At 44.6% G+C, this 144,179-nt stretch overlaps 1 protein-coding gene across 2 annotated transcripts; it reads left to right on the forward strand.

The window, feature by feature from the left end:
* Positions 1–20,870: 20,870 nt before the first annotated feature.
* LOC138662957 (oocyte zinc finger protein XlCOF22-like) lies at positions 20,871–89,918 on the forward strand. Of its 2 annotated transcripts, none has more exons than XM_069748972.1 (7): positions 20,871–20,927; positions 42,155–42,304; positions 42,434–42,613; positions 42,696–42,819; positions 42,899–42,996; positions 43,194–43,284; positions 88,338–89,918. In XM_069748972.1, exons 1-7 carry the CDS (start codon positions 20,901–20,903, stop codon positions 89,696–89,698), a joined length of 2,031 nt encoding a protein of 676 aa, XP_069605073.1. In that variant the 5' UTR covers positions 20,871–20,900; the 3' UTR covers positions 89,699–89,918. The 2 variants fall into 2 exon arrangements, with proteins under 2 accessions (XP_069605073.1, XP_069605074.1); XM_069748973.1 differs by having other exon boundaries at positions 88,341–89,840.
* The last annotated feature ends 54,261 nt before the right edge of the window (positions 89,919–144,179 follow it).

The following is a 144,179-nucleotide window of genomic DNA, read 5'->3' on the forward strand; positions in this document are numbered from 1 at the left end:
GACAGAGGTTCCCAGTTTGTTTCGAGGTTTTGGCGATCCTTTTGTGCTAGGATGGGCATTGATTTGTCTTTTTCCTCGGCTTTCCATCCTCAGACAAATGGCCAAACCAAACGAACTAATCAGACTTTGGAAACATATCTGAGATGCTTTGTTTCTGCTGATCAGGATGATTGGGTGTCCTTTTTGCCTTTGGCTGAGTTTGCCCTTAATAATCGGGCCAGCTCGGCTACTTTGGTTTCGCCGTTTTTTTGCAATTCTGGTTTCTATCCTCGTTTCTCTTCAGGGCAGGTTGAGTCTTCAGACTGTCCTGGTGTAGATACTGTGGTGGATAGGTTGCAGCAGATTTGGACTCATGTGGTGGACAATTTGACATTGTCCCAGGAGAAGGCTCAACATTTCGCTAACCGCCGGCGCTGTGTGGGTCCCCGACTTCGTGTTGGGGATTTGGTTTGGTTGTCGTCTCGTTATGTTCCTATGAAGGTTTCCTCTCCTAAGTTTAAACCTCGTTTCATTGGTCCGTATAAGATTTCTGAGGTTCTCAATCCTGTGTCATTTCGTTTGGCCCTTCCAGCTTCTTTTGCCATCCATAATGTGTTCCATAGGTCGTTATTGCGGAGATACGTGGCGCCTATGGTTCCATCCGTTGATCCTCCTGCACCGGTGTTGGTTGAGGGGGAGTTGGAGTATGTGGTGGAGAAGATTTTGGATTCTCGTATTTCGAGACGGAAACTCCAGTACCTGGTCAAGTGGAGGGTTATGGTCAGGAAGATAATTCCTGGGTTTTTGCCTCTGATGTTCATGCTGCCGATCTGGTTCGTGCCTTTCATTTGGCTCGTCCTGGTCGGCCTGGGGGCTCTGGTGAGGGTTCGGTGACCCCTCCTCAAGGGGGGGGGGGTACTGTTGTGAATTCTGTTGTCAAGCTCCCTCTTGTGGTCATGAATGGTACTTCGGCTGGTTCTGTCCATGGACTTCCTCTGGTGGCTGTGAGTGGAGATGCTGCTTCTGAGCTTCCTTCCACAGGTGACGAGGTTAATTCGTTAGCTGGCTGCTCTATTTAACTCCACTTAGATCATTGCTCCATGCCACCTGTCAATGTTCCAGTATCGGTCTAGTTCGCTCCTGGATCTCTCTGGTGACCTGTCTACTCCAGCAGAAGCTAAGTTCCTGCTAGTATTATTTGTTTTCCATTTTTCTGTCCAGCCTGCTATTTTGATTTTGTCTTGCTTGCTGGAAGCTCTGGGATGCAGAGTGGAACCTCCGCACCGTGAGTCGGTGCGGAAGGTCTTTTTGCGCACTCTGCGTGGTTTTTTGTAGTTTTTGTGCTGACCGCAAAGTTACCTTTCCTATCCTCTGTCTGTTCAGTAAGTCGGGCCTCTCTTTGCTAAAATCTATTTCATCTCTGTGTTTGTGATTTTCATCTTAACTCACAGTCAATATATGTGGGGGGCTGCCTTTACCTTTTGGGAATTTCTCTGAGGCAAGGTAGGCTTTATTTTTCTATCTTTAGGGCTAGTTAGTTCTGAGGCTGTGACGAGTTGCATAGGGAGCGTTAGGAGCAATCCACGGCTATTTCTAGTGTGTGTGATAGGATTAGGGATTGCGGTCAGCAGAGTTCCTACTTCCCAGAGCTTGTCCTGTATTATTGTAACTATCAGGTCTTTCCGTGTGCTCTTAACCACCAGGTCCATTATTGTCCTAACCACCAGGTCATAACACCGGAGGTGGCTGATGAGTCCAATCTGGGCCCTGAAGGTTCGCCCACATACTTGACATAAGGAAGCTGTCAAACTGTCACGCTCACACCCTGACTGGTGGTTGTGAGCTCGGGGGGTTTGTGTCCCCACTGTGCCACAAACCAGACTACCCTGGAAGGGGCGTGTCTATGACAGCTGCCTGGGTTTTCACTGGAGCCTCTGATGGTGAGGTCAGGCTTGTGCAGCAGGCAGCTGCCAGGTGCTACTCCAGGGTGGTGTCTGGCTGTGGCTGCTGATCCCACTTGGGAGACTGGAACACTAGGACAGGTGCAGGCATCAGGCAGGACTGGCAGAAGAGCACGGCTGAGACACAGGGCTGGCAGAGACATGGCAGAGAACACAGGGCTAGCAGGCACGACAGAGAACACAGGGCTGGCAGGGACACGACAGAGAACACAGGGCTGGCAGAGACACGGCAGAGAACACAGGGCTGGCAGAGAACACAGGGCTGGCAGAGACACGGCAGAGAACACAGGGCTGGCAGGCACGGCAGAGAACACAGGGCTGGTTGATGTGGTGTATGAAGGAACAGGTAGGGACCTGTTCACACTGGAGGTGCAGGTACGGATTTGTAGTATGAAGGAACAGGTAGGGACCTGTTCACACTGGAGGTGCAGGTACGGATATGTAGTATGGAGGCACAAGTAGAGACCTGTTCATACAGGAGGTGCAGGGAAGGAAAGAAGCAGAAAGGAATGAGGTATGAAGGAACAGGTTGGGACTTGTTCACCCAGGAGATGCAGGTACACAAAATAAGCCAGAAGGAAAGGAGAATGAAGGAACAGGTTGGGACCTGTTCACCCAGGAAGAGAACCGCAAGGCTGCGGATAGGAGCGGTAGAGCAGCAAGAGATAGCGAAGCAATAAAAGCTAAGCAGAGCAGAACCACAAGGAATATGTAGAGGAGCTGCAGCAAGAGATTACTGCAGCAGCAGAAGCTAAGCAGCGCTGAGCCACAAGGAATGTGGAGAGGAGCTGCAGCAAGAGATTACTGCAGCTGCAGAAGCTAAGCAAAGCGGAGCCACAAGGAATGTGGAGAGGAGCTGCAGCAAGAGATTACTGCAGCTGCAGAAGCTAAGCAGAGCGGAGCCACAAGGAGTGTGGAGAGGAGCTGCAGCAAGAGATTACTGCAGCTGCAGAAGCTGAGCAGAGCAGAGCCACAAGGAATGTGGAGAGGAGCTGCAGCAAGAGGTTTCTGTAGCAGCAAAGCAGAGCAGAACCACAAGGAATGCGGCGAGGAGCTGCAGCAAGAGATTACTGCAGCAGCAGAAGATAAGCAGAAAAGAAAGGAGCAGAACCGCAGGAGTGTGGAGCAGAGGTAAAGCCACAAAGGTACAGAGCAGGCAGAGCCGCAAGAGTGCGGAGTGTAAGCAGACTGAGAACACGAGGAAAGACACAGCAGGGAAGGAAGCCACAGACAAGGAGATCGAGATAAGACTAAGTTCAGACAAGGAAATGGAACAAGACAAAAGACAAAGACACAGGGACCAGGATATTCTGCCTCCTGGATGGCAGACAACAAGATCAAGGCAAGAATACAGAGTAAAGCCTCCAGAGAGGGAGTAACACAGGGCAAGGCTTGGCAAACTCAGAAGCTAAACACAAACTGAGCTAACACATTGCACAGGCCCAGTCCATTGGGTGGAGCTGCACTAAATACTGGAGGCCTCCTGGCAATTGGTCAGGAACAGATTAGACAGATGCACCTGATTCCTATAAGAACCAGAGAGTTCAGGCGCCGCCCCCCTATGCACACAGCCAGGAAGCATGCAGAGAGCAGACACAGAATATGGAGCTGGCATGAAACAGAAACCACATCATGGCCTGGAGCAGTGGGTAAGATAGTGTGAGAGATGAGAGGCCATGCCGTGATGCCAGCAGACTTGTTACAGAAGCAGATGTGGTCAGTACACCAGATTCTACTTGTGCCTTGCATACAGCGCGCTTTCTTTTTGCGTCAAAGATTTTCCTATCTTCAGCTGCACGTGCTCCTGAGGTGATTATGCCCCGCCAGCCTGGACAATCCAGGGCAAGCTCTTTCCATTCATTGGTGTTGACTTCCAGGTTTTTGAGAGACACCTTAAGGCAGTCTTTATAGCGCTTCTTCTGCCCCCCAACTGCTCGCTTTCCTTGGCACAGTTCTCTGTACAGCAGTTGTTTCGGTAGTCGGCTGTCAGGCATTCTAACCACGTGTCCAGCCCACCTGGCTTGGACTTTCAGCAGGAGAGTGTAAACGCTGCAGAGCCCAGTTTGTTCCAGAATTGCCGTGTCCGGGACATTGTCTTGCCACCTGATGTGGAGGATTCTGTGGAGGCAACTCATGTGGAAATGATTAAGCTGTTTAGCATGCCGGCTGTACACTGTGCAGGTCTCGCTAGCATAGAGAAGTGTGGTGAGGACCACCGCACAGTAGACCTTCAGCTTGGTGGTAAGGCTGAGTCCCCTTCGTCCCCAGACGTTCTTACGCAGTCTCCCGAAGGCGGCACTGGCTTTGGCGATTCTGTTATTAACCTCAGCGTCTATGGTTACTTCACGGGAAAGTGTGCTGCCTAAGCTCCCTTAACTTGAAACAGTCACTAAACTAATAGACGTTTATAATCAAGCAGAGGAAAGAAACAAGGTACATAGATCCAAAAGAATAATACCACCACTGCCTGTAATATTGGTCAACATAACCAAATTTTCCCCATTAGGAAAATCAGTACTACTGATAATCATATAGATTATGTTAACAAAGAAAAGATCGGTGTACATGACTATGTAACACAATTTTGTTCCTGGCTTCCAAGTGTAATATTTCAACTGCTTATGTTTAAAGACTATGGAAAATTGACTTCATTCAGCACAAACTTTGATTTTATGACCAAAGGGCTGAAAAATTGTGTATATTTTGTGTAAAGAAAAGGAAATTACACTATAGCAAATTTTTATATATTTTTTCTTCCTGGGTCCAAAGTGTGTTTTCCTAACCCGTTATGCCTAAAACAAATAGAAAATAGTTGTTGTTCCTCAAAAACTTTGCTTCTGTGATCAGGACAATGAAATTTTGAAATTTGTCTGTTTTCGGGAAAATTCTCCATTCATATTCAATACTGAGCAGTCTTCATTGTCCTGATCACAGAAGCAAAGTTTTTGAGGAACAACAACTATTTTCTATTTGTTTTAGGCATAACGGGTTAGGAAAACACACTTTGGACCCAGGAAGAAAAAATATATAAAAATTTGCTATAGTGTAATTTCCTTTTCTTTACACAAAATATACACAATTTTTCAGCCCTTTGGTCATAAAATCAAAGTTTGTGCTGAATGAAGTCAATTTCCATAGTCTTTAAACATAAGCAGTTGAAATATTACACTTGGAAGCCAGGAACAAAATTGTGTTACATAGTCATGTACCCCGATCTTTTCTTTGTTAACATAATCTATATGATTATCAGTGGTACTGATTTTCCGAATGGGAAAAATTTGGTTATGTTGACCAATATTACTGGCAGTGGTGGTATTATTCTTTTGGATCTATGTACCGTGTTTCTTTCCTCTGCTTGATTATAAATGTCTATTAGTTTAGTGACTGTTTCAAGTTAAGGGAGCAGGGAAGTCTGCCTATATTAACGAGTGGTCTCTGGACTTATAATCAGCTTCCTATCTGGTTAGTTTTCCTAAATCCAGTATATGTTTGATTTTTGTTGTTGTCTCAGGTGATTTTAATAGTCTTATTAAATGTGATGTTTTCGGTTCCCATCTTTTGCTATTTTCTATTATCCACCATCCAACCAACAACCTTTTCCCACTGCTCTGGCTTCAATACTGCTGTCCTGCTGCGGTCCCCTATAATTGGGACTGGAAGGTCGAGCCAGCAGATGTGGGTGTTTGTTGTGGCCCACTTTCAGCTTGCCCACGGCCTCTGCATGCACCATCACCATCACGTCCACTTTCCCATCCGTTGCCACGCGCCTTGCCCATTTTACATGGACTACAATAATTTCCACATTCACTACAAATGGCTGAATTTGGAGCGAACTTATATTTGATCCGTGTGCAGGAAAACCACAGTTTACAATATCTGCCCTGTAGGTAACAATATTATTTTAGCAAACTGGTGTCAATAACTAGGGTAACACACAGCAAAAAAGTTCAATGGAGGTCTCAAATGCCACAATTTGTAGCCCACAGATAGATGAGGCGTGTGACAGAGATAGGCCACTCTTAAATATCAGGCCTGTATTTTTTTGGGCCAGGAAAACTGTGTCACTAAGTAGGCAATGGCACAACAACAAAAATTCTATGGATCCCTGAAATGGCACAATATTGAGCCCAATGAAATGCGATCCGAGTGGTATACAATACAGTTTAAAATATCTTCCCTGTTGCTAAATATTTTTTAGGCAGCAAAATGGTGTCAAGAAATATAAAACACTCGAAAAATTTTTTTTACAGTACCATAAAAAATGGCAGAATTTTCTGCGCACTCAGATGTGATCGCTGGGACGGGTAAACCCGTGTAAAATAACTGGATTTTCACGCTGAACTATGAAAAGGATATGGCTGTAGTCTGCAGTGTCAACAAGCAAATGGGGAAAAAGGAGCTCTGGAATAAAATAATCAGGATTAAGATGCAAAAAAAATGATTCCTGATCACTGATACCTGGGGCTATGTTTATATGTAATAGGCAGCAGCAGACAGTAATGGAATGGACCCTCTTGATGTATGCAGTGATATCTATATACCCACATACAGCACCTGCAGGCCTTGTACTGATATGTATAGAGCCACATACACTCCCCTGCCTACCTAGCACTGCAATCTATATACTCCTTAGTTAGTCCTTAGAAGGACTGTTGGTTTATCTGGATTTGCGGACTCTATGATGGTAGACCCTCACTAACTGAAAACCCCCCACATCTGACGCTATCTCGGCAGAAGCTCTCCCTACACTGTCTGAATCCAGAGCTGAATGCTATGAGCAGGGAGGGGCCAGGTCTCTTATAGACCTGATGATGCTGTGCGGCCAGCCAATCACTGTAATGCCACAACCAACATGGCTACAGCATTACAGTGCGTGGCAGACAATCCCTGCATGTTTATTGGCTCTCTAAAGAGCACCAAACATGGAGCGCGGGGACCCGAACTCCCGCCGAGCAAACCCGGAAATGCTCGGTGCTCGCCGAGTACAGCGATGATCGGGCCAGTAACGAGCATTACCGACTATGCTCGCTCATCACTAGTGTAGTTCGTTCCCCCAGTTTTTAGCTGTCTCTGGCATCCAGAGTGCTCCTCCAATAGATCCTCCATTCTGTAGCCTGAGTGATCAGCCGACGCTCTTTGTATCGCATTATTCACCTCATCAACACCTCCCTCATTTTCCCTTACTCCCATTCACTACACATTCTATCAGCTTCCACCATAGTAGCTTGGCCCCGATACATGCTCACTAGGTTTATGTCTCCTGTCACCAGAACAGCCACGACCAGGAACCAACACGCGCTCTTCGAATACACAGCCGTCACATACAAGATCCGATCACATTCTTGTGTTGTCAGCACTTCCATTTCTCACTATGTAACACCCCAGGCGGACATTCATTCTTATTACTTATTAACCATTGGGTTACGGATTTGTCTTCTGGGTCAATGGATTCTTTTCCAATAATCCTATATTTTCAGTCCAATGATGATCCATCCAGTTCACTAGTGGTGCCCAGCTTTACACCACTATACCTGTGACTTCAGAACCTTCCAGAACACCAGGTCACATCTCAGATAGGAAACTATTGACACAACTCAATAATACCATTTATAAATGATCTATTTACTGGCAAGAACGTTCTCATTCACATCACATACAGGTTTATTCATTCTTTTAGGTGACCTCACTTCATTCATAAGTACTTTTTAATATAATTAATGTATGGAAATGTTTTTTGTTTTTTCATGAACAATAATTTATCTTTGTTTGACGGACGTTCTCATGAACTCTGACATATCGCGCTTTGTTTGGCTTTTTATATTCCAAAAAGACTCCATATAAAACGTTCCAAGCTTGACATGTTCAACCACTATCAGGTTTTGTCCTGAGGAAGAGGTCCTGTGTGACTCTGAAACGCTTTTAACAAGGAGAGAATTGGAGTGAAAAAAATCCACCAAAGAATAATAAAATCAAAATAATTTATTGAGACTATACATATATGGCACTGAAATATATAATACAATATTATCAGGACATAAGCTCCTTTGAATTGAGGACTCAAGTGCAGCAAACCAAATGCAGCCAGACAAGACAGCAGGGTAGGATAAAATCAAAAACTAATAAAGTGCCCGTGCATCAAGTGCAATCTGTATCCTCATAACCGTATTAAGGATAACCATGGGTGTACAAATACAGTCACAGTGACACATAATGGCATATCATATTACCAATATCATCCCATGGTATCCACACAGAGTATTAAGTACAGTTTAATCTTTCTTACCCATAGCTGCCAAGTCTGCTGCAAGTGTACCACTACGCGCGTTTCGCGTGGGCTTCGTCAGGGGGCTGTGATTACATCATGTGGATACCATGGGATGATATTGGTAATATGATATGCCATTATGTGTCACTGTGACTGTATTTGTACACCCATGGTTATCCTTAATACGGTTATGAGGATACAGATTGCACTTGATGCACGGGCACTTTATTAGTTTTTGATTTTATCCTACCCTGCTGTCTTGTCTGGCTGCATTTGGTTTGCTGCACTTGAGTCCTCAATTCAAAGGAGCTTATGTCCTGATAATATTGTATTATATATTTCAGTGCCATATATGTATAGTCTCAATAAATTATTTTGATTTTATTATTCTTTGGTAGATTTTTTTCACTCCAATTTTCTCCTTGTTAAAAGCATTTCTGGGAGTGGTTCCATTGCTAATGCATGTGGTGGCTGGGTTATTTAGGCCTGCGGTCACCGGTATTTACATCAATACTGTTTTAAAGGTTTTGTTTGCTGTGACTGTGAAATGCGGTGACTTTGAAAACCTATGTGAATAAACGTTTTTAAGGAAATCTCCATATCTGATAGTCTTCATCAGCAGTGCAGGTACAGACACATTGTACCCGGATCAGCTGTTCTGCTCGGTCTTTGGCCCCGTGTCCGGCAGCAGCTGATTTATGCATTGAACATGTTGCTGAGGTGCCGCTCTATCAGGTGAGTGTAATACTCCTCTATTCTCATTATATCTTGTTATCAGATAAGACCCTATTTTTCGCTTGTTTGTTCCTCAGTATCTCGACTACAAGAAATCTCTGTAATGCTTTCAGGTTACTTGGTTAGAAGCAATCGAGGTCTGCTTGGACCTTAACGGGGTCCATCTGAAACCCCAATGCAGAACCCAAATGTCCTGAGAACTGGACCTGCTGTACCACAAATTGCCATTTCTCCAGGTTAGAAAATAAATAGTTGTCAGGTAGAACCTGGAGAACCTGTCTGACATGCTCACCATGCTCCTCCAGAGTACGTGAGGAACTCAATATATCATCCAGGAAAATTACCACAAATCTACCAATCAGGGAGATAAAATATAATGAAATTTTCAAAGACTGGAAGCATTGGTTACCCCGAATGGCAGCATCAAATGTTCAATCTGCCCCTCAGGTGTATTGTGTGCGGTCTTCCATCCGTCACCATGGCGATACGTATAAGGTTATATGCCCCTCTCACGTTAAGTCTGTAAAACCATTTATCTCCAGGTAATTGGCTAAACAGGTCAGGTGTAAGGGGTAAAGGACAGGGAAGGTGAGCTGTGATTTTATTACTCTCTCTGAAGTCCAAGCATGGACGCCGCCCTCCATCCTATTAACAAACCCCCACAGTGACTGGAGAGGGGCATGGCCGTATATGACCCTTAGCCGGACACTGGAAGGGGGTAAATAAGCGAGATTTCGGCATTTTAGCTCCTAGTGTGGAGGCGATAGCACAATCATATGCCGCCATATACTAGACGTCCGGTAACCGGTAATAATTCCCTCATGTGTGGGGTCTATTTGTCTCCAGAGAAATCACACGTTACATTCCACACATAACATTGTGTAGAAAAGGCGGCGCGAGGTAATTGTGCCAGTAGTGAGGGCGAATAATGGCGGAAATGTCACTGACTGAGGAGAAGTCACGATGCTGAAGTTGGTTTCTTATTCAGCAGTTTCTTATTCGGCTATTTTTTATTTTCTGTTTTTTTCAGGTTTTGGTATAAAAATAAACCATTCTGAGTATATAATAATATGCGGTCATGTGTCCTTTTGTGAATACACTTAAAAACAGATACAAAAATTAGAAGGCTGGCACAAAAATGGGCATCAAAGTGGGCACTGAGGTATGGTATTGAAGGGGCTAAATGCCTTTGTGCCACTGATTTAACACCTGATTTACATATTTACTGATGCCCCACATGAAATGCATGTCACTCCAGCCTGGCACAAATGGGTTCTGGGCATCAGAACTGGCATCAAAGTGGGCAAATTGCACATTTTCACAGATTTGAATAAGTAACAGCTATTTTTAAGGGGTTAAATGCCTTTGTGCCACTAATCTCACACCTGATTTACATACCTACTGATGCCCCACATGAAATCCATGTCACTCCAGCCTGGCACAAATGGGTTCTGGGCATCAGAACTGGCATCAAAGTGGGCAAATCACCCATTTTCACAGATTTGAATAAGTAACAGCTATTTTTAAGGGGTTAAATGCCTTTGTGCCACTGATATAACACCTGATTTACATACCTACTGATGCCCCACATGAAATCCATGTCACTCCAGCCTGGCACAAATGGGTTCTGGGCATCAGAACTGGCATCAAAGTGGGCAAATTGCACATTTTCACAGATTTGAATAAGTAACAGCTATTTTTAAGGGGTTAAATGCCTTTGTGCCACTAATCTAACACCTGATTTACATACCTACTGATGCCCCACATGAAATCCATGTCACTCCAGCCTGGCACAAATGGGTTCTGGGCATCAGAACTGGCATCAAAGTGGGCAAATCGCCCATTTTCACAGATATGAATAAGTAACAGCTATTTTTAAGGGGTTAAATGCCTTTGTGCCACTGATATAACACCTGATTTACATACCTACTGATGCCCCACATGAAATCCATGTCACTCCAGCCTGGCACAAATGGGTTCTGGGCATCAGAACTGGCATCAAAGTGGGCAAATTGCACATTTTCACAGATTTGAATAAGTAACAGCTATTTTTAAGGGGTTAAATGCCTTTGTGCCACTAATCTAACACCTGATTTACATACCTACTGATGCCCCACATGAAATCCATGTCACTCCAGCCTGGCACAAATAGGTTCTGGGCATCAGAACTGGCATCAAAGTGGGCAAATCACCCATTTTCACAGATTTGAATAAGTAACAGCTATTTTTAAGGGGTTAAATGCCTTTGTGCCACTAATCTAACACCTGATTTACATACCTACTGATGCCCCACATGAAATCCATGTCACTGCAGCCTGGCACAAATGGGTTCTGGGCATCAGAACTGGCATCAAAGTGGGCAAATCACCCATTTTCACAGATTTGAATAAGTAACAGCTATTTTTAAGGGGTTAAATGCCTTTGTGCCACTGATATAACACCTGATTTACATACCTACTGATGCCCCACATGAAATCCATGTCACTCCAGCCTGGCACAAATGGGTTCTGGGCATCAAAACTGGCATCAAAGTACTCAAATCACCAATTTTCATAGATTTGAATAAGTAACAGCTATTTTTGAGGGGTTAAATGCCTTTGTGCCACTGATATAACACCTGATTTACATACCTACTGATGCCCCACATGAAATCCATGTCACTCCAGCCTGGCACAAATGGGTTCTGGGCATCAAAACTGGCATCAAAGTACTCAAATCACCAATTTTCATAGATTTGAATAAGTAACGGCTATTTTTGAGGGGTTAAATGCCTTTCTGCCACTGATATAACACCTGATTTACATACCTACTGATGCCCCACATGAAATCCATGTCACTCCAGCCTGGCACAAATGGGTTCTGGGCATCAGAACTGGCATCAAAGTACTCAAATCACCAATTTTCATAGATTTGAATAAGTAACAGCTATTTTTGAGGGGTTAAATGCCTTTGTGCCACTAATATAACACCTGATTTACATACCTACTGATGCCCCACATGAAATCCATGTCACTCCAGCCTGGCACAAATGGGTTCTGGGCATCAAAACTGGCATCAAAGTACTCAAATCACCAATTTTCATAGATTTGAATAAGTAACGGCTATTTTTGAGGGGTTAAATGCCTTTCTGCCACTGATATAACACCTGATTTACATACCTACTGATGCCCCACATGAAATCCATGTCACTCCAGCCTGGCACAAATGGGTTCTGGGCATCAGAACTGGCATCAAAGGGGGCAAATTGCACATTTTCACAGATTTGAAAAAGTAACAGCTATTTTTAAGGGGTTAAATGCCTTTGTGCCACTAATCTAACACCTGATTTACATACCTACTGATGCCCCACATGAAATCCATGTCACTCCAGCCTGGCACAAATGGGTTCTGGGCATCAGAACTGGCATCAAAGTGGGCAAATCACCCATTTTCACAGATTTGAATAAGTAACAACTATTTTTAAGGGGTTAAATGCCTTTGTGCCACTGATATAACACCTGATTTACATACCTACTGATGCCCCACATGAAATCCATGTCACTCCAGCCTGGCACAAATGGGTTCTGGGCATCAAAACTGGCATCAAAGTGGGCAAATCACCCATTTTCACAGATTTGAATAAGTAACAGCTATTTTTAAGGGGTTAAATGCCTTTGTGCCACTGATATAACACCTGATTTACATACCTACTGATGCCCCACATGAAATCCATGTCACTCCAGCCTGGCACAAATGGGTTCTGGGCATCAGAACTGGCATCAAAGTGGGCAAATTGCACATTTTCACAGATTTGAATAAGTAACAGCTATTTTTAAGGGGTTAAATGCCTTTGTGCCACTAATCTAACACCTGATTTACATACCTACTGATGCCCCACATGAAATGCATGTCACTCCAGCCTGGCACAAATGGGTTCTGGGCATCAGAACTGGCATCAAAGTGGGCAAATCGCCCATTTTCACAGATATGAATAAGTAACAGCTATTTTTAAGGGGTTAAATGCCTTTGTGCCACTGATATAACACCTGATTTACATACCTACTGATGCCCCACATGAAATCCATGTCACTCCAGCCTGGCACAAATGGGTTCTGGGCATCAGAACTGGCATCAAAGTGGGCAAATTGCACATTTTCACAGATTTGAATAAGTAACAGCTATTTTTAAGGGGTTAAATGCCTTTGTGCCACTAATCTAACACCTGATTTACATACCTACTGATGCCCCACATGAAATCCATGTCACTCCAGCCTGGCACAAATAGGTTCTGGGCATCAGAACTGGCATCAAAGTGGGCAAATCACCCATTTTCACAGATTTGAATAAGTAACAGCTATTTTTAAGGGGTTAAATGCCTTTGTGCCACTAATCTAACACCTGATTTACATACCTACTGATGCCCCACATGAAATCCATGTCACTGCAGCCTGGCACAAATGGGTTCTGGGCATCAGAACTGGCATCAAAGTGGGCAAATCACCCATTTTCACAGATTTGAATAAGTAACAGCTATTTTTAAGGGGTTAAATGCCTTTGTGCCACTGATATAACACCTGATTTACATACCTACTGATGCCCCACATGAAATCCATGTCACTCCAGCCTGGCACAAATGGGTTCTGGGCATCAAAACTGGCATCAAAGTACTCAAATCACCAATTTTCATAGATTTGAATAAGTAACAGCTATTTTTGAGGGGTTAAATGCCTTTGTGCCACTGATATAACACCTGATTTACATACCTACTGATGCCCCACATGAAATCCATGTCACTCCAGCCTGGCACAAATGGGTTCTGGGCATCAAAACTGGCATCAAAGTACTCAAATCACCAATTTTCATAGATTTGAATAAGTAACGGCTATTTTTGAGGGGTTAAATGCCTTTCTGCCACTGATATAACACCTGATTTACATACCTACTGATGCCCCACATGAAATCCATGTCACTCCAGCCTGGCACAAATGGGTTCTGGGCATCAGAACTGGCATCAAAGTACTCAAATCACCAATTTTCATAGATTTGAATAAGTAACAGCTATTTTTGAGGGGTTAAATGCCTTTGTGCCACTAATATAACACCTGATTTACATACCTACTGATGCCCCACATGAAATCCATGTCACTCCAGCCTGGCACAAATGGGTTCTGGGCATCAAAACTGGCATCAAAGTACTCAAATCACCAATTTTCATAGATTTGAATAAGTAACGGCTATTTTTGAGGGGTTAAATGCCTTTCTGCCACTGATATAACACCTGATTTACATACCTACTGATGCCCCACATGAAATCCATGTCACTCCAGCCTGGCACAAATGGGTTCTGGGCATCAGAACTGGCATCAAAGGGGGCAAATTGCACATTTTCACAGATTTGAAAAAGTAACAGCTATTTTTAAGGGGTTAAATGCCTTTGTGCCACTAATCTAACACCTGATTTACATACCTACTGATGCCCCACATGAAATCCATGTCACTCCAGCCTGGCACAAATGGGTTCTGGGCATCAGAACTGGCATCAAAGTGGGCAAATCACCCATTTTCACAGATTTGAATAAGTAACAACTATTTTTAAGGGGTTAAATGCCTTTGTGCCACTGATATAACACCTGATTTACATACCTACTGATGCCCCACATGAAATCCATGTCACTCCAGCCTGGCACAAATGGGTTCTGGGCATCAAAACTGGCATCAAAGTACTCAAATCACCAATTTTCATAGATTTGAATAAGTAACAGCTATTTTTGAGGGGTTAAATGCCTTTGTGCCACTGATATAACACCTGATTTACATACCTACTGATGCCCCACATGAAATCCATGTCACTCCAGCCTGGCACAAATGGGTTCTGGGCATCAAAACTGGCATCAAAGTACTCAAATCACCAATTTTCATAGATTTGAATAAGTAACGGCTATTTTTGAGGGGTTAAATGCCTTTCTGCCACTGATATAACACCTGATTTACATACCTACTGATGCCCCACATGAAATGCATGTCACTCCAGCCTGGCACAAATGGGTTCTGGGCATCAGAACTGGCATCAAAGTGGGCAAATCGCCCATTTTCACAGATATGAATAAGTAACAGCTATTTTTAAGGGGTTAAATGCCTTTGTGCCACTGATATAACACCTGATTTACATACCTACTGATGCCCCACATGAAATCCATGTCACTCCAGCCTGGCACAAATGGGTTCTGGGCATCAGAACTGGCATCAAAGTGGGCAAATTGCACATTTTCACAGATTTGAATAAGTAACAGCTATTTTTAAGGGGTTAAATGCCTTTGTGCCACTAATCTAACACCTGATTTACATACCTACTGATGCCCCACATGAAATCCATGTCACTCCAGCCTGGCACAAATAGGTTCTGGGCATCAGAACTGGCATCAAAGTGGGCAAATCACCCATTTTCACAGATTTGAATAAGTAACAGCTATTTTTAAGGGGTTAAATGCCTTTGTGCCACTAATCTAACACCTGATTTACATACCTACTGATGCCCCACATGAAATCCATGTCACTGCAGCCTGGCACAAATGGGTTCTGGGCATCAGAACTGGCATCAAAGTGGGCAAATCACCCATTTTCACAGATTTGAATAAGTAACAGCTATTTTTAAGGGGTTAAATGCCTTTGTGCCACTGATATAACACCTGATTTACATACCTACTGATGCCCCACATGAAATCCATGTCACTCCAGCCTGGCACAAATGGGTTCTGGGCATCAAAACTGGCATCAAAGTACTCAAATCACCAATTTTCATAGATTTGAATAAGTAACAGCTATTTTTGAGGGGTTAAATGCCTTTGTGCCACTGATATAACACCTGATTTACATACCTACTGATGCCCCACATGAAATCCATGTCACTCCAGCCTGGCACAAATGGGTTCTGGGCATCAAAACTGGCATCAAAGTACTCAAATCACCAATTTTCATAGATTTGAATAAGTAACGGCTATTTTTGAGGGGTTAAATGCCTTTCTGCCACTGATATAACACCTGATTTACATACCTACTGATGCCCCACATGAAATCCATGTCACTCCAGCCTGGCACAAATGGGTTCTGGGCATCAGAACTGGCATCAAAGTACTCAAATCACCAATTTTCATAGATTTGAATAAGTAACAGCTATTTTTGAGGGGTTAAATGCCTTTGTGCCACTAATATAACACCTGATTTACATACCTACTGATGCCCCACATGAAATCCATGTCACTCCAGCCTGGCACAAATGGGTTCTGGGCATCAAAACTGGCATCAAAGTACTCAAATCACCAATTTTCATAGATTTGAATAAGTAACGGCTATTTTTGAGGGGTTAAATGCCTTTCTGCCACTGATATAACACCTGATTTACATACCTACTGATGCCCCACATGAAATCCATGTCACTCCAGCCTGGCACAAATGGGTTCTGGGCATCAGAACTGGCATCAAAGGGGGCAAATTGCACATTTTCACAGATTTGAAAAAGTAACAGCTATTTTTAAGGGGTTAAATGCCTTTGTGCCACTAATCTAACACCTGATTTACATACCTACTGATGCCCCACATGAAATCCATGTCACTCCAGCCTGGCACAAATGGGTTCTGGGCATCAGAACTGGCATCAAAGTGGGCAAATCACCCATTTTCACAGATTTGAATAAGTAACAACTATTTTTAAGGGGTTAAATGCCTTTGTGCCACTGATATAACACCTGATTTACATACCTACTGATGCCCCACATGAAATCCATGTCACTCCAGCCTGGCACAAATGGGTTCTGGGCATCAAAACTGGCATCAAAGTACTCAAATCACCAATTTTCATAGATTTGAATAAGTAACAGCTATTTTTGAGGGGTTAAATGCCTTTGTGCCACTGATATAACACCTGATTTACATACCTACAATAGCTGTTACTTATTCAAATCTGTGAAAATGGGCGATTTGCCCCCTTTGATGCCAGTTTTGATGCCCAGAACCCATTTGTGCCAGGCTGGAGTGACATGGATTTCATGTGGGGCATCAGTAGGTATGTAAATCAGGTGTTATATCAATGGCACAAAGGCATTTAACCCCTTAAAAATAGCTGTTACTTATTCGCATGTGTGAAAATTGGTTCTCTGCCCACTTTGATGCCAGTTTTGATGCCCAGAACCCATTTGTGCCAGGCTGGAGTGACATGGATTTCATGTGGGGCATCAGTAGTTATGTAAATTAGGTGTTAGATCAGTGGCACAAAGGCATTTAACCCCTTAAAAATAGCTGTTACTTATTCAAATCTGTGAAAATGGGTGATTTGCCCACTTTGATGCCAGTTTTGATGCCCAGAACCCATTTGTGCCAGGCTGGAGTGACATGGATTTCATGTGGGGCATCAGTAGGTATGTAAATCAGGTGTTATATCAATGGCACAAAGGCATTTAACCCCTTAAAAATAGCTGTTACTTATTCGCATGTGTGAAAATTGGTTCTCTGCCCACTTTGATGCCAGTTTTGATGCCCAGAACCCATTTGTGCCAGGCTGGAGTGACATGTATTTCATGTGGGGCATCAGTAGTTATGTAAATCAGGTGTTAGATCAGTGGCACAAAGCTATTTAACCCCTTAAAAATAGCTGTTACTTATTCAAATCTGTGAAAATGGGCGATTTGCCCCCTTTGATGCCAGTTTTGATGCCCAGAACCCATTTGTGCCAGGCTGGAGTGACATGGATTTCATGTGGGGCATCAGTAGGTATGTAAATCAGGTGTTATATCAGTGGCACAAAGGCATTTAACCCCTCAAAAATAGCTGTTACTTATTCAAATCTATGAAAATTGGTGATTTGAGTACTTTGATGCCAGTTCTGATGCCCAGAACCCATTTGTGCCAGGCTGGAGTGACATGGATTTCATGTGGGGCATCAGTAGGTATGTAAATCAGGTGTTATATCAGTGGCACAAAGGCATTTAACCCCTTAAAAATAGTTGTTACTTATTCAAATCTGTGAAAATGGGTGATTTGCCCACTTTGATGCCAGTTCTGATGCCCAGAACCCATTTGTGCCAGGCTGGAGTGACATGGATTTCATGTGGGGCATCAGTAGGTATGTAAATCAGGTGTTAGATTAGTGGCACAAAGGCATTTAACCCCTTAAAAATAGCTGTTACTTTTTCAAATCTGTGAAAATGTGCAATTTGCCCCCTTTGATGCCAGTTCTGATGCCCAGAACCCATTTGTGCCAGGCTGGAGTGACATGGATTTCATGTGGGGCATCAGTAGGTATGTAAATCAGGTGTTATATCAGTGGCAGAAAGGCATTTAACCCCTCAAAAATAGCCGTTACTTATTCAAATCTATGAAAATTGGTGATTTGAGTACTTTGATGCCCGTTTTGATGCCCAGAACCCATTTGTGCCAGGCTGGAGTGACATGGATTTCATGTGGGGCATCAGTAGGTATGTAAATCAGGTGTTATATTAGTGGCACAAAGGCATTTAACCCCTCAAAAATAGCTGTTACTTATTCAAATCTATGAAAATTGGTGATTTGAGTACTTTGATGCCAGTTCTGATGCCCAGAACCCATTTGTGCCAGGCTGGAGTGACATGGATTTCATGTGGGGCATCAGTAGGTATGTAAATCAGGTGTTATATCAGTGGCAGAAAGGCATTTAACCCCTCAAAAATAGCCGTTACTTATTCAAATCTATGAAAATTGGTGATTTGAGTACTTTGATGCCAGTTTTGATGCCCAGAACCCATTTGTGCCAGGCTGGAGTGACATGGATTTCATGTGGGGCATCAGTAGGTATGTAAATCAGGTGTTATATCAGTGGCAGAAAGGCATTTAACCCCTCAAAAATAGCCGTTACTTATTCAAATCTATGAAAATTGGTGATTTGAGTACTTTGATGCCAGTTTTGATGCCCAGAACCCATTTGTGCCAGGCTGGAGTGACATGGATTTCATGTGGGGCATCAGTAGGTATGTAAATCAGGTGTTAGATTAGTGGCACAAAGGCATTTAACCCCTTAAAAATAGCTGTTACTTATTCAAATCTGTGAAAATGTGCAATTTGCCCACTTTGATGCCAGTTCTGATGCCCAGAACCCATTTGTGCCAGGCTGGAGTGACATGGATTTCATGTGGGGCATCAGTAGGTATGTAAATCAGGTGTTAGATTAGTGGCACAAAGGCATTTAACCCCTTAAAAATAGCTGTTACTTTTTCAAATCTGTGAAAATGTGCAATTTGCCCCCTTTGATGCCAGTTCTGATGCCCAGAACCCATTTGTGCCAGGCTGGAGTGACATGGATTTCATGTGGGGCATCAGTAGGTATGTAAATCAGGTGTTATATCAGTGGCAGAAAGGCATTTAACCCCTCAAAAATAGCCGTTACTTATTCAAATCTATGAAAATTGGTGATTTGAGTACTTTGATGCCAGTTTTGATGCCCAGAACCCATTTGTGCCAGGCTGGAGTGACATGGATTTCATGTGGGGCATCAGTAGGTATGTAAATCAGGTGTTATATCAGTGGCACAAAGGCATTTAACCCCTCAAAAATAGCTGTTACTTATTCAAATCTATGAAAATTGGTGATTTGAGTACTTTGATGCCAGTTCTGATGCCCAGAACCCATTTGTGCCAGGCTGGAGTGACATGGATTTCATGTGGGGCATCAGTAAGTATGTAAATCAGGTGTTATATCAGTGGCAGAAAGGCATTTAACCCCTCAAAAATAGCCGTTACTTATTCAAATCTATGAAAATTGGTGATTTGAGTACTTTGATGCCAGTTTTGATGCCTAGAACCCATTTGTGCCAGGCTGGAGTGACATGGATTTCATGTGGGGCATCAGTAGGTATGTAAATCAGGTGTTATATCAGTGGCACAAAGGCATTTAACCCCTCAAAAATAGCTGTTACTTATTCAAATCTATGAAAATTGGTGATTTGAGTACTTTGATGCCAGTTTTGATGCCCAGAACCCATTTGTGCCAGGCTGGAGTGACATGGATTTCATGTGGGGCATCAGTAGGTATGTAAATCAGGTGTTATATCAGTGGCACAAAGGCATTTAACCCCTTAAAAATAGCCGTTACTTATTCGCATGTGTGAAAATTGGTTCTCTGCCCACTTTGATGCCAGTTTTGATGCCCAGAACCCATTTGTGCCAGGCTGGAGTGACATGGATTTCATGTGGGGCATCAGTAAATATGTAAATCAGGTGTTAAATCAGTGGCACAAAGGCATTTAACCCCTTCAATACCATACCTCAGTGCCCACTTTGATGCCCATTTTTGTGCCAGCCTACTAAATTTTGTATCTGTTTTTAAGTGTATTCACAAAAGGACACATGACCGCATATTATTATATACTCAGAATGGTTTATTTTTATACCAAAACCTGAAAAAAAACAGAAAATAAAAAATAGCCGAATAAGAAACTGCTGAATAAGGGTATGTGTCCACTTTCAGGATGGCCGGCGGTTTAGCCTGAGCGGCAAACCCGCTCTGCGCTAAGCCCCGCCCCCTTAAGTGACGCGCTGATGCCAGCTGTGTTCACAGCACACATCCGACATCATCGCTCCCCACCATAGGGCCCTGTGCTATATCTTGCGGCGACGCAGCGTCGCCGCAAGATATACGGACATGCTGCGATCTGAAAAGACGCGCAGCATGTCCGGAGTCGCAGGGCCGCCGCGTGCGTGTTACCACGCATAGTGGAGATGGGATTTCATTAAATCCCCTCCACTATGCTGTAACATCTGGACGCTGCGTGTCTGACGCTGCGGCTCTATGCAGCGTCAGACACGCAGCGTTTCCTGATCGTGGACACATACCCTAAGAAACCAACTTCAGCATCGTGGAGAAGTCTCCATGTAGCGTCTTCACTGCGGATCACGTGACCCCTGACTCCTCCCCCCTGTGACCTCATCACAGGTCCTGTGCGCACAGAGCAGCCATATATGTGGAGTGCGGCTCTGCAGGTGGAGGTATGTGGAGATTCCCCATTACTGAGCGCGGGGACATTAACCCCTTCTGCACCGAGACTCTTTATAAGAATCATAACGTTGTTGTTCTGTTTCCTGTAATAGATACATACGAGCCAACTATGGAGGACAGGAAGTGAGGGAGCGGATTGTTCTCCTAGTACAGGGCCCCTTTCTTGGCCCCACACAGTGTAATGCCCCCATTATGCCCTGTAAGCAGGGTTCTGCCCCACACCCAGCTGCCTCGGGCACTTTACCATGAGCTGGTACCTCAGATTCTTCCCCGCACCCCTTTCCTTTGTTGGCGCCAAATCTGTTCTGCCTTTGGGGCTCCGGCCTTTATAATATCAGTAACTGCGTCATCAAGGTCTCCTGACCAGGTGCACCCTCTAGACTCTTCCCTCCGGAAACCCTCCCTCTTCCCATTGATGTCACATGGTCCCGTCTGGACGGCAGATAGCAGTCTGTACAAATGCAGCACAGCCCTGAGGAGTCTTTTTTATGACTCTCCTTTTTACACCCCTTATGTAATATATATGATGGCGCTCACACAGTGTAATGTTTCCACAGTACTGGCAGCTCTCGTAAAAAGGTATTTTCACAGTACCGCAATACCGCCACACAGTATAATGTTCTCATAGTACCGCCATACCCCCACACACAGTATAATGTTCTCATAGTACCGCAATACCCCCACACACAGTATAATGTTCTCATAGTACCGCAATACCGCCACACACAGTATAATGTTCTCATAGTACCGCCATACCCCCACACAGTATAATGTTCTCATAGTACCGCAATACCGCCACACACAGTATAATGTTCTCATAGTACCGCAATACCGCCACACACAGTATAATGTTCTCATAGTACCGCCATACCCCCACACAGTATAATGTTCTCATAGTACCGCAATACCGCCACACACAGTATAATGTTCTCATAGTACCGCAATACCGCCACACACAGTATAATGTTCTCATAGTACCGCAATACCGCCACACACAGTATAATGTTCTCATAGTACCGCCATACCCCCACACAGTATAATGTTCTCATAGTACCGCAATACCGCCACACACAGTATAATGTTCTCATAGTACCGCCATACCCCAACACACAGTATAATGTTCTCATAGTACCGCAATACCGCCACACACAGTATAATGTTCTCATAGTACCGCAATACCGCCACACACAGTATAATGTTCTCATAGTACCGCAATACCGCCACACACAGTATAATGTTCTCATAGTACCGCCATACCCCCACACACAGTATAATGTTCTCATAGTACCGCAATACCGCCACACACAGTATAATGTTCTCATAGTACCGCAATACCGCCACACACAGTATAATGTTCTCATAGTACCGCCATACCCCCACACACAGTATAATGTTCTCATAGTACCGCAATACCGCCACACACAGTATAATGTTCTCATAGTACCGCAATACCGCCACACACAGTATAATGTTCTCATAGTACCGCAATACCGCCACACACAGTATAATGTTCTCATAGTACCGCAATACCGCCACACACAGTATAATGTTCTCATAGTACCGCCATACCCCCACACAGTATAATGTTCTCATAGTACCGCAATACCGCCACACACAGTATAATGTTCTCATAGTACCGCCATACCCCAACACACAGTATAATGTTCTCATAGTACCGCAATACCGCCACACACAGTATAATGTTCTCATAGTACCGCAATACCGCCACACACAGTATAATGTTCTCATAGTACCGCAATACCGCCACACACAGTATAATGTTCTCATAGTACCGCCATACCCCCACACACAGTATAATGTTCTCATAGTACCGCAATACCGCCACACACAGTATAATGTTCTCATAGTACCGCAATACCGCCACACACAGTATAATGTTCTCATAGTACCGCCATACCCCCACACACAGTATAATGTTCTCATAGTACCGCAATACCGCCACACACAGTATAATGTTCTCATAGTACCGCCATACCCCCACACACAGTATAATGTTCCCATAGTACCGCCATCCCCCCACACACAGTATCATGTTCTCATAGTACCGCTATACCCCCACACACAGTATAATGTCCCCACAGTACCGCCATTCCCCCCTCTTTCTAATGTTCCCACAGTACTGCCCCCTACATGCACAATATGGTACCATCCACCTCACTGACTACCTCCAACCACCGACAATTAATAAATACTCACTTAGCCTCATTCTTGGTGCAAATACTAATGAACCCAGGATCTATGAGATATTTATTATTTATTATTATTATTATTTATTGTTATAGCGCCATTTATTCCATGGCGCTTTACATGTGAGGAGGGGTATACATAATGAAAACAAGTACAATAATCTTAACCCCTTAGCGACTGCCGATACGCCTTTTAACGGCGGCCGCTAAGGGTACTTAAACCACAGCGCCGTTAATTAACGGCGCTGTGGAAAAAGTCAATAGCGCCCCCCACAGGCCGATTTTCTCCGGGGTCTCGGCTGCCGGGGGTAGCCGAGACGCCAGAGAACATGATTCGGGGGTTTTTTAACCCACCCCGCATTTGCGATCGCCGGTAATTAACCGTTTACCGGCGATCGCAAAAAAAAAAAAAAAAAAAAAGCGATCTCTTTTTAATTTCTCTGTCCTCCGATGTGATCGCACATCGGAGGACAGAGAAAAGGGGTCTTAGGTGGCCCCCCAATACTCACCTAGCTCCCCCGATGCTCCTCGTGTCTCCCGGTGGGCGCCGCCATCTTCAAAATGGCGGGCGCATGCGCAGTGCGCCCGCCGGCCGGCAACGGGAGAATCTTTGGGGTCTCGGCTGCCGGGGGTAGCCGAGACCCCAAAGAACACGATCGGGGTCGGTATTACCGACCCCTGTTTTGCGATCGCCGGTAATTAACTGTTTACCGGCGACCGCAAAAAAAAAAAAAAAAGTAAAGTGTAATTCTCTGTCCTCTGATGTGATCGCACATCAGAGGACAGAGAAATAGGGGGATTCGGGGACCCTAGCATACTCACCTAGGTCCCTGGATCCTCTTGCTGCTCCTCCTGGCCGCCGGCAGAAGAACATGGCGGACGCATGCCCAGTGCGCCCGCCATCTGTCTCCATCTGCCGGCCGGCAGGAGAACAGCAGTTAGGGCTAAAATTAGGGTTAGGGGTAGGGTTAGGGTTAGGGGTAGGGTTAGGGCTAGGGTTAGGTTAGGGGTAGGGTTAGGGGTAGGGTTAGGTTAGGGGTAGGGTTAGGTTAGGGGTAGGGTTAGGGTTGGGGCTAAATTTAGGGTTAGGGTTGGGGCTAAATTTAGGGTTAGGGTTGGGGCTAAATTTAGGGTTAGGCTTCTTTCACACTTACGTCGGTACGGGGCCGTCGCAATGCGTCGGCCCGACATACCGACGCACGTTGTGAAAATTGTGCACAACGTGGGCAGCAGCTGTAGTTTTTCAACGCATCCGCTGCCCAATCTATGTCCTGGGGAGGAGGGGGCGGAGTTACGGCCACGCATGCGCGGTCAGAAATGGCGGATGCGACGTACAAAAAAACATTTCATTGAACGTTTTTTTGTGCCGACGCTCCGCCAAAACACAACTGATCCAGTGCACGACGGACGCGACGTGTGGCCATCCGTCACGATCCGTCGGCAATACAAGTCTATGGGCAAAAAACGCATCCTGCGGGCACATTTGCAGGATCCGTTTCTTGTCCAAAACGACGGATTGCGACGGAATGCCAAACGACGCAAGTGTGAAAGTAGCCTTAGGGCTAGGGTTAGGGTTGGGGCTAAAGTTAGGGCTAGGGTTGGGGCTAAAGTTAGGGTTAGAGCTGGGATTAGGGTTAGGGTTTGGATTAGGGTTGGTATTAGGGTTAGGGTTGGCATTAGGGTTACGCTTGGGATTAGGGTTAGGTTTGGGATTAGGGTTAAGGTTAGGGTTGTGATTAGGGGTGTATTGGGATTAGGGTTAGGTTTGAGGTTAGGGTTGAGATTAGGATTAGGGGTGTGTTGGATTTAGGGTTTTGATTAGGGTTATGGTTAGGGTTGACATTAGGGTTGTTTTGGGGTAAGGGTTGTGATTATGGTTAGGGTTAGTGATTAGGATTATGGATCAGGTTGGGATTAGGGTTAGGGGTGTGTTGGGGTTAGGGTTGGAGCTAGAATTGGGGGGTTTCCACTGTTTAGGTGCATCAGGGGGTCTCCAAACACGACAGCCAATTTTGCGCTCAAAAAGTCAAATGGTGCTCCCTCCCTTCTGAGCTCTGCCGTGCGCCCAAACAGTGGGTTACCCCCACATATGGGGCATCAGCGTACTCGGGATAAATTGGATAACAACTATTGCAGTCCAATTTCTCCTGTTACCCTTGTGAAAATAAAAACTTGGGGGCTACAATATCTTTTTTGTGGAAAAAAAAAATATTTTTTATTTTCACGACTCTGCATTCTAAACTTCTGTGAAGCACTTGGGCATTCAAAGTTCTCACCACACATCTAGATAAGTTCCTTGGGGGGTCTAGTTTCCAAAATGGGGTCACTTGTGGGGGGTTTCTACTGGTTAGGTACATCAGGGGCTCTGCAAACGCAAGATAATACCCGCAGACCATTCTATCAAAGTCTGCATTCCAAAACGGCGCTCCTTCCTTCCGAGCTCTGCCGTGCGCCCAAACAGTGGTTTACCCCCACATATGGGGTACCAGCATACTCAGGACAAATTGGACAACAACTTTTGGGGTCCAATTTCTCTTGTTACCCTTGTGAAAATAAAAACTTGGGGGCTAAAAAATCTTTTTTGTGGAAAAAAAAATATTTTTTATTTTTACGGCTCTGCATTCTAAACTTCTGTGAAGCACATGGGGGTTCAAAGTGCTCGCCACACATCTAGATAAGTTCCTTAAGGGGTCTAGTTTCCAAAATGGTGTCACTTGTGGGGGGTTTCCACTGTTTAGGCACATCAGGGGCTCTCCAAACGCGACATGGCGTCCAATCTCAATTCCAGCCAATTCTACATTGAAAAAGTAAAACGGCACTCCTTCTCTTCCAAGCTCTGCGGTGCGCCCTAACAGTGGTTTAGCCCCACATATTGGGTATCAGCGTACTCAGGAGAAATTGCACAACAACTTTTGTGGTCTAATTTCTCCTGTTACCCTTGTGAAAATAAAAATTTGTGGGCGAAAAGATCATTTTTGTGTAAACAAAAGCGATTTTTTATTTTCACGGCTCTACGTTATAAACTTCTGTGAATCACTTGGGGGTTCAAAGTGCTCACCACACATCTAGATAAGTTCCTTAAGGGGTCTAGTTTCCAAAATGGTGTCACTTGTGGGGAGTTTCCACTGTTTAGGCACATCAGGGGCTCTCTAAACGTGACATGGCGTCCGATCTCAATTCCAGCCAATTCTGCATTGAAAAAGTCAAACGGCGCTCCTTCACTTCTAAGTTCTGCGGTGCGCCCTAACAGTGGTTTACCCCCACATATGGGGTATTGGCGTATTCAGGAGAAATTGCATAACAAAATTTATGGTTACATTTCTGTTTTTACACTTGTGAAAATAAAAAAAATGGTTCTGAATTAAGATGTTTGCAAAAAAAAGTTAAATGTTCATTTTTTCCTTCCACATTGTTTCAGTTCCTGTGAAGCATGTAAAGGGTTAATAAACTTCTTGAATGTGGTTTTGAGAACCTTGAGGGGTGTAGTTTTTAGAATGGTGTCACACTTCGTTATTTTCTATCATATAGACCCCTCAAAATGACTTCAAATGTGATGTGGTCCCTAAAAAAAAAATGGTGTTGTAAAAATGAGAAATTGCTGGTCAACTTTTAACCCTTATAACTCCCTAACAAAAAAAAATGTTGTTTCCAAAATTGTGCTGATGTAAAGTAGACATGTGGGAAATGTTATTTATTAACTATTTTTCGTGACATATCTCTCTGATTTAAGGGCATAAAAATACAAAGTTTGAAAATTGCAAAATTTTAAAAATTTTCGCCATATTTCCGTTTTTTTCATAAATAATCGCAAGTAATATCGAAGAAATGTTACCACTAACATGAAGTACAATATGTCACGAAAAAACAATCTCAGAATCAGCGGGATTTGAAGCTTTCCAGAGTTATAACCTCATAAAGTGACAGTGGTCAGAATTGCAAAAATTGGCCTGGTCATTAAGTACCAAATTGGCTCTGTCACTAAGGGGTTAAACAATACAAGTCATAACTGGTACAGGAGGAATGAGGACCCTGCCCGCGAAGGCTCACAATCTACAAGGGATGGGTGAGAATACAGTAGGTGAGGGTAGATATGGTCATGCAGCGGTTTGGTCGATCGGTGGTAGCTGCAGGTTGTAGGCTTGTCTGAAGAGGTGGGTCTTCAGGTTCTTTTTGAAGGTTTCGATGGTAGGCAAGAGTCTGATGTGTTGTGGTAGAGGGTTCCAGAGTAGGGGTGATACGCGAGAGAAATCTTGTATACAATTGTGGGAAGAGGAGATAAGAGGGGAGTAGAGTAGGAGATCTTGTGAGGATCGGAGGTTGCGGGTAGGTAAGTACCGGGAGACGAGGTCACAGATGTATGGAGGAGACAGGTTGTGGATGGCTTTGTACGTCATGGTTAGGGTTTTGTAGTGGAGTCTCTGGGCAATGGGGAGCCAGTGAAGGGATTGACAGAGGGGAGAGGCCGGGGAATAGCGGGGGGACAGGTGGATTAGTCGGGCAGCAGAGTTTAGAATAGATTGGAGGGGTGCGAGAGTGTTAGAGGGGAGGCCACAGAGCAGAAGGTTGCAGTAGTCAAGGCGAGAGATGATGAGGGCATGGACTACCATACGATAGTTGGATAGGCAGGAGTGTATCATCCATAAAGGTAGCTCACTCGGTTGCTATGATGCCTATGAATTGACAGGGCTCGGTGGGGTGTGGTATTGTCACCCTCTCCTTCCCATCATGACAATTTCAGCGATATCCACATTCCACTATCCTTTGGGGTTCTGCTCTGAGGCAAGATAGTATTCCTATTTCCATCTATAGAGGTATTTAGTCCTCCGGCTGTGACGAGGTGTCTAGGGTTTGTTAGGCACACCCCACGGCTACTTCTAGTTGCGGTGTCAGATCAGGATTTGCGGTCAGTACAGTTACCACCTACTCCACTGAAAGTTATTCATGCGGCTCCAAGGTCACCGGATCATAACAGTACAACAGGACAATAATGAGTTAAATGCATCTCAGAAGAAGGGAAGAAAGGTGTTGAGCAATTTTTTTTTCTGTAGTCTGCTTTGCCTTCTCTTCCCTCTTTATCTCTAGGTGGCTGAAGAGTCTTGTGTTAGCATGAATGTTCAGGAATTAGCTTCTCGTGTAGACCAGCTTGCTGCTAGGGTACAGGGTATTTCTGATTATATTGTTCAGACTCCTGTTTTAGAGCCGAAGATTCCTACTCCTGATTTGTTTTTTTGGTGACAGGTCCAAATTTTTGAGTTTTAAAAACAACTGTAAACTGTTTCTTGCTCTGAGACCTCAATCCTCTGGTGATTCCATTCAGCAGGTTAAAATCGTCATCTCCCTGCTGCGTGGCGATCCACAGGATTGGGCATTTTCCCTGGAATCTGGGAATCCGGCTTTGCTTAATGTAGACTCCTTTTTTCAAGCTTTAGGATTATTATATGATGAACCGAATTCTGTGGATCAAGCAGAGAAGACCTTGTTGGCCCTGTCTCAGGGTCAAGAGGCGGCAGAATTGTATTGTCAGAAATTTAGAAAATAGTCTGTGTTGACTAAATGGAATGATGATGCTTTGGCGGCAATTTTCAGAAAGGGTCTTTCTGAATCCGTTAAAGATGTTATGGTGGGGTTTCCCACGCCTTTTGGTCTGAGTGATTCTATGTCTCTGGCCATTCAGATTGATCGGTGCTTGCGGGAGCGCAGAACTGTGCGCGCTGTGGCGTTGTCCTCAGAGCAGATTCCTGAGCCAATGCAGTGTGATAGGATTCTGTCTACAACGGAACGTCAAGGATTCAGACGTCAGAATAGGTTGTGTTATTATTGTGGCGACGCTTTTCATGTCATTTCAGTCTGCCCTAAGCGGACAAAGAGGATCGCTAGTTCATTTACCATCAGCACTGTACAACCTAAATTTCTGTTATCTGTGTCCTTGATCTGCTCATTGTCATCATTTTCTGTCATTGCGTTTGTGGATTCAGGCGCCGCCTTGAACTTAATGGACTTTGAGTTTGCCAGGCGTTGTGGTTTTCCCTTGCAGCCTTTGCAGAACCCTATTCCTTTAAGGCGCATTGATGTTACACCCTTGGCTAAAAATAAGCCCCAGTTTTGGACACAGTTGACCATGCGCATGGCGCCAGCCCATCAGGAAGATTGTCGATTTCTGGTGTTGCATAATTTGCATGATGCTATCGTGCTGGGTTTTCCATGGTTGCAGGTACATAATCCTGTGTTGGATTGGAAGTCCATGTCTGTGACTAGTTGGGGTTGTCAGGGGGTTCATAATGATGTTCCTTTGATGTAAATCTCCTCTTCTTCCTCTTCTGAAATTCCAGAGTTTTTGTCTGATTTTCAGGATGTATTCGATGAGCCCAAGTCCAGCTTCCTTCCACCGCACAAGGACTGCGATTGTGCGATTGACTTGATTCCAGGCTGTAAGTTTCCTAAGGGTCGACTTTTCAACCTGTCTGTGCCTGAACATACCGCCATGCGGAGCTATATTAAGGAGTCTTTGGAGAAAGGGCATATTCGGCCATCTTCTTCACCGTTGGGAGCGGGATTCTTTTTTGTTGCTAAAAAAGATGGCTCCTTGAGACCCTGTATTGATTATCGCCTCTTGAATAAGATCACGGTCAAGTTTCAATACCCTTTACATTTGCTTACCGATTTATTTGCTAGGATTAAGGGAGCTAGTTGGTTTACGAAGATTGACCTTCGGTGGGCATATAATCTTGTTCATATTAAGCAGGATGATGAATGGAAAACTGCGTTTAACACGCCCGAAGGCCATTTTGAATACCTTGTGATGCCATTCGGGCTCACTAATGCTCCATCTGTTTTTCAGTCCTTCATGCATGATATCTTCCGGACTTATATTGATAAGTTCTTGATTGTATATTTGGACGATATTTTGATTTTTTCCGATGATTGGGAGTCTCATGTGGAACAGGTCAGGATAGTATTTCAGATCCTTCGTGACAATGCCCTGTTTGTGAAAGGGTCTAAGTGTCTCTTTGGGGTGCAGAAGGTTTCTTTTTTGGGCTTCATTTTTTCTCCCTCGTCTATAGAGATGGATCCGGTTAAGGTTCAGGCCATTCATGATTGGATTCAGCCCACATCCGTGAAGAGCCTTCAGAAATTTTGGGGTTTTGCAAATTTTTATCGCCATTGCATTGCTAATTTTTCCAGCGTGGTTAAACCCTTGACCGATTTGACGAAGAAAGGCGCTGATGTGGCGAAGTGGTTCTCTGAGGCTGTCTCTGCCTGTCAGGAGCTTAAACGTCGTTTTACTTCTGCTCTGGTGTTGCGCCAACCGGATGTTTCTCTTCCGTTTCAGGTTGAGGTTGACGCTTCTGAGATTGGGGCAGGGGCCGTTTTGTCTCAGAGGGATCCTGTTGGTTCCTTAATGAAACCGTGTGCCTTCTTTTCCCGTAAGTTTTTGCCTGCTGAACGCAATTATGATGTCGGCAATCAGGAGTTGTTGGCTATGAAGTGGGCGTTTGAGGAGTGGCGACATTGGCTTGAGGGAGCTAAGCATCGTATTGTGGTCTTGACCGATCATAAGAATTTGATTTACCTCGAGTCTGCCAAACGGCTGAATCCTAGACAGGCTCGATGGTCCTTGTTTTTTTCCCGTTTTGATTTCGTGGTCTCGTACCTTCCGGGTTCTAAGAACATTAAGGCTGATGCCCTCTCTAGGAGTTTTTTGCCTGATTCTCCTGAGGTCTTGGAACCGGTCGGTATTCTGAAAGAAGGGGTGGTCCTTTCTGCCATTTCCCCTGATTTACGATGGGTTCTTCAGGAATTTCAGGTTGACAGACCTGACCGCTGTCCTGTGGGGAAACTGTTTGTTCCTGACAGATGGACTAGTAGAGTGATTTCTGAGGTTCACTGTTCCGTGTTGGCTGGTCATTCTGGCATTTTTGGTACCAGAGACTTGGTTGGTAGGTCCTTTTGGTGGCCTTCTTTGTCACATGATGTGCGTTCTTTTGTGTAGTCCTGTGGGACTTGTGCGCGGGCCAAGCCTTGTTGCTTCCGTGCTAGTGGGTTGCTTTTGCCATTGCCGGTCCCTGAGAGGCCCTGGACGCATATTTCTATGGATTTTATTTCTGATCTTCCGGTTTCCCAGAGGATGTCGGTTATCTGGGTTGTTTGTGACCGGTTCTCTAAGATGGTTCATTTGGTGCCTTTGCCTAAATTGCCTTCCTCTTCGGATTTGGTTCCGTTGTTTTTTCAGCATGTGGTTCGTTTGCATGGTATTCCGGAGAATATTGTGTCCGACAGAGGTTCCCAGTTTGTTTCTAGGTTTTGGCTGGCCTTTTGTGCTAGGCTGTCTTTTTCTTCTGCCTTTCATCCTCAGACAAATGGTCAGACCGAGCGAACTAATCAGACTTTGGAGACTTATTTGAGATGCTTTGTGTCTGCTGATCAGGATGATTGGGTGGCTTTCTTGCCATTGGCTGAGTTTGCCCTTAATAATCGGGCTAGATCGGCTACTTTGGTTTCGCCTTTCTTTTGTAATTTTGGTTTTCATCCTCGTTTTTCTTCTGGGCAGGTTGAGCCTTCTGACTGTCCTGGTGTGGATTCTGTGGTTGACAGGCTGCAGCAGATTTGGGCTCATGTGGTGGACAATTTGGTGTTGTCTCAGGAGGAGGCTCAACGTTTTGCTAACTGTCGTCGGTGTGTTGGTTCCCGGCTTTGGGTTGGGGATCTGGTCTGGTTGTCTTCCCATCATGTTCCTATGAAGGTTTCTTCTCCTAAGTTTAAGCCTCGGTTTACTGGTCCTTACAGGATTTCTGAGATTATTAATCCGGTGTCTTTTCGACTGGCGCTTCCGGCCTCTTTTGCGATCCATAATGTCTTCCATAGATCTTTATTGCGGAAATATGTGGAGCCCGTTGTTCCCTCTGTTGATCCTCCGGCCACTGTGTTGGTTGATGGGGAGTTGGAATATGTTGTTGAGAAGATTTTGGATTCCCGTTTTTCGAGGCGGAGGCTTCAGTACCTTGTCAAATGGAAGGGTTATGGCCAGGAGGATTATTCTTGGGTTTTTGCCTCTGATGTCCATGCCGCTGATTTGGTTCGTGCCTTTCATCTGGCTCGTCCTGATCGGCCTGGGGGCTCTGGTGAGGGTTCGGTGACCCCTCCTCAAGGAAGGGGGGTACTGTTGTGAATTCTGCTTTTGGGCTCCCTCCGTAGGTGGTAATGCAGTTGTCCCTGGGCTGCAGTCCTGGTCAGGTGTATCTGCTGATTGCAATTCTGACTGGGGTATTTAGGTTTGCAGGATTCATTAGTCCTTGCCAGTTGTCAATGGTTTTTGGGAGGTGTTGGACCTCTGTCTGGTTTCTCCTGCTTAGCTGCCAATTCAACAAAGATAAGTGTCTGTTTTTTTTTTCTTTGGCACACATGCTGTGTGCTGGATTTTTTATTGTATTTCTGCTCTGTGTGTAGGATTCTCTGAAGTTGCAGATATACGTTCCACGTCTTTAGTTAGATGGAGGAATTTTTTGTATAATCTGCTGTGGATATTTTTGGAAGGGCTTTAATATTGACCGCACAGTATTCTGTCCTATCCTTTCCTATTTTAGCTAGAGTGGCCTCTTTTGCTAAATCCTGTTTTCTACCTGTGTGTCTTTCCTCTCCTACTCACAGTCAATATTCGTGGGGGGCTGCCTATCCTTATGGGTTCTGCTCTGAGGCAAGATAGTATTCCTATTTCCATCTATAGGGGTATTTAGTCCTCCGGCTGTGACGAGGTGTCTAGGGCTTGTTAGGCACATCCCACGGCTACTTCTAGTTGCGGTGTCAGATCAGGATTTGCGGTCAGTACAGTTACCACCTACTCCAGTGAAAGTTATTCATGCAGCTCCAAGGTCACCAGATCATAACAGTGGACTGTAAATGCCTCCATACTGAGTGGGGTTTTATTTTGTGTAGCAGATTGTGGTGGCCATAATTAGAGATGAGCAAATATGTTCGGAAAACAATCTCCAAACACAAATTCAGCACGAATATGGTACATTCGGATTCATGATCGGTAACACAAGCATTTTTCTTAAGATAGGAAAAAGTCGGTAACATGCGGTAATAGAGATAATAGAAGCCGGCAATACATGTGCCGCGTTTAGTAAAATCACAGCCACCAATGTGGGAGACTGGGGTTCAAATCCTGGCTCTGCACTGTTGGACATAATATACCAGTAGTGGTTCATAACACTTTAATAAACATGAGAGTGTCACGAACATCCCATATACAATCTCTTGCCCGCTCGTGCCGCTTACACCTAAAGAACATCTCTAGAACCTGCTCTTTTCTCACTATAGCAACAACAAAAACCCTCACTGTCGCCATGATCCACTCCCACCTGGACTACTGCAACGCTCTATTTATTGGCCTCTCCCTCACTCGACTTTCCTCTCTCCAGTCTATTCTTAATACAGCAGCCAGGGTTGTCTATCCAGCTAATCGTTACTCAAACACGTCTGCTCTTCGTCAGTCATTAGACTGGCTGCCCATTCATTACAGGATCCAATTCAAAGTACTTGTTCTCACCCACAAAGTTATCCACAGTCTGGCACCCCCTTACATCTCCTCCCTCATTTCTGTCTATCGGCCTAACCGACCGCTGCGCTCTGCAAATGACTTCCGACTAATCTCTGAACTAATCGGTACCTCCCACTCCCGACTCCAAGACTTCTCCCGCGCTGCGCCAATCCTCTGGAATGCTCTACCCCAAGATATTAGGACCATCCACAATTTACATAGTTTTAGGCGCTCACTCAAAACACATTTGTTCAGAGCGGCCTATCACGTTCACTAATCAGTTATTTTATGTTTGTGTGTGTGTAGCCCATTCACTATCTCCATCTATCCCCCACTCCCTGAAGATGGCTGGACCATCATGGTAAATACATCATTGTAAATACACACCTGTACTTTGTATCTCCCAACCTCATTGTAGATTGTAAGCTCTCACGAGCAGGGTCGTCTTGTTTTGCTTTAATTATTGTATTGTTAACGTTGTTACTTATGACTGTTGTGTTTGAAGCTGTTAAACTGTAAAGCGCTGCGGAATATGTTGGCGCTATATAAAGATTATTATTATGCCGTCTCAGACGTCGCCTGGATTAACAAGGTCCGCATTAGATGTCGAAGAATCAGGACAATCTGATGATAAATGGCCTACTGGACCAAACCATACATGGACAAGGCAAGAGAACCTGGATCTGATGAAGTGCTACTATAACAGCAGACCAAATGAGAGAGGATATATGAAGCGTATGAGGAAACTCTGGAGGGATACAAGACCTGCATGTCCACTGAGAAACAACTAGTCACCCAACGTTTCAATATCATAAAGAGAAAGCTATTATCACAACTTGAGTTGGATCAACTGCATTGCAGATCCACCACACATGAAGACCTGGAAGAACAACATATGCAACCCCCTGAAGATCCTGATCCAACCCTGCAACTAGAGAGCACTGCAGCTGGTCTGAAACAGAAGATCTTAGATAAACTAAATACCATCAATACCAGAGATCGACTGCCAAGGCTCAGCAAAGAAATACCACCAGTCAGTATGCTAGAAGATGCCAATAGAGCAGCACTTGCATCAATACCTACCACCACCATAACTCAAACTAATAACCCGATCTGTGCTACTGCCTCAGCAATCATGGAAATGCTTGGCTATACAACCAGCAAGAACAACAGAAGTACGTGCTCCTCTTGGAAAAGAAGACTGTATACAAACATCAAGGTGCCACGAAGGGAAGTCAGCCAACTATCAGAAATACAGAAGTGTGTAAAGGTCAATAATAAGACCAAGTTGGACAAGTACAAAGACCTTACCCCAACTGAAGAGACTGCAAAACAAAGGCTCACAGCACTCGCTGCAAGACTAGGGAGATACATTAGAGAAGCTGAGGCCAAGAAGATAAATGTCCTGTTCTCCAAAGAACCATCCAAAGTGCACTCCCAACTACAGAGAAACAGCACAAAGGCAGCAACTCCACCAACAGCAGAGACTGAATAATACTGGAGGAACATATGGGAGAAGGAAAAACACAACACCAGTGCAATGTGGCTGCAATATCTGAGAATGAAACACAGGAACCACCTATAGCAAGAACCAGTCACCATTACAGAAGCAGACATCCAACAGGATCAAGAACACGAAGAGCTGGACAGTACCTGGCCCAGACATGATCCTCACCTACTGGCTAAAGAAATTCACAGCGGTCCATGAAAGCATGGCAAAGCAGATGAACCAACTGCTAGAAGCAGGCCACCACCCAGCTTGGCTAACACAAGGAAGAACCGTGCTGATCATGAAGGATCCTCACAAAAGAACAGTTCCATCCAACTACCGCCCAATAACCTGCCTTACAACAACATAAAAAATCTTCTGTCAGGTATCATAGCCACCAAGCTACAGAACCATATGAACCAGCACATGAATCCAGCTCAGAAAGGCATTGGGACTGACACCAGAGGCTCTAAGCACCAGCTCCTAGTAGATAGAGCAGTCGCTCAAGACTCAAGATCCAGGCAGACCAATCTCAGCACAGCCTGGATTGATTATAGGAAAGTCTTTGACTCAATGCCACACACATGGATCTGTGAATGCTTAGATCTGTACAATGTCAACAGGAAATTAAGAACCTTCCTCAGAAACTCAATGGGGCTATGGAGAACAACATTGGAAGTCAACTCAAGACAACTAACACAAGAGACCATCAAATGCGGCATATACCAAGGTGATGCACTGTCCCCATTGCTGTTCTGCATAGGCTTCAACCCTCTCAGTCAGATAATTACAGAGTCTAGCTATGGATACAAGTTCAAGAGTGGAAGCACCATCAGCCACCTCCTCTACATGGATGACATCAAGCTGTATGGCAAAAACCAATGAGACATCAATTACTGATCCACATGACAAGGATCTACAGTGAAGACATCGGGATGTCCATCATACTATAGAAGTGTGGCCGGTTTGTAATAAAGAGAGACAAAGTAGTCAAGACTGTGGAGAGGAATTACCAGTAGGGCACATAGCAGATGTACAGACATGCTACAAGCACATCGGCATTCCACAGGAATACGGTAACCATGATGAGGAAGCAAGGAAGGCAGCAACATCCAAATACCATCAAAGGGTAAGACAGGTCCTGAAGAGCCAGCTCAATGGGAAGAATAAAATCCGCACCATCAATATATCTATGCCCTGCCAGTTATCAGATACCCTGCTGGCATAGTGTGCTGGCCAGAAGAAGAGATGGAAGCTGCAGATGTGAAAACACAAATGCTCCTCACAATACATGGAGGTCTCCACCCTAAGTCTAACACCCAAAGATTGTATACCAACAGAAAGGAGGGTGGTCGAGGCTTGATAAGCATCCAACTACCATCACGGATGAAACAAGGAGTATCCAGGAATACATCAGAAAAATGGTAAGATGCTGAGAGAAAGCCTAAGGCAGCAACAACAACAGATCTGGAAGGAAGAACAGGAACCGCCATTGCAAGAAATGCCGCTGCATGGGCTGTACCATCGACAGATAATGGAGGTGGCTGACATAGAGAAAACCTACCAATGGCTGGAGAAAGCTGGACTCCGAGACAGCACAGAGGCACTAATCATAGCGGCACAAGAGCAAGCACGAAGTACCAGATCCATAGAAGCAGGAATCTACTACACAACACAAGACCCAAGGTGCAGACTATGCAAAGAAACCTCAGAAACCGTCCAACGCATAGTGGCAGGACTCAAAATGCAAGCAGGAACAGTGTATACGAAACTCCACAACCAAGTAGTGGGAGTTGTATACAGGAACATCAGCACAGCATATGGGCTATGTCACCCTAAGTCCAGGTGGGAGACCCCAGAAAAAGTGGTGGAGAATGAAAGGGCTACATCCTGTGGGACTTCAAGATCTAGATGGATAAGCAGGTGTTGGCTAACCAACCAGACATTGTGATAGTAGACAAGGATCAGAAGACAGCTGTGATAATAGATGTGGTAGTGGCAAGTGACAGCAATATCAGAAAGAAGGAATATGAGAAGCTGGAGAAATACCAGGGCCTCAAAGGAGAACTGGAGAAGATGTGGAAGGTGAAGGCAACAGTGATTCCAGTGGTGATAGGAGCACTTGGAGCAGTGACCCCTAAGTTGGAAGAATGGCTACAGCAGATCCCAGGAGCAACACCGGAGCTCTCTGTCTAGAAAAGCGCAATGCTGGGAACAACTAAGATCCTGTGCAACAACCCTCAAACTCCCTGGTCTCTTGTAGAGGACCCGAGAATGAGAAAGGACAAAAAAGACCACCTCCATTGGGGGTGAGAAGGAAGTTTTTTTTTATAGATGTCGGTGACACAGTGTGTATATATTACATAGAAGAAAAGCCGGTAATTCTGAAGCCGCGGTAGTGTAAAATCACCGCAGGAGCCGACAGGATAGAAGACATGGATTACATACAGTAAATACAAATAGAATAGGTAGATATATAGATGTCAGTGACAAATACAATTAGAACAGTGTGTGCAGCTTACTGTACATGTACTTAATTAATAAAAGATGATTTTTCTGAAAAAAAAAATGGCATGGGCTCTGTGAGATCCCCGCTAGCACCGTGAGGAAGTCGCATGGTGGTCTGCACTGTGCGACTTTCTCATGATGCTAGCGGGGTTCTCACTGAGGTCTCCGCAGTTCAGCCCGGCTGGGAACGCAGCCTCAGTGACGTCACCGCTAGTCACTGACGCTGTGTTCCCAGCAGCTCATTCACCAGTGGTTCTCAGCCTAGAGGGTCACATCTTGGCACCGTCCAGATTGAAAACTATTTCTCCCCCAGACATGGATTACGGCGTGGGACAGAATGACAGGTAGGTATGGTATATTGTTGTTTTTTTATTTTAGCTTTAGTACAGGAGATTGAGGGCTTTGGTGGAATTAGGCGAGGTCGTAAGTATGGTTTAATTGAGATTATTAAAGGAGTCTGTGTCATTTTTTCAGTTCACTTTATTCTTGCTGTGTCTTTATTTACCATATAACTACAGGTCCTTCTCAAAAAATTAGCATATAGTGTTAAATTTCATTATTTACCATAATGTAATGATTACAATTAAACTTTCATATATTATAGAATCATTATCCACCAACTGAAATTTGTCAGGTCTTTTATTGTTTTAATACTGATGATTTTGGCATACAACTGCTGATAACCCAAAAAACCTGTCTCAATAAATTAGCATATTTCACCCATCCAATCAAATAAAAGTGTTTTTTAATAACAAACAAAAAAACCATCAAATAATAATGTTCAGTTATGCACTCAATACTTGGTCGGGAATCCTTTGGCAGAAATGACTGCTTCAATGCGGCGTGGCATGGAGGCAATCAGCCTGTGACACTGCTGAGATGTTATGGAGGCCCAGGATGCTTCAATAGCGGCCTTAAGCTCAACCAGAGTGTTGGGTCTTGCGTCTCTCAACTTTCTCTTCACAATATCCCACAGATTCTCTATGGGGTTCAGGTCAGGAGAGTTGGCAGGCCAATTGAGCACAGTAATACCATGGTCAGTAAACCATTTACCAGTGGTTTTGGCACTGTGAGCAGGTGCCAGGTCGTGCTGAAAAATGAAATCTTCATCACCATAAAGCATTTCAGCCGATGGAAGCATGAAGTGCTCCAAAATCTCCGGATAGCTAGCTGCATTGACCCTGCCCTTGATGAAACACAGTGGACCAACACCAGCAGCTGACATGTCACCCCACACCATCACTGACTGTGGGTACTTGACACTGGACTTCAGGCATTTTGGCATTTCCTTCTCCCCAGTCTTCCTCCAGACTCTGGCACCTTGATTTCCGAATGACATGCAAAATTTGCTTTCATCAGAAAAAAGTACTTGGGACCACTTAGCAACAGTCCAGTGCTGCTTCTCTGTAGCCCAGGTCAGGCGCTTCTGCCGCTGTTTATGGTTCAAAAGTGGCTTTACCTGGGGAATGTGGCACCTGTAGCCCATTTCCTGCACACGCCTGTGCACGGTGGCTCTGGATGTTTCCACACCAGACTCAGTCCACTGCTTCCTCAGGTTCCCCAAGGTCTCCTCTTCTCGTTGTACAGCGTTTTCTGCCACATTGTTTCCTTCCAACAGACTTACCATTGAGGTGCCTTGATACAGCACTCTGGGAACAGCCTATTTGTTGAGAAATTTCTTTCTGGGTCTTACCCTCTTGCTTGAGGGTGTCAATGATGGCCTTCTTGACATCTGTCAGGTCGCTAGTCTTACCCATGATGGGGGTTTTGAGTAATGAACCAGGCAGGGAGTTTATATAAGCCTCAGGTATCTTTTGCATGTGTTTAGAGTTAATTAGCTGATTCAGAAGATTAGGGTAATAGGTCGTTTAGAGAACCTTTTCTTGATATTGTAATTTATTGAGACAGGTTTTTTGGGTTATCAGGAGTTGTATGCCAAAATCATCACTATTAAAACAATAAAAGACCTGACAAATTTCAGTTGGTGGATAATGAATCTATAATATATGAAAGTTTAATTGTAATCATTACATTATGGTAAATAATGAAATTTAACACTATATGCTAATTTTTGGAGAAGGACCTGTATAGGATTAGTAATGGATCGGTGTCTGATGATCCATTACTAAGCCGTGGGCTTGATGTCACCTGACAACACAAAGGTGACATCAACTACACAAATTTGAACCCCACTTGCCACTGCTACAGGGCAAGTGGGAAGAGCTGGACTAAGCACCAGATTTGGCTCATCTAATAGATGTGCCTTTTCTGGGCAGCTGCGGGCTGCTATTTTTAGGCTGGGGGGTAAATATCCATGGCCCTTTAGCAGCCTGAGAATACCAGCCCTCAGCTGTCAGCTTTAGAAAGGCTGGTGGTCACAAAATGGGGTGGACCCCATGCAATTTTGTACAATTATTTATTTAAATAATTAAAAAAGAGCGTGGGAACCCCTCTATTCTTGATAACCAACCTTGCTGAAGCTGACGGCTCAGGGTTGCAGCCCCCAGCTGTGAGTTTTGCCTGGTTGATTATCAAAAATAAGGGGGAACCCACGCCTTTTTTAAATTATTTATTTACAGCACAAGAGCAGCTTATGAATACCTTCCATCATCTGCTCCTGCTCTCACGGCTATGTTCACACTGGGCGTTTTTGCTGTGTTTTTATATGCTAATTTTCATCTGCTTTTTCCATTACCAGCAAAGTCTATGAGATTTCAGAAATCTTTTGCAGTGTTCTTCACCCATTGACTTGAATGGATGGTAAAAAAAACGCTGAAAATACACAGGTTGACCTTTTTTTGCAGCATATTTGCTGCAGAAAAGTCAAGGATAGCCAGATGTAATGTCACACTCAGCTCTGCTACCTCTAGATGGCAGGCTGCATGATGTGTCCATACAGCCTGTCATTGAGTAGAGTGGACCCGAACCCCAGTCACTGGAATGGGGGGCCCGACAATACAGTGTTTGACACTCTGTCATATGCATGACAGCACGGCAAACACCGCTTCTGAAAGGCTGTGAAACCGTCCTCGCTGGTCAGAGAGCCGCAGTTCCCCCACTGTCAAAAGACAGCGGGAGCGCTCAGCTGTGATCGGAGGTATACAGGTTACCTCCAGTCACTGGTGTCAGCTGATAGGACAACTGCTCCCATCATCCGACACCTGCTAACAGTAAGAGCAGAAGCGGATGATAGGAGTATTCATCAGCTACTTCTGTGCGGTAAATACATAATTAAAAAAAAACCTGCGTGGGTTCCCCCTATTTTTGATAACAAGCCAGGCCAAACTCACAGCTGGGGCTGCAACCCTCAACTGTCAGCTTCAGCAAGGCTAGTTATCAATAACAGAGGGGTCCCCACACAGTATTTTTTAATCATTCTCCCAGTGAACTCGCCTCTGCACCGTGCGACTTTCTCACGGTGCTAGTGGGGTTTCTCACCGAGGTCACCGCAGTTCAGCCCGGCTGGGAATGGAGCATCAGTGATGTCACCGCTAGATACTGACGCTGTGTTCCCAGCAACTCATTCACCAGTGGTTCTCAGCCTGTATGGTCACATCTTGGCACCGTCCAGGTTGGAAACTATTTCTCCCCCAGACATGGATTACAGCGTGGGACAGAACAATGGAGAGATGAGGGATATTGTTGTTTTATTATTTTTGGTTTATTACAGGAGATCGAGGGCTTTGGTTGAATTAGGCAAGGTCATAAGTATGGTTTAATTGAGATTATTAAAGGAGTCTGTGTCATTCTTTCAATTAAAGGACTTTTTTCTGGGTGTCTGTGTTTTCTTACAATGTGACAACAGGGTTAGTAATGTGGGCGTCTTATTGACACCTCTCCATTACTAACCTCGGGGCTTGATGTCACCGGACAATACAAAGGTTGCACCAACCCCTCCCCCCAACTATTACTTCACTTTCCACCACTAAAGATCAAGTGGGAAGAGAGAGGCTAAGTGCCAGAACTGGTGCATCTTAGAGATGTGCCTTTTCTGGAGTGGCTGACAGCTGATGTTTTTAGCCTGGGGGGCAGCATCCATGGCCCCTTCCTAGGCTATTAATAGCGACCCGCAGCTGTCTGCATAGTCTTTGATGGTTATTAAATATAGGGGGACCCTACACCACTTGTTTGGGGGTTCCCCCATTTTAAAAGCCAGTATACAGTTGTGAGCTGATATTACTAGCCTGGGATGCTCCATGGGTATTACCCCCTTCCTAGGCTATAAACAAACTTCTGTGTGCGAATCAGACCTGAGATCTAACGTGATAGATTACAGAAACGTATTTAGCTGCCGACTCCGAGGAGGAAACTGCTTGTTGTCTGTGGCCTAAATATATAGGATTTATTAGTAGATGTAAAGAATAAAACTAAATACTGTAAAATAATAAATCTCCTCATATGTTTCCCTTATTATCTCCAGTAATTGTATTATTACAGGATTCTTATGATGTTACATCGGCTCATCTTCTCATTCAGGTCTCTACAATATCGGATCCTCTCAGTGAAGATCTTCTACAAAAGAAAATTTTCCTGATTTACCCATCACAGATGGATATGGACAGAGACAAGATGGCGGAGAGGATATTACACCTCACCCTAGAGATCCTCTTCCGGCTTACTGGAGAGGTGGGAGATTCTGATGACGTCACATTACATCATTCTTATCTATGAGAATAACAGATGGACAGAACTGGAGAGGTGAGGACTCTGGAAATGTCTGTAGTGAGATTTATTAATGTGTCTCTCCATTACCAGGATTACACAGTGGTGAAGAAGACCTCTAGTGATCGCTGTCAGGACCCTGTGTCTGAGGGATGGGGAAGACCCCTGAGCCCAATCACGGGGCCTCCACCTCACCCCCTGATCCATGAGGACATCAATGACCAGAAGATCCTAGAACTCATCTACAAGATGATTGAGCTGCTGACTGGAGAGGTGACACTGCTGGGAATGCTGGGACATTATACAGTAACACTATGAAGGGATCGGGGGATGACGGTATCATTGTATGTGTCAGGTTCCTATAAGGTGTCAGGATGTCGCTGTCTATTTCTCCATGGAGGAGTGGGAGTATTTAGAAGGACACAGAGATCTGTACAAGAATGTCATAATGGAGGTTCCCCAGCCCCTCACATCTCCAGGTAATAGGACTAAATACACACGGCCTATAATTATCTGTATGTATAGAATGAATTCAGTCCCTGTATGTGTTTCCTCCAGATCTATCCAGTAAGAGGACAACACCAGAGAGATGTCCCCGTCCTCTTCTTCCACAGGACTGTAACCAAGAAGATCCCAATGCTCCTCAGGACCATCAGGTAGATGGAGAGAAGGTGTCAGGAGATCTTCCCTATGATGTGTAGACGCCGGTGAAGGTCTTGGCTCAGTCTTGTTTTATCCACCAGTATTATATGTTTTATACTTGTGTAATGAAAACGGTGGAGATGGCAGGATTAGAGCTGATCATAGATGGGAATTCTCCATTTGTCGGTGACTTTTACATTATTTGTTTCAGGGTGAAGATCTGACCCATATTAATACTACAGAGACATATGTGAGGGGGGATGAGCGATGTAAAGAGGAGATTCCCACATATGGCTACCCAGGTGAGTAGTGAGTAGTGACCACTAAATGCAGAGAAGTCACAGATTCTTCTCATCACCGGCTGTGGCTGCTTTATCGGTGGTGTAGTCCGGCCGTATTACCATGATCACCATTTTGCCTCTAGACCACAACATTCTCCTCCACCCAAAACTGTTCTAATGACTTTGGGCATTGAAAGCCCTTTTCTATAGAACTTACAACCTGGAGGATTCACCTACCCCCTGGGTTTAGGAGACGCTGTTACCTGCCCAGATCTGTAAACTATAAAGCCAAATGACAGCGTACGTAGAATGTGCTGACAAGATAGAAAATCACTTGAAGAAAAATATGATGATGGGCTGTAAGAGAAAGCGGAGGGTAATGATGCTGTTGGCTTCCTAGAACAATGAGATCTTATTGGAGGAATCTCCCTTCTCTCCCTTCTGTGCTGCTGAATGTGATCATATGGTCCCTACAAGACCAGGTCCAGTCTTTCTGGCCAAACTTCACTTTTATGATCGACAGCATTAAATGTGCAATGAGGCCAAGTGTGAATTTCTGCACAATAACAGAGTTTCCCTTTATCCGGACTTTTCAATTTGTATTAAAACCGACTAACTTCCAGGAGGATTGTGATAATCTACATAAACCCATCACACCGGTGCCATGATATATCTCTGAGCTGTGCGTGGCTGATGGCTGGAATATACATTTATTCCCGCCTGCAGGAGATGTGTTGACTCCAGCCCTGGTTTCATGGATTCACTCCACCTCATAAATTACATTGTTTTTGATCCTAAGAAATTCAGATTACTGCACAATCTCTCCTGAAATGGGGAGCAATATTATTTTCTCTAATCTTCTGGTCCGGTTTCATAGTAGCTCCAATGGTCCACCATAAATGAATGCAACTCTGGTTTACTGCTGTGTAATCTGTATGTGTAGTTTTCAGTCAATGAGATTATCGTGCTCTGGGGCGGGGCTGTGGGCAGGGCTTTATGTGGTGCTCTGGGGCGGGGCTTTGGGCGGGGCTTTATGTGGTGCTCTGGGGTGGGGCTTTATGTGGTGCTCTGGGGCGTGGCTGTGGGTGGGGCTTTATGTGGTGCTCTGGGGCGGGGCTGTGGGCGGGGCTTTATGTGCTGCTCTAATTACATATTCATCTGTATTGGCTGAAGACAGGTCGCTGATCCCTCACTGACCTGCCCCCATTTTTACATAATGCATATAATAGTGTTGATATTATTGTTGATAATGCCTATAATATTATGGCTATTGGGAGGCTTAGAAATAAATTTCATCCAGCAAAATGACACCAGCGGCGCCTGTCCAGTAACATCTATCTCTTACTTATAGATGCTACTGCGCAGGCGCCGCCATCGACCTTATGAGCTGTCATAAGCCAATACAGATTCATATATAATCAGAGCACCACATAAAGCCCCGCCCACAGCCCCACCCCAGAGCACCACATAAAGCCCCGCCCACAGCCCTGCCCCAGAGCACGAGAATCTCATTAGCTGAAAACTGCAAATAAAGATTAAACAACAACCACAAGACGGATTTCATCACCAGGTATCAGTGTAATCAGTATAACGGCACCGACCTGACAGTGTCTGTAGTCACTGAGCACAATCCTGCTGACAGGTTCCCTTTAAGACATGTCCGCTCTGCACTATTATACACAGTTCTCTTTAAATGTGTAATATTTCTTCTTGAAACTCATCTGACAGAAGATATTGGAGCTTCCGATAGTTTAGATTGTGAAGTCACCGAGCCCCGTGCTCTAATTCCCCAGAGAGGTTTCATCACTAGCTGCTCATTTAGTACTGATGGAGACTGTTCAGTTTGAACATTTCAGTAGATGTTATTGTCTATAGTCAGTTTTTGATTACAGTAGTGTCCAGAATCCTCTGATTTATCCTCTTCCTGCAGCCAGTTTTGGGTTCTTAATCAGGCCCCATTTTTACAATCTATATAGAAAAGGTAGGCTGCACCTCCATAAGTTAATTATAAATAATAGGGTGCTACACCTTGTTGAAAAATGAACAATGCAAAAAAACTAGGAGCTAAAAGACCAACAAATAATAATTGAATGCTGGATACAGTCAATAATATAATGACACAGCAATAATCATACAAAAAATCACAACTGGTTAGTCACAATATAAGCAGCCAGAGGAATGGCACCAAGATGGCCAGTATGGTCAGAAGCAAATATCAAAAAACACAAGTTGCATGGTATGAATATAGCCAAGAATGAGAGAAAAAGGGAGAGTTGCCAGTGCCTCAATGATGAGGTGTTCAAAGAAGCACTCTATGATCTAATAAAGACAAAAGGTTATCATGGGAAAAGAATGTGACCCAGGAAAATGGCTACCTGTGTAGCTCACACATGAGAGGAGCCCATATAAAGCCCGAGTGGGCAGTCAGTCCACATGAGGCAGGGGTGTGGGGAGACCCCATGCGTATCGCTGTACAGGACAGCTTCATAAGGTGAAGTCTGTACCGGGGACTACATGCATTCATTATATACAAGGTACTAATAGGTCCAAGTATGTGCCGGTGTGTGAAAAGCACCCCATAGGTCATGACTGGGAGACAGAGAGTCACGGAAGTCATTGTATACAGTCCATCACATAGTCCTCGCATGTCCGGTTGTCAGGTGGCGAAGGCGCATAGCTGAATTGGTTTTCAAACGGGCTGAAGAAAACTTATTGCACATGCGCAGTCCACGAAATGAAGTCCAAATTGGAAATCCACATTAGAAACTCAAAGGGCATGCGCTATAGAAGAGCGAAATTAAGCCATGGGTATGCACGCTGCGCATGCGCCAAAATTGCCTAATAAACCGCATACAAATGCCATCCGCAAGCACCAAAGGTGCCACAGACAACCAGTTGCGTGGTCTTCAAGAAAATCTACCTATAATAAACATAATGTCTAACTAGGATAATAATAATAATAAAGATGGTAATATTAAAAGATGGCACAGTAAGCAGCAGACGTGCAAAACTGTCCCAAATGGCGATATATACCACGCATGCGCTGAATCAAGTTATTAAACATATGAATGCCAAGTGGTCAGTGAGCGCAGAATACAAACACCAGCTGAGGGAATGACACAGATGAATGAGCCATTGGCAAATAGGAAATAAATCTCCCAAAAATCAATGTGGGTAGAGATAATACAATTGCATGTTGGATTCGCCAACAAGCAAGCCTTCAACAGATACTGCAGCGAATCAGTGGAGATGTTAATCCTTCCAAGCTGTATGAAAGCTCCCGATCAAGGATGAATTCCAAAATTTCATGAATACATGGTTCCAAGGACTGGCCCAGAAGCTTGATGGATGTAACAACTCTGCTGGCATCACTGCATGGCCTCCCATCCCCCACCTGCATTACACTCAAACTCACTTACTTCTCTGGGCCTTGTTGTGACTTCTCTCTGCTGCCAGCTCCATGCTGTGTGCCTCATGTCTGCTGTTTGCTCCTTTGCATGCTCTGTATGTGTGCATAGGGGGGCGGCGCCGGAAACTCCTGTTTCTTATAGAGACTGTGTGCACCTTGCTAAGGTGTCCCAGGCCAATCGCCATGAGGCTTCCTGTATTTAAAGGGAACCTGTCACCCCGTTTTTTCAGATTGAGATAAAAATACCGTTAAATAGGGCCTGAGCTGTGCGTTACAATAGTGTATTTTGTGTACCCTGATTGCCCACCTATGCTGCCGAAATACCTTACCAAAGTCGCTGTTTTCGCCTGTCAATCAGGTTGGTCTGGTCAAATGGGCGTTGTGAAATGGCTGTTTCTTCCCCCAGATCTTGCTCATCTTTCCGTTGGTGGCGTAGTGGTTTGCGCATGCCCAACTGCTGAATCCACTGCGCAGGTGAAGAAAAAGAGCGCGATCTGCGCTATTCCCCTGGTTATTGGTGGGGGCGGCCATCTTCCTGAGGCCGTGCGTGCGCAGATGGAGTGCTCAGCTGCCCGGGGCTTCAGGAAAATGGCCGCAGGATGCCGCGCGTGCGCAGATGGAGATCGCGGTGGCCATTTTTTTGAAGCCGAGTTCGCATCTCGGCTTCAGAAAAATGGCCTCCGCGATCTCCATCTGCGCACGCACGGCCTCAGGAAGATGGCCGACCCCAACGATAACCAGGGGAATAGCGCAGTGGCATTTGGGCATGCGCAAACCACTACGCCATCAACGGAAAGATGAGCAAGATCTGGGGGAAGAAACAGCCATTTCAACATGCCCATTTGACCAGACCAGCCTGATTGACAGGCGAAAATGGCGACTTTGGTAAGGTATTTCGGCAGCATAGGTGGGGAATCAGGGGACACAAAATACACTATTGTAACGCACAGCTCAGGCCCTATTTAATGGTATTTTTATCTCAATCTGAAAAAACGGGGTGACAGGTTCCCTTTAAGACATCTCCACCCATTGATGGGGGCCTGTGCAACTGACTCCCTCAGTCAGTTCTTAGCTGCTGAGGTGCCAGGTCCTGTCTCGCTTACTCTCATGTCTGCCACCCAGGGGGGCGTTGTACCCTGGTCTGTTTCCTATGTAGCCACCCAGCGGGGCTTCGTACCCTTGCCTATGTCCGCCACCCAGAGGAGCGTCGTACCCTGGCTTGTGTCCATGTCTCTGTTCCTGGTCTCTTTCCTGACTCTGTCTTAGTCTAGTCCTGTGTCCCTTTATATCCCTGTCTTGGTTTGCTTTTTCTGCTGTGCGTACTCTGTGTCTTGCTTTGCTCGGCTCTGCACTCTGACTTTGCTTTGCTCTCAGCTCTGGTCTCTGTAGCTTTGCTCTGCACTCTGCCCTGCTCTGCGGCTCCGCTCAGCTCTCGCTCTGCGGCTCCGCTCCTTGCGGTTCTACCTGGCTCCGCTCCTTGCAGTACTACCTGGCTCTGCTCATTGCGGTTCTAGTTCTCCCGGTCTTGGCTCCGCCTCCTGCGTTTCTGCACTTGGCTTCCCCTCCAGCTCTTGGCTCCGCCTCCTGTGTTTCTGTGCTTGGCTCCGCCTCCTGCTCTTGGCTCCACCTCCTGCGTTTCTGCACTTGGCTTCCCCTCCAGCTCTTGGCTCCGCCTCCTGCGTTTCTGTGCTTGGCTCCGCCTCCTGCTCTTGGCTCCACCTCCAGCGTTTCTGTTCTTGGCTCTAGCTCCTGTGCTTTTGCTCTGCATCCGCTCTTGTGGTCGTTCTCTACCTATTATTTAGTCCTCCTGTTTTTCAACGGGTTCTTACCTGTTTTACATGCCTGCCTGCAGACCGGTCCCTACCGGTTCTTCCAGTGTACGAGTCTTGTCCGCCTGTCCAGCCAGAGAGCCAGCCGTACCTGCCTGCCTACCAGAGAGCCAGCCGTGCCCGCCTGCCAGTGTCTCTGTTGTACCCATCTGCCTGCCTGTGTCCCAGTCGTGCCCGCCTGTCTGCCAGAGTGTCAGCCGTGCCCGCCTGCCTGCCAGTGTCTCTGTTGTACCCGACTGCATGCCTGTGTCCCAGCCGTGCCCGCCTGTCTGCCAGAGTGCCAGCCGTGCCCGCTTGCCTGTCTATGTTCCGTTCCCCGGTGGGATCAGCAGCCACAGCCAGACATCACCCTGGAGTGGCACCTGGTAGCTTCCTATTGCACAAGTCTGACCTCACCATCAGAGGCTCCAGCGAACACCTAGGAAGCTACTTAGTTACGCCCCTTCCAGGGAAGTTTGGTCTGTGGTCCAGTGGAGCCACACTTCCGCACGCCTGCGCTAACCAGTCTGGGCGCGAGCGTGACAATGGAAAATGGAGGAATTATTCCAAATTTTGCCCCTGATAATAAAAAAGGGGGGGGGGGAATTATACATTTATGTAAATGTGAATAAATTTATAATTTCATGACTGAAAAAGGAGGAAAAAAAGGGGGTGAGTAATAATAAGCATGAGAGCAGTCCAAAAAAAGTCATCAACCCAAAAAGCCTGTAAATAATTCCTCATTAAGGCCAGTGGGGGGCAACAGTCTGAAGCTCAAAGATCCATTTGGACTCCATTTGCAGAAGGCGCCTACGGCTATTGCCTCCCTTAACACTGTTGGTAATTTTTTGAAGACCAATAATTTTGAGATTAGATGGAGATCCTTAAGGTACCATTACACATAACGACTTACCAGCGATCACGACCAGCGATACGACCTGGCCGTGATCGTTGGTAAGTCGTTGTGTGGTCGCTGGGGAGCTGTCACACAGACAGCTCTCTCCAGCGACCAACGATCAGGGGAACGACTTCGGCATTGTTGAAACTGTCTTCAACGATGCCGAAGTCCCCGGGTAACCAGGGTAAACATTGGGTTACTAAGTGCAGGGCCGCGCTTAGTTACCCAATATTTACCCTGGTTACCATTGTAAAAGTAAAAAAAAAAAATACAGTACATACTCACGTTCTGATGTCCGTCACGTCCCCCGGCGTCAGCTTCCCGCACTGTGTCAGCCCCGGCCGTAAACAGAGCACAGCGGTTAGTATGTACTGTTTTTTTTTTTAACTTTTACAATGGTAACCAGGGTAAATATTGGGTTACTAAGCGCAGCCCTGCACTTAGTAACCCGATGTTTACCCTGGTTACAAGTGAACACATCGCTGGATCGGCGTCACACACGCCGATCCAGCGATGACAGCGGGTGATCAGCGACCAAAATAAAGTCCTGATCATTCCCCAACGACCAACGATCTCCCAGCAGGAGCCTGATCGTTGGTCGCTGTCACACATAACGACATCGTTAGCGGGATCGTTGCTACGTCACAAAAAGCGTGACGTTGCAACGATATCGTTAATGAAATCGTTATGTGTGAAGGTACCTTTACCTGTCCTCTGATCTTCTGCAGACAGATGAATGGTGGAAATGTGTTTTTGGGCCCTCTTTCGTAACTCCTGTGAGGATTGCCCCACATAAGCTTTTTTGCAGGGACAAATAATCGTATAGATAACATCCCTGCTTTTACAGGTAACATATGACCTGAGCGGGTACCTCTTTTAAGATTAATTAAGAGGATTTAGGAACGCATCACATGCCGGGGCTCATGTACGGACAGATATTACAGTCTCTGCATGGGAAGGATCCTTTCAAGGTAATGCCTCTATTTAGTCTATAGGTGGGCCGTGAAAAGTGACTCCTAGTAAGCAAATCACGTAAGTTTGGCGCTCGTCTAGCCATTGAAAGAGGGCGCGAGCTGGTCACCATTGGGGTCTGGCTATCAGTGGTTAAAATTGGCCAATGTTTGGTTAATATATCTCTCACCTGGTGCCAGATGTTGTTCTATTCAGTAATGAATCTCGGATGAGAGTCCTGTTCGGCTACACGCAGAGAAAGCAGAGAGATCTGATTTTGCTGTTTCGCCCTCTGAAACACCGAAGAGATGACCCTCCTAGGGTAGCCCCTTTGCAAGAAGCGATTAGTAAGGTCACTAGCTTGAGAAAGAAAGTCCTGGTCACAAGTGCAGTTCCGTCTGTCTCTGAGAAATTGTCCAGTAGGCACACCCACCTTTGTATGCATGGGATGAAAACTATTGAATTCCAATAAGGAATACGTGGCAGTGGGTTTACCATAAAGATCCGTAGCCAGTCGATTTTCATGCAAAAAAATCTTTAAAGGGAATCTGTCACCTACTTTTTCGTATATAAGCTGCGGCCACCACCTTTAGGGGCTTATCTACAGCATTCTGTAATGCTGCAGATAAGCCCCCGATGTAACCTGAAAGATAAGAAAAACAAGTTATATTGTACTCACCTGGGGGGGGGTCGGTCCGGTCCAATGGGCATCGCGGTCCGGGACTGGCGCCTCCCATCTTCATGCGATGACGTCCTCTTCCTTTATCCCTGTCGCGGCTCCTGCACAGGCATATTGTATCTGCCCTGTTGAGGGCAGAGCAATGTATTGCAGTGCGCAGGTGCCTGGAAAGGTCAGAGAAGCCCAGCACCTGCGCACTGCAGTACTTTGCGCTGCTCTCAACAGGGAAGATAAAGTACGCCTGCGCAGGAGCCGCGACAGGGAGCAAGGAAGAGGACGTCATCGCATGAAGATGGGAGGCGCCGATCCCGGACCGCGACGCCCATCGGACCGGACCGCCCCTCAGGTGAGCATCATATAACTTGTTTTTCTTATCTTTCAGGTTACATCGGGGGCTTATCTACAGGATTACAGAATGCTGTAGATAAGCCCCTGATGGCGGTGGCCGAAGCTTATATATAAAAGTAGGTGACAGATTCCCTTTAAATCCAAAAAGGTTGCAGAGCTGGAAGAAAATGTATTAGTCAAAAAAATAATATTATAAGAATTCCGATTTAGTTAGTTTAGGAATTGTGCACATTCCATCTCAGTACCCACCCAAAGTAAGAATATGTTGTCAATATAGCGATGCCAATGGCGAATCTGTTCCTTGAAAGCCTTGGCGGGGCCACATTCTCCTCCCACCATCCAAGGAAGATATTCGCATACGTTGGTGCGTATCGAGTCCCCATGGTGACTCCAGAGATCTGTCGAAAAAATGCCCTATCAAAGGTGAAGTAATTATGGTATCGATAATGGAGTCATTCCTGTGGTCTATACATCTGTCCAGAAAAAAGTCAACAGCACTGTCTCCATCACTGTGATTGATGATGGAGTACAACGACATGACATCAAAAGTCACCAAGAGAGCATTCGTCGGCAGAACAATATCCCGGCAGATCTCAATTAGGGTTGAGCGACCTTGACTTTTTTAGAGTCGAGTCGGGTTTCGCAAAACCCGACTATCTCAAAAGTCGGGTCGAGTGAAATCGGCCGATTATGTCGTAAAGTCGGGATCGACCGAAACACGAAACCCAATGCAAGTCAATGGGGCTGCATAGTCGGCAGTGAGTGGGGGCCAGGAAAACACCTAGAGTGCTCATTTTAATGGCAAAAACATCCATTCTTCTTAATGAAGCTTGTCAATCTTAATTTCCCATAGAATAATAGTTAGGCATTGGAAATTGGGGGACATTTGGCTAAAGTTGTTGGGGGTAGGGCTGGTTCAAGTATTTAGTGGGCCCAGGAAATCTGGATCACGTCACGGCAGTGGAGCAGGGCGAGGTAAGTATTTAAACTTTGCAAGTGCTGTGATCCTGAGCAAGCAGGGGGGCCTGTTATGAAAGGTAATTCAGTACCACAATGGACATAGAGGTCAGCGCACATACAGTGACCTGGCAATAACCCAAAAAACAAGAACGAGCTCTGAGACGTGGGAACTCTGTTGACCGCAATCCCTAATCCTCTCCAACCACACTAAAGGCAGCCGTGGATTGCGCCTGACGCTCCCTATGCAACTCGGCACGGCCTGAGAAACTAGCTAGCCTGAAGATAGAAAATAAGCCTACATTGCCTCAGAGAAATATCCCCAAAGGAAAAGGCAGCCCCCACATATAATGACTGTGAGTAAGATGAAAAGACAAACGTAGAGATGAAATAGATTTAGCAAAGCGAGGCCCAACTTTCTGAACAGAGCGAGGATAGGAAAGGTAACTTTGCAGTCAACACAAAACCCTACAAAAACCACGCAAAGGGGGCAAAAAGACCCTCCGTACCGAACTAACGGCATGGAGGTACACCCTCTGCATCCCAGAGCTTCCAGCAAGCAGGAAAAAACAAATATACAAGCTGGACAGAAAAAAACAGCAACAAATAGCAAAGAATAACTTAGCTATGCAGAGCAGCAGGCCACAGGAACGATCCAGGAGGAGACAGGTCCAATACTAGAACATTGACTGGAGGCCAGGATCAAAGCACTAGGTGGAGTTAAATAGAGTAGCACCTAATGACTTCACCATATCACCTGAGGAAGGAAACTCAGAAGCCGCAGTACCACTTTCCTCCACCAACGGAAGCTCACAGAGAGAATCAGCCGAAGTACCACTTGTGACCACAAGAGGGAGCTCTGCCACAGAATTCACAACAGGGGCCCACTCATTGGCATTGGCACTGGCACAGGGCCCCTCAAAGTACGGCGGCGTGTTTGCACGGCGGGGGCGCCTCCCACTGGCACCGAAACTTTTGCGTACTATGAGGGGCCCTGTGCCAGTGACGTCGCCCCCCCCCACCTGATGATGGAACTTGCACTTTCATCTTCACCTTCCTCTTTGTCCCCTTGTAAGGTGGTATAGTATGTGGGAAGGGGAACCTGAATTTCAGCAGGGTCAGATTCTGGCTGTGTAGCGTGCAAGGGGAATGTTGCGTTGTGGGTCAATGTACCAGCAGACTCATCTATCACTGGCTGGGCAATGGGCAGGATGAGGAGGAAACACAGATATAGGCCCAAAGAATAAAGTGGGCTAAATGCATTTCAAAATTGGTAACAGGACTAACCAGGGGGCATTGCTTTGTTCAGTGGAGGACAACTGTAATGAGAGGATGACACAGTGAGTAGGCCCAAATCAGTAAGTAGGCTAAATGCAGTTCAAAATTGGAAACAGAAGTAAACAGGCGGCACAGCTTTGTTCAGTGGAGAACATCAAGGAGCGGCAGACACAGTTAGTAGGGCCAACAAAACAAGTAGGCCAAATGCATTGTTATATTACAAAATTTAACGAGAGCCTCAAAATTGAAGCTAAGGAAAGGCAACCTGGAGAACACCTTGGAGCGGCAGACACCGTTTCTAGAACCCAACCAAACAAGTAGCCCACTGCAGTTTTTAAATTAAAAAACTCTTCAACGAGAGCCTGAAGATTGAAGCTCAGGAAATGCTACTAGGAGAACACCTTGGAGCGGCAGACACCGTTAGTAGGCCCTACCGAAGTAGTAGCCCCAATGCAGTTTTCAAATTCCTATAGGCTGAAAACCAAACAATTGACGCTCAGCTTTTTTCAGAGGAGGACAGCTGTATTGAGTGGCGCAGACAGACACAGGTAGTAGGCCTTAAACAAAAAATTTGGCTCAATGTAGTTTAAAAAAGGTTACAGGGGTATACAGGCAGCATTGGTGTGGTCAGCGGAGGACAATTTGAATTAGGGACTGCAGACAGACTTAGTAGGCTGTCCCCTGTGGACCATGCATCCACGACATTAACCCAGTGCGCCGTAATGGACACGTAACCTTCCGTGGACATGCCTACTGGTCCATGCATCTGTTGTCAGGTGCACCTTTCTACTCTTAGATTGCCTGAGTGCATGGACAATGCGGACTTTTTCATGCTGGTGGAGGGCTGGGATGGCTTTTCTCGCAAAAGAAGTGTCGACTGGGTGGCTCGTACCATGGTACAGCGTAGTTCATCTGGGCTTTATAAATGTAAAATAAAGAAAAAAAGTAGGCTCTATGCACTTTCAACTAGGTTCCAGGGGTACACGGCCAGCATTGGTCTGGTCAGTGGAGGACAATTTCAATTATGGACCGTAGACAGACTTAGTATGCATACAATTAAAAAAAGAATGCTCTATGCAATTTAAAATAGGTTCCAGGGGTACACGGGCAGCATTGGTCTGGTCAGTGGAGGACTATTGGAAGGAGGGACCGCAGACAGGCTTAGTAGGCCTAACATAAGAAAAGTAGGCTGTAGGCACTTTAAAATAGGTTCCAGGGGTACACGGGCAGCAGTGGTGTGGTCAGTGAAGGACAATTTCTATTATGGACCGCAGACAGACTTAGTATGCCTACAATTAAAAAAAGGATGCTCTATGCAATTTAAAATACGTTCCAGGGGTACACGGCCAGCATTGGTCTGGTCAGTGAAGGCCAATTTCTATTATGGACCGCAGACAGACTTAGTGCGCCTACAATTAAAAAAAGGATGCTCTATGCAATTTAAAATAGGTTCCAGGGGTACACGGGCAGCAGTGGTCTGGTCAGTGGAGGACTATTGGAAGGAGGGACCGCAGACAGGCTTAGTAGGCCTAACATAACAAAATTGGGCTGTAGGCACTTGGAATTATGTTGCAGGGATACACAGGCAGCATTGGTGTGGTCAGCGGAGGCCGATTGTAAGGAGTGTCTGACACAGTTAGTACTCCCAAAAAATAAATAGATGTTAATGTCTCGCAATATAACAAAACCAAAAAACAAAAGGGTGGCATACTTAGGTACAGGGGTGGGCTCCTCTGCTGAGTTTCAGACCTAGTAATTTGGCGCTAAGTGTTTCCTGGTGTAAATATAGGACACTGCCCCTGACTATTTTAAGTAGCATCATACATGTCAACACATTGGTATTGTCAGTGCCAGGCATTGCAGGATGTCAGCGTATAGACTAAACATTGGTGGAGCTGTGAGAGATAATTTTGCAAATCGTAGAGCACAGTTTAAGCTGGGGGGGGGGGGGGAACTCTCTTGTGGCCGGCAGTACAGGCCCAGGGCCCCTCATGTTACAACAGTGTGTCTGACGTTGGTTGCACCACCACCGCCAGAGACACTTTATTGTACTATGAGGGACCCAGTGGCAGTGCCGTCGACCAAAAGTGTGCACACCCACCTCTTCAGACAAACGGCACTCTCACGGGTGCTTGCACCAAGTGGCGAGACCACGGCCCCGTGGGGGGAGTTTGCCCATTTAGGGAGGTGTAAACATGTCGTATGCTGGACAAACAGCTGCTGCAAATTAAGAGATTGGAAAACTCAGTCAGACCAGTCCACAAGCAAGACCTTTTCATAGGAAAGCTAGGTGTCAGCCGGGAAAGGTGGGGCAAAATAATTCGAAATCCAGGAGTGGTTCATTTTAATGAAGGTTAGATCATCAACATTTTGTGTAGCCAGACGAGTCCTTTTTCGGTTAATATTGAACCTGCAGCACTGAATACTCTTTCTGATAGGACACTAGCTGCCGGGCAAGCAAGCTCCTGCAATGCATATTCTGCCAATTCTGGCCAGGTGTCTAATTTGGATGCCCAGTAATCAAATGGGAATGACGGTTGAGGGAGAACATCGATAAGGGATGAAAAATAGTAACCATACTGGACAAATGTTGTCTCCTGTCACTTTGAATTGATGCTGCAGTACCTGTCCTGTCTGCGGTCATAGCAAAATCACTCCACAACCTGGTCAGAAAACCCCTCTGTCCAACGCCACTTCTGATTTGTGCACCTCTAACACCTCTGGTCTACTGCCCCCTGCAGCTCGTGTGAGAACCATCACCGGCGCTGTGTGCTGGGAATGCCTGAATCAAATGGTCAACAAGAGTTGATTGTTTGGTTGCTAATATTTGTTCCAGGTTCTCATGTGGCATAATATTTTGCAATTTGCCTTTATAGCGAGGATCAAGGAGGCAGGCCAACCAGTAATCGTCATCGGACATCATTTTAATAATGCGTGGGTCCCTTTTGAGGATACGTAAGGCATAATCCGCCATGTAGGCCAGTTGTCAAATCTGCGGTTGTGCTGGGTTGAGGGGCAGTTACAGGCAAATCTACGTCACTTGTGTCCCTCAAAAAAACCAGAACCCGGCCTTGCCACGCCACCAATTTCCATTGGCCCCGGAGAAGCTTCCTCATTAAAAAAAATACTCATCCTCCTCGTCCTCCTCCTCCTGTTCGCCCGCTACCTCGTCCTGTACACTGCCCTGACCAGACAATGGCTGACTGTCATCAAGGCTTTCCTCTTCCTCTGCTGCAGACGCCTGCTCCTTTATGTGCGTCAAACTTTGCATCAGCAGACGCATTAGGGGGATGCTCATGCTTATTATGGCGTTGTCTGCACTAACCAGCCGTGTGCATTCCTCAAAAAACTTGACACGTCTTGTACCTTCGACCACTGCACACCTGACAACTCCATGTCTGCCATCCAACTGCCTGCCCGTGTATGTGTATCCTCCCACAAATACATAACAGCACACCTCTGTTTGCACAGTCTCTGAAGCATGTGCAGTGTTGAGTTCCACCTTGTTGCAACATCGATGATTAGGCGATGCTGGGGAAGGATCAAAGACCGCTGATAGTTCTGCATACGGCTGTAGTGTACGGGCGAACAGCGGATATGCGAGCAAAGTCTGCGCACTTTGAGGAGCAGGTCGGATAACCCCGGATAACTTTTCAGGAAGCACTGCACCACCAGGTTTAAGGTGTGAGCCAGGCAAGGAATGTGTTTCAATTGGGAAAGGGCTATGGCAGCCATGAAATTCCTTCCGTTATCACTCACTACCTTGCCTGCCTCAAGATGTACAGTGCCCAGCCATGACTGCGTTTCTTTCTGCAAGAACTCGGACAGAGCTTCCGCGGTGTGTCTGTTGTCGCCCAAACACTTCATTGCCAATACAGCCTGCTGACGCTTGCCAGTAGCTGCCCCATGATGGGACAACTGGTGTGCAACAGTGGCAGCTGCGGATGGAGTGGTTGTGCGACTGCCTTGGGGCCATATTTGGGCATGGGTGGTTATTGGTGGGCGTAACAACAGGCATCACCAGGTGCCTCTGCACTACATCACTTCTTTATGTGGTGTTTTACATCTGTAGGGGGTCTTCGTGTTGTCTTACCCTTAGTGTATTATATTTGTTTCATCTTCGTTCCGGGATACTCAGCAGTTCAGACTGGCTTTTCTGTGGCATTAGGCCTAACAAGGTTCATAAGGTTTATACAGTGGGGCAAAAAAGTATTTAGTCAGTCAGCAATAGTGCAAGTTCCACCACTTAAAAAGATGAGAGGCGTCTGTAATTTACATCATAGGTAGACCTCAACTATGGGAGACAAACTGAGAAAAAAAAATCCAGAAAACCACATTGTCTGTTTTTTTAACATTTTATTTGCATATTATGGTGGAAAATAAGTATTTGGTCAGAAACAAAATTTCATCTCAATACTTTGTAATATATCCTTTGTTGGCAATGACAGAGGTCAAACGTTTTCTGTAAGTCTTCACAAGGTTGCCACACACTGTTGTTGGTATGTTGGCCCATTCCTCCATGCAGATCTCCTCTAGAGCAGTGATGTTTTTGGCTTTTTGCTTGGCAACACGGACTTTCAACTCCCTCCAAAGGTTTTCTATAGGGTTGAGATCTGGAGACTGGCTAGGCCACTCCAGGACCTTGAAATGCTTCTTACGAAGCCACTCCTTCGTTGCCCTGGCGGTGTGCTTTGGATCATTGTCATGTTGAAAGACTCAGCCACGTTTCATCTTCAATGCCCTTGCTGATGGAAGGAGGTTTGCACTCAAAATTTCACGATACATGGCCCCATTCATTCTTTCATGTACCCGGATCAGTCGTCCTGGCCCCTTTGCAGAGAAACAGCCCCAAAGCATGATGTTTCCACCACCATGCTTTACAGTAGGTATGGTGTTTGATGGATGCAACTCAGTATTCTTTTTCCTCCAAACACGACAAGTTGTGTTTCTACCAAACAGTTCCAGTTTGGTTTCATCAGACCATAGGACATTCTCCCAAAACGCCTCTGGATCATCCAAATGCTCTCTAGCAAACTTCAGACGGGCCCGGACATGTACTGGCTTAAGCAGTGGGACACGTCTGGCACTGCAGGATCTGAGTCCATGGTGGCGTAGTGTGTTACTTATAGTAGGCCTTGTTACATTGGTCCCAGCTCTCTGCAGTTCATTCACTAGGTCCCCCCGCGTGGTTCTGGGATTTTTGCTCACCGTTCTTGTGATCATTCTGACCCCACGGGGTGGGATTTTGCGTGGAGCCCCAGATCGAGGGAGATTATCAGTGGTCTTGTATGTCTTCCATTTTCTAATTATTGCTCCCACTGTTGATTTTTTTCACTCCAAGCTGGTTGGCTATTGCAGATTCAGTCTTCCCAGCCTGGTGCAGGGCTACAATTTTGTTTCTGGTGTCTTTTGACAGCTCTTTGGTCTTCACCATAGTGGAGTTTGGAGTCATACTGTTTGAGGGTGTGCACAGGTGTCTTTTTATACTGATAACAAGTTTAAACAGGTGCCATTACTACAGGTAATGAGTGGAGGAAAGAGGAGACTCTTAAAGAAGAAGTTACAGGTCTGTGAGAGCCAGAAATCTTGATTGTTTGTTTCTGACCAAATACTTATTTTCCACCATAATATGCAAATAAAATGTTAAAAAAACAGACAATGTGATTTTCTGGATTTTTTTTTCTCAGTTTGTCTCCCATAGTTGAGGTCTACCTATGATGTAAATTACAGACGCCTCTCATCTTTTTAAGTGGTGGAACTTGCACTATTGCTGACTGACTAAATACTTTTTTGCCCCACTGTATGTAGGGCCTGCTATAAATGTTATTCTGTATGGGGTTCCCCTACTGCGCGTTTGGTAGTTTCTGTAAGTTTCTTTTCCACTCTGTATTATTTATTATAGCATTGTTTCATGTTTATAAGGTCGTATGGGATGGTTTTTATCTAAATGTGTACGGGACGGGGATGTGTTCCTAATCTTGTACACATCGTCGCACCAAACCTGTCTATCTAGGGCTTTCCACATGTGGCTATGGCTCCATCATATAATCTAAGAGGGTTCGGCTATGAGTCTCTCTTTGTGCCCTCTTATAGCAAGACTCGAAAGTGGCAGAACAGTCTGGCATGTGCGTCTACGTACATTTACTTTATGGGTTTATTTATTTGTGTATTTCTGCAGATGCCATGCGGCGTTCCTTTGGTTAGCAATTTATTGGTTCCATTACCACTTTCTATGCGTAAGCAAGGTTCTACACTAATGGACAGAGCATCCGGTTAGGGTTTTCGATTGATATTACGATATGGGCACTCGAGATGAGTTCCTTTGTATGTTGCAACATACGTCGGTAAATCTGTCAGATGCATGTAGCGGTAGTAGCGCTTACATACCGTATTGGCAGTATTGTAGCTTATGCAACAAATATGGTTCATATAAAGGGGTGCGCTTTTTGGACTTGTCCATTAGATGGTGTTTTGATAGCCCTGGTAATTTTGTCCAGGCTCCTATCACCATGCGGCGCAGGAGCATGCGCAGTGCGATCGTTATGCAGCTCCCGAATACAGAGGGCATGAGTGGTTATCTGGGCGGGTCTATGTAGTGGTTACAGTGTTCACTCATCCGACTGGTATTTGATAGCACTCTAGCACATTTCTTGCAGTGGATACATCACATCTTATACTGTGTGGGCACTTCTATTTGAAGCGTCCACTGTATGATGTCCTGACTACCTGGGTTACTCTGCTTGGGCATTTACCATTATGCGATGCAGGAGCCTGTGTAGAGCGATTGCAGTGTTGCTCCAAGCTGTGGGTACATGGTGGACACATGCGGCACTAATATTTGATTGGTATTTGCCAGCCGGCGCTTATATCTGCTGCAGCTATGGTTGGTATCGCAGCGCGGTGCAAGGAGTGGTTTCCTCTCACTAGGAGGGCTCTACTCTGGAAGCGTCCTTTGTCTCCCAGGCAACCCCATTCACACACCAATCAGCGTCCGACGCCGGAGCATGCGCAAATGGGGGAGATTCTCCATGATGGTGTGACTCATACTACTCCATTCGGCCGATTGAGCAGCAACACAGCTGATCACGGTAGGGTTATTGATTTATTTGATATTTAAGGGGCAAGCATTTGGTCTTTAGACTACCCCTGACGAAGCCACCCCGTGTGGTGGCGATACGCATTGGGTCTCTTAGTAGCCCACATTAGGACTCCTTTTCCAGGCGTTACAGGCTTGGGCATTATGTGCCCTTGGTAATATCTTTCTACTGCCTATACTCTCCCGGTGCTATTTACTTTATAGGGATATGGCAGACTGCGGGTCATATGCTATTTAGGTACCATGCTGCTGGCTGATAGCCTTTGTTATTTTGACATTTTGTATAGTTTTATGCACACCTGTCGTTTTTCATACTTCAGGCAGGTTTGTGCATTTGTGTCCTTTATTCAGCACTTGTAGTGCAGGGATTTATATGTCAGTGTGGGCTTCACAGTTTGCTACCTTTTTACATCTTGTATTCACATTATCTGTGTTTTGTACTCATTTGCATTTCCAGGGGAGTGCCTAGGTAGTTTGGCCTACATGTATCACATTATGGTCATTTTGGTTCTATGTTATTATATTATGTGAGTCCTATGTGGGGTACGGCCCTATTAGGGGCTGTTGTGTACAGCATTTGTATGCTTTTTAAGTGTTTTTATATGTCCATGTGTTTGTTACCCTTTTTTGTATATATATTTCAATAAAGATGTGTATACATTTTTGCCATATCCTTGTTGTGGTGATCCCCTTTTTAGGACCTTGTCTGTTTCTCTTTTTGTGCATGCCCATATTTCTCAGGTCCTGGTGGTATCCCACGGTCCGTGGTGCCCCCTTTCCATTACAAGCATACTGGTTGTGCGACTGCGGTCTGTGGACGAGCTCTCACTTCTGCATGAGGAGGAGGAGGAGGGGGGGCGAATGGCTAGAGCCAACTGTTTCCTAGACCATGGGCTAGGCAGAACTGTCCCAATATTGCTGTCCCCTGTGGACCCTGCATCCACCACATTCACCCAGTGTGCCGTGATGGACACGTAACGTCCCTGGCCATGCCTACTGGTCCATGCATCTGTTGTCAGGTGCACCTTTGTACTCACAGATTGCCTGAGTGCATGGACGATATGCTCTTTAACATGCTGGTGGAGGGCTGGGATGGCTTTTCTCAAAAAGAAGTGTCGACTGGGTAGCTCGTAGCGTGATTCAGCGTAGTCCATCAGGGCTTTGAAAGCTTCGCTTTCAACTAACCGGTAGGGCATCATCTCTAACGAGATTAGTCTAGCAATGTGTTGTGGATTCTGTTTTGGGGCTCCCTCTGGTGGTTACAGATGGTACTGGGTGACTTGTGTTCTCTGCTGTCTCTGGTGTCCACCTGTTCTATCAGGATATGGGAGTTTCCTATTTAACCTGGCCTTCTTGTCATTTCCTCGCCGGCTATCAATGTAATCAGGTTGTCTTGTTACCTCTGCTTCCCGCTTCTGTTATCTTCAGGACAAGCTAAGTTTTGATTTTTCTATTCCACGTTTTGCTTAATTTTAGTCTTAGTCCAGCTTGCAGATATGTGATTCCTTTTTGCTGGTTGCTCTAGTGGGCTGATATTACTCCTCATGTTCCATGAGTTGGCACATGAGTTCAAGTAATTTCAGGATGGTTTTTGTAGGGTTTTTCGCTGACCGCGCAGTTCACTTTTGTATCCTCTGCTATCTAGCTTTAGCGGGCCTCATTTTGCTGAATCTGTTTTTATAACTACGTATGTGCTTTCCTCTCATTTCACCGTCATTACATGTGGGGGGCTGCTATTTCTGTGGGGTGTTTCTCTGGAGGCAAGAGAGGTCTGTGTTTCTTCTAATAGGGGAAGTTAATCCTTCGGCTGGCGCGAGACGTCTAGGAATCATCGAAGGCACGTTCCCCGGCTACTGCTAGTTGTGTGTTTAGGTTCAGGATCGCGGTCAGCTCAGTTTCCATCACCCTAGAGCTCGTTTTGTTTTTTGCGCTTGTTCTTTTGTGGTCCCCTGCCATTGGGATCATGACAGTATAGCCGGCCCAAAATGTGGTAATCGTATTGGCTGAAGTAGGAGGAAAAGTAGTCTGAGGAAGTTTTTTTTTTTCTTTTTTTTTTTTTTCTTTCTCCCTCAGTGTTTGCTGCCTAGCCTTAATTGCAGCCTGGCTGCTTCTTACCTCCTCTTAATCCTTGAATGGCTCTGACCTCAGCTGTTTATCATGGACGTCCAGAGTTTGGCTTCCAGCCTGAATAATCTTGCTGCTAAGGTTCAAAATATACAAGATTTTGTTGTACATGCTCCTATGTCTGAACCTAGAATTCCTATCCCAGAGTTTTTTTCTGGAGATAGATCTAGTTTTCTGAATTTTAGGAACAATTGCAAGTTGTTTCTTTCTTTGAAATCTCGTTCCTCTGGAGACCCTGCTCAGCAGGTCAAGATCGTTATATCTTTCCTGCGGGGTGACCCTCAGAATTAGGCATTTGCATTGGCACCAAGGGATCCTGCGTTGCTCAATGTGGATGCGTTTTTTCTGGCATTGGGTTTGCTCTATGAGGAACCTAACCTAGAGATTCAGGCTGAAAAAGCTTTATTGGCTCTCTCTCAGGGGCAAGATGAAGCAGAAATATATTGTCAGAAATTTCGGAAATGGTCGGTGCTTACTCAGTGGAATGAGTGCGCCCTGGCTGCAAGATTCAGAGATGGCCTTTCTGAGGCCATTAAAGATGTTATGGTGGGGTTCCCTGCGCCTACAGGTCTGAATGAGTCCATGACTATGGCTATTCAGATTAATCGGCGTTTACGGGAGCGCAAACCTGTGCACCATTTGGCGGTGTCTTCTGAACAGGCACCTGAGACAATGCAATGTGATAGAATTCAGTCCAGAAGTGAACGGCAAAACTATAGGCGGAAAAATGGGTTGTGTTTTTATTGTGGTGATTCAGCTCATGTTATATCAGCTCTAAACGCACAAAAAAGGTTGATAAGTCTGTAGCCATTAGTACTTTACAGTCTAAGTTCATTCTGTCTGTGACTCTGATTTGTTCATTATCAGCCATTTCCGTCGATGCCTATGTGGATTCAGGCGCTGCCCTGAGTCTTATGGATTGGTCATTTGCCAACCGCTGTGGGTTTAGTCTGGAGCCTCTGAAAGTCCCTATTCCTTTGAAAGGAATTGACTCTACACCTTTGGCTATGAATAAACCTCAGTACTGGACACAAGTGACCATGCGTATGACTCCCGTTCATCAGGAGGTGATTCGCTTCCTGGTACTGTATAATTTACATGATGTCTTAGTGCTTGGTCTGCCATGGTTACAAACTCATAACCCAGTCTTGGACTGGAAAACAATGTCTGTGTTAAGCTGGGGATGTCAGGGGGTTCATGATGATGCACCTCCGATTTCTATCGCTTCATCTACTCCTTCTGAGGTTCCTGTATTTTTGTCTGATTATCGGGATGTTTTTGAGGAGCCTAAGCTCAATTCGCTTCCTCCTCACAGAGATTGCGATTGTGCTATAGATTTGATTCCTGGCAGTAAATTTCCTAAAGGTCGTTTGTTCAATCTGTCAGTGCCAGAGCATACTGCTATGCGGGATTATGTTAAGGAGTCCTTGGAAAAGGGACATATCCGTCCATCTTCGTCCCCTTTGGGAGCAGGTTTTTTTTTCGTGGCCAAAAAAGATGGTTCCTTGAGGCCTTGTATAGATTACCGTCTTTTAAATAAGATTACAGTCAAATATCAGTATCCTTTGCCATTGTTGACTGATTTGTTCGCTCGCATTAAGAGGGCTAAATGGTTCACTAAGATTGATCTTCGGGGTGCGTATAATCTTGTGCGGATAAAGCAGGGTGATGAGTGGAAAACCGCATTTAATACGCCTGAGGGCCATTTTGAGTATTTGGTGATGCCTTTTGGACTTTCTAATGCTCCTTCTGTCTTCCTGTCCTTTATGCACGATATTTTCCGTGAATATCTGGATAAATTTATGATTGTGTATTTGGATGATGTTTTGGTTTTTTCTGATGACTGGGAGTCCCATGTTCAGCAGGTCAGGAAGGTGTTTCAGGTCCTGCGGGCCAATTCTTTGTTTGTAAAAGGTTCAAAGTGTCTCTTTGGAGTCCAGAAGATTTCTTTTTTGGGGTATATTTTTTCCCCTTCTACTATTGAGATGGATCCCGTCAAGGTTCAGGCTATTTGTGACTGGACGCAGCCTACATCTCTTAAGAGTCTACAGAAGTTCTTGGGCTTTGCTAATTTCTATCGTCGTTTCATAACTAATTTTTCTAGTGTTGTTAAGCCTTTGACGGATTTGACTAAGAAGGGTGCTGATGTTGCTGATTGGTCTCCTGCAGCTGTGGAGGCCTTTCAGGAACTTAAGCGCCGGTTTTCTTCTGCTCCTGTGTTGCGTCAGCCAGATGTTTCGCTTCCTTTTCAGGTTGAGGTTGATGCTTCCGAGATTGGAGCAGGGGCGGTTTTGTCACAGAGAAGCTCCGATGGCTCAGTGATGAAGCCATGTGCGTTCTTTTCTAGAAAGTTTTCACCCACTGAGCGGAATTATGATGTTGGTAATCGGGAGCTTTTGGCCATGAAGTGGGCATTTGAGGAGTGGCGTCATTGGCTTGAGGGTGCTAGACATCGTGTGGTGGTCTTGACTGATCACAAAAATCTGATTTACCTTGAGTCTGCCAAGTGTCTGAATCCTAGACAGGTTCGTTGGTCACTGTTTTTCTCCCGTTTCGATTTTGTGGTTTCATACCTGCCAGGTTCAAAGAATGTGAAGGCGGATGCTCTTTCTAGGAGTTTTGTGCCTGACTCCCCTGGAAATTCTGAGCCCACTGGTATCCTTAGGGATGGGGTGATTTTGTCGGCTGTCTCCCCAGACTTGCGACGTGCTTTGCAGGAGTTTCAGGTGGATAAACCTGATCGTTGTCCGCCTGAAAGACTGTTTGTTCCGGATAATTGGACCAGTAGAGTCATCTCCGAGGTCCATTCTTCTGCGTTGGCAGGTCATCCTGGAATATTTGGTACCAGAGACTTGGTGGCCAGGTCTTTTTGGTGGCCTTCCTTGTCGAGGGATGTGCGTTCTTTTGTGCAGTCTTGTGAAGTTTGCGCTCGGGCTACGCCTTGCTGTTCTCGGGCCAGTGGATTGTTGTCACCTTTGCCTATCCCGAAGAGGCCTTGGACGCACATTTCCATGGACTTTATTTCGGATCTCCCTGTCTCTCAAAAGATGTCCGTCATCTGGGTTGTGTGTGACCGCTTTTCTAAGATGGTTCATCTGGTACCCTTGCCTAAGTTACCTTCCTCCTCTGAGTTGGTCCCTCTGTTTTTTCAGAACGTGGTTCGTTTGCATGGGATTCCGGAGAACATCGTTTCTGACAGGGGATCCCAGTTTGTGTCTAGATTTTGGCGGACGTTCTGTGCTAAGATGGGCATTGATTTGTCCTTTTCGTCTGCATTCCATCCTCAGACGAATGGCCAGACGGAACGAACTAATCAGACCTTAGAGACTTATTTAAGGTGTTTTGTTTCTGCTGATCAAGATGACTGGGTTACCTTTTTGCCGCTTGCCGAGTTTGCCCTTAATAATCGGGCTAGTTCTGCTACCTTGGTTTCTCCTTTCTTTTGTAATTCGGGGTTTCATCCTCGTTTTTCCTCTGGTCAGGTGGAGCCTTCTGATTGTCCTGGAGTGGACATGGTGGTGGATAGGTTGCATCAGATTTGGAGTCATGTGGTGGACAATTTGAAGTTGTCCCAGGAGAGGGCTAAGCAGTTTGCTAATCGCCGTCGCTGCGTGGGTCCTCGACTTCGTGTTGGGGACTTGGTGTGGTTGTCTTCTCGTTTTGTTCCTATGAAGGTCTCTTCTCCTAAGTTCAAGCCTCGGTTCATCGGTCCCTATAGGATCTTGGAAATTCTTAACCCTGTGTCGTTTCGTTTGGATCTCCCGGCATCGTTTGCTATTCATAATGTGTTCCATCGGTCGTTGTTGCGGAAGTATGAGGTACCTGTTGTTCCTTCGCTCGAGCCTCTTGCTCCGGTGCTGGTGGAGGGAGAATTGGAGTATGTTGTGGAGAAGATCTTGGATTCTCGTGTTTCCAGACGGAAACTCCAATATTTGGTCAAGTGGAAGGGTTATGGTCAGGAGGATAATTCTTGGGTGGTTGCCTCTGATGTTCATGCTGCTGATTTGGTCCGTGCATTTCATAGGGCTCATCCTGGTCGCCCTGGTGGTTCTCGTGAGGATTCGGTGACCCCTCCTCAAGGGGGGGGTACTGTTGTGGATTCTGTTTTTGGACTCCCTCTGGTGGTTACAGATGGTACTGGGTGACTTGTGTTCTCTGCTGTCTCTGGTGTCCACCTGTTCTATCAGGATATGAGAGTTTCCTATTTAACCTGGCCTTCTTGTCATTTCCTCGCCGGCTATCAATGTAATCAGGTTGTCTTGTTACCTCTGCTTCCCGCTTCTGTTATCTTCAGGACAAGCTAAGTTTTGATTTTTCTATTCCACGTTTTGCTTAATTTTAGTCTTAGTCCAGCTTGCAGATATGTGATTCCTTTTTGCTGGTTGCTCTAGTGGGCTGATATTACTCCTCATGTTCCATGAGTTGGCACATGAGTTCAAGTAATTTCAGGATGGTTTTTGTAGGGTTTTTCGCTGACCGCGCAGTTCACTTTTGTATCCTCTGCTATCTAGCTTTAGCGGGCCTCATTTTGCTGAATCTGTTTTTATAACTACGTATGTGCTTTCCTCTCATTTCACCGTCATTACATGTGGGGGGCTGCTATTTCTGTGGGGTGTTTCTCTGGAGGCAAGAGAGGTCTGTGTTTCTTCTAATAGGGGAAGTTAATCCTTCGGCTGGCGCGAGACGTCTAGGAATCATCGTAGGCACGTTCCCCGGCTACTGCTAGTTGTGTGTTTAGGTTCAGGATCGCGGTCAGCTCAGTTTCCATCACCCTAGAGCTCGTTTTGTTTTTTGCGCTTGTTCTTTTGTGGTCCCCTGCCATTGGGATCATGACAGCAATGTGGGCGTTCAAACCCTGTGTACGCGGATGCGAGGATGAGTACTTCCTTTTTCTAACGAGAGTCTCATGTAGGGTGAGCTGGACTGGAGAGCTGGAGATCGTGGAACTAGCGGGGGTGCCGGTGGACATGGCAGACTGAGAGACGGTTGGAGACGGTGTTCTTGCCGGTGCCCTACATGCAGTGTTTCCTACTACGAAACTGGTGATTCCCTGACCCTGACTGCTTTGGCCTGGCAACGAAACCTGCACAGATACTGCAGGTGGTGCTGGAAATGGTGGGCTTACAGTGACAGAAGGGATGTAGCGTTGCTGACTAGCTTCATTGGCCGAGGGTGCTACAACCTTAAGGGACGTTTGGTAGTTAGTCCAGGCTTGCAAATGCATGGTGGTTAAATGTCTATGCATGCAACTTGTATTTAGACTTTTCAGATTCTGACCTCTGCTTAAGGTAGTTGAACATTTTTGACAGATGACTTTGCGCTGATCATTTGGATGTTGTTTAAAAAAATGCCAGACTGCACTCTTTCTACCATCGGATACCTTTTCAGGCATTGCAGACTGAGCTTCTTTAACTGGATGGCCACGCTGTCCTCCAACTGGTTTTGGCTTTGCCACGCGTTTTGTGCCAGATACGGGCCCGGCAGATGGAACCTGTTGCGATGTTGATGCCGCTGCGGCCCCTCCTCCTCCTCTTCAAAACTACTGCCGCCTGCACCCTGTTCCCCCAATGGCTGCCAATTGGGGTCAACAACTGGGTCATCTATGACCTCCTCTTCTATCTCGTGTGCAACTTCGTCTGTGTCACCGTGTAAGCCGGTGGTATAGCGTTCGTGACAGGGCACCATAGTCTCATCAGGGTCTGATTCTGAATCAGTACACTGCGAGGGCAATGTTGTGGTCTGAGTCAAAGGAACAGCATAGTAATCTGGCTGTGGCTGTGCCTCTGTGCACTCCATGTCCGATTCAACTTGTAATGGGCATGGCCTGTTAACTGTTTCACTTTCTCACCCAGGAACGGTATGTGTAAAGAGCTCCATGGAGTAACCCGTTGTGTCGCCTGACGCATCCTTCTCTGTTGTTGTTTTTGCTGAAGAGGACAAGGAAGCGACTTGTCCCTGACCGTGAACATCCACTAACGACGTGCTGCTTTTACATTTATCAGTTTCAGAAGAGGAGGCAAAAGAGCTAGAGGCTGAGTCAGCAAGGAAAGCTAAAACTTGCTCTTGCTGCTCCGGCTTTAAAAGTGGTTTTCCTACTCCCAGAAAAGGGAGCGTTCGAGGCTTTGTGTAGCCAGACGACGAACCTGGCTCCACAACTCGAGACTTAGGTGCTATATTGCTTTTCCCACGACCACCTGATGCTCCACTACCACTACCATCATTACCAGCTGGCAATGAACGCCCACGGCCACGACCTCTTTCACCAGACTTCCTCATTGTTTGCAAAACGTAACCAAAGTAACGGTATTTGTTACTGTAAAACAACTTACAAGGTGAACTCAAACTTCTGTAGGATTTAGATATCCCTTTATAGGTGGGTGAGACTGCAAGGAAAATCAGGCACAATGTTACACACTAGGTTTTCTGTGGCACAAAATGAGAGAGATGCCACACACGCAGGACTGTCACTCAAGCACAAATGCCAATATTAATCTCCCACTAATTTTTTTTTTCAGGGAGAATTAAAATAAAAATAAAACAGTATTATAGACACTAGGCTTTCTGTGCCCCACAATTTGAGAGAGATGGCACACACAGGACTGGCACTCAAGCAGAAATGCCAATCCTAATCTCCCACTATTTATTTTTTTTAAGGGAGAATTAAAAAACAAAAAAAAACAGTATTATAGACACTAGACTTTCTGTGCCCCACAATTTGAGAGAGATGGCACACACGACTGGCACTCAAGCACAAATGCCAATATTAATCCCCCACTATTTATTTTTTTTCAGGGAGAATTTAAAAAAAAACAAAAACAAAACAGTATTAGACACTAGGCTTTATGTGCCCCAAAATTTGAGAGAGATGGCACACACGACAGGCACTCAAGCACAAATGCCAATATTAATCTCCCACTATTTTGTTTTTTTAAGGGAGAATTAAAAAACAAACAAAAAAACAGTATTATAGACCCTAGGCTTTCTGTGCCCCACAATTTGAGAGAGATGGCACACACAGGACTGGCACTCAAGCAGAAATGGCAATCTTATTCTCCCACTATTTTTTTTTTTTTTATTTCTGGGAGAATTGGCAAGAAATCAGGCCCACTGTTAGGGTATGTGCACACGTCAGGATTTTTAGCGGTTTCTTTGCGGAATTTCACTATAAAAACGCTATAAATCCGGTAAAAAACCGCTAACATTATGCATCCTATCTTTTAGAATGCATTCCGCATTTTTTGTGCATATGTTAGTGTTTTTTTCCGCAAAAAAAACGCATACCGCAAAAAAGCCGGACATGCTCTATCTTTTTGTGGATTTTTGGCGGATTTCCTATCAAAAAGGACATTCCGGAAAAAAAAAATCCGCAAAAAATCTGCGCAAAAAACGTTCAAATTCCGCGAGAAATCCGCGCGAAAAAAGCACGCGGATTTCTGGCAGAATTCTCAGGATTTTGTCAGGAATAAATCCTGACGTGTGCACATACCCTTAGACTGTATGTTTTCTGTGCCAGAAAATGAGACACAGATGCCACACACAGGACTGCCACTGATGCAGATTTGCCAATTTTAATCTGCACCCTTTTTTTTTTTTATTCAGGGAGACTAGTGAATAAATGTGGGCCACTGTATTAGAGTATATTTTCTGTGGCAGAAAGCGGCTTGAAGAGATGTAACGAAAAAAAAAAAAAAGGGACTGTCCTACAATTACTATCTCCCTGCAGTAATCTCAGCAAGGTATGGCAGGCAGCAATAACAAGGAGTGGACTGCTGCACAAATTAAATCAAAAGTGTGGACAAACAAACAAGATAGCTGTGCAGAAAGGAAGGAACAACAGGATTTGTGCTTTGAAAAAAAGCAGTTGGTTTGCACAGCGGCGTACACACAGCAATGCAGCTATCAGGGAGCCTTCTAGGGCAGGCCAATGAGCTACAGCGCTGAGGAAAAAAAATGTAGCTTCCACTGTCCCTGCAAACAAAAGGTGGTGTTGGACAGTGGAAATCGCTACAGCACAGGCGGTTTGGTGGTTAATGGACCCTGCCTAACGCTATCCCTGCTTCTGACGAAGCGGCAGCAACCTCTCCCTATGCTCAGATCAGCAGCAGTAAGATGGCGGTCGGCGGGAACACCCCTTTATAGCCCCTGTGACGCCGCAGACAGCAAGCCAATCACTGCAATGCCCTTCTCTAAGATGGTGGGGACTGAGACCTATGTCATCACGCTGCCCACACTCTGCGTCCACCTTCATTGGCTGAGAAATGGTGCTTTTCGCGTCATTGAAATGCGACTTTGGCGCGAAAGACGCGTACCGCCAAAAGTCGGCGACTTATGAAAATGAACGATCCGTTTCGCTCAACCCTAATCTCAATGAAATGAGTCGTGTCCTTGATGAAGGAAGGTAAAGTTGGAAAAAATCCACATAAGCGCAGGCTTTTTCACATATGCTTCCAATGCTGGAAACTATTGGACGGCCAGGCTGCTTGTTGACATTTTTGTGGATCTTTGGCAACATGTAAAAGGAGGAAATAAGAGGATCATACCATATTGTTCCACTTTCATGAGTTATTTATGCAATTTGGTGAGAAAAACTGATGTTGAATGAGAAGGTAATTTCAAATAAAACCTAGAATCTCCCAATCGTCTAGTTGCTTCCTCCAAATACATGTGGGTAGGCCAAAGAACCACATTGCCTCCCTTGTCGGCCTCCTTAATTATTAAGGCAATGTTTTTTTTAGCGAAAAGAGTGTCTGCTTCTCAGCCCTCGACAGATTGGGCAAAGTACTAACCTGAGGAGGCATAAGCAAAATGTCTTGTTTGACCAGTTCAAAAAATATCTTCACTGCAGGTACCAATGAAAATGAAGGAGCTTTTGTGGGCTTATTCATGTATGGAAAGGGACCTCTGATGGTGGTGGAATGATTTTCTTCAAGAAGCTCAAGCAGATCTAGAAAAGCTTGATGCTCCTCCTCTGGAAGTGTGTGCACAATGTCAGGCTTCTTGTACATCACCTGGAATGTCAAATTTCTGCAAAACAAATAAAGATTAGTGATGGGCGAGTAGCATTGATGCTTGAGTCTCCCCGAGCGTGCTTCGGTGATCTCCAAGTATTTTGGCGTGCTCGGAGATTTAGTTTTCGATGCCTCAGCTGCATGATTTGCGGCTGCTGGACAGGCTGAATACATGTGAGGAATGCCTGTTTGTTAGGGAATTCCCACATGTATTCAGCCTGTCCAGCAGCCGTAAATCATGCGGCTGATGCGACGAAAACTAAATCTCCGAGCACGCCAAAATACTCGGAGACAACCCGAGCATGCTCGCTCATCACTAATAAAGTTCTTTAATAAGAATGAATTTATCGGCATTATGGATTGGTACAAAGTAAGACCCTTTTGTAAAACAGAAATCTCCTGGGAAGACAAGACATGATCAAAAAGAATAATGACTTGTAACTAGGGTTGAGCGAAACGGGTCGGCCATTTTCAGAAGTCGCCGACTTTTGGCAAAGTCGGGTTTCATGAAACCCGACCTGACCCCTGTGTGGGGTCGGCCATGAGGTCGGCGATCTTCTGAATCTGGTATCGGAATTCCGATACCGAGTTCTGATATGTTTGCAATATCGGAAATCGGTATCGGAATCCATATTTAAGTGTAAAATAAAGAATTAAAATAAAAAATATTGCTATACTCACCCTCTGACGCGCCCTGGTACTAACCGGCAGCCTTCCTTCCTTAGAATCAGTGCGTGAATGACCTTAGATGACGTCGCGGCTTGTGATTGGTCGTGCGACCACCCATGGGACCGCTCACGCGACCAATCACAAGCCGCGACGTCACCGAAGGTCCTTCAAGCGCTGATTCTTAGGAAGGAAGGCTGCCGGAAAGAAGCAGGGTGCGTCCGAGGGTGAGTATATACCTAATAGGAATATGGATTCCGATACCGATTTCCGATATTGCAAACATATCGGAACTCGGTATCGGAATTCCGATACCAGATTCAGAAGATCGCCAACCTCATGGCCGACCCCACACAGGGGTCGGGTCGGGTTTCATGAAACCCGACTTTGCCAAAAGTCGGCGACTTCTGAAAATGGCCGACCCGTTTCGCTCAACCCTAGTTACAAGTCATTATTCTTTTTGATCATGTCTTTGATCACGCACTGATTCTAAGGAAGGAAGGCTGCAGGTTAGTACCAGGGCGCGTCAGAGGGTAAGTATAGCAATATTTTTTATTTTAATTCTTTATTTTACACTTAAATATGGATCCCAGGGCCTGAAGGAGAGTTTCCGCTCCTTCAGACCCTGGGAACCATTGGAAACCCAATGCACTGCATTGGATTTCGTGTTTCGGCCGACCCCGACCCCGACTTTTTTATAGGATCGGCCGATTTCACTCGACCCGACTTTTAAAAAAGTCGGGTTTCGTGAAATCCGACCCGATCCTATAAAAGTAAAAGTCGCTCAACCCTACTTGTAATGATTGAGAGCTCACCTCTGGACCTTCCATTGTAGGATATGGCATATGCCCAGGGGTTACTTGCGCCTGATCCCGTAAGTCTGTCGAAAGGGCGATGTCCGACTCCTGAACCTGGTTGGCCTCCTTCTTGTTGTTCTTGTGTTTTCCACCCTGTCGGGTCCCGTCTCTAGCTCGCTTCCGGCTGATGACAAAAAAATCACTGGAGCTTGGCCTCACCCGATGAGGGATCCATTGTGGCCATAGTTTGGAAATTTTGTTATTAGCCCTGGTGTAACAGGCGATACCACTATGCTTCCACCTAAAAACTGTGTGGTGCTCAAAGTCCAGTTTATCTCTCTGAAACTTTTTCCGTTTTCTGGAAATTACATCCGACTAATAATTATCAAAAATCTCCTTTAACTTTGTTCTGAAACTCATGACCTGTGCTGAGCCAAATTTACTCACCTTGGACTCCAGCTCATCAATATGGATTTTAGTGGTGAAAAAGAGGTTTTTGTCATGTTCAAGCAGCATATTAATTAATATATTAGAACATTGTGTGCGCCCCTGCTCCCAAGTTTTACGGAAAGAATCAGAGGGTTCCCAAGTGGGAAAAAATAGCCACCCATAAACCCTGAGGTACAAGTCCTGCCTTGAGGTATTTCTTCAAACTCCTTATGTTCCACCATGCACGCCATTAATTGTTGGTCTTTTTTCTACTCGTTTTTTTCCATTTTTAAAATCTGACATGCGTCACTTTATGTGGGAATAACTTTGAAATTCTTCACAAAGGATAATAGAAAACAAATGGATCTTACAAATTATTCTTCAACTTCTCACAATACCCTACATACGATTGTACACTGCTCTCTGGGCACACGGCCGTGTTCAGAAGGGATGGAGCACCATTTAGCTGTTTGAATGCAGATCTAGCTGCAGATTCCGGCCATGTGCTTTGAGCTTTAGTAAGATGTGGTACTCTCCAATTGGCTGAAGTAGGGAGCAGATTACTCCAGCTGGACAGCAGGAACAGATCCCAGATGAGATTGGACACACCATGTGCAGGAGCCCTAATATGACTACATGACAGAAAATCAGAATAGTCAAAATCCCCATAAAGTGATTCCATTTTATAAATTAATTCACTGATGTTATAATCTATACACACGTGGTCAAAATTGTTGGTACCCTTCGTTTAATGATAGAAAATCCCACAATGGTCACAGAAATAACTTGAATCTGACAAAAGTTATAATGAATAACAAATCTATGACAATGAACAAATGAAAGTCAGACATTGCTTTTCAACCAAGCTTCCACGGAATGTAAAAAAAATAAAACTCATGAAATAGGCCTGGACAGAAATTATGTTACCCCTGAAAATAATGTGACAAAAGGGACATGTTAAATCGCGGTGTGACCACTAACTAGCATCACAGGGGTCTACAATCTTGGAATCAGTGAGTGGCATGTATATAGGGCTACAGATACTCACCGTGCTGTTTGGTGACATGGTGTGTATCACACTCAACATGGACCAGAGGAAGCGAAGGAAAGAGTTGTCTCAGGAGATAAGAAAGAAAATGAAAGTCAAACATGTTATAGGTAAAAGTTATAAGACCATCTCCAAGCAGCTTGATGTTCCTGTGACTACAGTTGCACATATTATTCAGAAATGTAAGATCCATGGGACTGTAGCCGACCTCCCTGGACATGCCCGCATGAGGAAAATTGATGATAAATCAAAGAGACAGATAATACGAATGGTAACCAAAGAGCCCAGAAAAACTTCTAAACAGATTAACCCCTTCATGACCCAGCCTATTTTGACCTTAAAGACCGTGCCGTTTTTTGCAATTTTGACCAGTGTCCCTTTATGAGGTAATAACTCAGGAACGCTTCAACGGATCCTAGCGGTTCTGAGATTGTTTTTTCGTGACATATTGGGCTTCATGTTAGTGGTAAATTTAGGTCAATAAATTCTGCGTTTATTTGTGATAAAAGCGGAAATTTGGCAAAAATTTTGAAAATTTCGCAATTTTCACATTTTGAATTTTTATTCTGTTAAACCAGAGAGTTATGTGACACAAAATAGTTAAAAATAACATTTCCCACATGTATACTTTACATCAGCACAATTTTGGAAACAAATTTTTTTTTTTGCTAGGAAGTTATAAGGGTTAAAATTTGACCAGCGATTTCTGATTTTTACCACGAAATTTACAAAACCATTTTTTTTAGGGACCACCTCACATTTGAAGTCAGTTTGAGGGGTCTATATGGCTGAAAATAAACAAAAGTGACACCATTCTAAAAAATGCACCCCTCAAGGTACTCAAAACCACATTCAAGAAGTTTATTAACCCTTCAGGTACTTCACAGCAGCAGAAGCAACATGGAAGGAAAAAATGAACATTTAACTTTTTAGTCACAAAAATTATCTTTTAGCAACAATTTTTTTATTTTCCCAATGGTAAAAGGAGAAACTGAACCACGAAAGTTGTTGTCCAATTTGTCCTGAGTACACTGATACCTCATATGTGGGGTAAACCACAGTTTGGGCGCACGGCAGGGCTTGGAAGGGAAGGAGCGCCATTTGACTTTTTGAATGAAAAATTGGCTCCACTCTTTAGCGGACACCATGCACGTTTGGAGAGCCCCCGTGTGCCTAAAAATTGGAGCTCCCCCACAAGTGACCCCATTTTGGAAACTAGACGCCCCAAGGAACTTATCTAGATGCATAGTGAGCACTTTGAACCCCCAGGTGCTTCACAAATTGATCCGTAAATATGAAAAAGTACTTTTTTTCACAAAATTATTTTAGCCTCAATTTTTTCATTTTCACATGGGCAACAGGATAAATTGGATCGTAAAATTTGTTGGGCAATTTCTCCTGAGTACAACAATACCTCACATGTGGGGGTAAACCACTGTTTGGGCACATGGTACGGCTCGGAAGGGAAGGCGCGCCATTTGACTTTTTGAATGGAAAATTAGCTCCAATTGTTAGCGGACACCATGTAGCGTTTGGAGAACACCTGTGTGCCTAAACATTGGAGCTCCCCCACAAGTGACCCCATTTTGGAAACTAGACCCCCCAAGGAACTTATCTAGATGCATATTGAGCACTTTAAACCCCCAGGTGCTTCACAGAAGTTTATAATGCAGAGCCATGAAAATAAAAAATAATTTTTCTTTCCTCAAAAATGATTTTTTAGCCTGGAATTTCCTATTTTGCCAAGGGTAATAGAAGAAATTGGACCCCAAATGTTGTTGTCCAGTTTGTCCTGAGTACGCTGATACCCCATATGTGGGGGTAAACCACTGTTTGGGCGCATGGCAGGGCTCGGAAAGGAAGGCACGCCATTTGGCTTTTTAAATGGAAAATTAGCTCCAATCATTAGCGGACACCATGTCACGTTTGGAGAGCCCCTGTGTGCCTAAACATTGGAGATCCCCCACAAATGACCCCATTTTGGAAACTAGACCCCCAAAGGAACTAATCTAGATGTGGTGTGGTGAGGACTTAGAACCCCCAAGTGCTTCACAGAAGTTTATAACGCAGAGCCATGAAAATAAAAAAAAATTATTTTCTCAAAAATGATCTTTTAGCCTGCAATTTTTTATTTTCCCAAGGGTAACAGGAGAAATTTGACCCCAATATTTGTTGTCCAGTTTCTCCTGAGTACGGTGATACCCCATATCTGGGGGTAAATTACTGTTTGGGCACATGCCGGGGCTCGGAATTGAAGTAGTGACGTTTTGAAATGCAGACTTTGATGGAATGCTCTGCGGGCGTCACGTTGCGTTTGCAGAGCCCCTGATGTGGCTTAACAGTAGAAACCCCCGACAAGTGACCCCATTTTGGAAACTAGACCCCGAAAGGAACTTATCTAGATGTGTGGTGAGCACTTTGAACCCCAAAGTGCTTCATAGAAGTTTATAATGCAGAGCCGTGAAAATAATAAATACGTTTTATTTCCTCAAAAATAATTATTTAGCCCAGAATTTTTTATTTTCCCAAGGGTTACAGGAGAAACTGGACCCCAAAAGTTGTTGTCCAGTTTCTCCTGAGTACACTGATACCCCATGTGTGGGGGTAAACCATTGTTTGGGCACACATCGGGGCTCAGAAGGGAAGTAGTGACTTTTGAAATGCAGACTTTGATGGAATGGTCTGCGGGCGTCACGTTGCGTTTGCAGAGCCCCTGGTATGCCTAAACAGTAGAAACCCCCCACAAGTGACCCCATTTTAGAAACTAGACCCCCCAAGGAACTTATCTAGATATGTGGTGAGCACTTTGAACCCCCAAGTGCTTCACAGACGTTTACAACGCAGAGCCGTGAAAATAAAAAATCATTTTTCTTTCCTCAAAAATGATGTTTTAGCAAGCATTTTTTTATTTTCACAAGGATAACAGGAGAAATTGGACCCCAGTAATTGTTGCGCAGTTTGTCCTGAGTATGCTGGTACCCCATATGTGGGGGTAAACCACTGTTTGAGCACACGTCGGGGCTCGGAAGTGAGGGAGCACCATTTGACTTTTTGAATACAAGATTGGCTGGAATCAATGGTGGCGCCATGTTGCGTTTGGAGACCCCTGATGTGCCTAAACAGTGGTAACCCCTCAATTCTACCTCCAACACTAACCCCCCCACACCCCTAACCCTAATCCCAACTGTAGCCATAACCCTAATCACAACCCTAACCACAACCCTAATTCGAACCCTAACCCTAAGGCTATGTGCCCACGTTGCGGATTCGTGTGAGATTTTTCAGCAACATTTCCAGTGTTTTTTGTGCGGATTTCACCTGCGGATTCCTATTGAGGAACAGGTGTAAAACACTGCGGAATCCGCACAAAGAATTGACATGCTGCGGAAAATACAATGCAGCGTTTCCGCGTAGTATTTTCCGCACCATGGGCACAGCGGATTTGGTTTTCCATAGGTCTACATGGTATTGTAAACCTGATGGAAAACTGCTGCGAATCCGCAGCGGCCAATCCGCTGCGGATTCGCAGCCAAATCCGCACCGTGTGTACATAGCCTAATTCTAAAGGTATGTGCACACGCTGCGGAAAACGGTGCGGATCCGCAGCAGTTTCTCATGAGTTTACAGTTCAATGTAAACCTATGGGAAACAAAAATCGCTGTACACATGCTGCAGAAAAACTGCACGGAAACGCAGCGTTTTACATTCTGCAGCATGTCACTTCTTAGTGCGGATTCCGCAGCGGTTTTACAACTGCTCCAATAGAAAATCGCAGTTGTAAAACCGCAGTGAAATGCGCAGAAAAAACGCGGTAAATCCGCCATAAATCCACAGCGGTTTAGCACTGCGGATTTATCAAATCCGCAGCGGAAAAATCCGCAGAGGACCAGAATACGTGTGCACATACCGAAACCCTAACCATAACCCTAGCCCTAACCCTAGCCCTAACCCTAGCCCTAACCCTAACCCTATTCTAACATTAGTGGAAAAAAAAAATTCTTTATTTTTTTATTGTCCCTACCTATGGGGGTGACAAAGGGGGGGGGAGTCATTTATTATTTTTTTTATTTTGATCACTGAGATAGATTATATCTCAGTGATCAAAATGCACTTCGGAACGAATCTGCCGGCCGGCAGATTCGGCGGGCGCACTGCGCATGCGCCCGCCATTTTGGAAGATGGCGGCGCCCAGGGAGAAGACGGACGGACCCCGGCAGGATCGGTAAGTATGATGGGGGGGGAGCACAGGGGGGGGGGATCGGAGCATGGGGGGGTGGATCGGAGCGCGGGGGGTGGAACGGAGCGCGGTGTGGTGGAACAGAGCACGGGGGGGTGGAACGGAGCACGGGGGGTGGATCGGAGCGCAGGGGGGTTGGATCAGAGCACGGGGGCGTGATTGGAGCACGGGGGGAGCGGAAAAGAGCACGGGGGAGCGGAGCACAGGACGGAGGGGAGCCAGAGCAGTGTACCGGACAGATCGGAGGGCTGGGGGGGGGCAATCGGTGAGGTGGGGCGGGGGCACATTAGTGTTTCCAGCCATGGCCGATGCTATTGCAGCATCGGCCATGGCTGGATTGTAATATTTCACCAGTTTTAATAGGTGAAATATTACAAATCGCTCTGATTGGCAGTTTCACTTTCAACAGCCAATCAGAGCGATCGTAGCCACGGGGGGGGGGGGGTGAAGCCACCCCCCCTGGGCTAAACTACCACTCCCCCTGTCCCTGCAGATCGGGTGAAATGGGAGTTAACCCTTTCACCCGATCTGCAGGGACGCGATCTTTCCATGACGCCACATAGGCGTCATGGGTCGGATTGGCACCGACTTTCATGAAGGGGTTAAAGGTGAACTTCAAGCTCAAGGAACATCAGTGTCAGATCGCACCATCCGTCGTTGTATGAGCCAAAATGGACTTCATGGGAGACGACCAAGGAGGACACCATTGTTGAAAAAAATCATAAAAAAGCCAGACTGGAATTCGCTAAACTACATGTTGACAAGCCACAAAGCTTCTGGGAGAATGTCCTATGGACAGATCAGACAAGAGTGGAACTTTTTGGCAAGGCACATCAGCTCTATGTTCACAGATGGAAAAATGGAGCATATCAAGAAAAGAACACTGTTCCTACTGTGAAAAATGGAGGAGGATCTGTTATGTTCTGGGACTGCTTTGCTGCATCTGACACAGGGTGTCTAGAATCTGTGCAGGGTACAATGAAATCTCAAGACTATCGAAGGATTCTAGAGTGAAATGTGCTGCCCAGTGTCACAAAGTTTGGTCTCAGGCACAGGTCATGGGTCTTGCAACAGGATAATGACCCAAAACACACAGCTTAAAGCACCCAAGAATGGCTAAGAGGAAAACATTGGACTATTCTGAAGTGGCCTTCTATGAGCCCTGACATAAATCTTATTGAGCATCTTTGGATAGAGCTGAAAAGTGCCGTCTGGAAAAGGCAACCTTCAAACACGAGACAACTGGAGCATTTTGCTCTTTAGGAGTGTTTTGTTACGGATTCAAGGATTGTGATGAATAATAAATGCTCATACGAAAATTGAGTAAACAAAAATGAATTTACTTAATAAATAATAAAAAATAAACAGTCACTAAATGCAGTAAAATAACATTATTCATACATTACATTATTATGGTAGAATTCAATCAGGCTGTCTCTGTATCCCCCATCTCTCTTCCATGTGTCTTCCTTTCACACTAAAGTTCCAGTCCTCTTTTTATATCTTAAACTATCCATACAAACTAATGTAAAAGCTTTGATATTCCAAAGGATGACAGGGAAAAACCCTCTTAGGGTACCGTCACACAGTGGCATTTTGATCGCTACGACGGCACGATCCATGACGCTCCAGCATCGTAACAATATCGCTCCAGCGTCGTAGACTGCTGTCACACTTTGCAATGTACGACGCTGGAGCGATAATTTCATGACGTATGTGCGATGTAGAAGATGTTGGTTACTATGCGCACATCGTATACAATATCGTGCACATCTTTGTTACACCATGCGATCATGCCGCCACAGCGGGACACTAGACGACAAAAGAAAGTTTCAAACGATCTGCTACGACGTACGATTCTCAGCGGGGTCCCTGATCGCAGGAGCGTGTCAGACACTGCGAGATCGTAACTATATCGCTGGAACGTCACGAATCGTGCCGTCGTAGCGATCAAAATGCCACTGTGTGACGGTACCCTTACTCCAAATAGATAAGATTTCACCACATGACATCCCTGGGGACGTAACAAGTATCTATCTTAAGGTACCTTCACACTGACCAACTTCACAACGATATCGCTAGCGATCCGTGACGTTGCAGCGTCCTGGATAGCGATATCGTTGTTTTTGACACGCAGCAGCGATCTGGATCCTGCTGTGACATCACTGGTCGGAGCTAGAAGGCCAGCAATTTATTTTGTCGCTGGATCTCCAGCAGACATCGCTGAATCGGCGTGTGTGACGCCGATTCAGCGATGTCTTCACTGGTAACCAGGGTAAACATCAGGTTACTAAGCGCAGGGCCGCGCTTAGTAACCCGATGTTTACCCTGGTTACCAGCGTAAACGTAAAAAAAAAAAAACACTACATACTTACATTCCGGTGTCTGTCCCCTGGCGCTGTGCTTCTCTGCACTGTGTGAGCGCCGGCCAGCCGTAAAGCAGACTACAGCAGTGACGTCACCGCTGTGTTTTACAGCCAGCCGGTGCTCATAGTCAGTGCAGGAAAGCACAGCGCCGGGGGACAGACACCGGAATGTAAGTATGTAGTGTTTGGGTTTTTTTACGTTTACGCTGGTAACCAGGGTAAACATCGGGTTACTAAGCACGGCCCTGCGCTTAGTAACCCGATGTTTACCCTGGTTACTAGGGGACTTTGCATAGTTGGTTGCTGGAGAGCTGTCTGTGTGACAGCTCTCCAGCGACCATACAGCGACGCTGCAGCGATCGACATCATTGTCTAGATTGCTGCAGCGTCTCTAAATGTGAAGGTACCTTAACATATAATTAACATATACATGATACCTTCTCCTGGGAAAGGTAACATAGTAACATAGTTAGTAAGGCCGAAAAAAGACATTTGTCCATCCAGTTCAGCCTATATTCCATCATAATAAATCCCCAGATCTACATCCTTCTACAGAACCTAATAATTGTATGATACAATATTGTTCTGCTCCAGGAAGACATCCAGGCCTCTCTTGAACCCCTCGACTGAGTTCGCCATCACCACCTCCTCAGGCAAGCAATTCCAGATTCTCACCGCCCTAACAGTAAAGAATCCTCTTCTATGTTGGTGGAAAATCTATCTTCTTTGTTGGTGGTCTACTCAGTTGACTCTCATTTTGAATGCCAAAAATCCTTTGTTAGTAGATAAACAAATTACTGGTCATTTACATTCCTTGGTTAAATTGACCATCTGGCAAAAGGTGCATTTAAGCTTCAATGACCTTCTGCTAACCTCCTTGTAAGTAAGAATATACTATATATATTATATAATAAACTGAAACCATATCAATATCTCTCAATAATTAGTATTAATTAATTGGAGTGTTGAAACCATGAAAAGATAACTACTACACAAGGAGTGGCCAAAATACCTGTTGAGAGGTGCAGAAATCTCATTGACAGTTACAGGAATCGTTTGATTGCAGTGATTGCCTCAAAAGGTTGTGCAGCAAAATATTAACCCTTTCACGCCAGAGCCTGTTTTTGCCTTTATGACCGGGCCAATTTTTTCAATTCTGACCAGTATCACTTCGTGAGGTCATAACTCTAAAATGCATCAATAAATCCTGGTGATTCTGAGATTATTTTCTCATGACATATTGTACTTTATGTATTGTGAATTCCGCTCTTGGGCTCCCTCCGGTGTTTGTAAGTGGCACTTTTGTGAGTTCTGCTCTTGGGCTCCCTCCGGTGGTTTTAAGTGGTATGGCTGTTCCTTGGATTTAGCAGTCAGCAGCTGCTTCCACTAATTGTCTATTCTGCTCGGCTATTTAGCCTAGCTCTTCTCTTCAGCTTGTGCCACTTGTCAATGGTTCCTGGTTGGAATCACATCTCTGCTTGGATTTCCCTGATATCCTGACCAGTTCAGCAAAGATAAGTCCTTGCTTTGCTCTTTTCTGTCCACATGTTGTGGACTTCATTGTTCGTTACATTCTATGTTTTTGTCCAGCTTGTCAGTATGGATTAATTCAGTTAAGCTGGAAGCTCTGGGAAGCAGATTTACCCTCCACACCTTTAGTCAGGTGTGGAGATTTTTGTAAACTCTGTGGTGGCTTTTTCTAGTTTTTAATACTGACCGCACAGTATTCCGTCCTGTCCTATCTATCTAGCTAGACTGGCCTCCTGTGCTACATCCTGGTTTCATTCTACGTATGTCTTTTCCCTCTCCACTCACAGTCATTATTTGTGGGGGGCTGTTATGACCTGGTAGTTAAGAGGCCACACTGATATGACCTAGTGGCTAAAACGCAACATGGGATGAGCTCTGAGAAGGTGGTATCTCTACTGACCGCAGTCCCTAATCCTAACAACAACACTAGAAATAGCCGTGGGATGTTCCTGACTCTCCCTAGACACCTCTTCACAGCCTAAGAATTAACTACCCCTAAAGAAGGAAATAGAAAGCTATCTTGCCTCAGAGAAACCCCCAAAAGGAAAGACCGCCCCCACAAATATTGACTGTGAATGGAGAGGGAAATGACGTACACAGAAATGAAATCAGAATTCAGCAAAGGAGGCCAATACTAAACTTGATAGACAGAGAGAAAAGGATACTTTGCGGTCAGTATAAAAAACTACAAAATCCACGCAGAGTTTACAAAAATGAACTCCACACCGACTCACGGTGTGGAGGGGCAAATCTGCTTTCCCAGAGCTTCCAGCTAGCCTGAATAAGACATAGTGACAAGCTGGACAAAAAGAGACATATTTGCAGAGCAATAGAGTCCAAACAAATGGACAAACAAAACTAGCAAAAACTTATCTTTTGCTGACAAGAACAGGCCATATGAGAAATCCAAGGAGAGAACCAAATCCAACCACGAACATTGACAGCAGGCATGAACTAAAGCCCAGAGCAGGTTTAAATAACAAACCCAGGTAAGGCGATTAGTGAAGGCAGCTGCTACAGCTACCTAAAGGAGCAGCAGTTCCACTCGAAACCACCAGAGGGAGCCCAAGGGCAGAACTCACAAAAATACCATTAGCAACCACAGGAGGGAGCTCCAGAACGGAATTCACAACAGGGGGCTATCTATCCTTTTGGGATTTTCTCTGAGGCAAGATAGTTTTCCTGCTTCTATCTTTAGGGGTAGTTAGCTCTTAGGCTGTGACAAGGTGCCTAGGGAGAGTTAGGAGCATCCCATGGCTGCTTCTAGTGTGGTGTTGAGCTTAGGAACTGCGGTCAGTACAGGTACCACCTCCTTCAGAGCTTGTCCCATGTTGCTCCTAAACCACCAGTTCATAACATTTATGATAGTGATAACATTTCTTTGATATAACTTGTGTTTATTTCTTAAAAAAATGGAGATTTGGCGAAAATTTCGCAATTTTCAAAATCTTTATTTTTATGCTCTTAAATCAGAGGGTCATATCACACAAAATAGTTAATAAATAACATTTCCCACATGTCTACTTTACATCAACACAATTTTGGAAGCAAATTTTTTTTGTTAGGAAGTTTTAAGGGTTAAAAGTTGACCAGCGATTTCTCATTTTTACAACAAAATTTACAAAACCATTTTTTAGGGACCACATCACATTTGAAGTGAGTTTGGGGGGTAAATATGACAGAAAATACAAAAAGTGATACCATTATAAAAACTGCACCCCTCAAGGTGCGCAAAGCCACATTCAATAAGTTTATTAACCCTTCAGGTGCTTCGCAGCAATGAATGTGGAAGGAAAAAATAAACATTTACTTTTCTTTCCCAAAATTTTCCTTTAGAACAATTTTTTTTAACTTTCGCAAGGGTAACAGGAGAAAATGGCCTATACATTTTGTTTTGCAATTTCTCCTGAGCATGCCGATACCCAATATCTGGGGAAATCTACTGTTTGGGGACACGGCAGGGCTCGGAAGGGAAGGTGCGCCATTTGACTTTTTGAATATAAAATTTGCTGGAATAATTAGCGGTTGCCATGTCGCGTTTGGAGAGCCCCTGATGTGCTTAAACAGTGGAAACCCCCCACAAGTAACACCATTTTGGAAACTAGATCCCCCAAGGAACTTATCTAGATGTGTGGTTGTGTGGTGAGCACTTTGAACCCCCAGATGCTTCACAGAAGTTAATTACGTAGAGCCGTGAAAATAAAAATCATATTTGTTCGCCCTCAATTTTTTAAAAAAAGGGTAACAGGAGAAATTGGACCCCAAAAGTCGTTGTGCAATTTGTCCTGAGTATGCTGACATCCCATATGTGGGGGTAAACCACTGTTTTGGCGCATGGCAGAGCTCAGAAGGGAAGGAGAGCCATATTGGAGGGCAGATTTTGCTGGAATTGTTTGTGGGTGATATGGGACATTGTCAGAGCCCCTGAGGTGCCACAACAGCATAAGCCCCCCAAAGTGACTGCATTTTACAAAATACTTCCCTGAATGAATTCTTCTAGAGGTGCAATGAGCATACTGACACCACAGCTGTTCCATAGAAAATTATACCATTGGGCAGTGAAGAAAAAATAATTACATTTTTACCACTAAAATGTTGCTTTAACCCGAGAATTTACATTGGAAAATAGGTAGATAGGTAAATGGTCACTACACCCATAGATGAATTCGCAGAGGGGTGTCATTTCCAATTCCCAGAGGGGTATCATTTCCAAAATGGGGTGACTTTAGGAGGGATTTTGCTGTTATGGCACTTTGGAGTTTCTGTTGTTTTGTCACTAAGCGGCTAGTGACAAAACAACAGCATCCCCCTGAAGTGACCCCATTTTGGAAATGACACCCCTCTGGGAATTCATTAATGGATAGAGTGACCATTTTCACTACACGGATGATTTCCAGAAACACGTAGTGGAAGTTTTAGAGAAAAAATTTCAAAAATGTCATTGTAGTGCCCAATATATTGTGCCCAGCTTGTGTCTCTGGAGACATCCCCCCATGTACCCCCGGAAATTGTTAGGTCAGCTCTACTCAGATGTGTCTGTCACTAAATAAACCAAATGCTTGAATGTCAAAACAGTTTAAAAACGTGGTTCTGTGTGGAAGATTGTAAAGCAGTCATGGAGGCATATGGCCGGCAACGATGGGCACTGTGGGCAATAATAGCGAGTATCATGCCTCATTCCTCTCTTGGAACATACACGACATCTTCTCTGGGGGTTCTTTCTTCTTTCAGTTGCTCGAATGAGTACAATAAAATGTCCCTCAGTGAATCTTCAGATTCTAAAGGATTGGCGGGGGCAAAATTTTCTGAAACAAGAATTTTAATGACCTTTTCCTGATAATCAAGGAAAGTATCTGCATTTCTGGCTTTTTTGTATAGCACAAAAGAGGTATATGAGGCCACCTGAAACAAATAAATGACTAACTTTTTATACCAGGTATATGATTTTTTTAATACCTGGTGTGGCTGTAGAACCTGATCTGCAAGGTCCACACCCCCCATATATGTGTTGTACTCAATGACAGACACAGGTTTTGGAGTAGTGGATCTCTGTTGATCTGCAGTGGCCCTTGTGGCATCTGTGTGGATCGAGCTCAGGATAAAAACATATTTATCCTTATTCTTATGTGCAAGCATCTCTCCTTTGTGTAAAGCCCCTGACTGCCCCTTTCAGAACTTTTTGTTGACCAATGATTGTGGAAACCCCTGATGGTTTTTGCGAATGGTCTCACAAGCCCCCATGTTATGTTCAACCACACTTTTAAATAGGGGTATGCTGGTGTAGTAGTTGTCAACATACAGATTGTAGCATTTTTGAAAATAGGAGTTATCAGCTTCCAAGCGGTTTTCCAGATGTCCCAAGATAAATAGGGCATCCTGGAGGGTTTAGTTGACTATCTTCCCCTCATAAATGCGAAAAGCTGATGTGTATCCGGTTGAACTCTTGCACATTATATAGAGCTTTATTACGAACCTTGCCCTCTTAGATATTTGTTTGTAGGACAATATGCTCTAGCAAGTTAATAGAAAACTCTGATGTGACATGACTGACATGACCAAATTATTGGCGAGACAATTGATAAAAGCTTAATTCTTTAGCCTAACCCTAACTTTAAAATAAACCCAAACCCTATCTTTAACCTTACAGTAACGCTAACTTTAGCCCCAACACTATCCCTAGCTATAGCACTAACCTGCCTTATGGTTTTTTTACTTTATAGCAAAATCGCTGACTGACACAGCTGTTGCCAGCAGCTCTTGTAACACTGTTTCTCCTCTAATCTCTCACTGACAGGAGATCTGAGGAGAAACAGCATTTTTATGAGGCAGATCACCAGGAAAAGTTGGTTGCTACAACAAACTTTCCTAGTGATTTGTCTCATTGGCTGGTGTGACGCTGACGTCTACAGGACCTGAATCAATCAGGTCTCGATGAAGTCGGGGTCACAGGAACTGTTGTGCACCAGAATCCCCTCGTTATAAGGTACGTGGGGGTCCCGATGAGCACAAAACCACCGACCATAGACAAACAGTAGATAAACGTCTGCGTTAGCAAGGTTTTGTGTAGCGCCAACGTTTTAGCTACCGTTGATGGTCACGAAGCAGTTAAGGGTACCATAATTTCTGTCCAAGCCTATTTCATTAGTTTTATATTTTTTTAAATTCTGTGGAAGCATGGTTGAAAAGCAATGTCTGACTTTCATTTGTTCATTTTCATAGATTTTTTATTTATTTTGTCAGATTCAAGTTATTTCTGTGACCGTTGTGGGTGTTTCTGTCATTAAACAAGGGGGACCAACAATTTTAACCACGTATGTAGGAGGAGTGAATATTTTGACTCCACAGCCACTTTCTGGAAATTAACACGCAGTGGATGTTGGAGAGTGAAAAGTACACATTTACCATTTTATTACCCAGCACATAGTGCCCAGATTGTGCTCCAGGAAACACACACTGCAAATTAGCTGGATTCTTCTCACTATAATATTGCTAAATGCAGGGATCCTAAATGTTGTTTGAGCACACTGCAAGACTCAGAAGTAAGAGTGGATTTTGCTGGATTGGTTTATAGAAACTTTGTTGCTTTTCAACTGCCTTTGAGCCACTAATAGTGTGGAAACCTCTGTTTTTTCCATTGACAGATAATGGACCTGAGTAGGGACTTGTTTTTTTTGTGAGATGAGAATTAGTATTATTTTCACCTACATAACATTGATTGGTTTCTTTTTATTTGATATTTGGGAGGCAGAATGAACAAACAGTTGAGCACCACGCACTACTGGTTCATCCAACAAGGTTTTCTATTAGACTGTGAACTGTCATTGTCTTGGTAAATAATTCAAGTTTTTTTTTACATAGCTTGCCATTTTTATGGACAGTTTAAGTAGAATTGTTCAAAAATGTAAAAGGATATTTTATTAAAAATTATATATTTTTTTATCTTAGCAGATGACTGTACAAGGAGATCAGAGGGACAGCTGATATCTTCAATTTTGAAATCTGATGATCTTGAGATCCTACAAGATACAACTGAAGTGATTGCTGTTACTCCAGATATATCATCATCCATTCACAGCAAAAATCTGTCATCTGATCCTATGAAACAGGTCCCATCTTCTGATTCATTACTAACTACTAAGGAAAATCAAAATCACAAAAGACGCATTAAAAAACAAACTACTCCTAAAGTAAATAATTCATTTTCATGTTCAGAATGTGGGAAATGTTTTAACCAGAAATCAGATATGGTTACTCACCATAGAACTCACACAGGGAAGAAGCCTTTTTCATGTTCAGAATGTGGGAAATGTTTTTCTCACAATTCACATCTTATTAAACATGAGATAACGCACACAGCTGAGAAGCCATATTCATGTTCAGAATGTGGGAAATGTTTTAAAAGGAAATGGCATCTTGTTAGTCACCAGAGAACTCACACAAGGGAGAAGACTTTTTCATGTTCAGAATGTGGGAAATGTTTTAAACAGAAATCAGATTTGGTTAAGCACCATAGAACTCACACAGGGGAGAAGCCTTTTTCCTGTTCAGAATGTGGGAAACGTTTTGCACAAAAATCACATTTTGCTATCCACCAGAGAACTCACACAGGGGAGAAGCCTTTTTCATGTTCAGAATGTGGGAAATGTTTTAACCAGAAAGAGAATCTTGTTAGTCACCAGAGAACTCACACAAGGGAGAAGCCTTTTTCCTGTTCAGAATGTGAGAAATGTTTTGCACGTAAATCACATTTTGCTGTCCACCAGAGAACTCATACAGGGGAGAAGCCTTTTTCATGTTCAGAATGTGGGAAATGTTTTAGCCACAAATCAGAGTTGGTTAATCACCATAGAACTCACACAGGGGAGAATCCTTTTTTATGTTCAGAATGTGGGAAATGTTTTGCACGTAAATCAAATTTTGTTACTCACCAGAGAAATCACACAGGGGAGAAGCCTTTTTCATGTTCAGAATGTGGGAAATATTTTAACCTGAAATCAAATCTTATTATTCACCAGAGAACTCACACAGGGGAGAAGCCTTTTTCATGTTCAGAATGTGGGAAATGTTTTCACAATAAATCAAATTGTGATAAGCACCAGAGAACTCACCCAGGAAAGAAGCCTTTTTCCTGTTCAGAATGTGGGAAATATTTTGCACGTAAATCACAATTTGTTACTCACCAGAGCAGTCACACAGGGGAGAAGCCTTTTTCATGTTCAGAATGTGGAAAATGTTTTCGAAATAAATCAAATTGTGTTAAGCACCAGAGAACTCACACAGGGGAGAAGCCTTTTTCCTGTTCATAATGTGGGAAATGTTTTGCATGTAAATCACATTTTGTTACTCACCAGATCAGTCACACAGGGGAAAAGCCTTTTTCATGTTCAGAATGTGGAAAATGTTTTCACAATAAATCAAATTGTGTTAAGCACCAGAGAACTCACACAGGGGAGAAGCCTTTTTCCTGTTCAGAATGTGGGAAATGTTTTGGTAATAAATCAAATTGTGTTAAGCACCAGAGAACTCACCCAGGGAAGAAGCCTTTTTCCTGTGCATAATGTGGGAAATGTTTTGCACGTAAATCACATTTTGTTTCTCACCAGAGCAGTCACACAGGGGAGAAGCCTTTTTCATGATCAGAATGTGCGAAATGTTTTAACTGGAAATCGGTTCTTTATAGGTACCAAAGCCCACACAGGGAAGAATCCCCTTTCATGTTAAATGGAAAATGAATCTTGATCACCATCAGAGAATCCACACAGTGGAGAAGCCTTTTTCCTATTCAGAATGCAGGAAATGTTTTAACCAGAAATTGAATCTTTACAATTGTCACAGGTTCCTTCTCTGGTATCACACAATCAACAGAACAAGAGAATAGTGAGCAATTCCAGAACCTTTATTTAGGCAAAACACGAAAGGTCCATATGATCCACCACACTGAGGATACAACAGTCCAACAATCCAGCACAGAGGATAACAGTCCATATTCCCTTCTTTCTCTCTCTGACATGCTGTCTTCACATTATTCCACACCAGACTGATCTCTGTGTCTCACCTCCCTGATATTTTCAAATCTCCCCCATCATTCACAGGCCAGGAGGGGGACGGACTCAGGAGCTCATTGTTTCAACAAGCTAGGTCAACATGTCATTAGCATATTAGTAAACAACATTATTCACTGACCCTGTGGAGAGATAACAATACAGAACTGTGGGGAGAATATCAGATGGCAAATAACAACTCATCTTACAAGATACGGTAACACCATGATAATCAGTAAAATAGAAATATACACAAAAATGATACCCACATAGCATATCACCCCATCACAACCTCTCCCCCTCATAGTAAGTGAGCACGCCATTAGGTCTACACAGACCTCTGGCCTGCTCACTTTAGTCCACTTTGCTCCACTGTTTATAGTTCCTTTTACAGTGGCAGGGGTTGCAATAATTATTAGCACTTGTCCATAAATTCCCGGGTCCTGGCTTTATGGTCATACCAGGCTTTTCGACTGGACTGGGCCGTTCGCTGATGTTCATTAGCCAAGGTAGCTAGCTGGGTGAGACAGCCTCTGACCTCTAGAATGTAGGGAATGATGGGCGTTAAGGTATCTGCGATATCTCCTTCCGATTGTTCTTTCAGAAGGAGAGGCCCACGGACCTTCTGCTCCCACAAAATGACTTTGCAACTCCCCAATGTCATTTCCAAGGAGGATATCTGCAGGAAGTCCTCCGATAACGCCAATCCAACACAGTTTTTCTCCAAAACCAAAATCCAAACGTACCAAAGCTTGCTGTATATATTTTCGGACACCCCCCGCCAGGACAATAGGAATTCCCGGGCCCTGGCGAATTGCCTCGGGTCGAACCACATGGGGGTCAGCGATAGTCAGGAATGCCCCCATGTCTCGAAATCCCGACACTTTGTATCCATCAAGACATCCTGCAGGTGGCAATGCCATTGCTGTTTATTTCTGATGGACAAAGGCTGGAGTCCGTACACTCCAGGAGGGGTATCTATGGTGCCGTGGTCAGTGGTCCACTCTGGTGGGGGTGGTGGTAGCTCTTTCTCAGGTGGGATGGAGTGCACAAGATGCACTGGATGAGGTGGGGCTGCGTGGTGCTCCCTCTGAATCCTTGAGGGACAGCTGTTGTGAATTCTGTTGGCAAGCTCCCTCCTGTGGTCATGAATGGTACTTCGGCTGGTTCTGTCCTTGGGCTTCCTCTGGTGGATGTGAGTGGGGCTGCGGCTTCTGAGTTTCCGTCCACAGGTGACGAGGTTAAGTCGTTAGGTGCTGCTCTATTTAACTCCACCTAGTGCTTTGCTCCTGGCCTCCAGTCAATGTTCCAATATTTGTCTTGCTCTCTCCTGGATCGTTCTTGTGGCCTGCCTTCCCTGCATAAGCTAAGTTCTGCTTGTGTTTCTTTTGTTTGCTATTTTTTCTGTCCAGCATGCTATTTTGATTTGTCTTGCTTGCTGGAAGCTCTGGGACGCAGAGGGAGTACCTCCGTACCGTTAGTCGGTGCGGAGGGTCTTTTTGCGCCCTCTGCGTGGTCTTTTGAAGGTTTTTGTGCTGACCGCAAAGCTATCTTTCCTATCCTCGGTCTATTCAGTAAGTCGGGCCTCACATTGCTAAATCTATTTCATCTCTGTGTTTGTATTTTCATCTTTACTCACAGTCATATGTGGGGGGCTGCCTTTTCCTTTGGTGAATTTCTCTGAGGCAAGGTAGGCTTATTTTTCTATCTTCAGGGCTAGCTAGTTCCTTAGGCTGTGCCAAGGCGCCTAGGTCTGGTCAGGAGCGCTCCACGGCTATTTCTAGTGTGGTGTGATAGGATTAGGGATTGCAGTCAGCAGAGTTCCCACGTCTCAGAGCTCGTCTTATGTTATTAGTAACTATCAGGTCATTTGGTGTGCTCTTAACCACCAGGTCTATTGTTGTTCTAACCACCAGGTCATAACAGTACTGGAGGCCCAAAGTACTAATGCTTCTCAATAGAGGGAAAAGAGAAGTTCTGAGACCATTTTTTTTTTTGCACTGTGTTTTGTCTTTCTTTTCCCCTAGACATTTGGGTGGTGCAGGACACAGGTGTAGTGATGGACATTAAAGGTCTGTCCTCTTGTGTGGATCATCTCACTGCAAGAGTACAATACATTCAAGACTTTGTGGTTCAGAATCCTATGTTAGAACCTAAAATTCCTATTCCTGATTTATTTTCTGGAGATAGAGCTAAGTTTCTGAATTTCAAAAATAATTGTAAACTGTTCCTAGCTTTGAAACCTCGCTCCTCTGGTGACCCAGTTCAACAGGTAAAGATCGTTATTTCCTTGTTGCGTGGTGACCCTCAAGACTGGGCATTTTCCCTTGCGCCAGGAGACCCTGCATTGCGTGATATTGATGCGTTTTTTCTGGCGCTCGGATTGCTCTATGATGAACCAAATTCAGTGGATCAAGAAGAGAAAATCTTGCTGGCTCTGTGTCAGGGTCAGGATGAGGTAGAGATATATTGTCAGAAGTTTAGGAAGTGGTCTGTGCTCACTCAGTTGAATGAATGTGCTCTGGCAGCAATTTTCAGAAAGGGTCTCTCTGAAGCCCTTAAGGATGTCATGGTGGGATTTCCCATGCCTGCTGGTCTGAATGAGTCTATATCTTTGGCCATTCAGATCGATCGGCGCTTACGTGAGCGTAAAACTGTGCACCATTTGGCGGTATTATCTGAGCATAAACCAGAGCCTATGCAATGTGATAGGACTTTGACCAGAGCTGAACGGCAAGAACACAGACGTCGGAATGTCTATGTCTCATGCTATCTCCGATTGTCCTAAGTGCACTAAGCGTTTCGCTAGGTCTGCCACCATTGGTACGGTACAGTCGAAATTTCTTTTGTCCGTTACTTTGATCTGCTCTTTGTCGTCCTATTCTGTCATGGCATTTGTGGATTCAGGCGCTGCCCTGAATTTGATGGACTTGGAGTTTGCTAGGCGCTGTGGTTTTTTCTTGGAGCCCTTGCAGTATCCTATTCCATTGAGAGGAATTGATGCTACGCCTTTGGCCAAGAATAAGCCTCAGTATTGGACCCAACTGACCATGTGCATGGCTCCTGCGCATCAGGAGGATATTCGCTTTTTGGTGTTGCATAATCTGCATGATGTGGTCGTTTTGGGGTTGCCATGGCTACAGGTCCATAACCCAGTATTGGATTGGAAATCTATGTCTGTGTCCAGCTGGGGTTGTCAGGGGGTACATGGTGATGCTCCATTTATGTCTATTTCATCATCCACCCCTTCTGAAGTTCCAGAGATCTTGTCGGATTACCGGGATGTATTTGATGAGCCCAGATCCAGTGCCCTACCTCCTCATAGGGATTGCGATTGTGCTATCGATTTGATTCCTGGTAGTAAGTTTCCTAAAGGTCGACTGTTCAATCTGTCTGTGCCTGAGCACGCCGCTATGCGGAGTTATGTAAAGGAATCCTTGGAGAAGGGTCATATTCGCCCGTCATCGTCGCCATTGGGAGCGGGGTTCTTTTTTGTGGCCAAGAAGGATGGTTCGTTGAGACCTTGTATTGATTACTGCCTTCTTAATAAAATCACAGTCAAATTTCAGTACCCCTTGCCGCTGCTGTCTGATTTGTTTGCTCGGATTAAGGGTGCTAGTTAGTTCACCAAGATAGATCTTCGTGGTGCGTATAATCTTGTGCGTATTAAACAGGGCGATGAATGGAAAACAGCATTTAATACGCCCGAGGGCCATTTTGAGTACCTGGTTATGCCATTCGGGCTTTCCAATGCTCCATCAGTATTTCAGTCCTTTATGCATGACATCTTCCGAGAGTACCTGGATAAATTCCTGATTGTATACTTGGATGATATTTTGGTCTTCTCGAATGATTGGGAGTCTCACGTGAAGCAGGTCAGAATGGTGTTCCAGGCCCTGCGTGCGAATTCTTTGTTTGTGAAGGGGTCAAAGTGTCTCTTTGGAGTTCAGAAGGTTTCATTTTTGGGTTTCATTTTTTCCCCTTCTACTATCGAGATGGACCCTGTTAAAGTCCAGGCCATTTATGATTGGACTCAGCCGACATCTCTGAAGAGTCTGCAAAACTTCCTGGCCTTTGCTAATTTTTATCGTCGCTTCATCAATAATTTTTCTAGTATTGCTAAACCATTGACCGATTTAACCAAGAAGGGTGCTGATGTGGTCAATTGGTCTTCTGCTGCTGTGGAAGCTTTTCAGGAGTTGAAGCGTCGTTTTTCTTCTGCCCCTGTGTTGTGCCAGCCAGATGTTTTGCTCCTGTTTCAGGTCAAGGTGGATGCTTCTGAGATTGGAGCAGGAGCTGTTTTGTCACAAAGAAGTTCTGATGGCTCGGTGATGAAACCATGTGCCTTCTTTTCCAGGAAGTTTTCGCCTGCTGAGCGTAATTATGATGTTGGCAATCGAGAGTTGCTGGCCATGAAGTGGGCATTCGAAGAGTGGCGTCATTGGCTTGATGGAGCTAAGCATCGCATGGTGGTCTTGACTGATCACAAAAATTTGACTTATCTCGAGTCTGCCAAACAGTTGAATCCTAGACAGGCTCGTTGGTCGCTGTTTTTCTCCCGTTTTGACTTTGAGGTTTCGTACCTTCCAGGCTCTAAGAATGTGAAGGCTGATGCCCTGTCTAGGAGTTTTGTGCCCGACTCTCCGGGTTTGCCTGAGCCGGCGGGTATTCTCAAAGAGGGGGTAATTTTGTCTGCCATCTCCCCTGATTTGCGGCGGGTGCTGCAAAAATTTCAGGCTAATAGACCTGACCGTTGCCCAGCGGAGAAACTGTTTGTCCCTGATAAATGGACGAGTAGAGTTATCTCTGAGGTTCATTGTTCGGTGTTGGCTGGTCATCCTGGAATCTTTGGTACCAGAGATTTGGTGGCTAGATCCTTTTGGTGGCCGTCTCTGTCGCGGGATGTGCGTTCTTTTGTGCAGTCCTGTGGGACTTGTGCTCGGGCTAAGCCCTGCTGCTCTCGTGCCAGTGGGTTGCTTTTGACCTTGCCGGTTCCGAAGAGGCCCTGGACACATATCTCTATGGATTTTACTTCGGATCTCCCTGTCTCTCAAAAGATGTCGGTCATTTGGGTGGTTTGTGATCGCTTTTCTAAGATGGTCCATTTGGTACCCTTGGCTAAATTGCCTTCCTCCTCTGATTTGGTGCCATTGTTTTTCCAGCATGTGGTTCGTTTACATGGCATTCCGGAGAACATCGTTTCGGACAGAGGTTCCCAGTTTGTTTCGAGGTTTTGGCGAGCCTTTTGTGCTAGGATGGGCATTGATTTGTCTTTTTCCTCGGCTTTCCATCCTCAGACTAATGGCCAGACTGAATGAACCAATCAGACTTTGGAAACATATCTGAGATGCTTTGTTTCTGCTGATCAGGATGATTGGGTGTCCTTTTTGCCTTTGGCTGAGTTCGCCCTTAATAATCGGGCCAGCTTGGCTACTTTGGTTTCGCCGTTTTTCTGCAATTCTGGTTTCCATCCTCGTTTCTCTTCAGGGCAGGTTGAGTCTTCGGACTGTCCTGGTGTGGATACTGTGGTGGATAGGTTGCAGCAGATTTGGACTCATGTGGTGGACAATTTGACATTGTCCCAGGAGAAGGCTCAACGTTTCGCTAACCGCCGGCGCTGTGTGGGTTCCCGACTTCGTGTTGGGGATTTGGTTTGGTTGTCATCTCGTTATATTCCTATGAAGGTTTCCTCTCCTAAGTTTAAGCCTCGTTTCATTGGTCCGTATAGGATTTCTGAGGTTCTTAATCCTGTGTCATTTCGTTTGACCCTTCCAGCTTCTTTTTCCATCCATAATGTATTCCATAGGTCATTGTTGCGGAGATACGTGGCGCCTGTGGTTCCATCCGTTGATCCTCCTGCCCCGGTTTTGGTTGAGGGGGAGTTGGAGTATGTGGTGGAGAAGATTTTGGATTCTCGTATTTCGAGACGGAAACTCCAGTACCTGGTTAAGTGGAAGGGGTATGGTCAGGAAGATAATTCCTGGGTTTTTGCCTCCGATGTTCATGCTGCCGATCTGGTTCGTGCCTTTCATTTGGCTCGTCCTGGTCGGACTGGGGGCTCTGGTGAGGGTTCGGTGACCCCTCCTCAAGGGGGGGGTACTGTTGTGAATTCTGTTGGCAAGCTCCCTCCTGTGGTCATGAATGGTACTTCGGCTGGTTCTGTCCTTGGGCTTCCTCTGGTGGATGTGAGTGGGGCTGCGGCTTCTGAGTTTCCGTCCACAGGTGACGAGGTTAAGTCGTTAGGTGCTGCTCTATTTAACTCCACCTAGTGCTTTGCTCCTGGCCTCCAGTCAATGTTCCAGTATTGGTCTTGCTCTCTCCTGGATCGTTCTTGTGGCCTGCCTTCCCTGCATAAGCTAAGTTCTGCTTGTGTTTCTTTTGTTTGCTATTTTTTCTGTCCAGCATGCTATTTTGATTTGTCTTGCTTGCTGGAAGCTCTGGGACGCAGAGGGAGCACCTCCGTACCGTTAGTCGGTGCGGAGGGTCTTTTTGCGCCCTCTGCGTGGTCTTTTGAAGGTTTTTGTGCTGACCGCAAAGCTATCTTTCCTATCCTCGGTCTATTCAGTAAGTCGGGCCTCACATTGCTAAATCTATTTCATCTCTGTGTTTGTATTTTCATCTTTACTCACAGTCATTATATGTGGGGGACTGCCTTTTCCTTTGGGGAATTTCTCTGAGGCAAGGTAGGCTTATTTTTCTATCTTCAGGGCTAGCTAGTTCCTTAGGCTGTGCCAAGGCGCCTAGGTCTGGTCAGGAGCGCTCCACGGCTATTTCTAGTGTGGTGTGATAGGATTAGGGATTGCAGTCAGCAGAGTTCCCACGTCTCAGAGCTCGTCTTATGTTATTAGTAACTATCAGGTCATTTGGTGTGCTCTTAACCACCAGGTCCATTGTTGTTCTAACCACCAGGTCATAACAGACAGCCAGACTGCAAATGTCCAGGTTGCCCACACCCGTAACATTTTCTTTTTGTGATACCCCCAGGTCGTGGTCGAAACTGTTGGGGCCCAGGATTGTGAGCTGTGATTGTCATCGGCCTGCGGCTGGGTGGAGGGGCAGATAAAATCGGAGGGGGATGGGGCGCAGGAGAAGGCCGTGGTTCATTGTCCAGAAGTCTCCAACATTGCGGTCGGATAGTAAGGGCTTCATCAGCAAAGGGCTGCAGCTCTATCCATGGTGCACGTCGTGCGTTCCCGGACCCATTCCCGTACCTCTGCGGGACACTTGGCAAGAAATTGTTCTATAAGGAACGCCTGTATAACATCTTCAACAGTAAAGGCGTTTTCTGCTTCCAGCCATCTCCGACATGCCTGGGACATCTTACAGTGGGGCAAAAAAGTATTTAGTCAGTCAGCAATAGTGCAAGTTCCACCACTTAAAAAGATGAGAGGCGTCTGTAATTTACATCATAGGTAGACCTCAACTATGGGAGACAAACTGAGAAAAAAAAATCCAGAAAATCACATTGTCTGTTTTTTTATCATTTTTTTTGCATATTATGGTGGAAAACAAGTATTTGGTCAGAAACAAACAATCAAGATTTCTGGCTCTCACAGACCTGTAACTTCTTCTTTAAGAGTCTCCTCTTTCCTCCACTCATTACCTGTAGTAATGGCACCTGTTTAAACTTGTTATCAGTATAAAAAGACACCTGTGCACACCCTCAAACAGTCTGACTCCAAACTCCACTATGGTGAAGACCAAAGAGCCGTCAAAGGACACCAGAAACAAAATTGTAGCCCTGCACCAGGCTGGGAAGACTGAATCTGCAATAGCCAACCAGCTTGGAGTGAAGAAATCAACAGTGGGAGCAATAATTAGAAAATAGAAGACATACAAGACCACTGATAATCTCCCTCGATCTGGGGCTCCACGCAAAATCCCACCCCATGGGGTCAGAATGATCACAAGAACGGTGAGCAAAAATCCCAGAACCACGCGGGGGGACCTAGTGAATGAACTGCAGAGACCTGGGACCAATGTAACAAGGCCTACCATAAGTAACACACTACGCCACCATGGACTCAGATCTTGCAGTGCCAGACGTGTCCCACTGCTTAAGCCAGTACATGTCCGGGCCCGTCTGAAGTTTGCTAGAGAGCATTTGGATGATCCAGAGGAGTTTTGGGAGAATGTCCTATGGTCTGATGAAACCAAACTGGAACTGTTTGGTAGAAACACAACTTGTCGTGTTTGGAGGAAAAAGAATACTGAGTTGCATCCATCAAACACCATACCTACTGTAAAGCATGGTGGTGGAAACATCATGCTTTGGGGCTGTTTCTCTGCAAAGGGGCCAGGACGACTGATCCGGGTACATGAAAGAATGAATGGGGCCATGTATCGTGAGATTTTGAGTGCAAACCTCCTTCCATCAGCAAGGGCATTGAAGATGAAACGTGGCTGGGTCTTTCAACATGACAATGATCCAAAGCACACTGCCAGGGCAACGAAGGAGTGGCTTCGTAAGAAGCATTTCAAGGTCCTGGAGTGGCCTAGCCAGTCTTCAGATCAAAACCCTATAGAAAACCTTTGGAGGGAGTTGAAAGTCCGTGTTGCCAAGCGAAAAGCCAAAAACATCACTGCTCTAGAGGAGATCTGCATGGATGAATGGGCCAACATACCAACAACAGTGTGTGGCAACCTTGTGAAGACTTACAGAAAACGTTTGACCTCTGTCATTGCCAACAAAGGATATATTACAAAGTATTGAGATGAAATTTTGTTTCTGACCAAATACTTATTTTCCACCATAATATGCAAATAAAATGTTAAAAAAACAGACAATGTGATTTTCTGGATTTTTTTTTTCTCAGTTTGTCTCCCATAGTCGAGGTCTACCTATGATGTAAATTACAGACGCCTCTCATCTTTTTAAGTGGTGGAACTTGCACTATTGCTGACTGACTAAATACTTTTTTGCCCCACTGTATGTGCATACATACTAAAAGATCCCCCCAAAGTGCATGGGAGGTCTCGGAACTTGGCCCTATATGAGTCTGGGGTGATAGCATGGTAATCCAGGATAGTCTGCTTTACAATGTTATAATCCCGATTCCGCTGTGAGTCAATGGTTCGGTAAGCCTCCGCCAGGCTACCGTTCAGGAGTCCTACTGACAAACGCATCCAGCCAGAGTGGGTCACCTCCATCACAGCACACTGCTGCTCAAAGTCCTTGAAGAACCCCTCCACATCTCCGGAAGCCTCAATGAATGGCTTAAACTCTTTCTGGGTGATCCGTACAGGCTCCCGGATCATTGGGTTTACACTCCACGTTGCGTTACTTCCTCTTTCAAGCTCCATTGCTTCTTGTCTCTGCTGTGCCCGGCGGGTAGCCTCCTCATTGTACTCCTGAGAGATGCCTGGGCTCAGAACAGCCATCTCTTCTTCGTACCACACCACCCACTGGCTTTTTGGGGTGGGGGTCCTTGTCTCCACTGCTCGTCCTTCAGACATATGGGAGTAGGTGGTCTGGCTGGCACCCACCTGTAGGTCAGTCCTCTTTAGTCAGCCCCTGGTAGTTCAGGCCCAGGTCTCTGGCTCTCTCCTGTAAACTGGATACAGTCCAATTTCTGTACTCTGTGTGTGGTTCTCCATTAGGTTACGCTCTGTTGATCCCACTGCCTCCCACCAGTTGTCACAGGTTCCTTCTCTGGTATCACACAATAAACAGAGCAAGAGAATAGTGAACAATTCCAGAACCTTTATTTAGGCAAAACACGAAAGGTCCATATAATCCACCACACTGAGGATACAACAGTCCAACAATCCAGCACAGAGGATAACAGTCCATATTCCCTTCTTTCTCTCTCTGACATGCTGTCTTCACATTATTCCACACCAGACTGATCTGTGTCTCACCTCTCTGATATTTTCAAATCTCCCCCTTCATTCACAGGCCAGGAGGGGGAAGGTATCAGGAGCTCATTGTTTCAACAAGCTAGGTCAAGATGTCATTAGCATATTCGCAAACATTATTCACTGACTCTGTGGAGAGATAACAATACAGAACTGTGGGGAGAATATCAGATGGCAAATAACAACTCATCCTACAAGATACAGTAACACCATGATAATCAGTAAAATAGAAATATACACAAAAATGATACCCACATAGCATATCACCCCATCACACCAATAATAATAATCTTTCTTTTCATATAGCCCTAACATATTCCGCAGCGCTTTACAGTTTGCAAACATTATCGCTGTCCCCAATGGGGCTCACAATTTAAATTACATAGTAACAGTTAGCAAGGCTGAAAAAAGACAATTGTCCATCCAGTTCAGCCTATATTCCATCATAATAAATCCCCAGATCTGCGTCCTTCTAAAGAACCTAATAACTGTAAGATACAATATTGTTACGCTCCAGGAAGACATCCAGGCCTCTCTTGAACCCCTCGACTGAGTTCGCCATTGCCACCTCTTCAGGCAAGCAATTCCAGATTCTCACTGCCCTAACAGTATAGAGTCCCCTTCTGTGTTGGTGGAAAAACCTTCTCTCCTCCAGAGAGACTGTCACCATCCTTGGTATAAACAGATCCTCAGCGAGATATTTCTTTTGTCCCCTTATATACTTATACATGGTTATTAGATCGCCCCTCAGTCATCTTTTTTCTAGACTAAATAATCCTAATTTTGCTAATCTCTCTGGGTATTGTAGTTCTCCCATCCCCTTTATTAATTTTGTTACCCTCCTTTGTTCTCGCTCTATTTCCATTATATCCTTCCTGAGCACTGCTGCCCAAAACTGTACACAGTACTCCATGTACGGTCTAATCTGGGATTTGTACAGAGGCAGTATAATGTTCTCATCATGTGTATCCAGACCTCTTTTTAGTGAATCCCATGATCCTTTTAGCCTTGGCAGCAGCTGTCTGGCACTGGCTGCTCAATGTATGTTTATCATTAACTAGGATCCCTAAGTCCTTCTCCCTGTCAGATTTACCCAGTGGTTTCCCGTTCAGTGTGTAATGGTGATATTGATTCCTTCTTCCCATGTGTATAACCTTACATTTATCATTGTTAAACCTCATCTGCCACCTTTCAGCCCAAGTTTCCAACTTATCCAGATCCATCTGTAGCTGAATACTATCTTCTCTTGTATTAACTGCTTTACATAGTTTTGTATCATCTGCAAATATCGATATTTTACTGTGTAAACCTTCTACCAGATCATTAATGAATATGTTGAAGAGAACAGGTCCCAATACCGACCCCTGCGGTACCCCACTGGTCACAGCGACCCAGTTAGAGACTATACCATTTATAACCACCCTCTGCTTTCTATCACTAAGCCAGTTACTAACCCATTTACACACATTTTCCCCCAGACCAAGCATTCTCATTTTGTGTACCAACCTCTTGTGCGGCACGGTATCAAACGTTTTGGAAAAATCAAGATCTACCACATCCAATGACTCACTGTGGTCCAGCCTATAGCTTACCTCTTCATAAAAACTGATTAGATTGGTTTGACAAGAGCGATTCCTCATAAACCCATGCTGATATGGAAATGCTTCTTGTTAAGTTACCTTCACACTGAACAACTTTATAACGATAACGATAGCGATCCGTGACGTTGCCTCGTCCTGGATAGCGATATCGTTGTGTTTGACAGGCAGCAGCAATCTGGATCCTGCTGTGACATCGTTGGTCGGAGCTGAAAGTCTGGAACTTTATTTCGTCGCTGGATCACCCGCTGACATCGCTGAATCGGCGTGTGTGGCGCCGATCCAGCGATGTGTTCACTTGTAACCAGGGTAAACATCGGGTTACTAAGCACAGGGCCGCGCTTAGTAACCCGATATTTACCCTGATTACCATTGTAAATGTAAAAAAAAAAACACTACATACTTACATTCCTGTGTCTGTCGCGTCCCACAGCGTCAGCTTCCCTGCACTGTGTCAGCGCCGGCCGGCCGTAAAGCAGAGCACAGCGGTGACGTCACCGCTCTGCTTTACGGCCGGCGCTTACACAGTGCAGGGAAGCTGACGCCGGGGGACACGACAGACATCGGAATGTAAGTATGTAGTGTTTCGGGGTTTTTTTACATTTAAAATGGTAACCAGGGTAAACATCGGGTTATTAAGAGCGGCCCTGCGCTTAGTAATCCGATGTTTACCCTGGTTACCCGGGGACTTCGGCATCGTTGGTCGCTGGAGAGCTGTCTGTGTGACAGCTCTCCAGCGACCACACAACGACTAAACAGCGACGCTGCAGCGATCGGCATCGTTGTCTATATCGCTGCAGCGTCGCTTAATGTGACGGTACCTTTAGACATCAGAGCAGTCACACAGGGGAGAAGCCTTTTACATTTTCTTAATGTGGGAAATATTTTACTTGGAAATCAACTGTTAATAAATATCAGAGACATCACATAGGGGAGAAACCTTTTTTATGTTCATAATGTTGGAATACTTTTAACCAAAATTGAATCTTCTTAAATGGGTTGTCTCTTGTCATTCTTCATGTTTGCTGACAAACAAATACAGTATAATTCTTGTATTTTCCTCCTATAGGGACTGCCCTAGTTTGGTAATGTAACAGCTGTTAATTAGTAGTACAGACAAATTGTCTTAGACTAAACTCCATTTTCAGACGGCCCAATATGTACCACTCGAGGAAAACTTACCTGCTCCAAAGATCAATAGCAGCTTCTAACTAATGGCCATGCTGCGGTCTGTCAAGGAAAGAGTGCAATATCGTTATAAAGACTAGGGATGTGTGCAATCATAATGTCTGGAAGATCTGTGCCATTATTTAGTATGAATATGGAGATTATCTCTGAAAGTGAAGTGTTCCCTGAGCGGTATATACTGTATTGTCACATACTGTCTATTCCTGACACTGGAGTGGCTTATAAACTTACGAAGTATATAGTTTGAGGTCTGGGATCTGCCAGTATGTGGCTGGTTTTCTGACTGTTTCCGATAACATGATTTTAGCTTTTTTTTGTCTAGTCTCGCTTGAATATAGGTCAATATTAAATAGTCTCCTGATGAGTCGCCTTTGGTGAGGACGATGAAGCCCGTAGAAATGAGAGGCTTGGAGAGTGAGTGTGTATACGTCACCTCATCCTATATACTGAACTGTGGGGTACATGTTTTTTTCTATTAGTCACCTACTGACTAAGGTTAGTTTCACACTAGCGTTTCCCTGATGGGTGACGGGCTGCGGACTTCCTCCGTGAAGCCCCGCCCTCAGCCACACCTCCCCTGCTAGCCCCGCCTACATCAGCATGCGGCCCGCATGCGGCCTGCGTACCTATGTTTAACATTAGGTACGCAGGTCGTGCGGCTGTATGCGGATGGTGCCGCATGCGTCGTTTTGATGATGCGGCAACCAGCGGAGACGCAGCCACGTAGCATTTTTTTTTCCGCATCGTCAAAACGACGCATGCGGCACCATCCCCTCCCCATGTCTCGACAGACATACTTCAATAGTCTCCATGGGAGACTAGAAGCTGTCATAACCTGATTGGCTCTGCTACATACAGGCGAAGATCAGATCGCCTTTATGTAGCAGACTTAATCACTTGCTATGAGCGCCGACCCCCGGGCGATGCTCATGGCAATCCAGCAGTGACAACCACAAAGGTCTGCTGGAGAGTCATACCAACCCATCGGTGACCCACAATCACATGACGGGGTCACCGATGGGCAGGATTTCCGGAGCGCTTGCGGGAAGAGCGCTTCAAATGCTGCTGTCAGAGGCAGTTAGGGGCACATGTGCCATTAAAGATGTGAGCTCAGCACCGGAGCCCACATCAAAGGGAAGGAGTCTATGTCGGAAAGGCATTACAGGGGATTGTTCTTACAGAGACAAGTGGTAATCAATCATGTATACATACAAATAATGACAAAAACACACAGCTTATAGTAAATAAATAGTATATAGTTAAGACAAGAAAATATAATCTGGGTGAACCATGTGTAGATATAAAAATTCAGGCAAATTCACGCCCCCTGAAGAAGTGTGGACGAAACGCGCATCGGGGTCGAGGGACTTAGCACTCATCTCACACATTGTAAGCATTGATTTGTTCATTGATTTACCTTAATGGCTATACTGGGTTTCTCTGCTTCCCGGTAATAGGAGTTAGATATATGGATACCTTAGAGATATGTATACTTGAACATTATGAGTCTATAATAAGAGGACTGTGTTGTCCATATGCTGCATAAATTTGTATTATGGCTTTTATTTGATAATATTAATATCTATGGGTCCTAGGGATACAAATTATTCTAAAAGGGAACCAGTTACCAATTGTTAATTGACTGCGGGCATCCAATGTGTTTAATGAGATCAGTAGCCTTATAGTCCCTCACATTTGAGGTATTGGTTAACTAGTTTGCATTGTAGTCATGTTAATATCTTTAATTTTCTAATAAAAAATGATTTTATTATGAAGTGGGGATATTGTGCTTTTCTGTTTACGGGCATGTATGGTTAAATGGACGGAATTGTAAATGTTGTAGCTGCATCTAGTGGCAATGTGCCAGACTGCCATCATACAGTAAAATGTATCCTAAGAGAGTGTCACTATCAAGGTTGATATGAGATTGAGTGCACCATACAGTTGTGCTCAAAGGTTTACATACCCCGGCAGAATTGTTGCTTTCTTGGCCTTTTTTCAGAGAATATGATTGGTAACACCAAACCTTTTCTACACTCATGGTTAGTGGATGGGTGAAGCCATTTATTATCAAACTATTGTGTTGTCTCTTTTTAACCCCTTCAACACCCTGCCCTTTTTCATTTTTGCATTTCAGTTTTTGCTCCCCTTCTTCCCAGAGCCATAACTTTTATATTTTTCCTTCAATACGGCCATGTGAGGGCTTGTTTTTCGTGGGACAAGTTGTACTTTTGAAAGACATCATTGGTTTTACTAACAAAACGGTGAAAAAATTCCAAGTGTGAAATTGCAAAAAAGTACAATTCCACAACGTTTTTTTGGATTTGTTTTTTACCATGTTCACCAAATGCTAAAACTGACCTGCCATTATGATTCTCCAGGTCATTATGAGTTCATAGACACCAAACATGTCTATGTTCTTTTTTAAGTGGTGAAAAAAATCCAACGTTTGTTAAAAAAAATGAAAATTGCGCCATTTTCTAGTGTCTCATTTTTTCATGATCTTGGGCTGGGTGAAGGCTTATTTTTTGTGTGCCGAGCTGATGTTTTTAATGATACCATTTTGGTGCAGATGCAATGTTTTGATCGCCCGTTATAGCATTGTAATGCAAAGTCTCGGCAACAAAAAAACGTAATTCTGGCGTTTTTACTTTTTTCTCACTACGCTGTTTAGCGAACGGGTTAATTCTTTTTTTTTTTTTATTGATCGGGTGATTCTGAACGCGGCGATACCAAATATGTGTATGTTTGATTAAAACTTTTATTTTTTTTATTTTTTACAAACATTTTTTTTTACTTTTCCCATGCTTCAACAGTCTCTATGGGAGACAAGAAGCTGCTATAGCCTGATCAGCTCTGCTATATAGAGGCAATGATCAGATTGCCTCTATTGTTGTGAATTCCGCTCTTGGGCTCCCTCCGGTGGTTGTAAGTGGCACTTTTGTGAGTTCTGCTCTTGGGCTCCCTCCGGTGGTTTTAAGTGGAATGGCTGCTCCTTGGATTTAGTAGTCTGCAGCTGCTTCCACTAATTGTCTTTCTGCTCGGCTTTTATTCCTGGCTCTTCCCTTCAGCCAGTGCCACTTGTCAATGTTTCCTGGCTGGATTCACATCTCTGCTTGGATTTCCCTGATTTCCTGACCAGTTCAGCAAAGATAAGTCCTGGCTTGGCTCATTTCAGTCCACATGTTGTGGACTTATTGTTCTGTGCATTCTATGTTTTGTCCAGCTTGTCAGTATGGATTATTTCTGTTAGCTGGAAGCTCTGGGAAGCAGATTTACCCTCCACACCTTTAGTCAGGTGTGGAGATTTTTGTAAACTCTGTGTGGATTTTTTGTAGTTTTTATACTGACCGCACAGTATCCTTTCCTGTCCTATCTATCTAGCTAGTATGGCCTCCTATGCTAAAATCTGATTTCATTTCTGCGTATGTTATTTTCCCCTCCTCTCACCGTCAATATTTGTGGGGGGCTATCTTTCCTTTGGGGATTTTCTCTGAGGCAAGATAGGTTTCCTGTTTCCATCTTTAGGGGAAGTTAGATCCTAGGCTGTGCCGAGGGGTCTAGGGAGTGTCAGGTACCCCCCACGGCTATTTCTAGTTGCGCTGCTAGGTTCAGGGTTTGCGGTCAGTACAGATACCACCTCCTTCAGAGCTTGTCCCATGTTGCTCCTAAACCACCAGATCATAACACTCTATGCAGTAGAATTACTTGCTATGGATGGCGATTCCACCTGTGGCTATTCCCGCCACATGTAAACTGTTCAAAACAGCTGACATGTCCCAGGAAAGATGTGGGCTCAGCGCCGGAGCCCACATCAAAGGGAGAGAAGCGACCTCTGCAGTACTAGTACGGCAAAGGTCATGAAGGGGTTAAATCATAATGACAACCCAAAACATCCAAATGACCCTGATGAAAAGTTCACATACTCCGTTTCTTAAAACCGTGTATTGCCCCCTCTAACATCAATAACAGCTTGAAGTCTTTTGTGGTAGTTGTGGATGAGGTTCTTTATTTTCTCAGATGGTAAAGCTGCTCGCTCTTCTTGGCAAAAAACCTTCAGTTCCTGTAAATTTATTCCTGGGCTGTCTAGCATGAACTGCGCTTGAGATCTTCCCAGAGTGGCTCAATGATATTGAGGTCAGGAGACTGAGATGGCCACTCCAGAACCTTCAGCAGAGCCTACAGCAGAACTTTGGCTACAGCAGAACAATGACAGGTCAACTTGGCCTTGTGTTTTGGATCATTGTCATGTTGGAACGTCCAAGTACGTCCCATGCGCAGCTTCCGTGCTGACGATTGCAAATTTGCCTCCAGTATTTGCTGATAACGTGCTGCATTCAACTTTCTTTTAACTTTGACCAAGTTTCCTGTGCCTTTGTAGCTCACACATTCCCAAAACATCAGCGACCCACCTCCGTGCTTTACAGTAGGAATGGTGTTCCTTTCATCATAGGCCTTGTTGACCTCTCTCCAAATGTAAGGTTTTTGGTTGTGGCCAAAAAGTTTAATTTTGGTCTCATCACTCCAAATTGCCTTGTTCCAGAAGTTTTGAGGCTTGTCTCTGTGCTGTTTTGTGTATTGTAGGTGAGATACTTTGGCAGCTTTCTTGTGGCGACTCGACTATGCAGCCCATTTTTCTCCAAGTGCCTCCTTATTGTGCATATTGAAACAGCTACACCGCTAGTTTTCAGAGAGTCCAATATTTCGGCTGATGTTATTTGTGGGTTTTTCTTTGCATACCGAACAATTTTCATGGCAGTTGTGGATTACATTTTTGTTGGTCTACCTGACCATGGTTTTGTTTTTACAGACCCCTGGATTTTCCATTTGTTAATCAGTTTGAACGCTGCTGACTGGCATTATCAATTCTTTGGATATCTTTTTGTATCCCTTTCCTGTTTTATTCAGTTCAACTACCTTTTCCCGTAGATCCTTTGACAATTCTTTTGCTTTCCAAGTGATTCACAATCCAGAAAAGTCAGTGGCTGGATAAAAGATGCAAGAGTCTGTCTGGATCCCAGAAACACACTCAGCTTTTATGCACACACAGTGATTACAAGCAAACAGGTCACAGGTGAGGATGTTGCCTTTAGTAGCCATTCAAACCCATTTGTGTCAACCTCTGGGCATGTTATCAGGACAAAATCAGCAGGGTATGTGTACTTTTGATCAGGGTCTTGTGATGTTTTGGGTTGTTATTATGATTTAAAAAGAGACGACACAGAGTTTAAAAATAAATGGCTTCATCCAACCACTAGCCATGAGTGGAGAAAAAGTTTTGATGTTATTCATATTCTCTAAACTAAAGGCCAAGAAAGCAAAAATTCTGCAGGGGTATGTAAACTTCTGAGCACAAATGTATTTATTGAGTATAAGATAAATACATACATAGATATTTTATGTAAACAAATTGTAGATATTTCACTTGATATCCGTTTATAAGGTCAATAGATACTGTGCACTTATAAATGAATAGCTTCTATAATGAGAGGACACAGAGCAAAGAGTATAAATAGTAAGAAAATAAAGCGCTAACAGTGCATTACATTCCTGGAATAATAGGAGATATAAAGTGCAGCACGTGCTATATGGAATATTCCAGGAATATAGGACAGCCCATATAGTGTAAAGGTACCGTCACATTAAGCGATGCTGCAGCGATATAGAGAACGAGCCGATCGCTGCAGCGTCGCTGTTTAGGTCGCTAGGAGACGTCAAACACTGTAACAGCAGAACGATGCAGGAGCGATCCAGTGACGTACTTATCGTTCTCGCTGGTTGTTCGCTCCATGAAATAACATTGCTGGCGTCGTTGCTTTTGCTGTCAAACATGACGAATCATGCCAACCTGACGACCAAATAAAGTTCCGGACTTTCAGCTATGACCAGCGATGTCACAGCAGGATCCTGATCGCTGCTGCGTGTCAAACACAACGAGATCGCTATCCAGGACGCTGCAGCGTCACGGATCGTTGTCGTTCTTGTTGGTAAGTTGCTTAATGTGACGGTACCTTAAGGGAGTAAACATCCTAACAAGAGATGGAGATTACAAATCCTATAGACAACATGCCAGTAGTATACAGATAAAGATGAAATATTTACCACTATTCCCTCTTACGCGCGTTTCGCCACGTCAGCTTCCTCAGATGATATGGATAAGTATTTCCAAAAAACCAAGGCCCTGCACTAATCCAGGCAAGGTGAGAAACTCTGGGATACAGTGGGAGTGTTTCTAATTGGGGCTGTTCCCCGGTCACATCTATGGAACGCATGAATGAGTCTGCCGGTGTAAGCCAATCACATTGGTGGCTATTGTTTATACCGCCCTGTCCTATCCAGGGTCATGTTATTGGCGTGACACCTAATAGTGGTTGGGACATACCCCTTATGGCTTATTGGTCTAAACCAAACGACCTGGAGCAAATGCCAATCAGAGCTCCCAGGGAGCGAGTATACCCCACGTGGGTAAATGCATCTGTGACGCCCCCGGATGGTGTGTCATGTGCCAGATCCAGGAAATAGTCACACGCCATCTCGGGTAACTGCACCTGCAGGCACCTCCGATTCAATGGCGTCGCGAAGGGGGAGTGTCTGGAATGACACTGGATGGACTCGTTGCCATGGAGACCGGACGGGCCCACACCATGTGAGCGTTCAGCATCCCCAGTGAAGCAGGAGGTTCAGGATGAAAACCTGTTGGTAAGACCAAGATGAATAATGTATAGAGCCATCTGGTAGCAATCAGTCAGGTAAAGTGATAGTGAGGGGTGTCAGGAAACACAACAATGCTTGTGAGAAGGGCCAGATGTGAGACCAAGTGACCAGTGACAGTGCAACGGGTGAGAAATGCAGAATAAAAAGTGATAGGCTAAAGTTATAAAGATAAAAGCAGCTTAAAAAACAGCGATGGATAATAAAATATATGGAAAAGTGTTTGTGGGGAAGTGTATACACTCATAACAATGTTTCCTGTAACTATAGAAATATAAATAATCAGTATTAAGCCGGCGTCACACTCGGCGTAAGACAATACGGTCCGTATATTACGGCCGTAATACGCAGAAAAGTCCCCAAAATAGTGGTCCGTAGCTCCTCCGTAGGCAGGGTGTGTCAGCGTATTTTGCGCATGGCATCCTCCGTATGTAATCCGTATGGCATCCGTACTGCGTGTTTTTCTCGCAGGCTTGCAAAACCGACATACGGCTATACAAGGGATCCATGTGTAAAAAAATACATAAAAACATATATACTGTCTATATATATATATATATATATATATATATATATATATATATATATAATGTCAGTAGCCACATATATCTATATATATTAATATTTCATACAGCGCGAGATAGCTTTAAAGCCAGTAATTCAATTGCCGGCTTTTGCTTTCTCCTTCCTAAACCCGACATGATATGAGACATGATTACATACAGTAAACCATTTCATATCCCCATTTTTTTTGCATATTCCACACTACTAATGTTAGTAGTGTGTATATGCAAAATTTGGCCGTTCTAGCTATTAAATTAAAGGGTTAAATGGCGGAAAAAATGTTGTGGGCTCCCGCGCAATTTTCTCCGCCAGAGTAGTAAAGCCAGTGACTGAGGGCAGATATTAATAGCCTGGAGAGGGTCCATGGTTATTGGCCCCCCTGGCTAAAAACATCTGCCCCCAGCCACCCCAGAAAAGGCACATCTGGAAGATGCGCCTATTCTGGCACTTGGCCACTCTTCCCATTCCCGTGTAGCGGTGGGATATGGGGTAATGAAGGGTTAATGCCACCTTGCTATTGTAAGGTGACATTAAGACAGATTAATAATGGAGAGGTGTCAATTATGACACCTATCCATTATTAATCCAATAGTAGTAAAGGGTTAGAAAAAACACAAACCCATTATTAAAAAGTATTTTAATGAAATAAAAACAAAGGTTGTTGTAATAACTTATTCTACGCTCAATCCACCTGAAGACCCTCGCTCTGTAACAAAGAAAAAATAATAAACCAACAATATACATACCTTCCGAAGATCTGTAACGTCCCACGATGTAAATCCATCTGAAGGGGTTAAAATATTTTACAGCCAGGAGCTCTGCTAATGCAGCGGTGCTCATGGCTGCAAAACCCCGGGGAATGAAGGTAAAGTAGGTCAATGACCTATATTTACCTTCATTTGCGGTGAGGCGCCCTCTGCTGGTTGTCCCTCGAGCGTGGGAACTTTCCTAGAAAGCTCCCAGGCTCGAGTTCATTTGAGGACAACCAGCAGAGGGCGCCTCACCGCGAGTGAAGGTAAATATAGGTCATTGACCTACTTTACCTTAATTCCCCGGGGTTTTGCAGCCACGAGCACCGCTGCATTAGCAGAGCTCCTGGCTGTAAAATATTTTAACCCCTTCAGATGGATTTACATCGTGGGACGTTACAGATCTTCGGAAGGTATGTATATTGTTGGTTTATTATTTTTTCTTTGTTACAGATCGAGGGTCTTCAGTGAGTGGATTGAGAGTAGAATAAAATATTACAACAACCTTTGTGTTTATTTCATTAAAATACTTTTTAATAATGTGTTTGTGTTTTTTTTTAACCCTTTACTACTATTGGATTAATAATGGATAGGTTTCATAATTGACGCCTCTCCATTATTAATCTGGTTTAATGTCACCTTACAATAGGAAGGTGGCATTAACCCTTCATTACCCCATATCCCACCGCTACACGGGAATGGGAAGAGAGTTGCCAAGTGCCAGAATAGGCGCATCTTCCAGATGTGCCTTTTCTGGGGTGGCTGGGGGCAGATGTTTTTAGCCAGGGGGGCCAATAACCATGGACCCTCTCCAGGCTATTAATATCTGCCCTCAGTCACTGGCTTTACTACTCTGGCGGAGAAAATTGCGCGGGAGCCCACGCCAATTTTTTCCGCCATTTAACCCTTTAATTTAATAGCTAGAACGGCCAAATTTTGCAAATACACACTACTAACATTAGTAGTGTGGAATATGCAAAAAAAATGGTGATTTGAGATGGTTTACTGTATGTAATCATGTCTCATATCATGTTGGGTTTAGGATGGAGATAGCAAAAGCCGGCAATTGAATTACCGGCTTTAAAGCTATCTAGCGCTGTATGAAGTAATAATATATATACATATATGTGTCTATTGACATATATATATATATATATATATATATATATACCTATTCTGTGTGTACACATTTATTCTACCTATTCTATTGTAAGCTGTCAGTGTGATTTTACTGTACACCGCACTGAATTACCGGCTTTTCTCTCTAACACCGCTGTGTATTTCTCGCAAGTCACACTGCTGGTCCGTGTGTAATCCGTATTTTTCTGGCTTCCATAGACTTTCATTGGCGATTTTTTTGCGCAATACGGTGACAAACGCAGCATGCTGCGATTTTCTACGGCCTTAGCAAGCCGTATAATACAGATCAGTAAAATACGGCAGATAGGAGCAGGGGCATAGAGAATAATTGGGCCATGTGTAATGCGTGTTTTACGGACGTATTTTATGCGCTCATACGTCCGTAAAACTCGCAAGTGTGACGCCGGCCTAAGGATGTGTAAAAAAGAGAAATATGTTATTTAAGAAAAAGTAATGAACAATAAATTTAGTGAATAATTGTGAATGAAATTGTTATTAAAAAATATACTGAAATCGCAGACCCTGATCTCCTTCCCGGTATATATGGGCTTATAGTAGAATCCCTTATAACCAAATGGAAAGATAAAAGCAAAGGATAAATGGCGGAACAAAAAAACAAGCACCAACAACTAACAGAATTATCATCAGATACGGATGGGATTAGTTATGAAGACGGCTCATATGAAAAAACTAATACCTCTAAAAATACCTTTTATTAATAACTTTATTTAAAAAATTGGGAAAAACATGTACCCCCAAACTCCACAATATGAAAAACCAAACGAAAAAAGTACATCTACAAAATTGCTACTCTGATTAAGGTGTACCAGCATAGGTAAAGGCTATCCCTGCATAGCCCTAATTAACCCTAGCTGGACCCTTCCTGACAGCGGAGGTTGGCACCCTCTTGAATGCAAATGGCGCCCCCACTCAACGGCGGCTGGCCCTCTAATCCCTAGAAAGTCCTGAAATAGTTCACCCACAGGCGTTCACACATTCACAACACAATCCAATATCTCCAATTTATTGTGAAATACTGAGGTAGACAAAGCAATCCCTCAAATACAATAGCGGGGGGTTCAAAAGGGATTAGCAGCACAATATCACTGTTACACAATAAAGTAAAAATGCCAAACCATAGCTTCAATATAAGTGGTATAGATTATGGCTTAGATATTTTGAGGGGAGAGAAGGACAGGGGCAAATAAGGTAAAAAAAAAAAAGATAGCCTCCACAGTCCCTAACTATCAAATCCCTTCCTGACTGCGGAGGTTGGCACCCTATCACAAGATGCAAATGGCGCCCCCGCTCAACGATGGCTCGCCCTCAATTTCCCTAAGCTTCACTCCTACCTTGTTAAAGAGAGATAAAAACAAAGGCAGGGGAAAGAAGGAGTCAGGGATCAAAAATCCATAAGCACAAGGTAGCCTTCAATGGGCTGTCATTGTCAGTATCCTGTGCCAAGGAGTAGCTGCTATTTATTGAAACACGGCTTCCTCTATGAGTGACGGAAAGAAATAGAAATGTATATGATAGTCGCTGCATTTTGCTATGGTGGCTTAGTTAGATTCAAACTTTATTGCACTATGCCCAATCAGGGCAGCAATCAGATAGGTTCAAAATACGTTATATCCTTATTATGCTAGAATGACATTGCCTCAGCCGAAGCAGCATTATTTTTTAGTAATGCAGGATAGTACTATTCAGTAGTGAAACAGATCAATCAACGCATTCAGACAGGACTTGTACATAGTGAGATACTCACAAACCATTTACATCTTATACCTCAAGAACTGTCCATGCACAGGGGTGTGATATCCTCCACAAACAGCATTCCATTATACTGCAGTCCAATGGATAAAGAACTAATGACCACAAAATCAGCTTAGTCTCTGCTCGCTCCGCATCCGCCTCAACGCGTTTCCCTCCCGTGATGTACGTTCTTCAGGAGGCATATGGTATTCCAGTGCTCACTCAGAACACCACAGATGCAAGATGGCGCCTGTTATGGCTGGCAATCAGGCAACACAGCGTGCAGTAATCAGCGCACATACAGAGATCTGGCAATAACCAAAAACAATAGGACAAGCTCTGAGACGTGGAATCTCTGTAGACTGCAGTACCTGATCTATCCTCACACAACTATAAGCAGCAGTGGATTGCGCCTATAACTACCTATGCAACTCGGCACTGCCTGAGGAGCTGACTAGCCTGAAGATAGAAATACAAGCCTGACTTACCTCAGAGAAATACCCCAAAGGAATAGGCAGCCCCCCACATATAATGACTGTTAGCAAGATGAAAAGACAAACGTAGGAATGAAATAGATTCAGCAAAGTGAGGCCCGATATTCTAGACAGAGCGAGGATAGCAAAGAGAACTATGCAGTCTACAAAAAACCCTAAAACGAAAACCACGCAAAGGGGCAAAAAGACCCACCGTGCCGAACTAACAGCACGGCGGTGCACCCCTTTGCTTCTCAGAGCTCCCAGCAAAAGTTAATAGCAAGCTGGACAGAAAAAACAGAAAACAAACTAGAAGCACTTATCTAGCAGAGCAGCAGGCCCAAGGAAAGATGCAGTAGCTCAGATCCAACACTGGAACATTGACAAGGAGCAAGGAAGACAGACTCAGGTGGAGCTAAATAGCAAGGCAGCCAACGAGCTCACCAAAACACCTGAGGGAGGAAGCCCAGAGACTGCAATACCACTTGTGACCACAGAAGTGAACTCAGCCACAGAATTCACAACAGTACCCCCCCTTGAGGAGGGGTCACCGAACCCTCACCAGAACCCCCAGGCCGACCAGGATGAGCCACATGAAAGGCACGAACAAGATCTGGGGCATGGACATCAGAGGCAAAAACCCAGGAATTATCTTCCTGAGCATAACCCTTCCATTTGACCAGATACTGGAGTTTCCGTCTAGAGACACGAGAATCCAAAATCTTCTCCACAATATACTCCAATTCCCCCTCCACCAAAACAGGGGCAGGAGGCTCCCCAGATGGAACCATAGGTGCCACGTATCTCCTCAACAACGACCTATGGAATACATTATGTATGGAAAAGGAGTCTGGGAGGGTCAGACGAAAAGACACCGGATTGAGAATCTCAGAAATCCTATACGGACCAATAAAACAAGGTTTAAATTTAGGAGAGGAAACCTTCATAGGAATATGACGAGAAGATAACCAAACCAGATCCCCAACACGAAGTCGGGGTCCCACACGGCGTCTGCGATTAGCGAAAAGCTGAGCCTTCTCCTGGGACAAGGTCAAATTGTCCACCACCTGAGTCCAGATCTGCTGCAACCTGTCCACCACAGAATCCACACCAGGACAGTCCGAAGACTCAACCTGTCCTGAAGAGAAACGAGGATGGAACCCAGAATTGCAGAAAAATGGAGAGACCAAGGTAGCCGAGCTGGCCCGATTATTAAGGGCGAACTCAGCCAACGGCAAAAATGACACCCAATCATCCTGGTCAGCGGAAACAAAACATCTCAGATATGTTTCCAAGGTCTGATTGGTTCGTTCGGTCTGGCCATTAGTCTGAGGATGGAAGGCCGAGGAGAAAGATAGGTCAATGCCCATCCTACCACAAAAGGCTCGCCAGAACCTCGAGACAAACTGGGAACCTCTGTCAGAAACAATATTCTCAGGAATGCCATGTAAACGAACCACATGCTGGAAGAACAAAGGCACCAAATCAGAGGAGGAAGGCAATTTAACCAAGGGCACCAGATGGACCATTTTAGAAAAGCGATCACAGACCACCCAAATGACCGACATTTTTTGAGAAACGGGAAGGTCAGAAATGAAATCCATCGAAATATGTGTCCAAGGCCTCTTCGGGACCGGCAAGGGCAAAAGCAACCCACTGGCACGTGAACAGCAGGGCTTAGCCCTAGCACAAATTCCACAGGACTGCACAAAAGCACGCACATCCCGTGACAGAGATGGCCACCAGAAGGATCTAGCAACCAACTCCCTGGTACCAAAGATTCCTGGATGACCGGCCAGCACCGAACAATGAAGTTCAGAGATAACTTTACTAGTCCACCTATCAGGGACGAACAGTTTCTCGGCCGGACAACGATCAGGTTTATTAGCCTGAAATTTCTGCAACACTCTCCGCAAATCAGGGGAGATGGCAGACACAATGACTCCTTCCTTGAGGATACTCGCCGGCTCAGATAACCCCGGAGAGTCGGGCACAAAACTCCTAGACAGAGCATCCGCCTTCACATTTTTAGAGCCCGGAAGGTATGAAATCACAAAATCAAAACGAGCAAAAAATAACGACCAACGGGCCTGTCTAGGATTCAAGCGCTTGGCAGACTCAAGATAAGTAAGGTTCTTATGATCAGTCAAAACCACCACGCGATGCTTAGCACCCTCAAGCCAATGACGCCACTCCTCGAATGCCCACTTCATGGCCAGCAACTCTCGGTTGCCCACATCATAATTACGCTCAGCAGCAGAAAATTTCCTGGAAAAAAAAGCACATGGTTTGAACACTGAGCAACCAGAACCTCTCTGTGACAAAACCGCCCCTGCACCAATCTCAGAAGCATCAACCTCGACCTGGAACGGAAGAGAAACATCAGGTTGACACAACACAGGGGCACAGCAAAAACGACGCTTCAACTCCTGAAAAGCTTCCACGGCAGCAGAAGACCAATTAACCAAATCAGCACCCTTCTTGGTCAAATCGGTCAATGGTCTGGCAATGCTAGAAAAATTACAGATGAAGCGACGATAAAAATTAGCAAAGCCCAGGAATTTCTGCAGACTTTTTAGAGATGTCGGCTGAGTCCAATCCTGGATGGCCTGAACCTTAACCGGATCCATCTCGATAGTAGAAGGGGAAAAGATGAACCCCAAAAATGAAACTTTCTGCACACCGAAGAGACACTTTGATCCCTTCACGAACAAGGAATTAGCACGCAGTACCTGGAAAACCATTCTGACTTGCTTCACATGAGACTCCCAATCATCTGAGAAGATCAAAATGTCATCCAAGTAAACAATCAAGAATTTATCCAGATACTCACGGAAAATGTCATGCATAAAAGACTGAAAAACAGATGGAGCATTGGCAAGTCCGAACGGCATCACCAGATACTCAAAATGACCCTCGGGCGTATTAAATGCCGTTTTCCATTCATCTCCTTGCCTGATTCTCACCAGATTATACGCACCACGAAGATCTATCTTGGTGAACCAACTAGCCCCCTTAATCCGAGCAAACAAGTCAGAAATCAATGGCAAGGGATACTGAAACTTAACAGTGATCTTATTAAGAAGGCGGTAATCAATACACGGTCTTAGCGAACCATCCTTCTTGGCTACAAAAAAAAACCCTGCTCCCAATGGTGACGACGATGGGCGAATATGTCCCTTCTCCAGGGACTCCTTCACATAACTGCGCATAGCGGTGTGTTCAGGTACGGACAAATTAAATAAACGACCCTTAGGGAATTTACTACCAGGAATCAAATCGATAGCACAATCACAATTCCTATGCGGAGGTAGGGCATCGGACTTGGACTCTTCAAATACATCCTGAAAGTCCGACAAGAACTCTGGGATGTCAGAAGGAATGGATGACGAAATAGACAAAAATGGAACATCACCATGTACTCCCTGACAACCCCAGCTGGTTACCGACATAGAGTTCCAATCCAATACTGGATTATGGGTTTGTAGCCATGGCAACCCCAACACGACCACATCATGCAAATTATGCAGTACCAGAAAGCGAATAACTTCCTGATGTGCAGGAGCCATGCACATGGTCAGCTGGGCCCAGTACTGAGGCTTATTCAAACCAGCAGGCATAGGAAATCCCACCATTACATCCTTAAGAGCTTCAGAGAGACCCTTTCTGAACAAAGCCGCTAGTGCAGATTCATTCCACAGAGTGAGTACTGACCACTTTCTAAATTTCTGACAATATACTTCTATATCATCCTGACCCTGGCATAAAGCCAGCAGATTTTTCTCAGCCTGATCCACTGAATTAGGCTCATCGTAAAGCAATCCCAGCGCCTGGAAAAATGCATCAACATTACTCAAAGCAGAATCTCCTGGTGCAAGAGAAAACGCCCAGTCCTGTGGGTCGCCGCGCAAAAAAGAAATAATAATCAAAACCTGTTGAATAGGATTACCAGAAGAATGAGGTTTCAAGGCCAAAAATAGCTTACAATTATTTCTGAAGCTCAGGAACTTAGTTCTGTCACCAAAAAACAAATCAGGAATCGGAATTCTTGGTTCTAGCATCGATTTCTGATCAATAGTATCTTGAATCTAAAGCAGGATGGCACCATTGAAGCTCTAAAAAACTACAGGGAGAAAAATACTTTATCTAAAAAACTAATTAAAGCTGCCAAAAAGGAAACAGAGAAGCACATTGCTAAGGAGAGTAAAACTAATCCCAAACTGTTCTTCAACTATATCAATAGTAAAAGAATAAAAACTGAAAATGTAGGCCCCTTAAAAAATAGTGAGGAAAGAATGGTTGTAGATGACGAGGAAAAAGCTAACATATTAAACACCTTCTTCTCCACGGTATTCACGGTGGAAAATGAAATGCTAGGTGAAATCCCAAGAAACAATGAAAACCCTATATTAAGGGTCACCAATCTAACCCAAGAAGAGGTGCGAAACCGGCTAAATAAGATTAAAATAGAGAAATCTCCGGGTCCGGATGGCATACACCCACGAGTACTAAGAGAACTAAGTAATGTAATAGATAAACCATTATTTCTTATTTTTAGTGACTCTATAGCGACAGGGTCTGTTCCGCAGGACTGGCGCATAGCAAATGTGGTGCCAATATTCAAAAAGGGCTCTAAAAGTGAACCTGGAAATTATAGGCCAGTAAGTCTAACCTCTATTGTTGGTAAAATATTTGAAGGGTTTCTGAGGGATGTTATTCTGGATTATCTCAATGAGAATAACTGTTTAACTCCATATCAGCATAGGTTTATGAGAAATCGCTCCTGTCAAACCAATCTAATCAGTTTTTATGAAGAGGTAAGCTATAGACTGGACCACGGTGAGTCATTGGACGTGGTATATCTCGATTTTTCCAAAGCGTTTGATACCGTGCCGCACAAGAGGTTGGTACACAAAATGAGAATGCTTGGTCTGGGGGAAAATGTGTGTAAATGGGTTAGTAACTGGCTTAGTGATAGAAAGCAGAGGGTGGTTATAAATGGTATAGTCTCTAACTGGGTCGCTGTGACCAGTGGGGTACCGCAGGGGTCAGTATTGGGACCTGTTCTCTTCAACATATTCATTAATGATCTGGTAGAAGGTTTACACAGTAAAATATCGATATTTGCAGATGATACAAAACTATGTAAAGCAGTTAATACAAGAGAAGATAGTATTCTGCTACAGATGGATCTGGATAAGTTGGAAACTTGGGCTGAAAGGTGGCAGATGAGGTTTAACAATGATAAATGTAAGGTTATACACATGGGAAGAAGGAATCAATATCACCATTACACACTGAATGGGAAACCACTGGGTAAATCTGACAGGGAGAAGGACTTGGGGATCCTAGTTAATGATAAACTTACCTGGAGCAGCCAGTGCCAGGCAGCAGCTGCCAAGGCAAACAGGATCATGGGGTGCATTAAAAGAGGTCTGGATACACATGATGAGAGCATTATACTGCCTCTGTACAAATCCCTAGTTAGACCGCACATGGAGTACTGTGTCCAGTTTTGGGCACCGGTGCTCAGGAAGGATATAATGGAACTAGAGAGAGTACAAAGGAGGGCAACAAAATTAATAAAGGGGATGGGAGAACTACAATACCCAGATAGATTAGCGAAATTAGGATTATTTAGTCTAGAAAAAAGACGACTGAGGGGCGATCTAATAACCATGTATAAGTATATAAGGGGACAATACAAATATCTCGCTGAGGATCTGTTTATACCAAGGAAGGTGACGGGCACAAGGGGGCATTCTTTGCGTCTGGAGGAGAGAAGGTTTTTCCACCAACATAGAAGAGGATTCTTTACTGTTAGGGCAGTGAGAATCTGGAATTGCTTGCCTGAGGAGGTGGTGATGGCAAGCTCAGTCGAGGGGTTCAAGAGAGGCCTGGATGTCTTCCTGGAGCAGAACAATATTGTATCATACAATTATTAGGTTCTGTAGAAGGACGTAGATCTGGGGATTTATTATGATGGAATATTGGCTGAACTGGATGGACAAATGTCTTTTTTCGGCCTTACTTACTAACTATGTTATTATGTTACTTATTAATCCCTTCACCCCCAGAGCTTTTTTAGTTTTTTCGTTTTTCGCTCCCTTCCTTCCCAGAGCCGTAACTTTTTTTATTTTTCCATCAATATGGCCATGTGGGGGCTTATTTTTTGCGGGACAAGATGTACTATTGAACGACATCATTGGTTTTACCATGCTGTGTAACAGAAAACGGGGATAAAAAATCCAAGTGCTATGAAATTGCAAAAAAAGTGCAATCCCATGCTTGTTTTTTGTTTGCCTTTTTTGCTAGGTTCACCAAATGCTAAAACTAACCTGCCATTATGATTCTCCAGGTCAGTACGAGTTCATAGACACCAAACATGTCTAGGTTCTCTGTAATCTAAGTGGTAAAAAAAAATTCCAATGTTTGCTAAAAAAAATAAATAAAAAAAAAATTGCGCCATTTTCCGATACCTGTAGCGTCTCCAATTTTCGTGATCTGGGGTCGGGTGAGGGCTTATTTTTTGCGTGCCGAGCTGGCATTTTTAATGATACCATTTTGGTGCAGATACGTTCATTGGATCGCCCGTTATTGCATTTTAATGCAATGTTGCAGCGACCAAAAAAATGTAAGTTTGGCGTTTTGAATTTTTTTCTCGCTAAGCCATTTAGCGATCAGGTTAATCCTTTGTTTTTGTTGATAGATCGAGCAATTCTGAACGCGGCAATACCAAATATGTGTAGGTTTGATTTTTTTTTATTGTTTTATTTTGATTGGGGCGAAAGGTGGGTGATTTGAACTTTTATATATTTTTTTATATTTTTAAACACTTTTTTAAAACATTTTTTTGCATGCTTCAATAGCCTTCATAGGAGGCTAGAAGCATGCACTACACGATCGCCTCTGCTACATAGAGGTGAAGCACAGAGCACATCTATGTAGCAGAAATGCAGGGTAGCTTTTAACGCCGACCACAGGGTGGCGCTCAAAGCAATTGGCCATCAACAACCATAGAGGTCTCAAGGAGACCTCTGGTTGTTATGGAAATGCACCGCTGACCCCCGATCATGTGACGGGGTCAGCGGTACGAGAACTACCGACCGCGCGGCCGGGAGTGCAAGTTAAATGCCGCTGTCAGCGTTTGACAGCGGCATTTAACTAGTTAATGGGCTCATTGCACGCACATCTCAGCTGTACAAAACAGCTGACATGTCGCGGCTTTGAGGTGGGCTCACCGCCGGACCCCACTTCAAAGCGGGGGTTCTGCCAGCTGACGTACAGAAAGGGGTTAACCCAATATAGATCAATTTACATGGACAAATTGCATAATAAATTACGCCTTCGGCCTCGCATGTTATATGCCGAGTTATTTTGAAGCTTTTTTCCCCACTGCTAGAATGGAATGAAAAGGATTTCTCCATGTTGGGACACGCTATACATTGGCCACATGGGAAAAAATCCCTTTTGGGGTCTTTGGATCCAAAAACATTGTTCACATTGGTGCCCTGATACTGACTCCTCCCCAGTACATCCTTTACATTCTCAGCTCTTCTGTATGTAATTGAGGGATTTTTTGGAATATACAGTATTTATTCAACACCGAATCGTTAGTTAAAATGGGCCAATATTTGTTCAAGGCCTCTTATTTCCCTCAAGTGGTCATTATATGCTGAAATGAATCTTACCTCTCCAATCCACCCTACACTCTGCTGCCTGACTAATCCACCTGTCTCCCCGCTATTGCCTGGTCTCTCCTCTTTGCCAAGCCCTTCGCTGACTCCCCATTACCCAGAGGCTCAAATTCAAAACCCTAACCATGACATACAAAGCCATCCACAATCTGTGTCCTCTGTATATCTGTGACATCGTCACACGCAACCTTCGATCCTCTCAAGATCTTCTCTACTCCCCTCTTATCTCTTCCACTACCGCATACAAGACTTCTCCCGTGCTTCTCTCATACTCTGGAACTCTCTACCCCAACACATCAGACTATCGCCTACCAGGAAAACCTTCAAAAAGGACCTGAAGACCCACCTCTTCCGAAAGGTGAGAACACTTGAACGTTGCAAACAAGAACATATTTACATTGAGCGTATGATTTTAAATAACACTTATTAATTAACTAACTATGAATAACCGTGATTACCCATACGGGTATGCTATCTACTAAGTACAAGGACCCTCTAAGAGGATACTATAAAACTCAAATGTGCAAATCAACATTCTCTTTATTTCTCTTTCACTTTCACGTATGCAGGACTATCTGTCTACCCATACGGGCCTACTGCATCCTTCTTTAGCTTTCTCTCATAAAATCTAATAATTACTTTAACTTCAATTTTATTCAAAGGACATCATTAAACATTTACTATGCTTAGCTACATACTATCACTATGTAAGAACATTATTACTATCTAACTAGTTAAGGCAACATTATCACTTTTAGGCGAAGTGCAACAACTAAGCATTCCCTTTAAGAGGAAACCTAGTCTCTTCTAAGGTAGTGCAAACAATCAATTTGCAAGTCAGTTTAAAGCAAGAACTTTCACATTGTAATCAGGAACAGTCTCTTCAAAAAGCTCTTCTTTGTAAAACTTGTAGAGAGCACCTTTAAGAAGGTGCAAACTATATACAGCAGCAGTTTGTGAATCATTCACCATCTATGATTCGGTAGTCCTTTGGTAAGAAAAGTAGGAACTTGTGTAAAAACTTAGAAACAATAGGGATCCCGGGTAAACGAAGGGATCCCTTTAAGAATTAACCCTAGACGGGTTTAAGCAGCAAAACAGGAAAACAAACAGTTAACTATTTACAGTTTTCGGTTCTCCGAGGTTTATTCTGGCAACCTCCACCAGGGCTTTACCTGACAGGTGGCCCTCTGTGGCTTAGGATGGCTTGAATCCAGGTTCACTCCCGGCGTCAGGTACACTCCATGAATTTGCTTTTCCTGCACGGTCAGGTCGTGCGCTGCAATAAAAGTCTGGGTGGTCCGATGATCGATGCAAGTAACAGCAGTGGCCGCTGCAGCCGCCTCAGCAGTAAGTTCTTCCAGGGTCCTGGACACTGCGAGGAAGGTTGTGCACTACTGTAAGTCCCGGGCCCACCAGCTATTTCCCTTCTGGTGCCGGCGATAGGTTACAGCATCTCCAGGTTTCAGGACGGAGTCTGCGCCGTCTCCGCACAGGCAGGATTCCACCTCATCCCGGTCAACGTGGACCTTCACTGGGGATCCGATCTCCAGGATAAAATCCTTTGGCGGTTGGTACATTACCACAATACCCCACTTCGGTGGAGGGTCGTCCGACCTTTCGCTTCTGGCCTCCCGCTCCACTTCCCGCTGGTACTCTGCAATTAAATGCTGTCGGTATTCTCCCCAGGGAAAGGGTCCAAGGTCATTCCCTCCCGGTGGTCTAGGGTCTGGTGACAGGGACGCCAGGGCTCCAGCAGTCGCAGCGGTAGACAGAGCAGGTGCGGAAGGAAGACGGACTCCAGAGACACCACGGCACCGAGTACCGGCACTAGGACTCACTCGCTTGGCGTCACTCCACTCCTCCTGGGAAGGCGGCGGAGTTGGTGATGATGCAGGCAGCAGGGTCTCCACGGACAACTCCCCGGAGTCCAAGCTATCCAGCGGTGGCATATTTGAGTAGTCCTCCGGCGACGGGGGTCTGTGCGGGGCCATTCTCTTGTAAGGGTCCCTTCTGATCTCCAGCTCGGTATCTCTCGCCTCTGGGGGTCGGTTTCGTTTTTGCTGTCTCCGCCCGCCATGGAGAATCAGGAGGCGGACCACGGTTGCTGATGGACACGCCTTCAAGATGCAGAAATACTTAGACTGGCCAGCCATTATCTTTCGCGCTTCTCAGTTCGTTCACGCCCACCCCTCCACGCCCTTCTTCTTCTGCGCTCCTCATGGCGCGGCAATGGTGGCTATTTTGGCAGGAATTTTGGCGGCAATTGGCAATACACCATTTCAAAGCAAATCACAGTTCAAGCACAATTCTGGCACAGTTCTTAGGCACACATGACCCGATTCTCGGGCTTAAGTACTGTAGAAATAAGGGTGAATTCAGAGAGACCATGGCAGATCGCATGACAACATAAAAAATTTGTCAGATCAAATGTAGTGAATTTATTCGGAAGGCGCCATTTTTAGTGAATCTTCCATCTTCTTTTTTATCTTTCTTGGTGCTAGGACATTTTTTAATGATGGAGTCGAAATGTTAAAAACAGATTGCTAGGTAATGTTCTTCCCACTCCAGCTGTCTGACATGCTCACCATGCTCCTCCAGAGTACGTGAGTAACTCAAAATATCATCCAGATAAATAACCAAAAATCTACCAATCAGTGAGAAAAAATATAATTAATGACATTTTCAAAGACTGCCGAAGCATTGGTTACCCTGAATGGCAGCATCAAATGTTCAATCTGCCCCTCAGGTGTATTGAATGCAGTCTTCCATCCGTCACCATGGCGATACGTATAAGGTTATATGCCCCTCTCACGTTAAGGCTGCCGTCACACTAGCAGTATTTGGTCAGTATTTTACCTCAGTATTTGTAGCCAAAACCAGGAGTGGAACAATTAGAGGAAAAGTATAATGGAAACAGATGCACCACTTCTGCATTTATCACCTGGTTTTGGCTACAAATACTGATGTAAAATACTGACCAAATACTGCTAGTGTGACGGCAGCCTAAGGCCGGCCTCACACTAGCGAGTTTTACGGACGTAAGAGAGGTGCAGAAAATACGGATTGCATACGGTACAATGCATCTCTATGCCCCAGCTCCTATCTGCCGTATTTTACTGATCCGTATTATACGAACTTCTCCAGCCGTAGAAAATCGCAGCATGCTGCGTTTGTCACCGTATTGCGCAAAAAAATCGCCAATGAAAGTCTATGGGGGCCAGAAAAATACGGATTACACACGGACCAGCAGTGTGACTTGCGAGAAATACGCAGTGGTGTTAGAGAGAAAAGCCATCAATTCAGTGCGGTGTACAGTAAAATCACACTGACAGCTTACAATAGAATAGCTAAAATAAATGTCTACACATAGAACAGATATATATATATATATATATATAAATATATATATATATATACGGTATGTCATTGAGACACATATATGTATATATATTAATATTTCATACAGCGCGAGATAGCTTTAAAGCCGGTAATTCAATTGCCGGCTTTTGCTATCTCCTTCCTAAACCCGACATGATATGAGACATGATTACAAACAGTAAACCATCTCATATCCCCATTTTTTTTGCATATTCCACACTACTAATGTTAGTAGTGTGTATGTGCAAAATTGTGGCTCTCTAGCTACTAAATTAACAGGTTAAATGGCGGAAAAAATTGGCGTGGGTTCCCGCGCAATTTTCTCCGCCAGAGTAGTAAAGCCAGTGACTGAGGGCAGATATTAATAGCCTGGAGAGGGTCCACGGTTATTGCCCCCCCCCCCCCCCGGCTAAAAACATCTGCCCCCAGCCACCCCAGAAAAGGCACATCTGGAAGATGCGCCTAATCTGGCACTTGGCCACTCTCTTCCCATTCCCGTGTAGTGGTGGGATATGGGGTAATGAAGGGTTATTGTCACCTTGCTATTGTAAGGTGACATTAAGCCAGATTAATAATGGAGAGGCGTCAATTATGACACCTATCCATTATTAATCCAATTGTCTGAAATGGTTAAAAAACACACACATTATTACAAAGTATTTTAATGAAATAAAGACACATGGTTGTTGGAGTAGTTTATTATCCTGGTAATCCACCTGAAGACCCTCGCTCTGTAACAAATGAAAAATAAAAAAACAACAATATACATACCTTCCGACGATCTGTCACGTCCAACGATGTAAATCCATCTGAAGGGGTTAACTAATTTTACACCCAGGAGCTCTGCTAATGCAGTTGTGCTCATGGCTGTAAAACCCCAGCGAATGAAGGTAATGTAGGTCAATGACCTGTAGTTACCTTCAGTTGCAGTGAGGCGCCCTCTGCTGGATGTCCTCATATGAACTCGAGCCTGGGAGCTTTCTGAATATTTTCCCACGCTCGAGTTCATGAGGACACCCAGCAGAGGGCGCCTCACCACAACTGAAGGTAACTACAGGTCATTGACCTACTTTCCTTTCATTCGCTGGTTTTTTACAACCACGAGCACAGCTGCATTAGCAGAGCTCCTGGGTGTAAAATTAGTTAACCCCTTCAGATGGATTTACATCGTTGGACGTGACAGATCGTTGGAAGGTAAGGATATTGTTGTTTTTTTATTTTTCATTTGTTACAGAGCGAGGGTCTTCAGGTGGATTGAGAGAACAATAAAATATTAAAACAACCTGTGTGTTTATTTCATTAAAATCTTTGTAATAATGTGTGTGTTTTTTAACCCTTTCATTCAATTGGATTAATAATGGATAGCTGTCATAACTGACGCCTCTCCATTATTAATCTGGCTTAATGTCACCTTACAATAGCAAGGTGACATTAACCCTTCATTACCCCATATCCCACCGCTACACGGGAATGGGAAGAGAGTGGCCAAGTGCCAGAATAGGCGCATCTTCCAGATGTGCCTTTTCTGGGGTGGCTGGGGGCAGGTGTTTTTAGCCTGGGGGAGGGAGGGGGTCAATAACCATGGACCCTCTTCAGGCTATTAATATCTGCCCTCAGTAACTGGCTTTACTACACTGGCGGAAAAAATTGTGCGGGAGCCCACGCCAATGTTTACCGCCATTTAACCCTTTAATTTAATAGCTAGAGAGCCAAAATTTTGCACACACACACTACTAACATTAGTAGTGTGGAATATGCAAAAAAAATGGTGATATGAGATGGTTTACTGTATGTAAACCATGTCTCATATCATGTCGGGTTTAGGAAGAAGAAAGCAAAAGCCGGTAATTGAATTACCGGCTTTAAAGCTATCTAGCGCTGCATTAAATATTAATATATATACATATATGTGTCTACTGACATGTGTGTATATATATATATATATATATACATATATACAGTATATACGTTTTTATGATTTTTTTAACACATGGATCCTTTGTATGTCCGTATGTCGGTTTTGCAAGCCTGCGAGAAAATCTCGCAGTACGGATGCCATACGGATTACATACGGAGGATGCCATGCGCAAAATACGCTGACACACCCTGCCTACGGAGGAGATACGGACCACTATTTTGGGGACTTTTCTGCGTATTAAGGCCGTAATTTACGGACCGTATTTTTATACGCTGAGTGTGAGGCCGGCCTAAGTCTGTAAATCCATTTATCCCCAGGTAATTGGCTAAACAGGTCAGGTCAACACCAAAAATAAATCCACCAAAGAAAGACCATGAAGGAATATAAATATAACACCAAAAACCTGCCTTCACACAAGGTCAGTAAAAAAGAAATAATTTTATTAACCAAACAATAAAATATATATACATAAAATACAGTGGGAATGCACCAAAGCACAGGAATAGGCGGGCAACCCAAGTATGAACCCCCAAAGTAGTAGTATCATACAAATCACAACCAAACCATACAGCTAAGTCCATATATATTTGGACAGAGACAACATTTTTCTAATTTTGGTTATAGACATTACCACAATGAATTTTAAACAAAACAATTCAGATGCAGTTGAAGTTCAGACTTTCAGCTTTCATTTGAGGGTATCCACATTAAAATTGGATGAAGGGTTTAGGAGTTTCAGCTCCTTAACATGTGCCTCCCTGTTTTTAAAAGGGACCAAAAGTAATTGGGCAGATTAAATAATATTAAATAAAATGTTCATTTTAGTACTTGGTTGAAAACCCTTTGTTGGCAATGACTGCCTGAAGTCTAGAACTCATGGACATCACCAGACGCTGTGTTTCCTCCTTTTTGATGCTCTGCCAGGCCTTCACTGCGGTGGTTTTCAGTTGCTGTTTGTTTGTGGGCCTTCCTGTCTGAAGTTTAGTCTTTAACAAGTGAAATGCATGCTCAATTGGGTTGAGATCAGGTGACTGACTTGGCCATTCAGGAATATTCCACTTCTTGGCTTTAATAAACTCCTGGGTTGCTTTGGTTTTATGTTTTGGGTCATTGTCCATCTGTAGTATGAAACAACCAATCAGTTTGGTTGCATTTGGCTGGATCTGAGCACACAGTATGGCTCTGAATACCTCAGAATTCATTCGGCTGCTTCTGTCCTGTGTCACATCATCAATAAACACTAGTGACCCAGTGCCACTGGAAGCCATGCATGCCCAAGCCATCACACTGCCACCGTCGGGTTTTACAGATGATGTGGTATGCTTTGGATCATGAGCTGTACCACGCCTTCGCCATACTTTTCTCTTTCCATCATTCTGGTAGAGGTTGATATTGGTTTCATCTGTCCAAAGAATATTCTTCCAGAACTGTGCTGGCTTTTTTAGATTTTTTTTTAGCAAAGTCCAGTCTAGCCTTTTTATTCTTGATGCTTATGAGTGGCTTGCACCGTGCAGTGAACCCTCTGTATTTACTTTCATGCAGTCTTCTCTTTATGGTAGATTTGGATATTGATACGCCAACCTCCTGGAGAGTGTTGGTCACTTGGTTGCCTGTTGTGAAGGGGTTTCTCTTCACCGTGGAGATTATTCTGCGATCATCCACCACTGTTGTCTTCCCTGGGCACCCAGGTCTTTTTGCATTGATGAGTTCACCAGTGCTTTCTTTCTATCTCAGGATGTAACAAACTGTAGATTTTGCCACTCCTAATATTGTAGCAATTTCTCAGATGGGTTTTTTTCTGTTTTCGCAGTTTAAGGATGGCTTGTTTCACCTGCATGGAGAGCCCCTTTGACCGCATGTTTACTTCACAGCAAAACCTTTAAAATGCAAGCACCACACCTCAAATCAACTCCAGGGCTTTTATCTGCTTAATTGAGAATGACATAACGAAGGGATTGTGCACACCTGTCCATAAAATAGCCTTGAAGTCAATTGTCCAATTACTTTTGGTCCCTTTAAAAACAGGGTGGCACATGTTAAGGAGCTGAAACTCCTAAACTCTTCATCCAATTTTAATGTGGATACCCTCAAATGAAAGATGAAAGTCTGAATTTCAACTGTATCTGACTTATTTTGTTTAAAATTCATTGTGGTAATGTCTATAACCAAAATTAGAAAAATGTTGTCTCTGTCCAAATATATATGGACCTAACTGTATTAACGCAAGTAATCAATGTGCAAGTGACCATGTACAAAACATGCAGAAAATAGATAAGGTAAAATAGTTACTAATAATATGAAATAATACAAAAGTAATGATATAATTACCAAATGGGGCACTCCTGGGGGACCCACCAACACCCGACGCGCGTTTTGCACCGAAATGCTTCGTCTGGGGGTGGTTGGGTACTGGCCATTGTATGCATATATATATTGAGGATCCGATAGGGAAAGAGCTAGCGATAATTAGCTGATGTAAAAGTCCTGTGTACGCCTGCGCAGGTGAGAACGACGGCGATGAGATAGAAACTCCGCACCGGCCAGCGGTCGCCATGACCGCATTGTAACCACAGCTCGGGCAGTAACCGGAACTGCCATGGCCGCCTAGCGCTGACGTCACATCCGGTGCGTCGCGACATGACACCATGGCAACCGCCACCGGAGAGACAGCGCGCTCCATCAGCCTCACCAAAACACACCCACAGCTGGGATAGAAACGAGTATCAGTCACCGCAGGAGAGACACGCATCAGCCAATCGAAAAATGACCGTACCGTGGAAACATACCACAAAGTACAGCGCCGCCCTCCACTGACATCACATCCGGTGGCTCATACCACCATGGTAACCACCATAAACACAGCGGAGAACGCGCACCATATGCCCGCACATAAATACAAAGCCAATGTTAGAATAAGAATACGAATTAAGGACCGGTGATGAATGATAATAAGTGCAAAGTGAAATATGTGCGCAGTGAACAGAAAGAAAAATAACAACACTGAAAGAAAATATATATAATTAACAGATAACAATGCATACATAACATATATAAAAATACATACATAGATATACAGCATGAATGCCATTATATAATAAAAAGGACTGATAAAATGTTATAAAAAACATGTGAACACAGCCCAAATACCACATGTACAAAATCTCATAAATATTGAAATGTGCATACAACCATAAAAAGCAGCATACATGGAAATGTGAAAGCATGTGATGTACATGGACACAAGCACAGAAAAAACAACGCAACAAAACGCCGGCAGATTAGTTCCAAAGTGCATTTTGATCACTGAGATATAATCTATCACAGTGATCAAAATAAAAAAAATAATAAATGACCCCCCCCTTTGTCACCCCCATAGGTAGGGACAATAAAAAAAATAAAGAATTTTTTGTTTCACTAAGGTTAGAATAGGGTTAGGGCTAGGGTGAGGGTTAGGGCTAGGGTTAGGGCTAGGGTTAGGGCTAGGGCTATGGTTAGGGCTAGGGTTAGGGCTAGGGTTAGGGCTAGGATTAGGGCTAGGTTTAGGGTTAGGGTTAGGGCTAGGGTTAGGGCTAGGGTTAGGGTTAGGGTTTCGGTATGTGCATACGTATTCTGGTCCTCTGCGGATTTTTCCACAGCGGATTTGATAAATCTGCAGTGCTAAACTGCTGCGGATTTACCGCGGTTTTTCTGCGAATTTCACTGCGGTTTTACAACTGCGATTTTCTATTGGAGCAGTTGTAAAACCGCTGCGGAATCCGCAGAAAGAAGTGACATGCTGCAGAATGTAAACCGCTGCGTTTCCGTGCAGTTTTTCTGCCACATGTGTACAGCGATTTTTGTTTCCCATAGGTTTACATTGAACTGTAAACTCATGGGAAACTGCTGCGGATCCGCAGCGTTTTCCGCAGCGTGTGCACATACCTTTAGAATTAGGCTATGTGCACACGGTGCGGATTTGGCAGTGGATTGGCCGGTGCGGATTCGCAGCAGAGTTCCATCAGGTTTACAGTACCATGTAAACCTATGGAAAACCAAATCTGCTGTGCCCATGGTGCGGAAAATACCGTGCGAAAACGCTGCGTTGTATTTTCCGCAGCATGTCAATTCTTTGTGCGGATTCCGCAGCGTTTTACACCTGTTCCTCAATAGGAATCCGCAGGTGAAATCCGCACAAAAAACACTGGAAATCCACGGTAAATCCACAGGTAAAACGCAGTGCCTTTTACCCGCGGATTTTTCAAAAATGGTGCTGAAAAATCTCACACGAATCCGCAATGTGGGCACATAGCCTTAGGGTTAGGGTTGTGGTTAGGGTTATGGCTACAGTTGGGATTAGGGTTAGAGGTGTGGGGGGGTTAGTGTTGGAGGTAGAATTGAGGGGTTTCCACTGTTTAGGCACATCAGGGGTCTCCAAACGCAACATGGCGCCACCATTGATTCCAGCCAATCTTGTATTCAAAAAGTCAAATGGTGCTCCCTCACTTCCGAGCCCCGACGTGCGCCCAAACAGTGGTTTACCCCCACATATGGGGTACCAGCATACTCAGGACAAACTGCACAACAATTATTGGGGTCCAATTTCTCCTGTTACCCTTGTGAAAATAAAAAAATGCTTGCTAAAACATCATTTTTGAGGAAAGAAAAATGATTTTTTATTTTCACGGCTCTGCGTTGTAAACGTCTGTGAAGCACTTGGGGGTTCAAAGTGCTCACCACATATCTAGATAAGTTCCTTGGGGGGTCTAGTTTCTAAAATGGGGTCACTTGTGGGGGGTTTCTACTGTTTAGGCACACCAGGGGCTCTGCAAACGCAACGTGACGACCGCAGACCATTCCATCAAAGTCTGCATTTCAAAAGTCACTACTTCCCTTCTGAGCCCCGACGTGTGCCCAAACAGTGGTGTACCCCCACACATGGGGTATCAGCATACTCAGGAGAAACTGGACAACAACTTTTGGGGTCAAATTTCTCCTGTAACCCTTGGGAAAATAAAAAATTCTGGGCTAAATAATTGTTTTTGAGGAAAGAAAACGTATTTATTATTTTCATGGCTCTGCATTATAAACTTCTGTGAAGCACTTAGGGGTTCAAAGTGCTCACCTCACATCTAGATAAGTTCCTTTCGGGGTCTAGTTTCCAAAATGGGGTCACTTGTGGGGGGTTTCTACTGTTTAGCCACATCAGGGGCTCTGCAAACGCAACGTGACGCCCGCAGAGCATTGCATCAAAGTCTGCATTTCAAAACGTCACTACTTCAATTCCGAGCCCCGGCATGTGCCTAAACAGTAGTTTACCCCCACATATGGGGTATCACCATACTCAGGAGAAACTGGACAACAAATATTGGGGTCAAATTTTTCCTGTTACCCTTGGGAAAATTAAAAAATTCTGGGCTAAATAATTATTTTTGAGGAAAGAAAACGTATTTATTATTTTCACGGCTCTGCATTATAAACTTCTGTGAAGCACTTGGGGGTTCAAAGTGCTCACCACACATCTAGATAAGTTCCTTTCGGGGTCTAGTTTCCAAAATGGGGTCACTTGTGGGGGGTTTCTACTGTTTAGCCACATCAGGGGCTCTGCAAACGCAACGTGACACCCGCAGAGCATTCCATCAAAGTCTGCATTTCAAAACGTCACTACTTCAATTCCGAGCCCCGGCATGTGCCCAAACAGTAGTTTACCCCCATATATGGGGTATCACCGTACTCAGGAGAAACTGGACAACAAATATTGGGGTCAAATTTCTCCTGTTACCCTTGGGAAAATAAAAAACTGCAGGATAAAAGATCATTTTTGAGAAAATAATTTTTTTATTTTATTTTCATGGCTTCTGTGAAGCACTTGGGGGTTCAAAGTCCTCACCACACATCTAGACTAGTTCCTTTGGGGGGTCTAGTTTCCAAAATGGGGTCATTTGTGGGGGATCTCCAATGTTTAGGCACACAGGGGCTCTCCAAACGTGACATGGTGTCCGCTAATGATTGGAGCTAATTTTCCATTTAAAAAGCCAAATGGTGTGCCTTCCCTTCCGAGCCCTGCCGTGCGCCCAATCAGCGGTTTACTCCCAGATATGGGGTATCAGCGTACTCCGGACAAACTGGACAACAAAATTTGGGGTCCAATTTCTCCTATTACCCTTGGTAAAATAGGAAATTCTAGGCTAAAATATCATTTTTGAGGAAAGAAAAATTATTTTTTGTTTTCATGGCTCTGCGTTATAAACTTCTGTGAAGCACCTGGGGGTTTAAAGTGCTCAATATGCATCTAAATAAGTTCCTTGGGGGGTCTAGTTTCCAAAATGGGGTCACTTGTGGGGGAGCTCCAATGTTTAGGCACACAGGGGCTCTCCAAACGCGACATGGTGTCCGCTAACAATTGGAGCTAATTTTCCATTCAAAAAGTCAAATGGCACGCCTTTCCTTCCGAGCCCTGCCGTGTGCCCAAACAGTGGTTTACCCCCACATATGAGGTATCGGCGTACTCGAGAGAAATTGCCCAACAAATTTTATGATCCATTTTATCCTATTGCCCATGTGAAAATGAAAAAATTGAGGCGAAAAGAATTTTTTTGTGAAAAAAAAGTACTTTTTCATTTTTACAGATCAATTTGTGAAGCACCTGAGGGTTTAAAGTGCTCACTAGGCATCTAGATAAGTTCCTTGGGGGGTCTAGTTTCCAAAATGGGGTCACTTCTGGGGGAGCTCCAATGTTTAGGCACACAGGGGCTCTCCAAACGCGACATGGTGTCCGCTAACGATGGAGATAATTTTTCATTCAAAAAGTCAAATGGCGCTCCTTCCCTTCCGAGCCTTACCATGTGCCCAAACAGTGGTTTACCCACACATGTGAGGTATTGGTGTACTCAGGAGAAATTGCCCAACAAATTTTAGGATCCATTTTATCCTGTTGCCCATGTGAAAATGAAAACATTGAGGCTAAAAGAATTTGTTTGTGAAAAAAAAGTACTTTTTCATTTTTACGGATCAATTTGTGAAGCACCTGGGGGTTCAAAGTGCTCACTATGCATCTAGATAAGTTCCTTGGGGCGTCTAGTTTCCAAAATGGGGTCACTTGTGGGGGAGCTCCAATTTGTAGGCACACGAGGGCTCTCCAAATGTGACATGATGTCCGCTAAAGAGTGGAGCCAATTTTTCATTCAAAAAGTCAAATGACGCTCCTTCCCTTCCAAGCCCTGCCGTGCGCCCAAACAGTGGTTTACCCCCACAAATGAGGTATCAGCGTACTCAGGACAAATTGGACAACAACTTTCGTGGTTCAGTTTCTCCTTTTACTATTGGGAAAATAAAAAAAATGTTGCTAAAAGATAATTTTTGTGACTAAAAAGTTAAATGTTCATTTTTTCCTTCCATGTTGCTTCTGCTGCTGTGAAGTACCTGAAGGGTTAATAAACTTCTTGAATGTGGTTTTGAGCACCTTGAGGGGCGCATTTTTTAGAATGGTGTCACTTTTGGGTATTTTCAGTCATATAGACCCCTCAAACTGACTTCAAATGTGAGGTGGTCCCTAAAAAAAATGGTTTTGTAAATTTCGTTGTAAAAATGAGAAATCGCTGGTCAAATTTTAACCCTTATAACTTCCTAGCAAAAAAAAATTTTGTTTCCAAAATTGTGCTGATGTAAAGTATACATGTGGGAAATGTTATTTATTAAAGGGACACTGTCACCTGAATTTGGAGGGAACAATCTTCAGCCATGGAGGCGGGGGGTTTTGGGTTTTTGATTCACCCTTTCCTTACCCGCTGGCTGCATGCTGGCTGCAATATTGGATTGAAGTTCATTCTCTGTCCTCCGCAGTACATGCCTGCACAAGGCAATCTTGCCTTGCGCAGGGGTGTACTATGGAGGACAGAGAATAAACTTCAATCCAATATTGCAGCCAGCATGCAGCCAGCGGGTAAGGAAAGGGTGAATCAAACACCCAAAACCCCCGCCTCCGTGGCTGAAGATTGTTCCCTCCAAATTCAGGTGACAGTGTCCCTTTAACTATTTTGTGTCACATAACTCTCTCGTTTAACAGAATAAAAATTTAAAATGTGAAAATTGCGAAATTTTCAAAATTTTCGCCAAATTTCCATTTTTATCACAAATAAACGCAGAATTTATTGACCTAAATTTACCACTAACATGAAGCCCAATATGTCACGAAAAAACAATCTCAGAACCGCTAGGATCCGTTGAAGCGTTCCTCAGTTATTACCTCATAAAGGGACACTGGTCAGAATTGCAAAAAACTGCAAGGTATTTAAGGTCAAAATAGGCTGGGTCATGAAGGGGTTAATATTTTATTGTTCTCTCAATCCACCTGAAGACCCTCGCTCTGAAACAAATGAAAAATAAAAAAACAACAATATCCTTACCTTCCAACGATCTGTCACATCCAACGATGTAAATCCATCTGAAGGGGTTAACTAATTTTACACCCAGGAGCTCTGCTAATGCAGCTGTGCTCGTGGCTGTAAAAAACCAGCGAATGAAAGGAAAGTAGGTCAATGACCTGTAGTTACCTTCAGTTGCGGTGAGACGCCCTCTGCTGGATGTCCTCATGAACTCGAGCGTGGGAAAATATTCAGAAAGTTCCTAGGCTCGAGTTCATATGAGGACATCCAGCAGAGGGCGCCTCACTGCAACTGAAGGTAACTACAGGTCATTGACCTACATTACCTTCATTCGCTGGGGTTTTACAGCCACGAGCACAGCTGCATTAGCAGAGCTCCTGGTTGTAAAATTAGTTAACCCCTTCAGATGGATTTACATCATTGGACGTGACAGATCGTCGGAAGGTAAGGATATTGTTGTTTTTTTATTTTTCATTTGTTACAGAGCGAGGGTCTTCAGGTGGATTACCAGGATAATAAACTACTCCAACAACCTGTGTCTTTATTTCATTAAAATACTTTTTAATAATGTGTGTGTTTTTTAACCATTTCAGACAATTGGATTAATAATGGATAGGTGTCATAATTGACGCCTCTCCCTTATTAATCTGGCTTAATGTCACCTTACAATAGCAAGGTGACATTAACCCTTCATTACCCCATATCCCACCGCTACACGGGAGTGGGAAGAGAGTGGCCAAGTGCCAGAATAGGCGCATCTTCCAGATGTGCCTTTTCTGGGGTGGCTGGGGGCAGATGTTTTTAGCCAGGGGGGGGGGGGCAATAACCGTGGACCCTCTCCAGGCTATTAATATCTGCCCTCAGTCACTGGCCTTACTACTCTGGCGGAGAAAATTGCGCGGGAGCCCACGCCAATTTTTTCCGCCATTTAACCCTTTAATTTAGTAGCTAGAGAGCCAAAATTTTGCACATACACACTACTAACATTAGTATTGTGGAATATGCAAAAAAAATGGGGATATGAGATGGTTTACTGTATGTACCCATGTCTCATACCATGTCGGGTTTAGGAAGGAGATAGCAAAAGCCGGCAATTGAATTACCGGCTTTAAAGCTATCTCGCGCTGGATGAAATATTAATATATATATATACATATATGTGTCTCACTGACATATATATATACACTGTGTTCCAAATTATTATGCACAAAGAGTTTAGGGGTGATAAGGTTAGAATTTTTTGTTTGTCATTTAAACTCATTGATGGTGATGTGTGTCAAGGTTGTTTATATCACTGAAAGCAATTGCAGATACCTGTGCAAAGTAGTTTGGCAGGTGTGTCCAAATAAAGGCAAGACTACTTAAGAGTAGGGTTGAACGACCTTGACCTTTTTAGAGTCGAGCCGTGTTTCGCGAAACCCGACTATCTCTAAAGTCGGGTCGAGTGAAATCGGCCGATTATGGCGTAAAGTCGGGGATCGACCGAAACACGAAACCCAATGCAAAGTCAATAGGATTTTTTTCTCTCTCTCTCTCTCTCTCTCTCTCTCTCTCTCTCCTCTCCGTCCCTGAACAGAAAAGCTGGTGTTACACATTTCAAATCGCTGCTGCGCACAAGCGACAAGATGACAATAGGCGTCCACGCCCCTAAGACCTATGTCATCACTCTGCCCACGCTCCTTCATTGGCTGAAAAAATGGTGCCAAGCGCATCATACGAAAGTCGCATACCGCATGGCCGACCCCACACAGGGGTCGGGTCGGGTTTCATGAAACCCGACTTTGCCAAAAGTCGGCGACTTTTGAAAATGAACGACCCGTTTCGCTCAACCCTACTTAAGAGGGCTGTTCCACATTATTAAGCAGCCTACCTTTTTAGCCAAAATGGGAAAGAAAAAGGATGTGTCGGCTGCTGAGAAGCAACAAATTGTGGAGTATTTAGGTCAAGGCATGACTACAATCAACATTGCACAATCAAGAAGTATGTAGCTGGTTCCCAGCATACACGTTTGCGTGCTGATAAGGAAAAATTGAGGACTCTTTCCAACAGGCAATTGCGTAAGGTTAAAAAAGCAGCTGCAAAAATACCTTGTCATAGCAGCAGGCAAGTTTTTGAAGCTGCTGGTGCCTCCAATGTCCCCAGAACAAGAAGATGCAGGGTCCTTCAGAGGTTTGCAGCTGTACGTAAGCCATCCTGTCGACCACCTCTATCCACTGCACACAAGCAGAAATGGCTCCAGTGGGCCAAATGATACATGAAGACTGACTTCCAAACTGTTTTGTTCACCGATGAGTGCCATGCAACGATCTATGGTCCAGATGGATGGAGTGGAGGATGGCTGGTTGATGGACACCCCATGAAAACGCCAACAAGGAGGAGGTGGAGTAATGTTTTGGGCTGGAATCATAGGGAGAGAGATTGTCGGCCCCTTTATGATCCCTGAAGGGGTAAAGATGAACTCCATAATCTATGTGGAGTTTCTAAAACAACACTTCCTGTCATGGTTCAAGAGGAAGAACCGTGCTTTCCGCAGCAAGATCATTTTCATGCATGATAATGCACCGTCTCATGCTGCAAAAAACACATCTGCATCTCTGGCTGCTCTGGGCATAAAAGAGGACAAACTCATGGTATGGCCACCATCTTCCCCTGACCTCAACCCCATTGAGAACCTCTGGAGCATCATCAAAAGGAGTGTCTAGGATGGCGGGAGGCAGTTCACATCTAAGCAACAGCTCTGGGAGGGTATTCTGTCCACATGCAAAACAATTGAAGCAGAAACTATCCAAAAACTAACAAATTCAATGGACGAGAGAGTTCAGAAGCTTCTTTTGAACAAGGGGTCCTATGTGCAAATGTAACATCACCTAGAATAAAGTTTTCACTTGAAAACTGTTTGATTTCATTTTGTAATAAGCTGATAATGCTTATAACTTCACAATTGACCATTTTTTTGTTCAAAATTAAATAAAAAAGGTTGAAAACTCTGCTGTGCATAATAATTTGGAACAAGCATTTTGAGTGTTTATTTTTTTTTTAAAGATACTGTTTTCATAGGCAGTTTGTTCCACAACATTGCAATTATACTAGAATAGTAGATGACTGGAAAATAACAATGACTGCAATTCAGATAGGTAATTTAGAGAAAATATGAGGAAATATTATTTGCATAATAATTTGGAACACAGTGTATATATACCTGTTCTATGTGTAGACATTTATTTTACCTATTCTACTGTAAGCTGTCAGTGTGATTTTACTGTACACCGCACTGAATTGATGACTTTTCTTTCTAACACCGCTGCGTATTTCTCGCAAGTCACACTGCTGGTCCGTGTGTAATCCGTATTTTTCTGGCCCCCATAGACTTTCATTGGCGATTTTTTTGCGCAATACGGTGACAAACGCAGCATGCTGCGATTTTCTACGGCCGTAGAAGTCCGTATAATACGGATCAGTAAAATACGGCAGATAGGAGCAGGGGCATAGAGAAGCATTGTACCGTATGCAATCCGTATTTTCTGCACCTCTCTTACGTCCGTAAAACTCGCTAGTGTGAGGCCGGCCTTAGGCTGCCGTCACACTACCAGTATTTGGTCGGTATTTTACATCAGTATTTGTAGCCAAAACCAGGAGTGGGTGATAAATGCAGAAGTGGTGCATCTGTTTCCATTATACTTTTCCTCTAATTGTTCCACTCCTGGTTTTGGCTTACAAATACTGATGTAAAATACTGACCAAATACTGCTAGTGTGACGGCAGCCTTAACGTGAGAGGGGCATATAACCATATACGTATCGCCATGGTGACGGATGGAAAACTGCACACAATACACCTGAGGGGCAGATTGAACATTTGATGCTGCCATTCGGGGTAACCAATGCTTCGGCAGTCTTTGAAAATGTCATTAATTATATTTTTTCTCACTGATTGGTAGATTTTTGGTTATTTATCTGGATGATATTTTGAGTTACTCACGTACTCTGGAGGAGCATGGTGAGCATGTCAGACAGCTGGAGTGGGAAGAACATTACCTAGCAATCTGTTTTTAACATTTCGACTCCATCATTAAAAAATGTCCTAGCACCAAGAAAGATAAAAAAGAAGATGGAAGATTCACTAAAAATGGCACCTTCCGAATAAATTCACTACATTTGATCTGACAAATTTTCTATGTTGTCATGCGATCTGCCATGGTCTCTCTGAATTCACCCTTATTTCTACAGTACTTAAGCCCGAGAATCGGGTCATGTGTGCCTAAGAACTGTGCCAGAATTGTGCTTGAACTGTGATTTGCTTTGGAACGGTGTATTGCCAATTGCCGCCAAAATTCCTGCCAAAATAGCCACCATTGCCGCGCCATGAGGAGCGCAGGAGAAGAAGAAGGGCGTGGAGTTGTGGGCGTGAACGAACTGAGAAGCGCGAAAGATAATGGCTGGCCAGCCTAAGTATTTCTGCATCTTGAAGGCGTGTCCATCAGCAACCGTGGTCCGCCTCCTGATTCTCCATGGCGGGCGGAGACAGCAAAAACTAAACCGACCCCCAGAGGCGAGAGATACGGAGCTGGAGATCAGAAGGGACCCTTACAAGAGAATGGCCCCGCACAGACCCCCGTCGCCGGAGGACTACTCAAATATGCCACCGCTGGAGAGCCTGGACTCCAGGGAGTTGTCCGTGGAGACCCTGCTGCCTGCATCATCACCAACTCCGGCGCCTTCCCAGGAGGAGTGGAGTGACGCCGAGCAAGTGAGTCCTAGTGCCGGTACTCGGTGCCCTGGTGTCTCTGGAGTCCATCTTCCTTCCGCACCTGCTCTGTCTACCGCTGCGACTGCTGGAGCCCTGGCGTCCCTGTCACCAGACCCTAGACCACCGGGAGGGCATGACCTTGGACCCTTTACCTGGGGAGAATACCGACAGCAGTTAATCGCAGAGTACCAGCGGGAAGTGGAGCAGGAGGCCAGAGGCAAAAGGTCGGACGACCCTCCACCGAAGTGGGGTATTGTGGTGATGTACCAACCGCCAGAGGATTTTATCCTGGAGATCGGATCCCCAGTGAAGGTCCACGTTGACCGGGATGAGGTGGAATCCTGCCTGTGCGGAGACGGCGCAGACTCCGTCCTGAAACCTGGAGATGCTGTAACCTATTGCCGGCACCAGAAGGGAAACAGCTGGTGGGCCTGGGACTTACAGAAGTGCACAACCTTCCTCGCAGTGTCCAGGACCCTGGAAGAACTTACTGCTGAGGCGGCTGCAGCGGCCACTGCTGTTACTTGCATCGATCAGCGGACCACCCAGACTTTTATTGACGCGCACGACCTGACCGTGCAGGAAAAGCAATCTCATGGAGTGTACCTGACGCCGGGAGTGAACCTGGATTCAAGCCATCCTAAGCCACAGAGGGCCACCTGTCAGGTAAAGCCCTGGTGGAGGTTGCCAGAATAAACCTCGGAGAACCGAAAACTGTAAATAGTTAACTGTTTGTTTTCCTGTTTTGCTGCTTAAACCCGTCTAGGGTTAATTCTTAAAGGGATCCCTTCGTTTACCCGGGATCCCTATTGTTTCTAAGTTTTTACACAAGTTCCTACTTTTCTTACCAAAGGACTACCGAATCATGGACGGTGAATGATTCACAAACTGCTGCTGTATATAGTTTGCACCTTCTTAAAGGTGCTCTCTACTGGTTTTACAAAGAAGAGTTTTTTGAAGAGACTGTTCCTGATTACAGTGTGAAAGTTCTTGCTTTAAACTGACTTGCAAAATGATTGTTTGCACTACCTTAGAAGAGACTTGGTTTCCTCTTAAAGGGAATGTTTAGTTGTTGCACTTCGCCTAAAAGTGATAATGTTGCCTTAACTAGTTAGATAGTAATAATGTTCTTACATAGTGATAGTATGTAGCTAAGCATAGTAAATGTTTAATGATGTCCTTTGAATAAAATTGAAGTTCAAGTAATTATTAGATTTTATGAGAGAAAGCTAAAGAAGGATGCAGTAGGCCCGTATGGGTAGACAGATAGTCCTGCATACGTGAAAGTGAAAGAGAAATAAAGAGAATGTTGATTTGCACTTTTGAGTTTTATAGTATCCTCTTAGAGGGTCCTTGTACTTAGTAGATAGCATACCCGTATGGGTAATCACGGTTATTCATAGTTAGTTAATTAATAAGGGTTATTTAAAATCATACGCTCAATGTAAATATGTTCTTGTTTGCAACGTTCAAGTGTTCTCACCTCCCATAAAGGGAAGCACTGTTATATTTATTTGTTTACAGCATTTCAAAAATGTTGTATGTCTTTTGCTAACATGTATTGTTGTTCTTCTTCTCCCAGTCCGGGAGTACTGGATTTAACTGGGGGGGGAAGGGGGGGGTGTAGGGAGTGCAGCGCCCCAGAGTCCTGGTCGTTGCAGTAATGTCGCTCTTCCACCAGGGGGAGTGATGTTACGTCTGATGGTACTAAAGGAGTTCACCTTGCCAGGTATCACAGTCACACACTACACTTCACACTCCAGTCCACCATGGGGAGCTTTTCTTCTATCTATTAGGGCACTCCTCACACATTGGTAAAACTGGTGGGTTGGATAGGAAGTGAGTCAGAAGCTGCCTGGGTTTGACCCAGAGAGGACCTGTCAGGGGTGGGATCCTGACAGAGGCCTAGCAAGAGATAGAACGATACGGAGCTGCGCCTGCACCCCATTGCTGCAGCATCCTAAGAAAGGACGCGAAGCAAAGTATATTGTGGAGAGTGAGAAATGAAGTCACAGCACAAGGAGATAATATCGGGAGGAGTTCTGCCCAGAGATCGGCAGCCTCCTTCTGAGGCGCGTAGCCGGTGGCCGGAACACCGAGGGAGTACTGACTCTACGTATTACTTCAGAGACCGGCAGGACAGTTAATTCCAAGTTAGCTGCCCGACCTTAATACCTAAGAAGACACGGAGGCAAACTGTGGGAGAGGGGCGTCTCTAGGGTCCCTATAAATTAACTCCAGGCCTACCCCGTCATATGGGTTGTCCTATCCATACCATCTGGGGGACAGAGAGAGAGAACATCAGAAACATCTACAAAGGTTGTGAGGACTATCCCGTGGTGCTCAGCAGGGAGGTACTACAACACACAGGCGCTAGTGGGAAGGCTACTGATTTCCACCTGGCTAAGGGAACTCTGGATGTGCCTTTGGACGGGTCGGACTCAGCCAGCCCTGTGAGCGGTACTCTGGACTGCGGACGCTGAAGTCTGCAGTAAAAGGTAAAGAGACTGCAACCTTTGTTTTCTCGTTATTCATTGAGCCTTACAACGTCCACCATCACCATCCACATATCTTGGGAAGCCCTGGGGACATACTTCACCTGTGGGAAGGTTTACCATCTAGCTGCCAATCCATCACCCCAGCGGACCCCTAGCAGCGTCAGTCATCCTGACCGAATACCACAGATGGCGTTATGAATACTTGACAAACTTCATCTTTTAATTGGGCGCCCCTCAGAAGGGCCACGGACCGGGTCGGGCCACCGTGACATCCCCAGAACCGAGACAGAAGGACCCGGTGCCGAGTACCCCATTGCCCTGCACGTGGGGGCGATCCACTAGCCTAGCCCCTACAGCTAAAAAACACAAGGGGAGAGGAACAGACACAGAGGGGATGAGGAAACAAAATACAGCACTTAGCTTTCTGCTGCAAAGCTTCACACAGCAGGGTAAAGTCACCAGATCAATGTTAATAGCTGAACCACCACTGCACCCAGGAAGCTCCAGTCTCCAGCTTGGTTGGTAATTTATTATTATTATTATACATTTTTATAACACCATTTATTCCATGGCACTTTACACATGAAAGAGGCAAATATAGACAAGTACAATAGACATAAGCAAAACAAGGCATACACAAGTACAGAAGGAGAGCGGACCCTGCCTGCGAAGGCTCACAGTCTACAGGGGATGAGTGAGGATACACTAGGAGAGGGTAGAGCTGGTTGTGCGTCAGTTCAGCAGACTAAAGATCACTGCAGGTTGTAGGCTTGTCGGAAGAGGTGGGTCTTCAGGTCCTTTTTGAAAATTTTCCTGGTAGGCGATAGTCTGATGTGTTGGGGTAGAGAGTTCCAGAGTATGAGAGAAGCACGGGAGAAGTCTCGTATGCGGTTGTGGAAGAAGAGATAAGAGGGGAGTAGAGAAGATCTTGAGAGGATCGAAGGTTGCGTGTGACCATGTCACAGATATACAGAGGACACAGATTGTGGATGGCTTTGTATGTCATGGTTAGGGTTTTGAATTGGAGCCTCTGGGTAATGGGGAGTCAGCGAAGGGCTTGGCAAAGAGGAGAGACCAGGCAATAGCGGGGAGACAGGTGGATTAGTCAGGCAG

The sequence above is a fragment of the Ranitomeya imitator genome, chromosome 2, assembly GCF_032444005.1.
Source record: "Ranitomeya imitator isolate aRanImi1 chromosome 2, aRanImi1.pri, whole genome shotgun sequence".
Taxonomy (NCBI): Eukaryota; Metazoa; Chordata; class Amphibia; order Anura; family Dendrobatidae; genus Ranitomeya; species Ranitomeya imitator.

Coding starts and splice junctions, on each gene's coding strand:
- LOC138662957 (XM_069748972.1), top strand. CDS start 20,901: ATGTGGAGTGCGGCTCTGCAGGTGGAG. Junction 20,928..42,154: donor GTGCGGCTCTGCAGGTGGAG/GTATGTGGAGAT, acceptor CTTCTCATTCAG/GTCTCTACAATATCGGATCC. Junction 42,820..42,898: donor CCAGCCCCTCACATCTCCAG/GTAATAGGACTA, acceptor TGTTTCCTCCAG/ATCTATCCAGTAAGAGGACA.